Source organism: Salvia splendens, chromosome 6 (assembly GCF_004379255.2).
Source record: "Salvia splendens isolate huo1 chromosome 6, SspV2, whole genome shotgun sequence".
NCBI classification, from domain to species: domain Eukaryota; kingdom Viridiplantae; phylum Streptophyta; class Magnoliopsida; order Lamiales; family Lamiaceae; genus Salvia; species Salvia splendens.
In genome coordinates, this window is record NC_056037.1 from 34,540,268 (window position 1) to 34,660,716 (window position 120,449).

A 120,449-nucleotide genomic window follows, 5' to 3' on the forward strand; every position below is an offset into this window, starting at 1 on the left:
TTTTGAGTATTTGGTTGCCCGATACCCGATCAGTTATTACCCGGTTTTCTGAATTTTTTTCAAGGCGGTCGATATCCGGGGCGATTGGAATTACGGCCATGGCTACTAAGGTTTTTGATGAATATATAGTGACATTAATGACATTCAATGATAGTATTAAATGACATTTATTACATGTAGTATATATCCTCAAATAAATTTAGTACTCCTTAAATATAAATATATCCAGCAACATAATCATAATATAACATAATATAATTATTAAACAGACAAAAAACATTATCCAAATCGTCATTGCCTTTGGAGAGCAGATCAGCAGGGACTGGTAAGCTTAACTGTCTTTACTTTTTTGTTTGAGAATTACTATTGTTTTCTCTTATCATCTCAGATGGGAGCTTGAGCACTGTGGAAACTCTTGCATCGACTGCTATCTGTGAAAGTGTGTCCGTGCAAACTACTGATTTGATCGAGTGTTGGAGCCGAGCTGCAGCTCAAAGAAGAGATCAAGAAATGAAGCTCGGTTTTGAGCTAGCTCGGCTAGAAAGGAGTTCGGCTAGAAAGGAGTTCGGCTAGAAAGGAGTTCGGTGAAAGGAGTTCGGTAAGCTCGGCTTACCGAGCTGGAACTAGCCTGGAACTAGCCGAGAAGAAGAAGGCAGAAGAAGGAAGCTCGGCTTTGAGCTGGAACTAGCCGAGAAGGAAGAGTTCGGTTTTGAGCCGAGTAGCGGTTATAACTAACTTTGGGAAATAGAGTTAGTTGGATTTTATTTCTTGATTGCATCTTGTATAAATAGCTCGATAGAGCTCAGTAGTGAAGTAGCAGAATTACACCATATACACACACACCTAGAGAGATTAATTCTCAAGATAGCGAGCGGTTGTGAACGGTAGAGTGTGAGTGTGAGTTCGTTGTAATTGTAAAGAGTTCATCAATAAGATTCCGGTCATCTTCTCCGTGGACGTAGGTGGTTTATCACCGAACCACGTTATATCGTTTGCGTGCTTTATTTTCTCGATTACGTGTGTGAGATCAGCGGCAACGCAACCCAACAGGTGGCGCCGTCTGTGGGAATTTCCCAAAGGAGTTCTTGATTGCTTTCTGGGATAGTTAGGGTCCAAGAATTCCGGTACTTGAGCTGATCTTGGCGATTGCCCACCGTCTGTTTGAGAAATGTCTACAGCTAAGTTTGAGGTGGAGAAGTTCACCGGGAAAAATGACTTTGGGCTGTGGAGGTTGAAGATAAAGGCCATCTTGATGCAGCAGGGCCTATGGAATATCTTGAAGAATGAAGTCGATGCCGAGAAAGAAGCGGAGGTCGATGAAAAAGAGAAAGGAAAGCTTCAGGATATGCAGTATAGAGCTTACAGCACGCTAATCTTGAATTTGTCAGATAGGGTTCTGAGGGAAGTCTCCAAAGAGGAGACAGCTGCGGGAGTATGGACAAAACTTGAGTCATTGTACATGACCAAGTCCATTACAAATCGTTTACACCTGAAGCAGAAGCTCCTTGCATTCAGATTCTCAGATGCGAGAGGAATTACAGAGCAACTTGAAGAATTTGGTAAGTGTGTAGATGATTTGGAAAATATCGATGAAATGATCAAGGATGAAGATAAAGCCTTGATGCTGCTGAATTCGCTTCCTAAGAGTTTTGAACACTTCAAGGATGCGGTGTTACTTGGAAGAGAGTCCAAGGTTACATATGAAGAAATTCATTCTGCTCTGAAAATGAAGGAATCGCATAAGAATGATTATTCCACTTCTACTAGACAAAATGATCCAGTGGCTGAGAGTCTTTTCTTGAAGAAGGGTCAGAACAAGAAAGTTTTCAACAAGAAGAAACAAAACAAAGATAAGGCTGAGGGAGAGAGGGAGACTAGAAGCTGCTACTATTGCAGAAAGCCGGGTCACTTGAAGAAGGCATGTTTTGCTTGGAAAAGGAAGCAAGAACAAGCGATCAATGCAGGTTCAAATACTGCAGATCTTGCTCAGGAAGTGGAGGCCAATGAGGCCTTGAATATACTCTCAGGGGCAAGAATTGAAGAATGTTGGATCATGGACTCGGGTTGCTCCTTTCATATATGCTCCCACAGATCCTGGTTTCAAAAGTTGACAGCACACACAGGATCAGTAATGTTGGGGAATGATCAGACATGTGATGTTAGAGGGATTGGAGAAATCAAGCTGAAGGTGAGTGATGGTAGTGTAAAAACTCTCACAGAAGTGAGGTTCATACCTCAGATCAAGAGAAACTTGATTTCTTTAGGGCTGCTGGAGTCCAAGGGCTACAGGTTTGAGTCCAGTAACGGAGTACTCAGGGTGACAAAGGGTCCCAGAATAGTCATGGAGGCCAAAAGAAAGAATAGCCTGTATTACTTGGTGGGTGAAACCGTGATCAATGCAGCAAATGTTACTCAGTCAGAGAGCCTGGATCTGTGGCATGCTAGACTTGGGCATGTGGGGGAAAAAGGCATCAAGGAGCTTGCTAGGCTGGGTGTAATGAGGCTGGGGACATCAGAGAGGCTCAACAAATGTGAGTCTTGTATTCTTGGAAAGGCAAAAAGGCTACCATTCTCTGGTGGAAAGCACACTACAACAGCTCCCTTTGTATATGCTCACAGTGACTTATGGGGGCCTTCTCCAGCAGAATCCATAGGTGGAGGTAAGTATTTCATATCTATTATAGATGACTATTCAAGAAAGGTATGGGTTTACATCCTCAAAGAGAAGTCTCAAGCATTTGAGAGGTTTAGAGAATGGCATACTAGATATGAAAATGAGAAAGGGTCAGTGCTGAAGTACTTAAGAACTGATAATGGGATGGAGTTCTTATCTACTGAGTTTGATAGCTTCTGTAAAATGAAAGGGATAAGAAGGCATAGGACCGTGCCAAGGAACCCTCAACAGAACGGGCTGGCAGAGAGGATGAACAGGACGTTGCTAGAAAGAGTGAGATGCATGTTGTTCTACTCTGGAATGCCAAAGAAATTTTGGGCAGAGGCTGTTTCTACTGCAGCTGATCTGATTAACAAATGCCCCTCTTCATCAATTTCTAATGAGACTCCTGATCAGAGATGGTATGGAACTTTGGGAGACTACTCAGGCTTGAAGATTTTTGGGTGTGCGGCTTATGCACATATCAAGCAGAATAAGTTGGAACCAAGAGCAAGAAAATATGTGATGTTGGGATACCAAGATGGAGTGAAGGGATATAGGTTATGGAATATGGATGAAGGGGGTCAGAATATCATTGTGAGTAGAGATGTAGTGTTCGATGAAGGAGAAATGCCATTCAAGAAAAGTAAAGCACCCCCTGGTGGTGACAGTAGCTCTAGCATTCAAGAGTTTGAGTTTGATGAGAAATGTGCTTGGTCTGATGCTGATGAGGATGTTGAAATCTCTGAACACCAAGAAGAAGGTGGAGCTTCCAGTTCTCAGTCAGATGAAAACACAAGAGGTGGAGATCCATCAAATCAAGGAAACAGAAGAAATCCAAGAAGGAATGCAGGCTTGCCCAGCAGGTTTTCAGATTATGATATGAGCTTCTTTGCTCTTTGTATAGCAGAGGTGCTCATGTTCTCAGAGCCTTCAACCTATGAAGAAGCCATAAAATGCAAAGAAAGTCAGAAGTGGATCAGAGCCATGGAAGAAGAAATAGAGTCCTTGTTGAGAAATGGGACTTGGATTCTGGTGAATGACCCAGGGACTCAGAAACTCATAAGTTGCAAGTGGCTATTTAAGAAGAAGGTTGAAGTTGGGGAAGTTGAAAGCATACGTTTTAAGGCAAGGTTGGTAGCTAGAGGATTCACACAAGTAGAAGGTATTGACTACACTGAGGTGTTCTCTCCAGTGGTAAAACACACCTCCATTCGGATCTTATTGGCCTTGACAGCTCATTTTGATTGGGAGCTGCATCAACTCGATGTAAAAACAGCTTTTTTACATGGGGATCTAGAGGAGACGATCTATATGATGCAGCCTAAGGGTTTTGAAAGGCCTGGAGAAGAAAAGAAGGTTTGCTTACTTAAGAAAAGCCTATACGGGCTCAAGCAGAGCAGTAGGCAGTGGAACAAGAAGTTCCATGAGCAAATGGAGCTGATGGAGTTTGAGAGATCCAGCTTTGATAGCTGTGTATATGTCAAGAGAAGTGGAGATTTGATAATAGTCTACCTGTTACTGTATGTAGATGATATTCTACTAGCTGGATCAAGCTTGAGTGAATTGCAGATTGTAAAAGATGAGCTTAAACAAAAGTTTGAGATGAAGGATCTTGGGGAGGCAAAACGAATCCTAGGCATGGACATTGTCAGAAATAGGAAGAAGAAGGAACTGAGGCTTGTGCAAGCTGAGTACATCAAGAAAGTGATAAGGAAATATCAGGTGACAAATGCAAAGGCAGTCTCTACTCCATTAGCAGGCCATTTTAAGTTGAGCAAAGAACAGGCGCCTAAAACCGATGAAATCAGAAGGGAAATGAGTGCGATACCATATGCGAATATAGTGGGAAGCATAATGTACTTGATGATATGTACAAGGCCGGATGTGGCTCATGCTATAAGCGTGGCTAGCAGGTACATGGCTGATCCGGGTAGAGAACACTGGATGGCTCTGAAATGGATCTTGAAATATTTGGGAGGATCTGTTATGATTGGTTTGAGATTTGGTGGAAAAGCATGGTCTGAGAAAGATGAGATTCTTGTAGGCTACTGTGATTCTGATTATGCGGCCAACTTGGATAATAGGAAGTCCCAAAGCGGCTACATATTCACTTTGTTTGGTACAGCCATTAGTTGGAAGTCGAATCTACAACCGGTGGTCGCATTGTCCACAACTGAGGCAGAATATATTGCACTGACAGAGGCCGCAAAGGAGGGAAAATGGCTACAAGGAATCTTACAAGATCTGGGGATAGAGCTGGGAGCAGTAATGATTAATTGTGACAGCAATTCAGCCATATGCTTAGCCAAGCACCAAATGTTCCATGAGAGATCTAAACATATCGATGTAAGGAGGCACTTCATCAGAGACGAAATTCAGAGTGGGAAGATCAATGTGGTGAAGGTTCCCACTGAAGAAAATGCCTCAGACATGTTAACCAAGTCACTACCAACTTTGAAGTTCAAGCATTGCTTGAAGTTGGTGGAAATTGTGGAATGTTGAAGTATGGAACAGGATTGAGAAGGGAATCTAGATATTGATGGAGTTTTGCAAGGACAAGGTGGAGATTTGTGAAAGTGTGTCCGTGCAAACTACTGATTTGATCGAGTGTTGGAGCCGAGCTGCAGCTCAAAGAAGAGATCAAGAAATGAAGCTCGGTTTTGAGCTAGCTCGGCTAGAAAGGAGTTCGGCTAGAAAGGAGTTCGGCTAGAAAGGAGTTCGGCTAGAAAGGAGTTCGGTGAAAGGAGTTCGGTAAGCTCGGCTTACCGAGCTGGAACTAGCCTGGAACTAGCCGAGAAGAAGAAAGCAGAAGAAGGAAGCTCGGCTTTGAGCTGGAACTAGCCGAGAAGGAAGAGTTCGGTTTTGAGCCGAGTAGCGGTTATAACTAACTTTGGGAAATAGAGTTAGTTGGATTTTATTTCTTGATTGCATCTTGTATAAATAGCTCGATAGAGCTCAGTAGTGAAGTAGCAGAATTACACCATATACACACACACCTAGAGAGATTAATTCTCAAGATAGCGAGCGGTTGTGAACGGTAGAGTGTGAGTGTGAGTTCGTTGTAATTGTAAAGAGTTCATCAATAAGATTCCGGTCATCTTCTCCGTGGACGTAGGTGGTTTATCACCGAACCACGTTATATCGTTTGCGTGCTTTATTTTCTCGATTACGTGTGTGAGATCAGCGGCAACGCAACCCAACACTATCTGTGGCGTCATACACTCGATCATAGGCGAATAGCCATTGCTGATACTAGGAGTTGCTGAGCCAACTATGATTATGTATTCTTATCTCTACAAATTTGCCAAATGGAGACAAGATTTGGGGCAGAAGCTCTTCTTGCCTTGGGCTGGATGGTACCTACTACCATAATAGCATCACTTTTTAGTATCTTTTTCGAACACATTCTTGTTGATGTTGTGTTCTTGGACAGGGTTTGTGTTTGAACATCTATCTTCTTATGTCTTCTTACAATCTTCAATGTTGCTTCAATCATACACAAATTCACCCGAATCGCAGGGGAAACATTCGGCATGCTGATCACTGTCCTTTTCATCCAAGAAGCTATCAAGGTATTTATTACTATTCAAAATGACCAACTTTTACATTTTAAGTTATAAGTATAGTCTTATTTTCCTGATTCTAATAATAGGGAATGGTGAGTGAGTTCAAGATTCCAAAAGATGAGGATCCTAATCTGGAAAAGTATAAGTTTGAATAGCTCTACACAAATGGATTACTCGGTGTCATCTTCTCATTCAGCCTCCTATACTCTGCTTTAAAGAGCAGACGAGCACGATCATGGTGGTTTGGGACTGGCAGATTCAGAAGCTTTGTTACAGACTATGGCGTGCCGTTGATGGTCTTACTCTGGATTGCAGCGTCATTCGCCATACCTAATCGCGTCTCGTATGGAGTTCCTCGGAGATTATGTAGCCCTCTTTTAATGGACTCACCCTCTCTTTACCACTGGACAATGATGAAGGTATCTACATTTTTGTTGTTGTAATGCCCCAAAATCCACCTTAGACGGAAAAGTGAATTTTTGGTGATGTAAATCGCCGAAATTAGGATTTTGGGGATTAATTCAAAATAAATAACAAAATAAATTTTGATATTCAATCAATCATGGAATAATGAAATATAAGTCTTAAATAAGTGTTAGAAAAGATATGTGAGCAAAGAATTGAGTTTTAGGGAGTTTTGGTACGTTCTTGAGAAAAGTCGTCGATTAAGGCTGTTCGATGACTAAATTGGGAAATTCTTAGGATTTGTGTAGTATCCTGGATTGTAGGGCTTATCAAAATGTCTAGATATGTGAAGTGAATTAGTAGTTAAGTCGGACCCTTTGTTAGAAAATTTAGACGAGAAGTCGTTCAACCGATTATCGACGATTTTCGTTGCCCACGTAAAATCGTAAATCAAAATTTCAGGCTAATAATTTTATAAATTATGGAAAATGACCTAAAATGTATGTAAATAATATGAGGAGTTGATTTGGGAAGTTTGAAGGTAATTAAAATTTTTATCGCCGATTATTTCAGTTTTTAGCGAAAACGATCGGCGAAACATTTGAAGATATAGACGGGAATAATTTTACCTTAAACTAGAATTTAAATGCTAAATGATGATATAAAGAGTTCCTAAATGTGATATCATATGATAGGGCAACAAAATGTTACAAGATAATTAATTTATTTAAAAACTAACTAAATAATTTAATAATAAATAGAATCCTCTAGAAGGAAATTATGTTTATCATCAACTCCAAAACCCCATTCCAGCCATATACACGTCCTTCCCCTCTCCATTGAAGACCAGAAGCTTAAGCTTTTTCATTTCCAATTATTTGTCATTTAATCGGTAAATCGATCGGGTAATCTTGTATCCGCCAACAAATCAAGGTAGCCCTTTCTTCCTATCCTATTTTTATACCTTGAACTTGAGTATATGTTGATGTTGAAGGGCTGAAATTTCATTCACTCGGGGGTAGGAAAAACTAACCGATTAAATTTCGATATATTGACGTTTACGCGATCATAGGCCTTCATTTGTCGTTGTTTGATATTCGAATTAGAAGTTTGATTACATGGATGTGAATTTGGATGAATATTGAACAGGGGAAGAGCTTAATTGATGATATTTGATGTGGGATGGTTGGGTTTGAGATAAAAGCTAGAGAAGAATCAAACTCTCTAATCTGCCGCCTCCTAGTTTGAACTATTAAGCATGTTAAGAAATGTGAAAACTTTGGTTTAACAATTTTAAAAATAACTATATTTAGTCTTGAGTCCCCCTGAATTTTATGGAGAATTTAGAAGTTCATTTACTGTATGTATAAATTGTTAAGACAATACCGCTGGAAACTGTCAAAATTGTGGTAAATTGCCATATTTTAGTATGTTTTATCCGAATTATTCAGGGCATTTAAAGTCGATGAAAACTTGATTTCATGATTTCTAAATTAACTATAGGGTGTCTTGTTGTTCTCTGGATTTTGTGACTAATTAAAGAGTATAAATACTATTTATAAAAATTGTGTAGAAAAGATTGCCAGAAACTGTTCGATTTTGTTAGTCCCTGGTAAAAGGAGAATATCTCTCAAACCATTAAGAATTTTTGAATGAATCTTGTTGGATTATAAACTATACTTCTTTGGGTATTTAAAAATATTAGGTCAAGCCTCTAAATCCTTCCGAATGAATATAGAATTATTATGACAAATCAGTCCAGTGCAGTTGTATATTAGAAAGTTAAAGAATAAGAGGATATTAAGTTAATATAGCAAATGAATTTATTTTGATGATTTAATGATGAAAACATGATCATGGGTAAATATGAGTTATTAATTGGTACGCTATTCATACTATGCATAAAGCGAATGAGCATATAGTGCGTTTTGATCACAAAGAAGTGGATTTAGAGGGTAGAGAAGTGTCAAGGTGAAATAGGCTTATGTTCATAAGCCTGCGAGGTAGCGTATCCCCTCTATGGTTTTCGATTCTTTTGGTTGAGATGATGTGTGCTATAATGTGATTATATGTGAGATGTTATTAAATAATGTGCTTAAATATGTTTATAATTTAATATGTGGATTGTTGATTGATTTGATAATGAAATATGTGAAAAGAGTATACGTTGAGGTGACGGAAATAAATGTGATTAAATGTGATGAGGTCTGATTTGTCTGTCTGTGTTGATGTTTTATTATCTTAGTAGATTATGAGTAATTATGTGATAAAAGACTTATGAAGTAAAACATGAAAATATGATTGTGACTGTAGATAATGTGGAAATGAAGAATATGGTTGTGACGGTAGATAATGTGGAAATGAGCATTAAGGAGATATGATAAATGATATATGTTGATGAGATGTATACAAATATGGTTTAATATGGTGATGCTTGATCTATCTATCTATCTATATGTGATGAGGTATGATCTGTCTGTGTTGTTGGGAATCTGGGATAGTTTTGAGAATGTCGAAATTTAATCTATAAATTCGATATGATATGGTGTGAAAATAAGTTGTTGATGTGTTATATTAGAAATAGTTGAGAATATGTATTGAGATGAAAATGAGTAGATTTAATTGTGTTTACGCCCCGTGCTTGAGTGTGTTCTGTGGGTACAATTGGCATGCCATAGGACAGCAGCGCTGCATTATATGTGATCACTCGTCTTCTGGATAACCGAAGCGAGGATCGTCTGCTATCTGATCTGTCTGATATACACCCTACGGGTGGTTTGTTCCCGGGATTATCTGTCTGCACCCCAAATGGGTGGTCTGATCATCTGTCTGCACCCTAAATGGGTGGTCTGTGCGGAGTCCTCTCAAGGACAAAATCCGCTTCTGTGTTTGATTCTGATTATGATTCTGATTCTGATCTGATCCGCGTACCCTAGTCTGTCACTAAGCACATTAAGGGGCCATGTGTGAAATTATGTGTTAGTGTTGATCAAAATATTCGTGATGATATATGTGACAATACATGTATGATAATATACGAGTTATAATGTGAGATTATGTGAAACATCTGTTGTAGTTTGATATGATAATATCTTATACGTGAAGACGAATTCTGTTACATGGTTCTGTTGAGAGTTTTGATATAAATATTAAAAATCTGAGACTTGTAGACATAATTTATGACATATGTGAAGTTTTGTATTATTATACCTTTCTGATGACATAGTTTGGAAATTTGAAGTCGTGGACGAAGATTTGACTACTGGTACGGGTATGTTAATACGTGTGATGACGTCTGTGATATGTCTGTGTTGATGTGTGGATATCATGTGGAACACTTGACATTTCATATGAATATCTGATGACTTCTTAATGAGAATCTGTAATCTGTGATCTGTGATATATAATAAGATAAGATGAAATAATATCTGACGACTTTTGAATAAGAATCTGTAATCTTTGATCTGTGATATATGATAAGATAAGATAAGATAATATCTGACGACTTCTGAATAAAGGATCTGTGATATGTGATATGTGATTTGTGAAATATGATATATGATATGATTGTTGATCGAATCTCACGCGGAAGAAATAATATATGATGATATGTGAAATATCTGAAGAGACATAAGTAAGAATATATGAAAAAGTTGTATGACGAAAATACAGATAAGTTTGATATAGTGAGATTGTAAGTAATTTTTGGAAATTTGTGAAATTAAAATGAAAACCAGCAAAAGATTAAAAAGGAAATAATGTAGTTACTATTGTCTTAGCTGAGAGGGTTGGATTCTGTAGTTTGGATATTGCTACTGGGCTTTCGAGCTCACTCCCCCTTTTTTTCCCCCTGCAGGTTAGAGTTGATATTGTGTCATTGGTGTTGAGCAGTTTTGCATCTTTGGCGGGTCACTGGTGGTCAACTTAGTTTAGTAGTCGTGGCATGTTGTGTAATAGTTTAATCTTTAACTTTCCGCTGGATAAATGTTATGTATTTAAATGTAATAGATTTTTATTATGCTTTTAAGCTAAAAAGAAAAAGGAAAATTTCAGCACGGGTTTTCGATACTGAAACGTGACATCACGTATTCGGTTGGTTTACCTACCGGGTAAGGGGTGTTACAAGTTTTGGTATCAGAGCCTAGGTTTAGGCGGTTCTGGATAAAAGTGAGTCAATAAAATGTGTAGAAACATGCCACATAGGAGTAAATGTTTGTTAGTACCAGTGACTCGATGCAGCTGCCTAGGTCTAAAGTGGAAAGAAGTTAACAAAGTACGGGACATAGTTTCCCGTGTGACCGAGAAAGATGTTATATGGGACTGGCCACCCTATATAGCTCGAATATCGGTAGCGTCAGTGTGTGTAAAAGACTTCAAAAAAAAAGTGCAGGGAGGATGTGTCTGTTGAAAAGTGTGTTCTAATGTAAGAATTGAGATTAGCTTCAATTATAGTATTCGATAATATGTCGAAATAAGATGTTGGTTATAGGGAAAATGATATGATCTGAATCTGTGTGCCCTTGAATGGGTTGTATGAGCGCTCAAGATCGGGCTATATGATGTGAATGGAAGTATGAATTTTGTATGTATTATATGTGTACTCAAAATTGGGCAATAGGAAATATGATGTGATGTGATATAAGATATGTGATACAAAAGGTGATCTGATTAGAATGTGAACTCCGTAAGAACTATGTGTGCGCTCGAAGACGAGCTAAGTGAATATGGAAATTTAAATGAAGATTTAGATATGAAATGGAATTTGAAAATGAGTGTGGTATTTGACATTTATGCAAATTGTGTTAATAATTGATGTGTGCTGAGAAATGACAATAAATATGGTATTTGGTGATAATGTGAACTGTTGTTGATTATTTGGGAGATATTTGAACTTTGTTGTGGATGATTAATTTGTCTGGATGTTTTGTGTTTGAATTTGAATCCTGTTGGTTTTTGGGCATGCTCCATTTTAGGGGGGATGCTGCCCATTTTGTTAGAAACTAATTGAATAAATCAACTACGGAATTATAATAACAAGAGATGATGACTATAATAGAAACAATATGCAATATGTGGTGAATCAAGGTGGAAGTATGTAGTATGATAAAGGGTATGTAAATTGATATGATATAAGAGGACAACATGAGTAAGTTAAAAATGAACTAGAATGGTGTACGAGATAAATGAGTAATAAAAATGGTAGCATTGTCATGTGAATGCGAATGGGGAATCTGAATGTGAAAATGTTGATTATGTGATTTTATATGCTATTTGATGAATGATTGTTGGAATATGAGCTATGAATTTCACATTGGAACTTATGCTGAAATCTGTCAGATAATAAAATGTAAAGAAGTATGCGATATAATTTGATAATTATGCTTATGTATATTATAGAATCTGTGACATGATGGAACTAATAATCTTAATATGATATATTAGGGTGAAATATGAACTTATGTGTCATTATATGTGAAAGGTGGATTATGTGATTTTAAGTATGATTTTGTGGCTTGATGCGGAAAATGAGGATACGCTACGAATAGGAAATGACGTAATGCCATGAAATGACATAAGAGAAACCATGACGCTTCAGGAGTAAGAAAATTCGATGGAATTTCGAGGACGAAATTCTTTTTAGGGGGGATGAGTTGTAATGCCCCAAAATCCACCTTAGACGGAAAAGTGAATTTTTGGTGATGTAAATCGCCGAAATTAGGATTTTGGGGATTAATTCAAAATAAATAACAAAATAAATTTTGATATTCAATCAATCATGGAATAATGAAATATAAGTCTTAAATAAGTGTTAGAAAAGATATGTGAGCAAAGAATTGAGTTTTAGGGAGTTTTGGTACGTTCTTGAGAAAAGTCGTCGATTAAGGCTGTTCGATGACTAAATTGGGAAATTCTTAGGATTTGTGTAGTATCCTGGATTGTAGGGCTTATCAAAATGTCTAGATATGTGAAGTGAATTAGTTGTTAAGTCGGACCCTTTGTTAGAAAATTTAGACGAGAAGTCGTTCAACCGATTATCGACGATTTTCGTTGCCCACGTAAAATCGTAAATCAAAATTTCAGGCTAATAATTTTATAAATTATGGAAAATGACCTAAAATGTATGTAAATAATATGAGGAGTTGATTTGGGAAGTTTGAAGGTAATTAAAATTTTTATCGCCGATTATTTCAGTTTTTAGCGAAAACGATCGGCGAAACATTTGAAGATATAGACGGGAATAATTTTACCTTAAACTAGAATTTAAATGCTAAATGATGATATAAAGAGTTCCTAAATGTGATATCATATGATAGGGCAACAAAATGTTACAAGATAATTAATTTATTTAAAAACTAACTAAATAATTTAATAATAAATAGAATCCTCTAGAAGGAAATTATGTTTATCATCAACTCCAAAACCCCATTCCAGCCATATACACGTCCTTCCCCTCTCCATTGAAGACCAGAAGCTTAAGCTTTTTCATTTCCAATTATTTGTCATTTAATCGGTAAATCGATCGGGTAATCTTGTATCCGCCAACAAATCAAGGTAGCCCTTTCTTCCTATCCTATTTTTATACCTTGAACTTGAGTATATGTTGATGTTGAAGGGCTGAAATTTCATTCACTCGGGGGTAGGAAAAACTAACCGATTAAATTTCGATATATTGACGTTTACGCGATCATAGGCCTTCATTTGTCGTTGTTTGATATTCGAATTAGAAGTTTGATTACATGGATGTGAATTTGGATGAATATTGAACAGGGGAAGAGCTGAATTGATGATATTTGATGTGGGATGGTTGGGTTTGAGATAAAAGCTAGAGAAGAATCAAACTCTCTAATCTGCCGCCTCCTAGTTTGAACTATTAAGCATGTTAAGAAATGTGAAAACTTTGGTTTAACAATTTTAAAAATAACTATATTTAGTCTTGAGTCCCCCTGAATTTTATGGAGAATTTAGAAGTTCATTTACTGTATGTATAAATTGTTAAGACAATACCGCCGGAAACTGTCAAAATTGTGGTAAATTGCCATATTTTAGTATGTTTTATCCGAATTATTCAGGGCATTTAAAGTCGATGAAAACTTGATTTCATGATTTCTAAATTAACTATAGGGTGTCTTGTTGTTCTCTGGATTTTGTGACTAATTAAAGAGTATAAATACTATTTATAAAAATTGTGTAGAAAAGATTGCCAGAAACTGTTCGATTTTGTTAGTCCCTGGTAAAAGGAGAATATCTCTCAAACCATTAAGAATTTTTGAATGAATCTTGTTGGATTATAAACTATACTTCTTTGGGTATTTAAAAATATTAGGTCAAGCCTCTAAATCCTTCCGAATGAATATAGAATTATTATGACAAATCAGTCCAGTGCAGTTGTATATTAGAAAGTTAAAGAATAAGAGGATATTAAGTTAATATAGCAAATGAATTTATTTTGATGATTTAATGATGAAAACATGATCATGGGTAAATATGAGTTATTAATTGGTACGCTATTCATACTATGCATAAAGCGAATGAGCATATAGTGCGTTTTGATCACAAAGAAGTGGATTTAGAGGGTAGAGAAGTGTCAAGGTGAAATAGGCTTATGTTCATAAGCCTGCGAGGTAGCGTATCCCCTCTATGGTTTTCGATTCTTTTGGTTGAGATGATGTGTGCTATAATGTGATTATATGTGAGATGTTATTAAATAATGTGCTTAAATATGTTTATAATTTAATATGTGGATTGTTGATTGATTTGATAATGAAATATGTGAAAAGAGTATACGTTGAGGTGACGGAAATAAATGTGATTAAATGTGATGAGGTCTGATTTGTCTGTCTGTGTTGATGTTTTATTATCTTAGTAGATTATGAGTAATTATGTGATAAAAGACTTATGAAGTAAAACATGAAAATATGATTGTGACTGTAGATAATGTGGAAATGAAGAATATGGTTGTGACGGTAGATAATGTGGAAATGAGCATTAAGGAGATATGATAAATGATATATGTTGATGAGATGTATACAAATATGGTTTAATATGGTGATGCTTGATCTATCTATCTATCTATATGTGATGAGGTATGATCTGTCTGTGTTGTTGGGAATCTGGGATAGTTTTGAGAATGTCGAAATTTAATCTATAAATTCGATATGATATGGTGTGAAAATAAGTTGTTGATGTGTTATATTAGAAATAGTTGAGAATATGTATTGAGATGAAAATGAGTAGATTTAATTGTGTTTACGCCCCGTGCTTGAGTGTGTTCTGTGGGTACAATTGGCATGCCATAGGACAGCAGCGCTGCATTATATGTGATCACTCGTCTTCTGGATAACCGAAGCGAGGATCGTCTGCTATCTGATCTGTCTGATATACACCCTACGGGTGGTTTGTTCCCGGGATTATCTGTCTGCACCCCAAATGGGTGGTCTGATCATCTGTCTGCACCCTAAATGGGTGGTCTGTGCGGAGTCCTCTCAAGGACAAAATCCGCTTCTGTGTTTGATTCTGATTATGATTCTGATTCTGATCTGATCCGCGTACCCTAGTCTGTCACTAAGCACATTAAGGGGCCATGTGTGAAATTATGTGTTAGTGTTGATCAAAATATTCGTGATGATATATGTGACAATACATGTATGATAATATACGAGTTATAATGTGAGATTATGTGAAACATCTGTTGTAGTTTGATATGATAATATCTTATACGTGAAGACGAATTCTGTTACATGGTTCTGTTGAGAGTTTTGATATAAATATTAAAAATCTGAGACTTGTAGACATAATTTATGACATATGTGAAGTTTTGTATTATTATACCTTTCTGATGACATAGTTTGGAAATTTGAAGTCGTGGACGAAGATTTGACTACTGGTACGGGTATGTTAATACGTGTGATGACGTCTGTGATATGTCTGTGTTGATGTGTGGATATCATGTGGAACACTTGACATTTCATATGAATATCTGATGACTTCTTAATGAGAATCTGTAATCTGTGATCTGTGATATATAATAAGATAAGATGAAATAATATCTGACGACTTTTGAATAAGAATCTGTAATCTTTGATCTGTGATATATGATAAGATAAGATAAGATAATATCTGACGACTTCTGAATAAAGGATCTGTGATATGTGATATGTGATTTGTGAAATATGATATATGATATGATTGTTGATCGAATCTCACGCGGAAGAAATAATATATGATGATATGTGAAATATCTGAAGAGACATAAGTAAGAATATATGAAAAAGTTGTATGACGAAAATACAGATAAGTTTGATATAGTGAGATTGTAAGTAATTTTTGGAAATTTGTGAAATTAAAATGAAAACCAGCAAAAGATTAAAAAGGAAATAATGTAGTTACTATTGTCTTAGCTGAGAGGGTTGGATTCTGTAGTTTGGATATTGCTACTGGGCTTTCGAGCTCACTCCCCCTTTTTTTCCCCCTGCAGGTTAGAGTTGATATTGTGTCATTGGTGTTGAGCAGTTTTGCATCTTTGGCGGGTCACTGGTGGTCAACTTAGTTTAGTAGTCGTGGCATGTTGTGTAATAGTTTAATCTTTAACTTTCCGCTGGATAAATGTTATGTATTTAAATGTAATAGATTTTTATTATGCTTTTAAGCTAAAAAGAAAAAGGAAAATTTCAGCACGGGTTTTCGATACTGAAACGTGACATCACGTATTCGGTTGGTTTACCTACCGGGTAAGGGGTGTTACAAGTTTTGGTATCAGAGCCTAGGTTTAGGCGGTTCTGGATAAAAGTGAGTCAATAAAATGTGTAGAAACATGCCACATAGGAGTAAATGTTTGTTAGTACCAGTGACTCGATGCAGCTGCCTAGGTCTAAAGTGGAAAGAAGTTAACAAAGTACGGGACATAGTTTCCCGTGTGACCGAGAAAGATGTTATATGGGACTGGCCACCCTATATAGCTCGAATATCGGTAGCGTCAGTGTGTGTAAAAGACTTCAAAAAAAAAGTGCAGGGAGGATGTGTCTGTTGAAAAGTGTGTTCTAATGTAAGAATTGAGATTAGCTTCAATTATAGTATTCGATAATATGTCGAAATAAGATGTTGGTTATAGGGAAAATGATATGATCTGAATCTGTGTGCCCTTGAATGGGTTGTATGAGCGCTCAAGATCGGGCTATATGATGTGAATGGAAGTATGAATTTTGTATGTATTATATGTGTACTCAAAATTGGGCAATAGGAAATATGATGTGATGTGATATAAGATATGTGATACAAAAGGTGATCTGATTAGAATGTGAACTCCGTAAGAACTATGTGTGCGCTCGAAGACGAGCTAAGTGAATATGGAAATTTAAATGAAGATTTAGATATGAAATGGAATTTGAAAATGAGTGTGGTATTTGACATTTATGCAAATTGTGTTAATAATTGATGTGTGCTGAGAAATGACAATAAATATGGTATTTGGTGATAATGTGAACTGTTGTTGATTATTTGGGAGATATTTGAACTTTGTTGTGGATGATTAATTTGTCTGGATGTTTTGTGTTTGAATTTGAATCCTGTTGGTTTTTGGGCATGCTCCATTTTAGGGGGGATGCTGCCCATTTTGTTAGAAACTAATTGAATAAATCAACTACGGAATTATAATAACAAGAGATGATGACTATAATAGAAACAATATGCAATATGTGGTGAATCAAGGTGGAAGTATGTAGTATGATAAAGGGTATGTAAATTGATATGATATAAGAGGACAACATGAGTAAGTTAAAAATGAACTAGAATGGTGTACGAGATAAATGAGTAATAAAAATGGTAGCATTGTCATGTGAATGCGAATGGGGAATCTGAATGTGAAAATGTTGATTATGTGATTTTATATGCTATTTGATGAATGATTGTTGGAATATGAGCTATGAATTTCACATTGGAACTTATGCTGAAATCTGTCAGATAATAAAATGTAAAGAAGTATGCGATATAATTTGATAATTATGCTTATGTATATTATAGAATCTGTGACATGATGGAACTAATAATCTTAATATGATATATTAGGGTGAAATATGAACTTATGTGTCATTATATGTGAAAGGTGGATTATGTGATTTTAAGTATGATTTTGTGGCTTGATGCGGAAAATGAGGATACGCTACGAATAGGAAATGACGTAATGCCATGAAATGACATAAGAGAAACCATGACGCTTCAGGAGTAAGAAAATTCGATGGAATTTCGAGGACGAAATTCTTTTTAGGGGGGATGAGTTGTAATGCCCCAAAATCCACCTTAGACGGAAAAGTGAATTTTTGGTGATGTAAATCGCCGAAATTAGGATTTTGGGGATTAATTCAAAATAAATAACAAAATAAATTTTGATATTCAATCAATCATGGAATAATGAAATATAAGTCTTAAATAAGTGTTAGAAAAGATATGTGAGCAAAGAATTGAGTTTTAGGGAGTTTTGGTACGTTCTTGAGAAAAGTCGTCGATTAAGGCTGTTCGATGACTAAATTGGGAAATTCTTAGGATTTGTGTAGTATCCTGGATTGTAGGGCTTATCAAAATGTCTAGATATGTGAAGTGAATTAGTAGTTAAGTCGGACCCTTTGTTAGAAAATTTAGACGAGAAGTCGTTCAACCGATTATCGACGATTTTCGTTGCCCACGTAAAATCGTAAATCAAAATTTCAGGCTAATAATTTTATAAATTATGGAAAATGACCTAAAATGTATGTAAATAATATGAGGAGTTGATTTGGGAAGTTTGAAGGTAATTAAAATTTTTATCGCCGATTATTTCAGTTTTTAGCGAAAACGATCGGCGAAACATTTGAAGATATAGACGGGAATAATTTTACCTTAAACTAGAATTTAAATGCTAAATGATGATATAAAGAGTTCCTAAATGTGATATCATATGATAGGGCAACAAAATGTTACAAGATAATTAATTTATTTAAAAACTAACTAAATAATTTAATAATAAATAGAATCCTCTAGAAGGAAATTATGTTTATCATCAACTCCAAAACCCCATTCCAGCCATATACACGTCCTTCCCCTCTCCATTGAAGACCAGAAGCTTAAGCTTTTTCATTTCCAATTATTTGTCATTTAATCGGTAAATCGATCGGGTAATCTTGTATCCGCCAACAAATCAAGGTAGCCCTTTCTTCCTATCCTATTTTTATACCTTGAACTTGAGTATATGTTGATGTTGAAGGGCTGAAATTTCATTCACTCGGGGGTAGGAAAAACTAACCGATTAAATTTCGATATATTGACGTTTACGCGATCATAGGCCTTCATTTGTCGTTGTTTGATATTCGAATTAGAAGTTTGATTACATGGATGTGAATTTGGATGAATATTGAACAGGGGAAGAGCTGAATTGATGATATTTGATGTGGGATGGTTGGGTTTGAGATAAAAGCTAGAGAAGAATCAAACTCTCTAATCTGCCGCCTCCTAGTTTGAACTATTAAGCATGTTAAGAAATGTGAAAACTTTGGTTTAACAATTTTAAAAATAACTATATTTAGTCTTGAGTCCCCCTGAATTTTATGGAGAATTTAGAAGTTCATTTACTGTATGTATAAATTGTTAAGACAATACCGCCGGAAACTGTCAAAATTGTGGTAAATTGCCATATTTTAGTATGTTTTATCCGAATTATTCAGGGCATTTAAAGTCGATGAAAACTTGATTTCATGATTTCTAAATTAACTATAGGGTGTCTTGTTGTTCTCTGGATTTTGTGACTAATTAAAGAGTATAAATACTATTTATAAAAATTGTGTAGAAAAGATTGCCAGAAACTGTTCGATTTTGTTAGTCCCTGGTAAAAGGAGAATATCTCTCAAACCATTAAGAATTTTTGAATGAATCTTGTTGGATTATAAACTATACTTCTTTGGGTATTTAAAAATATTAGGTCAAGCCTCTAAATCCTTCCGAATGAATATAGAATTATTATGACAAATCAGTCCAGTGCAGTTGTATATTAGAAAGTTAAAGAATAAGAGGATATTAAGTTAATATAGCAAATGAATTTATTTTGATGATTTAATGATGAAAACATGATCATGGGTAAATATGAGTTATTAATTGGTACGCTATTCATACTATGCATAAAGCGAATGAGCATATAGTGCGTTTTGATCACAAAGAAGTGGATTTAGAGGGTAGAGAAGTGTCAAGGTGAAATAGGCTTATGTTCATAAGCCTGCGAGGTAGCGTATCCCCTCTATGGTTTTCGATTCTTTTGGTTGAGATGATGTGTGCTATAATGTGATTATATGTGAGATGTTATTAAATAATGTGCTTAAATATGTTTATAATTTAATATGTGGATTGTTGATTGATTTGATAATGAAATATGTGAAAAGAGTATACGTTGAGGTGACGGAAATAAATGTGATTAAATGTGATGAGGTCTGATTTGTCTGTCTGTGTTGATGTTTTATTATCTTAGTAGATTATGAGTAATTATGTGATAAAAGACTTATGAAGTAAAACATGAAAATATGATTGTGACTGTAGATAATGTGGAAATGAAGAATATGGTTGTGACGGTAGATAATGTGGAAATGAGCATTAAGGAGATATGATAAATGATATATGTTGATGAGATGTATACAAATATGGTTTAATATGGTGATGCTTGATCTATCTATCTATCTATATGTGATGAGGTATGATCTGTCTGTGTTGTTGGGAATCTGGGATAGTTTTGAGAATGTCGAAATTTAATCTATAAATTCGATATGATATGGTGTGAAAATAAGTTGTTGATGTGTTATATTAGAAATAGTTGAGAATATGTATTGAGATGAAAATGAGTAGATTTAATTGTGTTTACGCCCCGTGCTTGAGTGTGTTCTGTGGGTACAATTGGCATGCCATAGGACAGCAGCGCTGCATTATATGTGATCACTCGTCTTCTGGATAACCGAAGCGAGGATCGTCTGCTATCTGATCTGTCTGATATACACCCTACGGGTGGTTTGTTCCCGGGATTATCTGTCTGCACCCCAAATGGGTGGTCTGATCATCTGTCTGCACCCTAAATGGGTGGTCTGTGCGGAGTCCTCTCAAGGACAAAATCCGCTTCTGTGTTTGATTCTGATTCTGATTCTGATTCTGATCTGATCCGCGTACCCTAGTCTGTCACTAAGCACATTAAGGGGCCATGTGTGAAATTATGTGTTAGTGTTGATCAAAATATTCGTGATGATATATGTGACAATACATGTATGATAATATACGAGTTATAATGTGAGATTATGTGAAACATCTGTTGTAGTTTGATATGATAATATCTTATACGTGAAGACGAATTCTGTTACATGGTTCTGTTGAGAGTTTTGATATAAATATTAAAAATCTGAGACTTGTAGACATAATTTATGACATATGTGAAGTTTTGTATTATTATACCTTTCTGATGACATAGTTTGGAAATTTGAAGTCGTGGACGAAGATTTGACTACTGGTACGGGTATGTTAATACGCGTGATGACGTCTGTGATATGTCTGTGTTGATGTGTGGATATCATGTGGAACACTTGACATTTCATATGAATATCTGATGACTTCTTAATGAGAATCTGTAATCTGTGATCTGTGATATATAATAAGATAAGATGAAATAATATCTGACGACTTTTGAATAAGAATCTGTAATCTGTGATCTGTGATATATGATAAGATAAGATAAGATAATATCTGACGACTTCTGAATAAAGGATCTGTGATATGTGATATGTGATTTGTGAAATATGATATATGATATGATTGTTGATCGAATCTCACGCGGAAGAAATAATATATGATGATATGTGAAATATCTGAAGAGACATAAGTAAGAATATATGAAAAAGTTGTATGACGAAAATACAGATAAGTTTGATATAGTGAGATTGTAAGTAATTTTTGGAAATTTGTGAAATTAAAATGAAAACCAGCAAAAGATTAAAAAGGAAATAATGTAGTTACTATTGTCTTAGCTGAGAGGGTTGGATTCTGTAGTTTGGATATTGCTACTGGGCTTTCGAGCTCACTCCCCCTTTTTTTTCCCCCTGCAGGTTAGAGTTGATATTGTGTCATTGGTGTTGAGCAGTTTTGCATCTTTGGCGGGTCACTGGTGGTCAACTTAGTTTAGTAGTCGTGGCATGTTGTGTAATAGTTTAATCTTTAACTTTCCGCTGGATAAATGTTATGTATTTAAATGTAATAGATTTTTATTATGCTTTTAAGCTAAAAAGAAAAAGGAAAATTTCAGCACGGGTTTTCGATACTGAAACGTGACATCACGTATTCGGTTGGTTTACCTACCGGGTAAGGGGTGTTACAGTTGTCATGTTGGAAATTTTTGAGGCTTCTGTGATGGTTCAGAAATGGAGTTTTGTGAACAGGACATGGCTAAGGTTCCTATGTTGTACATATTTGGTGCGTTGCTTCCGGCTGTAATGATAGACGGGCTCTATTTTTTCGACCACAGTGTCGCCTCACAACTTGCTCAGCAGAAAGAGTTCAATCTCAAGAATCCATCTGTTTATCATTATGATATCTTGTTGCTTGGTTTGATGGTATGTATTTAAGGCCTATGTGTTTGTAGATTGTTTCAATGCCGTTTGGTTTGACTAATGCGCGTGCAGACTTTACTGTGCGGATTGATGGGACTGCCTCCTTCGAATGGAGTGTTGCTACAGTCTTCTATGCATACGAAGATCTTAGCTGTTCTTCGGAAACAGATCATTAGGAGGAAGATGGTTGAGTGCGCTAAAAAAGGCATTAAGCGCAAGGCAAACACCTCGGAGATCTATGGAGAGATGCAGGCTATTTTCGTTGAAATCGACAACTCTCATGTTGTATGTTTCTTCCTCGAATACGGAACAAAGTTTTGGTGATTTTGTTCTGACAACCGTGAATGTTGTTGCAGACCAACAACGTCGTCAAGGAGTTGGAGAAGTTGAAGACTGCAGTGATGAAGATCGAAGAAGAGCACGAATCAAAATGCATATCAATGAGTAAAAAGCTTATTGACGAGCACTTGTCTATTCATGTGAACGAGCAACGCCTGAGCAACTTGCTCTAATCTCTCATAGTCGGAGCATTGGTATGATGTGTTAATTATGGAGCCTAAAATATCTCCTACCATGTTTAGGATTTGTTTCCTTGAAGTATATTTCCTTGTGATAGATTTATTCCTTAGAAGATATTTCCTTTTGGAATACGTTTCCTAGTTTGACTAGAATTATGGCTCTCTAGTTGTTTATAAATAGAGGTGCTCCCTTATTGTCAAATTATCCTGAAATTATATAGTGAAATCCCTGGCTTGGCATCGTCCCCAGACGTAGATACACATTGTATCGAACTGGGTAAACAATTCGTTGTTTCATTCTCTTTCATATTCGTGATTGTCTGTTTTTATTTCCCAACAACTGGTATCAAGAGCCTAAGGTTTAAGAGGCAGAAATCACGATGGGGTTCGACAGGAAGATTGCTGTAGAGAAGTTCGACGGATCTGATTTCGGATTTTGGAAGATGCAGATTGAGGATTACCTGCATGGTAAAGATCTGTGGAAACCTTTAGAAACCAAATCCGAAAAGATGAAACATGAGGAGTGGGAGCTGCTGGACAGAAAAGTGATGAGCGCGATTAGGCTATCGTTGTCCAAGGATATAGCTTATTACACAACTGTAGCAAAGTCGACGAAGGAGATGATGAAGATCTTGGAGGACATGTATCAGAAACCATCAACGGCAAACAAGGTACATCTGATTAGACGATTGTTTAATTTTAGAATGCAAGAGGGAAAGATGGTGCAACATCATCTCAACGAGTTCAACATGATTACCTCGCAACTGAACTCGGTTCATATAAAATTCGCTGATGAAATTTGTGCCCTAATTTTCCTATTGTCCCTGCCTGAGAGTTGGGTTGGCACAGTGACAGTTGTTACTGCTACAGAGAAAAACCTGACAGTTGACAGAGTACGAGATCTGATGATTGGTGAGGAAGTTCACCGGAGAGAATCAGGATCTTCTACTTCTGGATTAGTATTGAGTACATAACAGAGAGACAGATCGAAGGGAAAACAAAATCGTGGAAGATCAAAATCTAGAGGAAGGAGCCAATCCAAGAAGGACTTGGATCAAGTTAAATGCTGGAATTGCGATGAGTTTGGGAATTTTAGAAATCAGTGTGAGGCACCCAAGAATTATAAGAATAAGAATCAGAAAGACAAGAAGACAACAAACGCTACCATGTCTGATGACGATGGTGAGGCGTTGGTCCTGAGTGTGAGTAGTCCGATGGAATCGTGGGTATTGGATTCTGGAGCGTCGTTTCATTCCTGTAGCAATGTGGAGATAATGGAAGACTACGTTTCTGGCGATTTTGGGAAGGTACATCTGGCTGATGATGAGCCCTTAGATATCATAGGAAAAGGAAACGTGAAGGTAGTGACATCCAATGGATCTGTGATAAAACTGAATAGAGTCAGACACATTCTTAGATTACAGAGAAATTTGATTTCGATTGGGCAGCTTGATGCAGAAGGGTACACGGTGACGATTGGCTGCAACAATTGGAAGATTACCAAGGGAGCTATGATAGTAACTCGAGGTAAGAAGGGGGTACGTTGTATACCACAACTAATTCCAAATATTGCATTGATCTTGCAAGTGAAGCAAATAATGCAAATTTGTGGCACTGTCGTCTTGGCCACATGAGCGAGAAAGAGATGAAGATAATGTGCTCAAATGGTTTACTGCCCGGCCTGAAAACTGTTGAAGTTGGCCTATGCGAGGATTGCGTGTTTGGGAAATAGAAAAAAAGGGTGAATTTCTCAACAGGAGGCAGAAAATTGAAGATACAGAAGTTGGAGTTGGTCCATACTGATCTATGGGGACCAACACCTGTAAAGTCCCTAGGAGGCTCTGAATATTATATGACTTTCATCGACGACTCTACTCGAAAGCTATAGGTTTATTTTCTGAAGAGTAAATCCGATGCATTTGACGCTTTCAGGAAGTGGAAAGCCCTTGTTGAAACTGAAACCGGACTAAAGGTGAAGTGTCTAAGATCCGATAATGGAGGAGAATATGAACTTGCAAAGTTCTAGGAGTTTTGCACCGAGAACGGAATCCGCATGGAGAAGACTGTGAAAGGAACTCCACAGTAGAATGGAATCACAGAGCGCATGAACAGAACGTTGAATGAGTGAGCAAGATGCATGAGGTTGAAAAGTGGATTGCCAAAGAATTTTTGGGCAGATGCAGTCAACACAGCTGCATTCCTAATCAATAGAGGTCCATCAGTTCTGTTGGAGTTTCGGATACCCCGATGAGGTTTGGACAAGAAAAGAGGTAAATCTATTTTTCCTACGGATCTTTGGTTGTGTTGCTTATGCTCATGTTAGTTCTGTTGAGAGAAGTAAGTTGGATGCAAAATCTATTAAGCGTACGTTCATTAGTTATGGAGGCGATGAGTTCGGTTATAGACTCTGGGATGAGCAGAACCGTAAGGTTATTCACAGTAGAGATGTCTTTTTCAATGAACATGTATTGTACAAGGATAGATTGGAGGCGTCGATTCCCAGCAGTTCTGAGCCCCAAGTGGTCGAGCTAGACATCTCAAACTCGAGTGGGAGCAAGGAGAATCAGAATATTGAAGAGGTGCTTGAAGAAGAACCAAGCACTCTACCACCGACTATTCCGCTACCTAAACAGACTAGAGAGCGACGTGCACCTGATAGGTACTCGCCCTCTAATTTCTATTTGTTACTTACTGATGGTGGTGAGCCTGAGTGTTATGCAGAGGCAGGAGAAGGCCCTGATAAACGAAGGTGGAAAATTGTCATGGATGACGAGTTTGCCTCTCTTCTCCTGAATGGCACATGGGAGCTTGTGGAACTTCCAAAAGGGAAAAAGGCATTGCATTGCAAGTGGGTCTATCGAATCAAAGGTGAAGCTGATGGTAGCAAGCGGTACAAGGCTAAGCTGGTTGTCAAGGGATTTGAGCAACGATATGGTATTGATTATACGATGTGTTCACTCCTGTTGTGAAACTAACTACTATTCGTTTAGTGTTGAATATGGTAGTTGCAGAAAAACTACTATTACATCAGATGGATGTAAAAACGACATTTCTTCATGGTGATTTGGAGGATGAGTTGTACATGACACAACCTGAAGGATTCATAGTAAAAGAAAAGGAAAATCTTGTGTGCAAGTTGAAGAAGAGCTTGTATGGTTTAAAACAATCTCCAAAGCAATGGTACAAGATGTTTGATGGATTCATGATGGAGATTGGCTATAAAAGATGCTACGCTGACCATTGTTGTTACTACAAGAGGTTTGACAAGAGCTATCTTATCCTGTTATTATATGCTGATGATATGTTGATTGCAGGAGGTGATCAAAAGGAGATGGATAAGTTGAAACGGCAATTGTCTGAACGATTCTCCATGAAAGATCTTGGAGATGCTAATCAAATTTTGGGCATGAGAATCGAGCGTGACAAGGCGGCAAGAAAATTGTATCTTTTGTAAGCTGCTTACATTGGTAAGGTTTTGGAAAGATTCAACATGGATAATTCGAAGCCAGTAAATGTGCCTTTGGGCAGTCACTTCAAGCTATCGAAGAAGGAGTCGCCAAGTACAAAAGAAGAACGTGCTGAAATGAAGAAAGCTCCTTATGCTTCAGCAATTGGCAGTATTATGTATGCAATGGTGTGTACGATGGCTGATATTGCACAAGCAGTGGGAGTAGTGAGCCGGTTCATGGGTGATCCGGGCAAGCAACATTGGGAAGCAGTCAAATGGATCCTTAGATACTACAGAAAGAGTCTTATGTTTCAATGGCAAGAATGTCAAGCTGGCAAGTTATGTGGATGCAGACTTGGCGTCCAATGATCTTGATGGGAGAAAAAGCACAACCGGGTATGTATTTACTTATGGTGGTACTGCTATTTCATGGAATTCTAAGTTGCAGAAGACCGTTGCTTTGTCTACTACGGAGGCTGAATATGTAGTTGCGACGGAAGCAAGCAAGGAGATGGTGTGGTTGCAGAGTTTCTTAGATGAACTTGGAAAGGAGAACAAGAGTAGCATACTCTACAGTGATAGTCAGAGTGCTATTTTCTTGGCGAAAAATCCTGGGTTTCATTCTAGGACAAAACATGTGGAGTTGAAGTATCATTACATCCGACACCTATTAGAGATGAAAATCCTACAACTTGAGAAGATACTTGGAAGTGAGAATCCTGCAGACATGTTTACTAAGGTGGTGACCTTAGAGAAATTGAAGCTATACATAACTTCAATTGGCCTTGGAACTTGAAGAGAAGGTTAGGAAATGCTAAGCGGATGCAGGGATGAGATCACGAGGAAATGGTTGTTTAGGAGTTGTTAGTCTCCAAGTGGGAGATTGTTAATTATGGAGCCTAAAATATCTCCTACCATGTTTAGGATTTGTTTCCTTGAAGTATATTTCCTTGTGATAGATTTATTCCTTAGAAGATATTTCCTTATGGAATATGTTTCCTAGTTTGACTAGAATTAGGGCTCTCTAGTTGCTTATAAATAGAGGTGCTCCCTCATTGTCAAATTATCCTGAAATTATATAGTGAAATCACTGGCTTGGCAACACCCCCAGACGTAGATACACATTGTATCGAACTAGGTAAACAATTCGTTGTTTCATTCTCTTTCATATTCGTGATTTCCTGTGTTTATTTCCCAACAACATGCCCTTGATCAAGCGAATCCCAACATCGGTTTTATGGGGCTACTTTGCCTACATGGCCATCGATAGCCTTCTCGGTATCCAATTTTGGGAGAGGATGGTCTTTCTCTTCGTTGCACCCAGTCGTAGATACATGTAAGTTTTCTCTTGTATATAAGGGGGAGCTTCAGCACCCCCAACTAAAATTTTTCCATAACATTTATTGATTTTGTATCAATATTTGATTTTAGCTAGAAAAACTATATTTCTGATCATATGTATATTGTGGATAGGGTTCTTGAACAATTTCATGCATCCTATGTTGAGACAGTGCCATTTAGACACATTGCGGCCTTCACTCTTTTCGAGTTCCTCTTCTTGATTGTGTGTTTTGGAGTTACTTGGATTCCGGTGGTCGGGGTTCTATTCCCATTACCCTTCTTCCTTCTCATTGCCATTCAGCAACACTTGTTCCCGAAGATCATCCAGTCTCAGTACCTTCGGGAGCTGGATGTTGCTGAATATGAAGAAAACGAGGGAACTTCACAATGCTCCCTCGGCTTGTCCTTGAGAGTGCGTTTTTTCACCTAAAATTGGTTTGTGTGCGTGTGTTTTAAGTGTGTTATGCTAAAATTGGATCTTGTGATGAACTATTTGATCAGGAAGTGGAGGTGCATTTTCATGTAAGTGAGCAAGTTGATATGGAAATGTGTGATGCTGAGATATTGGATGAACTACCAACAAATAGAGGAGAGCTCAAGGTTAGGAGTTGGATCATGTTAAATGATTGATCTATATTTTTATGTTTATCTGGATATTAGATGAAATAAATAATTTGTTGGAAACTGAATTTGAATTGTCTAATTTTTTGTGATGTTTTCGGTTGTTCAAAATCTAATTTTGCCATTGTCATAACTATATAAATTAATCCGTCCTTTTTATTTTATTGACTTAACAAAGTATTCCGTCCGTATTTTATTGACTTGAGAAAATATTCCATCCGTCCCTTAAGAATATGCATTTTTTCATTTTTAGTCTGTCCCATAAGAATATGCATTTTCTAATTTTAAAAAGTCATATTTTATTTACTTTTTCTATCTACCTCTCTTTTACTTCATCAATTTTATATTAAAACTCGTGCCGACCCCAAAGTCCATATTCTTTGGGGACGAGGGAGTACTTATTATTTATTCTCTAGCATGTACTGATACGCATCTCTTGAATTTTGCATCAACACGTAAATCATTCAATCAACACACAATTAACCAGAATTAATGAACACATGAATAATTAAAACGAAATAGGTTCTAAACATTAAATCAATAATTAAATAACCATCAAAGTCAATTAATCTCTTAACCTAAAATTCTAGAAAACTAATTACGTATAGAACATAACAAAAGAATGTACAAAATAATTAAAGGGTAAATTCATGTCTAACAAAAATCAAAACTAGATAAAATGAATGAAGTAATAATAAAGCTCTAATGTAAAGAATGTGTATTTTAAAGCACAAGAGATCATTATAGTGTAGGGGAAACACGGCTCGAAATAGGAGACCCGAATTTGATCTTTGAACAAATACACATGCCGTGTGCTCAGTAGAGACGAGCACATGGTCGATGTACATCCCGCTAGTTCGAATACCATCAGGTCCATGTGCTAAGTAGATGATACGATACACAATCTGTGTACCGAGCACTGCGATTCTAGTTAGTTTCAAATAACCCTGAGTCCATTCTTCATTGTATTACTCTTCTCCACTCATTCAAGTGTTTTACAAAACTCAAATTAATCAAACTTCCAAAAAAAAAAGAAAGAAATAAAATGAGGGAAAACATAAATAAATTTCAAAAGGAGAGCACAACTTGGGCTTCTTCCTCCTGGAGAAAATATACAACAGATTTGGGGATGAAAGTACAAAACTACCTACCAACTACTCACATAAGTATGCCCAATCAGCCTATAGCTTTTGCAATCATGGTGTTAGTAAAAGCTTACTAATGAATGGAGATATGGCTGCGAGCAACGCCTTCGGACATTCCTCATGTGGAAGATGGCCACAACCAGATATGGCCACCATTCTCTGCAGATAGATGACATCAGGTGAGGAGAGAGAGGATTGAAAGAGATTAAAGATGTGAAAAGAGAGAGAACTCACAGAATATAATAGTTTGGAAGCCAAAGTCTGAACAGACTTTAAAGGGACAAGGGCATCTTCTGCGCCTGCAATAACTAAAACTGGCAACTCCTCAACTGCGTTGAGCATCAATGCCGCAGTTTGCGGTTGCAAGACTGTTTCATATGATAGTCTACCGATTTCATGAAGGGCCTCCTCCCAACCTTCCACATGCAATGGGGCCTGGCATCATCCACAGTAGGTCAATATTCTATTTGGTTAAAAGCATAATTGTTAAAGACACACAAGCATGTTTCAGTGAAATTGTTTTGAAGGGTAACGTAGAATGAAGCAGTTGCCGAACAATGTGACAGGCACATATAAGATATTTCAAGTGAAAACAGCATTTTCACCAAAAGTAATGTATAAGATGCACAGAATAGTACCTTATATAGGCTCAAGACTTCAGTGGTTAGTTTGGTGGCATCATACCAAGCTCGCCGATTCACTACTTGAGTGATTTCTGTTCGTAGAAGAGGACGCACCATGTGCTTTTTCCCTAGAGAAGTGCGTAAAAGTATTCTGGCAAAGGCTGGAACTAGTTCTCTCGATAAACTTACATTCAGCAATATGACACCCTTTATCTCCAGCTGAGAATATAGCACATGAAACTGATTCTTAATCTCAAGTTCTGTATTATTTTGTACCAAACATCACATTTACATCAGACTAAAGTATCATAATCAGCTTACATTCACAGGATTTGCTGATGACCGAAGTTTCTGCACAGCTTTCAGGGCAAGTAATCCTCCATCATCGTGGCCAACTAGCACTACTGAGGAAAACATCCCCGCGCAAAAAGAAAGTAGCAGATCCACCTGATAAATTTTAAATCCTATCATATTTCTGACACATGAGCTTTACAAAACATAGCAATAATAATGCTAATAGAGCCATATCTGAAAATGTAACGCTCAAATGTAGGATCAACCTCCTAAGAAAGTAGTAGGGACCCTTATGACGCCCTACAGTAGCAATGACTAGAATCATACACATCATACATTTTATTCTTATATATGCTAAGATAAAGCATACCACAGATACATATGACTCATTACCTGACTATCAAGCTTGTAAGGATTAGATGATTGATTTTCCTCCCAATCATTCTTCACTGGCCTTGATGTCAAACCCCATCCAGGTCTATCAAAAGCAACAACAGGACAACCTGCTCGTCCTGCAAGAGTGCTGATTATCTTTCTCCAAGAGAAGACACCTCCTCCGAATCCGTGGATTAGAACAATCCCACAATTTTCTACCACATCCCCATTTCTTTCTATCATTGGAGACCCTAACTTGCTGAGTTCAACCTCCTCAAAAGACTCATGCAAGCTCAAAGAAGGCATGTCCTCGGATATTGGGGATGTTGGAGTGCTCGCCAGGAGGGGAGTTTCAAGTGGGGAACGACTACTATAGAACTGGTTACTGATACTCCTACGAAGACTATAGGGGGTCTTCAGTGGAATGCTTAATGATGGTGCATCAAAAAGTGTAGTGGAGGATAAAGAACGTGAAGGTGATCCTGGCATGTGTATCTTGTAATGAACTGTTAGCCCAAGACAAGAGAGGAATAAACTGTCCTTGTCAGCAAGTAAACTGACTGGAAGTTCCCCGTCATCCAGCACCAATCCCGGTGATCTTCTCCTTGTGACACTCTCACTTCGGAAAGATTTCCCTACAGGAGTGGGTGATCGTGGAACCTTCTGGTAACCAGTGAAAATCATTTTACAAGAAAGCACCTGATAATCAAAAAAAGTATATTAGCTAAAACCTTAACTAGAGCAAAATAGAGATAGAGAATTAGGAAAAATGTATTTCATCATCTTCATATAATAACATGATATGAGCATGTTTTGTACAATATGCTCATTATTTAGTCTTAAGGACATTTTATTGACATTGAGCACCCATTTACAACGATTCAGCTTTGCCTAAATAATGAAAGAAAGCACAATGGTACGAGTGATCATGAACTTACTGCCTCAGGATCACGGTGAAAACTGAATTTCCTTCTAGCCTTGCAACTTGTACGATACGCCACAACAATGTGGCCAAGAGCAAACACAACAGATGACATAAATAAGACAGGCATCCCCCAAGATTTCTTCAGGTGGATCTTTTTCCTCGAAAGAGAAGCTGATGCTTCACCATCAAGTTGTGAATGAACAGTGAATACACACGCCTTGATGGAAAGAACAAGTATTGATAGGAATGAGCAGATTGTTACAGTTCCTAGATAGGGACCGTGTGATAATGCTGGGCCATCACACATTGTATATACACCTGCTCACATTCAAAACTGATCAGATTGACTTCCTACAATAGAAAAGGGCTTCACAACTCTTAATTTGATCAGTGATTAACAAATTACTCGTTCGTGCCAAAGCTGGATACTTGGATATTTCAGAACGTGAAAACAAACAAAAATGTCAGTTCAATTATAGTAAATTATAATCCCTGATTACTAAAACAAAATCATAACTCAATCGCACTTTGTATGTTATTCAAGATTGCAGATTTATCATCAGGAGCAACAACACAAGTACATTCTAATTTTAGAATTGCAATTTAATACATTGGCCATATGAGTTAATTATACTAGAGACAGAAAAGAAAGAGAGTAAATGAAGAAATAAAAGGACACAAGTAGAGATTGGCAAAGCAGCATAAAATTGGTGTTTTGCATTGGTTGCAGCAAAAAGTAAAGAGAGAAGGAATCGTACAGATGATAAGGAGAGATCTGATAATGGAAACAAGAGGAATATCCACAAGCGAGCTCTTGAAGGCGTATCTCTCCAAATGTTCCCTAAAACTAAAGCAATTCACGCAGGTAAAGCTAGATAGCAACAAACAAGGAAAAATAGCGTCGGCAATCGCCACCACAACCGGCAACGCTACCACCAGCAGCGACGAAACCATCGCCACCACGAAATAAACAGTCCTCACTCCTCTCCGCACCTTCTCCCCCCACAAACCGCCCTTCACCATCATCAATCAACTCCGACACCGGGAAAACTAATCTCAAATGCTTTCAAGTAGAAAACAATCGGAATGTGGATCGATGAGAAACTAGAACTCCACAGAAATCGCATTCCCGACGTCACAACACACAAACCTCGGCGTCGCGCTAGGGTTTAATTTAATCACAATTAGTGTAATCCTCAGGTTTTCCAGAAATTGAACAAATTATAAAAAGTAGTAGTAAAAAAGGAATTGGATAGAGAAAGAATGAATTTTCTCTGGTCGGAGTCTTTTTATTCTACAACCCTATGAATATGAATGATGAATGATGAATGTGTGAGAGATGAAGGGGGAACAGTGTGTGCTGTCTGTGACATCAATCCGAGGTGTAATCATCGAATCAAAAGAAAAGTCTCAACTGTCAAACATTTGAATAAAATTAAATGAACTATTTTTATGTATGGAGTTGACAGTTGGATTCAGCAATATATTTTGGTTGAAATCTTTATCTGATAGGTGTATTAATTAATGAGTGATGCTAAATGGCTATAATGTGGTCGGCCATAAAGAGTTAATTTAGTCCATTTACGTGTATAAAAAAATTAGAATTACCGATATAAACTTATATGTGTGTGAATTGACTTGTGAGTTGATACTTATCTTTGAATTCCATTACGTAAAACACATTAATATCACGAATTACTGTATACGTTGAGCAACAATCAAGAAATGACAGTAGTAATAAGTTGAGCAAAAACTACGAAAGAACAACACTAACATGTTGAGCAACATATAATGAAGATGATATAAAAGTAAAATCAAGTAGTATTAAACCAAAAATTTGAAAAAAAAAACAAATTTTTTTATTATTTAATTAATTTATGTCTCAACATGCACATCACGATAATGAGAATCAAAATATAATCAGAATTATACGATACTTATTAATAAAATAGAGTTGGAAAAATGCTAAATGCAAACTCAGCTAAACCTGCATGAATTTGCTTTAGATAAAAATAGTGAAATTTATTCTTTTTCTTCCAGCGAATATGGAGTATTTAATTTCGACCAGTTTAATTGGGGTTAGTTGTAATTAGGGATGTCAATCGGGCCAACCCGTTCGGGTTGTCGGGCCATTCGGGTACGGGCTATTCGGGTTATGATTTTTTCGGGTTATAAAAGTTCGACCCTAACCCTAACCCTTCGGGTTTCGGGCTAACCCACCGGGTTATTCGGGTCAATGCGTATTTTTAATTCTTTTATTATTTTCAAAAAAATAATACGTATTTTAAATTTTCTTTAATTATATACATATTTTTAATTAATCATTCAACAATGAAATATGTATTTTTTATTTTCTTTAATATTTTTAAAAAATATTAAGTTATTTAAATTTAAATAAGTTATTCATTACATAATTATTTACAAAATATCTATCAATAGTATGTTTATGTTTATGTTTATGTTCATGTATTTAAAATATAAATCAACACTTTGTTTCAAAATTCAAACATAAATCAATTCGTAGAAAATTAAATAAAATTTTCATAACGTGAGAGGTGCATCGTAGATGTAACAAAAATATTTTGAATTGTTAAAAAGTGAATTATCAGGATGCTAGCTAATTGGAGTAACTCTAAATTTTCTTAAATTATGATTGGTCAAATTTAATTTATTCCAGCTGTAAATAAGTCAAATAATTTATCTTTGTTTTAATAATCATCAAAGTACGCATAATTAAATGACGAAGCGGCGTCAAAATACTTTGCACTATTATATTGGAAATATACTAAAAGAAAGCTTTTATATACGAGTATTTATGAATCCATGAACCACATAGTGATTTTTTTCGTGATCTTTTATAGTCGGTTGACGTATTTGGATTTTGCATGGTTTTAAAGGGTTGTCTTGGATGATTTTGATTATATTTTTATATTTTGGTATGTTTACATGTTTGTTGAGAAATGATAGAAAATGGATTAGAAAATGTACACAAAATATGTGGATGTGCAGCAGCCTTGTTTGAGTCAATGTTTCTCGCAATTTTGAAGTCTGATAAACCTCTAATACATATCATTCTCTTCGTCTTCGAAAGAGCTTCGCGTGGATATATTGCACACCTCAATCGGAGCTTTGTAGAGAAAGTTATGACCGTTACAAAAACTGCTCACGGTGCAGAAGCCTTCAACCCGACGGGCCGACCCGTAACCCGATCGGGTCAGCCCGCATAACCCGACAACCCGATCGGGTCAGCCCGCATAACCCGACAACCCGAACGGGTCAGCCCGAATGGCCCGATTTTAAATTCGGACTGCGAAATTACAACCCTAACCCTGTATTTTTATCGGGTTATTTGGGCCGGTCCGCGGGTTCGGGTTACATTGATATCCCTAGTTGTAATCTGGGGTTCAAATAAAATCAGCATTTTAGGAAAAGCTTTAAGAATGACGTAATTTAGTAATTTGGCATTACAAATAAGTTAACCCGGTAAAGAAATTATGATTTCCTCGTAAATGTATGCTGTACATTCATTTTACCTACCTGTCAGCCCCTGCCCATCCTTTTGTAATTTACAATTACCTTTTTATTGAGTGGAGAGCATTTCTTTTTGTTTTTTTCTCTATGTATGGAAATATTATGAGTGTTTTAAAAATTAGTAATCCGTATTCATTTTTCAATATCCTCAATGTGGACTTGCATTCTTTTGAATATACCATTTCCTACCCAGGTAATTGAATTAAACAATTGATCATTGTTATACAATAATTAAATAACTTCTTAGTTTGACCAATTGGTCTTTTCTTCTTTTTTTTAATCCACGTTTTGCATTCTCATTTTTCTTATCTAACTTAATATACTACGTTGAACAGTAATATTAACAAAATGTGTGCATATTAATCGATATCATACACAATTCTTGTAAAATATTAACAAAAAAACAAATAATTTTCCTGAATAGTAAATACTAATTTTATCCAAATAATTATCTTTCATGGTAAATTTAGCCAATAAAATAAGTGACCTGCTGAAAGACATCTTGATGATATGTAATGAGATGAAAATAGTTACTACTTTTATTTGAGTCGTTTTCAAGATACTAATACTTGTAGGATTTACTATTGCTAATATGTTTTTTTTAATCTACAATTACACGGTGTTTTAATTCATGTGACTGCTTACACGACATCTCTTCACCTTGAGGCTTAACCTAAACCAGCTAGTAGAAATTACTCCATCTGTTCCATATTAATAGAATCATTTTTCTATTTTTAGAAGTTCCAAATTAATTGAATCATTTCTATTTCTGGTAAAAAATAATTTTTTTTACTTTATTCTCTCTACATCTTTCTTACTTTTTTCACTAACCATTTAACACACTATTTTTAAATTATGTGTCAAAAAGAATGGCATGTAGTGGGTATCTAATTTCCATTTGTTTGCATAATTGTAGGTGGCGCCGCCGCCCGAGAATTATGACCGTTTGATATTAAACGTGATTACATGCATCATTGACGTTAACGGAAGACATGCTGTCGGCTCCATAAATCTAACTAATTTCCCCGCGCGGGGCACCACCCTACCATTATTCATATTTTTTATTTTTTTAAATTTACTGGTAACAGGGCAATTTCACAAGATGCTACGCATAATAAGCTTACACCATATGTAGCCTGTAGACATAGTAGTTGAATTTAAAAATGAACCTTTTACCTTTAATACTACCTTATTACTACCTCCCTTCCATCACATTCAAAACGAAGCATGAATTTTTATACTGCAGTGCATTATTAGTATATAATTCTAAATGCGAATTATAAGATGACAGGGGTATTAATAGGAATACTAGGTGTAGGTCGGTACGGTATAACCATACCGAGAACCCCATACCGCGTACTGAGAACTGCAGTATTACAAAATATCATACTGAAGCATTTTTCGTATATCAAAATCTGGTATACAAAAAATTCGGTATGATAAATTTTCAATATCGTTACTGTACTGTTATTCAGTATACCATACCAATTTTGCTATGCCATACTTTAATAGTATACCGAAATATGGTACAATATAACGTAATACCGTTATATATATTATCAGAATAATTTATGAAAATTTTTGTGGTACAACATTTACATTTTCCGTATATCTTGAATTATAATTTGTGTCATTTCTTTAGTTGTGTCCCCAGATGATTACCTGTATAGTATGAAAAAATGTACTCCGTATTTCAATCTGTTTGTTGAATTTTGAAAGATTATTTCCTTTGAGTCTTAATAATTACGTTAAAAAAGAATGAGACCTTATCATATTTTTTACGTTAAAAAAGAATGGGCCCCTTATCAAAAATTTTAAAATGAATACTGTTGAAAACCTTATCATTACATTTACATCCATGCATACAGAAAAATTCAAATAAAACCGTATATATATCGAGAATGTAAGAAAGGCTATATAAATGATGGACCCGCAACAGATCACATGTCAAAACTTTATTGCTGGCGCATTCAAATCACGTTTAGCTTTTATGAGCATCCGCTGCTCGCTGTGACGGACGCCGTCCGTGCCGCTGGCACGGCAATGCGCTGTCCGCTGCTACGCTCTCACCGCTGGCACGGCGCTGCTCGATGCATCGAGCTCGTCCGTGCCGCTGAGCAGGCGACGTAACGCGTTTCTATTCGCCAACGGATTATCCGTTGGAATTTTTTTTTAAATCGAAAATAATACCAAAAATTAAAAAAAAATCAGATTCCCAAAAATATAGTCGTTTTATTACCGTTTTTTGATTTTTTTATTTTTTTATAATTTTTTTAAATCACAAAATCATCTATAAATACACACATTCATCATCCATTTTTCACATCAAATTATATCTCATTCATATTTTTTCATACAACTCATCTACTCTCTCACTCAAACCCTCTCTAAAAATTCAAAAATGGATTTCACCGATATCATTGCAGAAGCGGAGCATAAAGAACAAGAATACTATGAACAATATCGTGCCGCCTATGAAGCCTATGTCGCTGCCACTACCCCCGCCCCTCCTCCTCGACCAACTAGATCAATTCGCTGCTACATCCCTCGTGACCGGGAGGGAGCCAACGAAAGGCTCGTTGCCGACAATTTTTTCGACCAGCCGCGGTTTCCGGAAGATTACTTTCAGCGCCGTTTTCGCATGTCAAAGAGGTTGTTTATGCGTATTGTCAATACATTGTCCGCCCGTGTTGAATACTTTCAATCACGTAGAGACGCAACTGGTCGGTAAAATCTCTCGGCGTTGCAGAAGTGTACTTGTGCCATCTGACAACTTGCTACTGGGCAAACAGATGACCTCTTCGACTAATATTTGCATGTGGGTGAGTCAACTGGAATCCTATGCCTCAAAAATTTTTGCGACGGCGTTCGTTCTGCTTTCGGTGAGGAATTCCTTCGGGCACCCACCACCGAAGATTGTCAACGATTGCTTCATCTGCACGAAACAGTCCACGGTTTTCCCGGTATGCTTGGCAGCACTGACTGCATGTATTGGAAGTGGAAGAATTGTCTGACTGCTTGGATGGGGCAATACTTAAGCGGCCACAAAGGCGGCGGCCCAACGCTTATCCTTGAAGCGGTCGCCGACTACCGCCTATGGATTTGGCATACATATTTCGGTGTTACCGGATCCAACAACGACTTGAACGTGCTCTATTCTTCACCACTCTTCAATGATGTTTTGAATGGTGTAGCACCGGCGATCGACTTCACCGTCAACGAAAATGCATACCACATGGGTTACTATCTCGCCGATGGTATCTACCCAAGGTGGTCGACTTTCGCGAAGACGTTCAACAATCCGCAAGATGCGAGACGGGTTCTCTTTGCGCAACGTCAAGAGTCTGCTCAGAAAGACGTCGAAAGACCTTTTGGGGTCCTTTAAGCCCGATTCAACATTGTGAAGACCCCGTCTCGGCTGTGATACGTTAAGAATATCGCTGACATCATGTACATGTGTATTATCTTGCACAACATGATTATAGCTGACGAAGGACCGAGGGCGGTTAACTTTTACGACGAGGATGAAGCCGGAAGCTCATCCGCGAGGTCCCCCACGCCGAGGTGTGCATACGACGATGTGCGAGATGATCGAAACAAGACACACAATGCGCGATACAAGAACTCACATTGAGTTACATGAAGACCTAATCAAACATATTTGGCCGAAATTCGGCCACGAGTCGTGGGTTTTTTTAATTTTATGAATTTAATTATGTAATTTTAAATTTTTAGGATTTTAATTATGTAATTTTAATTTTTTTTTAATTTGTAATAGTATTTCGGGTATTTTTAATGTATTTTAATATTGTGGAAATGTTTTAATTCAAATTGAATAATAGAATGATGTGACCCTTGAGCATGTTCTTGCAGAAGAGTATGGATGTGGTTTTGTGCTCTTGGGGAAAAAGCAGAGAGTAAAAAATTAATAAAATTGGGTTCGGGCCTACATTCATGCTCTTGCCAAAGAGCATGGACGTGGATGTTTTGAATGATTATCGGCGCGCTTATTATTTTACAGCACCCCAAGATTTCGTTTTTTGCTGCACTTGATTTTGATTCGACATCTATTAAAATAAACTCAACTTGTATAAACAAATCCATTACATTCAAAAACTTTCAAAATAAAATGTTCACTAATAAAGTTAAACTCAACCACCAATCATTAGAGTTATTGTCAACGATAAAGAATATTATACTGAATTTGAATGCATATCCTCTCTTCAATCAATGGTATTACTATTAGAGTGTCCACAATGGGGGAGCCGCGGCCCGCGGCTCGGTGCGCGGCCCCCCATTGCAGAGGCCGAGAGCCGCGGCCGCGGCCTTCACGCGGCTGAGCCGTGTGAGCCGCGGCCCTCCATTGCATCGAGCCGCGTTTCGCGGCTGAGCCGCGAAATTTAATTTTTTTTTTTTTTTTGAAAATTTTTTATAAATATACACTCTTATTTCCATTTTTTCACTTCATTCTACACTTCCAATCCCTTCATTTTACACTCTCAAACACTACAAAAAATGCAAGGTGGAGATGGTAATTCCCCTGGGTATGGAGACCCGGGATACGGCAACTTCCCCAATCAGACGTGGAGTCCGCACTCGCCCCAATTCCGGGTCCAGCCATCCCAGCAGAGGAACTTGGTTCGCCAACCATCGGGGTTCGGGGACTACCGACCGAATATGGACGCGATCAACAACCCGTCCCAGCAATTCCAATCCTCCCAATTCCAATACTCCCCGTCTCCTCTGTCTGAATCTGATAGATTCACATGGGAACAGTTGATGGGTACACCGGAGACCCCGACATCCGGTAGTGTGGAGATGGAGGCCCCCACCGGGGGTCACCGAACCGGCGGTGGTGGGGGGCGAGGTGGCGGAGGTGGGAGTGGGAGGCGAGGCGGCGGCGGTGGCGGTGGCGGTGGGGGGCGAGGCGGCGACGAGCATGGGCCCACCGGCGGCGGGCGAGGTGGAGACAGAGAGCCGGCCACCGGCGGTGGCCGAGGCGGTGGTGATCGGCGAGGCGAGAAGTACAACGACGACGAATCCCTCGCTGTTGCGCGGGCATGGGAGGCGGTCACGACGAATCCGGTCATCGGCACGGATCAGACCGACATTTGCTTCTGGAGGCGCGTACTGACGGTGTACAACGGCTTCAAACCAGAAGGCAGTGCCGGACGTGATGAAGGCCAGATCCGGAAGAAGTTCGGCCGGATCAGTAGAGCTGTGAAGAGGTTCAGGAACATTTACGAGAGACAGCTCCAGAATGCCGAAAGCGGCCGCAGCGAAGGCGACGTACGGGCGTTATCGTATCAGTTGTTTAATACTGAACGCTGGCCCAAGTTCACCTACTGGAATGAATACATGCTTCTCCGAGACTCCCCTCAATTCAAGGCGATCTGCGACGATGAGACCGGTCCTACTGGGAAGCGGACAAAAATCGGGGCCGACGGCACGTACAGCAGTGGTACCGACTCACGTGCATTCGACATGAATGACGATGTGAGGGATGAGCCCCCCTCGACAATGTCGAGGCGCCAGCGCCCGCAGGGCCAACAATCCGCCATCCGGGAAGCTAGATCCGCTTCCCAAGTCTCTCGGGCGAGCGCGGCGACACCGCACCATTCAACACCGACCGCGGCGTTGACTCAAACACTGGAGGTGCAGATGATGAAGCAACTCCAGGATAACTTGTCCTTGTACGAGAAGTCGACGGACCCTATCACCAAGATGATGTACTACGACCTCATTCTTAGGTTGAGGTCGAAGTTGGGCTTCTCCGATGGGTCGGCGACGGGCGAAGCAAGCGGCAGTGGGGCCGGTGTCGGCGGCGGTGGAGGAGGTGAAGAAGATGTGCCGGATTCCGATGACGCCACCGAGTAGGAAGCAGTGGCGTTTTTTATCTTTTTATTATTATGTTGTGTTTTTAAAATATTTTCGTTGTAGAATTTTCCCCTATTAATAGTACGACGAAAATTTGTCTCTACTTCTCTCTTTATTAAATTATTTTTATTATCCAAATTATTAATCTACTAAAATTTAATAACATTAAATTAAATTAAAAAATAACATTAAAAAAAAGCAAAAAAAAAATTAATATTTTAGAGGGCCACATTTGGTGGCCCTTTGAATTTGCATTGACTTTTTTACATTTGCCATTACAAAGGCCACATGGGAGCCACAATTGGTGGCCGGGCCACAAATGGTGGCCTTTGAAGGCCACCATTGTGGACACTCTTAGTATAACATAGTGTGGTATTCTTCTACAAAACAAAATCGGAATCATAATAATAGTATGCATCATTATTTTTTTGTTGTCATGGGAATCATGATACTATTAAATTTCTTGAATATTATACCGAATTTTAAATGCACATCCCGAGTTCCCAACACAGGGACGTAGCCAAGATTTCATTCCAAAATATGGAAGCATACACTTATTTTATGAATATAAAGAAGATTACATTAGATAAGGGAAAGGTAGGAGTTTTAGTTGATTCAGAGGAATTGGTAGTTTTAATATGAAAAAATCTTATTGAATTATATACGAACTACTAACAAAAGGAACTGGTACAATTTTTTGGCAAGTCACTTTTAGTATCTACTTGTCGGAAAGAAGTTCGATCAAAATACCAATCTGCAACTGCTTGCCTCATCGTCTGAAAATTGCATATACCAAATAAGTTGAGCTTATGGTACTATGAAAAAAATAATTTGTATTCCTAGAAAACCACATATAGATGAGAAATTCAATAGAAAGAAAATCTTACTATAATTCAAAATTATTTGTTAATTGGTTCACAAATTGGAAAATATTTACCTCTCATGATTCCTAATTCAGTGGAGGTGCAGCTCTTTAAGTTATTGGTGCAATTTGTGACTCCTTCTAGTACGAGTGATGTAAGCTGCGGAAAAATAATGATAATAATATATAAATCAAACGAAAATATAAACTAACTACAACTAATTTATTTATAGTTCTTCATTCTTGTTAATCTAAACTAAAATACTCCATGTTACCTGAAATCGATCAAAAGCTGATTCTAGTACAAAAAGTGGCGTTTGGATATCCTCAACCAAATATTCAGGGAAGAAACACTGACATGTAAATTATGATTAAATATTAGCATCTCGAAATAGACTTAGCAAAATTAACAGAATGAGAAATTTATGAAAATAGATTAACTACTACTCACCAAACTCGACTTCCTCTTTGATGTGCACTTTGGGGGCAAGGACTTGCCCAACTTCTGCAAGTCACATTTGAAAATAAAATGTTTGCATTTAATTAAAAGCTATGCTCAGTTTTAAAAATAAGTTATACTCCTACATAAAATCACATAATTCTTAATTTTCTACATTTGTTCAAAATTATTGGCAAAAGGGCTTGAAAATGTAAGACATAAAAGTTTGGAAGATTATTACGTGTGTTTTAATCACATCACCAAAAAACTTTTCCCTGTTCTTGTATCCATGGTGACCCTTTCTGTCAACAAAAATATAAAATGAATTAATTGAATAATACTAATAAAAGTACTTCTATGTAAAAAGCTTTGTTTAAGAATATTTACTTGATCTTACCCACGAATGAAAAATCCAGAATCAGAAATACACTTGACTCGAATCTCATCGGAAAACAGCTTGCGAAACTTATCGCAATGTAAGATTGTCGCTAGTCCACCCGCTGAGGTCCCTGTCAGTATAGCCTGTAAACAACAAAATACGCTATCAAATTTAATGAATCACAAAAATTGTTAATACATATATATCAAATTAAAGTACAAAATATTCATGAAAATATCTTACATTCTGAGCATTTCTCATTCCTTTGGCGAGCATTTCGTCCATCATAACGTTAAATATTCTTGCACCCCTAAACGTGAGGTTCATCTTCAGAAACAGTAGAGTAATTAATCAAATTGTATATAATCTGTGCTTATATTATTCACTGGTTTAATTCTAAAGGTAAAATGAAAATGAACATTTTAGTTGAGATGAGATTACACTTTAAAGAAAGGAAAAAAAAAGAAGACTTACAGCATGGCTGTGTTCAATATCCGACATAAATGAGAAACCATCACAGTAATAAATGAAAACCTTATGCCAGTTGCAGAAATCTAAAATTAAAAAACAAATCAAATTAGCATCCAAACCATAAAATGAAGAAGAGTCATTTGATAGAATATTTCATTCTTATTCACTCACACCGTTTAACTAATTAAACATCAATTTTATTAATTCTGGTGTTAAAAAGCATCACATAACTTACCCGGATTAGATGTGCAATCAGAATCCAATATCCCCGAGAAGGTGGTTTGAGAAGCCATCAAGTGACTACTCCCTAACCTCGAACTTGATCTGGCGCGACAATCGGATATATGGTTACACCATCCACCACCCTAAAAAAAATGTTGGAAAGAAATCATGCAATTAAGATGATTGATTTCAATTGATTGATTCCAATTGATTGTATACCATAACTAGAATAGGATCCTCAATTATCTCTTTACCATATGTAGATTTACCTTACCTATAAAAGTTTGTATAGGAGATACATTGTAATCAAGCAATTATGCAATAATATTACCCATTCCCGATCCATTCTTGATCCCTTACAGTTTCTTCATGGCATCAGAGCAGGAAGATCTCTGGCTCAGAGAAATCTCATCATAGCCGTGTAATACCATTCTCGGCCTTCACCTAAAACCAAAACAGAACCCAACCTCATCGAAAATGTCAGACACAGGAGAAGAAAAACCAACAACCGAATCCTCAACATTGAAGATGAGCAAGAACGTTACCGTGGCGTTCAAATTAAACGGGAAGAACTATCCGTTGTGGTCGCGCTTGATGAAAGTCGCGATAGGAAGCAGGAGAGGATATACACATATCCAAGACAAACCGCCGGAACCCGGCAGTAAGAGGTATCGGGAGTGGGAAGAGACCGATCTGATGGTTTTTTCGTGGATCATCGACAATGTCGAGCATGATATTATTGCCGACTTCGCTCACCACCAAACTTCCAAGGCGTTGTGGGATAACCTCGCAATTACGTTCGAAGGAAAAGCGGATCCATATCAAATATACAACCTGGAGGATAAAATAATGTATATGAGACAAGGAAATCTCGATGTCGAAACATATTACCGTCGTCTCCACGGACTGTGGATAAACATTGATCGAACTCAGAAGCAACCAGTCACGTGCTGTGACAAGGGGATCGGGCAATATCGACAACACGCAAATGATAAACGGCTCATCAAATTCCTCACAGGCCTGAACCAAGAGTATGACCACATCCGACGGGAGATCCTCAAGGAGCAGCCGTACCCCTCAGTCGAAGAAGCCTACGGATGGGTGAAGAAGGAGGCGGCTCGACAAAGGATCATGCCACCGGCGTCCGCTCCACCCATCGGAGACTCCTCTGGCATTGGGAGTGCCGACGCATCATCGGGGGAAGTAGGCTACGGATTCGGGGCACAGAGAGACCGACCGAGCAATCGGGGAAGCCAGCAACGACCGCCGCCAGCCGGAAACAACCACCAAACTGCCGGAACCGGAGGGAGACCGGACAAAAGCAAACTGTGGTGCTCCCACTGTGGTAAAAATAAACATACGAGGGAGACATGCTTCCTCTGGGTGGGATACCCGGAATGGTGGGATGAGAAACAGAAGGCGCGAGCCCAAGGGAAGTTCGCCGCCGTCGGAATCGCGGAGAACAACCCACGCCAACATCCGAACCAGAACAGAGACGGAACAATTGGGGGAGGAAATCAAACCAACAATCCTCCCCAACCGGAAATCGGCGGTGGTAGTGGCTGCGGCGGAGGAAGTGGCATCCGAATCGGAAACTTTGTGGAACGGACTGGAGCGGCGACGGAGGAACCGAATTGGGGGAGCGGCGCGTTAACTGGAGGTAAAGGGCTTGATCGAGAATCAAGCCCTAACTTACTCTCTTATTTGCTTTTTAGTCCTCCCCCTTATATGAAATACCAAAACATACCCCACCATATTAAAAGGAGACCCCCAGACTACTCCTATTATGATAATCCGCCCATGATTAGTAGAAATCTCAAATTAACCCCAAATGTTGACCAAATTGATACCCAAAATAGGTTTGCACCTCTGATGAATATTTTCGCTGCATTAAACGTGCAAAACAGTGATAGAATTCATAAAAGGGGTTGGATTTTTTATTGTGGAGCCACAGATACCATGACCCCCGAGAGGACAGACTTTAGTGAGTTTGGTGAAGTCACTAAAACCTATGTTAGAACTGCAAATGGAGAATTAATTAAAGTAGCATGAGCGGGAACCATAGAAATTTCTCCAAGTCTTCGATTATCAAACTGTTTATTTGTGCCGAGCTTGTCTCAAAGATTGATGTCAGTTATCCATGTCACACGAGAACTGAATTGCACTCTCCTGATGCACCCAAATCATTGTATTTTACAGGATATTCGGACGAGGAAGATCGTTGGGCGTGGCACTGAGAACAAGGGACTCTACTACGTGGATGGGGTAGCTCAACATGGCAGTGCAATGCTAGCTCACGGATCTGCAAGAGAAGAGGCTTGGCTGTGGCACAGAAGACTAGGACATCCCTCCTATGGTTACTTTCAGCTTTTGTCTCCTAATTTTAGAATTCCTAAAGATTTTTCCTGTGAGACATGCGTTTTGGCCAAGAGCCATAGACAATCTTTCAAACTTTCAAATACCCGTATGAAATTTATGTTTGAACTTGTGCATGCTGATGTATGGGGCCCTGCGCCAGTTATTGGGGGAAAGGGATTTAGATACTTTGTGACTTTCATTGATGACTGCACTAGGATGACATGGGTTTATTTCTTGAAACACAAATCTGAAGTTGTCGACAAATTTGTTCTTTTCTTTCATATGATTCAAACCCAATTTCACACCACCATAAAAGTCCTTCGATCTGATAATGGGAGGGAGTTTGTCAATAGTTATATGTCCGAATTTTTTAGGAAAAAGGGTCTTGTTCACCAAACGTCGTGTGCCTACACACCCGAACAAAATGGGGTCGCGGAGAGAAAGAATAGAACAATTCTAGAAGTAACTCGGGCTATCATGATTGACTCCAAGGTTCCAACCTTTCTTTGGCCAGAAGCCGTGGCAACCTCCATCTACCTCATAAACCGATTACCCACAAAAATCCTCAACAAGAAAACACCCCTTGATGTCCTCTCCCAACAAGCCAAAATACCCGAATCCCATAGCATGTCGCCTAAAGTGTTCGGTTGCATAGCCTATGTCCATATTCCTAAACATGAAAGAACAAAATTTTCTCCGTGTGCTACTAAATGTGTTTTTGTGGGATACGGGATAAACCAGAAGGGATATCGGTGCTTTGACCCGAATACTAAGAAGATTATCACCTCTATAAACTGCACCTTCGTGGAAACCCAGTTCTTCTACCCTCACCACCTTAGCAGTCAGGGGGAGCAGAATCCTGAAACTAATCATGGGGACTGTCTAAGTTGGTTTGTGTCACCTCCAAGTCCTTCAATTGCGGAACCACCCGAGACTGTAGCGATCACTGCTGCCGAGCACGCCTCCCCACCAGAGTCTCCTCAACCACCTCAAGATCAACCTCAACCGATATCCCAGGTATCTCCTATACTAATCTCTGAAGAAAATACCGCGGATAATACTAACCCTGCAGAAAAGGAAGAAGAAGATAACACCATTGATAGTGACACTGGGAAGTATGTCCTTCCCAACCGGAGTACTCGGGGCATTCCTCCGAAATGATACTCTCCCGAGAAGGTTGGTACAAAGAGCAGATATGGGGTCGCAAATTTTGTGCAAGGAAATTTGAGTAAGATGGCACGCGCGTTTGAAGCGGCACTATATGAGGAAGAAGAAATTCCGCAAACCGCCGAGGAAGCAATGAAGCACAAACACTGGAGAGAGGCCATGTTTACAGAAATGAAAGCATTGATGAAGAATAATACATGGGTGAAAGGAAAATTGCCAGAAGGAGTTAAAGCTGTGGGATGTAGATGGGTGTTTACTATCAAACGAAGACCAGATGGCTCAGTCGAAAGATATAAGGCACGACTTGTAGCAAAAGGATACACTCAGACATACGGAGTTGATTATGCTGAAACTTTTTCGCCAGTAGCAAAGATCAACACAGTCAGGGTATTATTCTCGATCGCAGCCAACAGAGATTGGCCACTTCACCAGTTCGACGTGACAAACGCCTTTCTGCATGGGGAACTACCTAAACCAATCTTCATGATTCCTCCTCCTGGATTCGGAAATGAATTTCAGCCTGGAGAAGTATGCAAACTTCAGAAGACTTTGTACGGACTCAAGCAATCCCCAAGGGCATGGTTCAGTCGATTCACTGAAGTAATGAAGAAGTATGATTACAGGCAGAGCAACTCAGATCACACATTGTTCATAAAAAAGAACAATGGGAAAATCACGTGTCTTATCGTCTATGTTGACGACATGATCATCACAGGAGACGATGAAGAAGAGATCGGCGAGTTGAGGAAGAATTTGTTCAAAGAATTTGAGATGAAGGATCTGGGTCTTCTCAAGTATTTTTTAGGAATTGAAGTTCTGAGATCAGAAAGGAGAATCTTCATCAATCAGAGAAAGTACATCCTCGATCTGTTAGCAGAAGTGGGAATGGTAGACTGCAGGCCAGCAGACACTCCAATGATACAGAATCACGGATTGCAGATAGTGGAAGGAGCGACGCTCACAGACAGGGGTAGATATCAAAGGTTGGTAGGTAGGCTCATTTATCTCTCTCATACTAGGCCGGACATAGCATATGCTGTGGGAGTAGTGAGTCAGTTCATGCACTCACCACAGGAAGATCATTGGGAAGCAGCTCTCCGGATTGTACGATATTTGAAGGGTACTGCGGAGCATGGGGTGTTGTTTGAGAAACATGGACACTTGGAGATTAGTGGCTTTACTAATGCAGATTGGGCGGGAAACCCGAATGACCGAAAATCCACGGCAGGGTACTTTACACTAGTAGGAGGAAATCTTGTCACTTGGAGAAGTAAAAAGCAAAAGGTGGTTGCACTCTCAAGCGCGGAAGCTGAATTTCGGGGAATCAAAAGTGGCCTCACGGAAATATTGTGGCTGAGGAAGCTCATGACAGAGCTTGATCTGTATGTACCAAAACCATGTAGACTGTTCTGCGACAACAAAGCTGCGATTAGCATCTCTGAGAATCCAGTTCAGCATGATAGAACTAAGCATGTGGAAGTTGACAGACACTTCATCAAGGAGAAAATTGAAGCTCGGATTGTCGAATTTCCATATGTGAAGTCAGAAGATCAGTTGGCCGACATTCTAACCAAGGCGGTGAATTCCAAATCATTCAAGGAAGTATTAAGCAAGTTAAGTATCGGAAATCCCGTTACTTGACTTGAGGGGGAGTGTTGGAAAGAAATCATGCAATTAAGATGATTGATTTCAATTGATTGATTCCAATTGATTGTATACCATAACTAGAATAGGATCCTCAATTATCTCTTTAACATATGTAGATTTACCTTGCCTATAAAAGTTTGTATAGGAGATACATTGTAATCAAGCAATTATGCAATAATATTACCCATCCCGATCCATTCCTGATCCCTTACAGTTTCTTCAAAAAAGTAACCATTTTCAATAGGATACAAAAAGATGGAAACATAGGTGAAAAATAGCAAATGATATACCACCAAATAAACTATCCAGCTATGAGATCCGGTTCCGAAGCCCTCAACGTACGAGTAAGCGGGTGCGCTTCCATCTAGACAAACTATACCAAAACAACAAAATATGTATTAGTATCACATTAGTCAATCAGATGTAACATTAGATATTTATTCAATGAAATTAAGCAAAACCTGCTCCTTTAGATATAGCGGTGTTGAGAAAAGTAACAGTGACATTGGCATCTCCGAGGACGTGATGAATATTCATCACGACAAGAGTGAAAATCAGTAGACAATCCATAGTGATGATGCATTTTATTTTCCCCATTCTCTTAAATAAACACATCATACAATATAAAATTAGTATACAACAAAGTAGTATTAATTAGAAGTTAGTTTGAGTTTGAGGAAACAAGTAGAAATGGTCGGGGCAGAGAATTAATGCCGAAATTAAAATGACCAAATATCATAATTCTCTTTCAGAAGTTACCTCCTGATTCAGTTGCAGAAGATTGAATGAAATAAGAGTGAGTTAGATTGTTGAAATTGTGCATGTAGTAAGGTTGAAAGCTAAGGAATCAACAAAGGGGGAGAGAGTAGAATTAACAAATGATTTATAAAGATGTATGGTGTGAACACTAAACTTGCTAGATATGGGAGAATAAAGAGGAGAATTCCATTTGCGCGCTCATATATCTTTGTTAGTTATCTCTTCAAAAAAAGATGAAGAATATCTCTGGAGATTTGATTCAGTCACGCCACCTCACCATTAACTGTTTACGCCTAGTTTGGCTGTTTCGGGATTAAATTTGGGCTTCAAAAACCATAAAATCCTTGTGTGTAAAGGAAGTCGGGCGAAGGAGCTATCTTTTGATTGATCGGATTCCGGCAATGCCGGCTTGTAGCTCTGCTGTTGGAACACATCAATGAATTCCGCCTCGTTAGCCACCATTGTTTAGAGGTGGTGGTTGTTGTCAAATGAGGTGAACCTCGTTCTTCACCAACAATCGTGAAAAGATGGTCCAAGACCCCTGAAACACTCATCATTAGCAACCTCGTAGTTAGGAATTTACCATTCCTTGCTGCAAGGAAAGCCCGATGAGGGTTCAACCTTGTGCTGGAGCTTTGGATTGATGATATAGTTGAGGCCTTGAGGGGCAGGCCCAAAATGTAACGGCAAATGATTCATTTCACCAATGTTATGACAGTTATAGAAAATATGTTATATACACAAAAAATAAATTCCCCCAATTATAATTCAAAACAATAACATAGAAATATCAAATCTGCAGTTTTTATTGAATGGGAGTAATTACAGACAGAATCCAAAAGTTGGCGATTGTGGCGCTCCAAATTATCGCCAAGGTTGCGTGCTAGAAAAAAAGAATTTCAAAAATTATATTTATCTCAATTTACTACACACCGCAGGAAACTGGAAAAGGTTACAAACAAAGGGGATAAATAAAGGATGGTATTGATGAGAATTCACTTAGTTGGCCATGTAGCTTGAGCTGACATTATAATGCCTACAATGACTCCAAACAATCCAAGTGCACTGCCAAAAATCTCGATGACAAGGATCTTAACAAAAAGAGTCGAGTTTTGGGCATCGGATAGGGCACAGCTGCTTCCTATGATACCAACGCATAGCCTTCATGAAAGCAAAAGAGCCACAAAGGGGAGAATGTGAGATGAAAGTGCTCTAAAATATAAGTTTATCTGATTTGACTGTTTAGAAATTACCCGCAGACAAGGTTAGCAAAGCCCACGATAATTCCAGATGCAAATATGGCATAGCCAGCTCTCATGGATTCAGGATCATACATCTTTGACTTAGGCACACTATCAAGCTTTGTTTGTAGAATGATAGCTACAATGACTCCATATATAGCAACAGCCTCACAGAAAATGACACTGAGAGGAAAACATCGGAAAGAGGTCAAGATATATCATCGTTAATACTAACAAACAGACACGAATAATTAAGCTTTCATCTCCTCAAGTGCAATGTCAACGCACAGAAAGAGTAGATAACCTCCACAGATGACGATAAATATATGGAGCAACAACAATGAGGTTAATTAAACAGCTATGCACATAAACCCTTGATTATGCAGTATGAAAGAAATGTTTATGAACCAGCAAGAAAAGCAGGTAAATCTCATTCTTGTAGACTTGTCTTAATCTTATACTCCGTATAGTGTTTTTTCATCATTGTTTTATTGTCCTTCACTGAAGAAAACCAAAGAGTATCTGGTGAACAGAAAGAAAAAGAGCAAAGAATATCCTCATAATGACGAGGAGACAACACATCCAATGTTCACAACTCTCCCGCCTCACATTCTTAACAACCAGATTAAAAAACATGAGAATAAAGTGGCAAAAATAATCGTAATTCTAGTTGTTTCCAGGAATTGGCAATCAAGATAATCCATGATTTCTAAAATTGGATCTTCTTTAAGAATTAAGAAATATATTAACGTTAAGGAACTAGAGAAGATTGGATCTGACTAGCAACTCGCCCTCACTAGGAATTTATCAACAGCTAGAGAAGCTCACTTCAGTTACACATTGAGCCGCGCCGTCAAGCTAATCGTGTGAAACTCAACTAACACACCCAATCATCATCACTTCGGTTCAATTTCTAGTTCACTTTTCAATAGGTTATCAAACACTTACACTGAACAACCTTCAGAATCCTCAAGCAATCGCATAATAAAGCAAGCACTTGTGACCCCCCTTACAAGGTCGCAGCTACAGCCCACAACTTAATTACAGCAAACACCGTAAGTGGAGAAAGATAACACCTAACTTATAAATTATGCTCAATTCAGTTAAGTTCTTCATATCGCTTCTATAAGATGCAGATACCATACAAGTGTGAAATAGTTTTAACGGATCGGCTAGGGGAAAAATTCCATCAAAAGTAAGACATCGGTAGATCAAAATCCAACTCAACCGATACAAGCATACCTGATTAGGTTTTTGGAGGTAATGCGAGGTGCTTTGATGGCAGCACCAATTAAACTACTCCCCGTTATGTAAATTCCCCTAAAATGAACAAAAAATATCACCAATTTAAGCCGGATATTGCACGAAGTAAATAAACAGTAGTCATACATCGCAGAGATAGATAAGACATAAAAAAAACAGTAATTGAACAGATACCAGGCGGCGCCGAGGACAGAGACGCCGATGGAGATGGCGATTCCGATGGCGGAGAAGGTGTACGGAGAGATCCGAAGCAGCGCCTGCCCCCAAGAGCTCGATGAGGTCACCATCGTGCTGTCCATGCTCAAGATCGGAAGATTTTCTCAGATCGAAGAAGAAAAAATAGATTTAGGAGGAATTATAGTTTGGTGAATTGGGCTGTTTCATTGGGCCCAGATTTGTAATCCCGATTATATAACCAAACATATATGATTAAATGGATATTTCACAATCTGAATTTACTCCAACCCAATTTGAGACAGATGTTCAATTCTAATTCTAATCGAAAATATTTTAACAATAACAATAATAATAATAATAATTTAATGATATGTGCACAATTTTGTGTGACATTGTGAGGTTCCGTTAATGACTTATGCACTCAGTGTAATCTGTGTATGATTCCGTTAATGACATGTGAACAATTTTTCAATGTTAATTTCATATATCAAACTTCTTCCTTTATCCATTTTGTACCGAGTCCCATCTTATACGAGCCAATTCAGAGTGAGTTGTTTAATTAGATGTAAATCAAACTATATGCACGTTTGTTATACTTTAAAATATCTACCAACAAAAGTACTTTACTTAATTTTTAAAGAATAAAGAAAATGATAACTTGTGATTTTCTAAATAGTAATGATATAATTTTCCCTTATAGTAGTAGGGGCAAATTAGTCATACAAACATTTAATTAATAAAGTAATCGGGTCAAATATAATTAATTTGGGGATGGTCCGAGGCAGAGGGCATAATTCAAATATAAGTAAGGTAAGTAAAAATTGATAAAAATCTTTGTTTAGTTGGAAGTTGGAAACTCTTTCCAAAAATAGAAAATACAATCCTTGTTTACGTTGGAATGCCACACGCTTTCAAAAATAAAATCTCGACTTTCCTTTCTCTATATTTCATCCAAAACTCAGACTTGAAACTCAAGCAACTTTTATGGTATCTGATCTCTCTCTCTCGCGCGCGCGCATTTGTTCAGACTTGAAAATCAAGATTTCTGATTTCACCTTCTCGCGTTTGTTTATCGCTTCTTGAAAAATCAATGGCTGCTCATGTCCGAAACAACACCAACACCAACACCGATGATTGGTTCCCCCTTTTCCGCGGAAGAAAGACGGCTTGCAAATCCCAGGCCCCCAAAGGCATTGTCATCAAGAAAACAATTAGCGTTTGGCCTGAAACCATGTGCTCCAACAATGGGAAGAAGCGGAGGCTGCAATGTTCTAGTTCAGAGGAAGAAATCAGCAACAAAAAGAGACGGCTTCCTGATTATCCAATTGTCGACGGCTACCATTGTTTGGGGAAGATCAGTTCGGGCTCCTATGGTGTTGTCTACAAAGTTCAACACAAGCATACTGGCGAAATATGGGCTATGAAGAAGCAGTTTAGTTGTAGTGGTAGTGGTCCGTCTGAGATCGACATCCTTCAATCTCTCGGCGGCAAACATCCCTCCATCGTTGGGTTCAAGGAAGTGGCAGAGGATGCTTCCGGAGGCCTTTACTTGGTGATGGAGCATATGGACTTTGATTTGAGAGGATACATGGCGGAAGAGGTCCTCCCAACTCCTCAAGTCAAGATGTTGATGAAGCAGTTGATCCAAGGCGTCTACTTTCTCCACCAACACCGAGTTGTGCATAGGGATCTCAAGCCCTCCAACATCCTTGTCAACAGAGGGGGTGAGTTGAAGATATGTGACTTCGGGTTGTCGATGAGGATTGGGGAGGAATGGGGGCCCACTGTGGGGACATTGTGGTACATGGCGCCGGAGCTGCTTCTTGGAGAGAAGAGCTATTCGTGTGCGGTGGATATGTGGGCGGTGGGATGTGTAATGGTGGAGATGTTGCTGAGGAAAGTGCTCTTTAGAGGGAAATCCAAGGAAGATCAGTTGCACGAGATATATTGCATTCTTGGTCATCCAGATAACAAGAATGATGATGCTACAATATCATCTGCAAAGTACATGCTTTCTGAAGCTGGATTTGATCTGTTAAAGGGGCTGCTGACTTGTGATCCAACCAAGAGAATCACATCACAATCTGCTTTGAATCATGCTTGGTTGACTGATGGACTGAGTCCTACTCAATACATGGACAAACCCAGATTCTATCTCTCTTAGTTGGGGTTGGGGAGTACTATATAAGTGTAGTTGCTTAGCTAGTTAGTTTGGTAAATATAGCCTTAATTTGTGAATTTGTTTAAATATAAATTCAAGAATCCTATTTCTTTCTGTTTGTTGATCTCCCTTCAATCCTCACTGAGCAAAATCATAATCCACCTTATCTTTGTTATCTCTCTGTCAACTTTCTTCCTCTGCTTAGTTCATAAAAATTGAATCTTACCAATTTGTCTTTGCCTTAAAGCTGTGAGAAAATCAGAGGGGTAAAGGGATTGCAGAAATGCAAGCTGTTTTAAAATCAAAAGCTGTAGTTGAGAAAATTTTGAGTAGTTGATAAAGCTGTTAGTTTTGTTAAAAAAAAAGGTTATGGAGTTGCTGTTTGTTCTATGTTATGGCTGAGCTTTGGGGAAGTATGTTGTCTCAGTTCTGTTTTGGGGGTTTGTTAATCAAGTAATTGTGATGGTTTAACACTACATACTATTACTGTTAGAAAATCTGTGTTTGTATACTCAGGTTTCCATGAGTAAGTTTAGGGTGGTGCTGCTTATTATTAGTAAAACTTTTTCACCTAAAGACATGTGTTGCTGTCAAAGATTCTGCTTTTGGTATCTTCCATGAGTAATTGAAAATTGTTCTTTTGATAGGAAACAGTTAAACAGATTAGCAAATGTTTCATTGATAATTCCATAACATGTCTCGTCTTCGTGTTTCATGGTGTCTGAGCTAGTGCTGTGTATAAAGTGATAAGTTTGTTTCCTAAAAATTCAAGATATAGCTTACTTGTTGGTACATTAATCTCCGGCTGTCTTGCTGTTGTTTGCACGGTCTAGATTCGGATGGATAAGCTGATCTCAAGTGATGTTTCCTCGTTTTTTTACTAAATCAACTGTGTTGTTGACGTTGGCGGGGATGAGTCAAACGTTGACACTGAAGTTGAAAAGAATCAGACCAGAACAGAACAGAACAATTCACCTGATTTGCTCATCACTGAGGATTCTCCAACTTGTTCTCATAGTATAACTCCAATTAATACTTATATTGAGAATAAAAATAAGCACTCTTACATTACATGACAATGCAACAATAATGACAATCTTCAATAAAAACATACAAACAATTCTCAAAAATCTCATGGTCTCTCTAATGAATTGAAGACACATTTAAAATTAAACTTACTAATTCAAAACATATAGAGATTAATCAAGGTGGTGAATTAGACATTTTTATCCTTCTTAATTATGGGTAATACAAAGCTACTCCTCTTTGGAAAGTCCCTTGAGAAGGTCCTTTGCATGAAGCCCAACACCATTTGCTTCTGCCCTTTTCATCACCCTCAGCCTTTTGCATGAGTTTGCAAACATCCTACAAATAAATGCACACAAATTAGTTTTACAACCCTTCACCCCTCAACTTTTTAAAAAACACACACACATATATATATATATATTCCATTATGCTTTAATAATTTTAATACTATATGCTCTAGGAGTATATCACAATGTCTTCAAATAAACAAAATGCACATAATTGATTAGTCCTCAAATGACTCTGCACCAAAGACAAGCGATAATTACTTTTTACAAGAAAAGGTAAGAAAAATGAAATTTTGGTGAGATTCTCTTGTTAGAGAAGTGGTGGTCACAATAATCATAAGTAATGATGTTTTTGACTTAGAATTGTCACTGCACAACTTTGCACTCTCAATTTCACAAACACAACTTCTTTATCATATTTTATTTTATTATTAGTTTTTATAAGTAAAGTTTAGAAGACAAAATTATAACCTAAGATTAATTGCCGGTCACGCTTAGAGAATGCAATCTACATTAAGTTATATGTTGTGGGGAATAGCCTAAAAATATTATAGTACACGACAGGTAATAAAGGTAGTATAAATAATATTAGAAAACACACATCAATTAGTGAATAAAGTAAAATAAATAAGTTAGAAGGACATACTCCCATGGAACATCTCCAAGAAGCATCCAGTCCCCATCTTTGTCCTCGTATATGGGAACAAATTCATTATTTTCTTCATCCTCCTTCAATGCTTCCCCTGTTCACATTTCAAATCAAATTCACAAATTTTGTTTCTGGAAAACTAATTTTGTTTTCCCAGATATAATTTGCAATCATTCGTTATTTATCATGTTCTAAACGTGTACAGGTTTCATGACACCAAACTCAAGGCTCAAACTTGTATAGTACTACTAGTTGGAGTATATGTTAGAAAGGAAACACATACAATTTTATATGAATCTTAATCCACAAAAACGATTCCTTTACTATAATATATTGGCGCAAAAAAAAAAAATTAACAAAAAACATGAATAAATAGCAATACCTATCACACGACTGTAGTTGTAATAAATTAGTGCGTGTACTTTCTCCGACAATAGCGTGACATAATTGAATGTATTTATTTATTTCTCGTGTTCCCTCTTTCGATTTTCATGTTTGTTTGCACCCTTCGTGTTACAGATGATGTCTTTCACAGTTGACACACAAATCATGAATATTTTTCATACTTATGTTTCTACTTTACTCTCTTTTACGTTTTACTGTCAGTTTTCCTCCCCTTTATTTTAACTTTTTAAAATTTGAAATGCATTCAATTTAATTCCATAAACCGAAAAATTGATCACATATGAATATATTGATCCACACTAGCATTGTAGAGTAAAGGATAAAAAGAATATCTCATATAGAAAATCTTAGATGCTCCAATCCATACAAATTTTCTTTATATGAAATAGGTATATTTAGTTTAGTGTATTAACGCATCTAATAGTACAATTATACAGTGGTACTTTATTTATTATAATCACAATATATATTTTATTTTGTGCCGAAGAATATTAGTGTAGTTATAACATTAAATTTAAGGTCAAGCAAAAATATATAGTTCTGTGAATTGTTTCTAATTGGCAAATTTTAATTTACATATAATTCGTTGTTTCAATTCCAGCCTAAAATGTCCTATTTCGATATTGGCTGCTTAAATATATGATCCTAAATCTAAATTAGTACAAACACAATCATAACCAATCATATTATGAGGCCCACGTATTACCTATTCATAGCCTGTGGTTATGATGAAAAGTTTACAACTTTGATATACGGTTTACTACCTAATCAAATTCGAAGCAGTACCTAGAACCAAACCCCTAAGAATTTATTTACAAAAACTATAGTACATGAAATAACATTTTTAGGTTATAAAAAAGAAAAGAAAAAAATACCTAGGATGTAATTAAACATTAATTTCACAAATCAAGGCTCAAAATCAAACTACTACAATTTTCTATATACTCCACAAAGATTGAAAATATAATCACTATAGCAATTTATGGCTGCATGAAATCGTGATCATACACTTCCAACACAATTAACATAAAAGGAAACAAGAAAAGAAAAATATAGAGAAATTGAACAAGAGAGAGTGAATATATATATGAAGTGAAACTCACCAATTCCGAAACAGCCAAACAAATCTTCAAGGGCTCTAACAAGCTCGGAATAGCCTTTGTGCATGCTCAAATCAACCTTCCTAAGAAAGGGGGCTCCATCCATACTAACCTTCACGTACATTTTCCCGCCGTTTAAGCTGTTCTTCCGCCGGAACGCTGCCACCGGCGGCCACCCCACCACCTGATTCTTGTGCACCGCCGCCTTATCCTCAAATTCCTCAAAAACCCTCTTCTTCTCATTTTTCTCCGCGCCGGGAAGCCCCAGCCGCAGCTCGGTCTCGAGTCCGGAGCCGTTTTTCTCCATTTTCCGGCAAATTAGAATAATTGGCGAATTTTTTTGTTATGTTATTTTCTTGCAATTTTTTTTGTTGGATTTTTGATGAAAAATATGTTAGGACTTATACATGCAAGAAGAGACGACAGTGGCAGGTCATAGGAAACTTAGTGGTCGGTCACATGAGAAACAATGGTGGGGAATTGTTTGCTGCTGAAAATACCGAAATGGCCCGGCAATATTAAAGAGTGAATATCGACAGATCCGACGGTTCGTGATTTGTTTTGGTTTGGGAGGGTTTGATCGTGGCCGTTGATTGCCGGCCATGGGAAACATTGCACGTGATGGGCTTAATTGTGGTGGTTTACAAAATAAATGGAAAATAGTGAATTGTAGTTTACTTATTACTCCTTCGATTTCATTCAAGATCTCGTTCAAGATGACCACTTTTTTTTGTCCCAAGCAAAAGGTTTGCTTCCTACTTAACTTGGAATTATCTACCCTACTCCACTCAATAATTCCATCTAAAATCACATATCACTCAAGAATGTGATATCTTAAGTGGGACAGATAATACTATATGTTGTGGAGTCTATTCCCTACTCTACTGCCAAATTGGTATCTGATAAATATAAAATATATATTTATGGTATTTTATAAAAAGAAATTGCATATGAGGTAATTGCCAATTTATTTTTAGTAGCTTGGAACAGCTTAAATTAAATATAGAGCAAATAGCTGAATGGGGGGAGTATTTCTTTCCCATATCAACTTTTTTGCCTTAAGAATAAATTTGGCCATTAATATATACTTTTATTTCTCTATTAGCTTCAAGAAATAAATTTATTATTTTATGCATTGTTTTAAGCATCAATTAAACATAAGATATATTCTAATGCATAATTATAAGTTGAATTTTAGTATTAACTTTGTCCTTTGAGTATTACAATTTTTAAAATAACAAATTTTTTAATGCTCAATTGATAAAATAAGAGAAAGAAAGAAAAAAAAAACAAATGATTAGAATATTGCTGGTGGATATTGAGCCTCACCTTATTAGAAAAAACAGTTTCCTAATGTAGAAAGTCTAGAATTTTAAGGGATGAACCAAAAAAAATAGTTATTATTTTTAAATAATAGGAGTATTATAAAATAAAGTTATTAATTAAGACAGAAAGATGAGAGGATAAAAGAAGGAATAAGAGAAGAGAGATAAAATTAATTTGAAATGATCAAATTTTCCCTAGAGGTTGAAAGGGTAAAATGAGAAAGAAATAGTTATAAAAGTTGAGAAAATACTTTAACCGCTTAAAACCTTAGTCCATATGAGTACATTTTATGCAATTTATTTTCACATCATACTGCAATATGCATTATGTATTCTATATACCAAATTTCTAGTTCCCTCATTAATTATGTATATTGAACAAAAGTATTTATGTACAAACGGAGGGACGAACATAGATAATTTGTTTTCGGACGGTCCCAGAGCGACCCGTCCCTAAATCCGCCATTGTTCCACAATGTAACACAAAATTATAACATTAATCTACAATGTAATACTACAATATTGTAACAGTAATCCATAATGTGCATTCGAAGAAATACTATGAATTTTTTTTCTTAAAAAATTGTACGGAAAATGCGGATATAATTGTGATTAGAAATGAGAAAGTTAAATGTACGGAAAACGAAGATATAGTATTTCTTTCAAAGTAAAATATGAGAAAATATTTTTAGTGTCATAGTAGTAGTACATCATAGTAATACTTATGTTGCAATATACTAGAGCTTTTGAGGATTGAAAATATGAGATGTTGTATAATCCGACAACGCGTTTCACCTCATTAATAAAATGCTCACATTGAGTTGTGAAAGACGTGTGCCTGGACTACCATGCCTTTAATTGTCTGCTCATGTGCCACCTACTACAACTCCACTATTGCTATCTATTATCACTCTTATAAGTAATTGTAGTAATTAATTATATCAATTTTGTGTTACTAAGTTATACTCATAAATATCCATTTGTTTATATCGGTGTTCACAACTTTTAGATCTTGAGACCTATTCAAATACATACACTACAGTGTTTTTTTAACGTCAAACCGATCGACTAAACAGTGAATTCCGTCACTAAACAGTGATAGTGCCGGATTGCAGTCGGATAAAAGCCGTGATTAAAAACCTTGTAACTAAAAAAATTTCGTGATGGAATTTCCATCACTAAAATTAAGTAGTTAAAACAAGCCACAAAAGTATGAAAAGTAAGACGTTCAAAAGAAATACATTGTATCAAGTTTGTGATACATGGGTAAATCACCCTGCAGAACCGTAAGAAGTGTGGCTTGACTTGTGGGACGTCATCAAGAGCTGCTTCATCACCTCCTACCTCCACAAACGTCATTAATAAAGATCATTGATGATCTTGTTTGAATAAACTGAATCACAAAACATATATCACTATTAAACGTAAATACAAAACTAATGGAGAGGGTAAAGGACACCAACTGTAACATTGTTTTTAAGAGAAACATATCATCTAATACTATTAGAAGCAATTCTTGATACATTAACCTTCGACAGTGTATTCGAGCTCTATAGCTTAAAAGCCTTTACACATCAAAATGGATAAAACTATTAGTTTTACAAATTAATGCAGCCAAGCCAACTCTATAAACAACCACCATGTCCATCTTGAACAGGTTCACATAAACATAATCATATCACAAAATCAACATATCATTAAACTCCTTCTCAACAACAAGCCAGTGGAGCCAACAAAGCTCCACCCCAAGGCTAGCCACCAATTTCTAGCATCCTAAGTCATGCTCCTAAATAATTATTGCAATCATGGCTACCATTTGGGCTATGGTCAAGCACAAACAAAAATAAAAGGAAAAGAGATTGACCTTGGCAGCTAAAATCTTCACTTGAGCTCTAAGCTCCAAACCTCCTAGCTTTGTTCCTTTTGGTAAAAAGTAAATGCCCTATAATCAAATAAAACAACAGCATCTAAGTCAAATGAGAGATAAAAAGTATAATTAACATTCATTCTATTCTAAGAATACAAAATCAATTTATTGTCTTCTTGTGCCCCTGCTCAGTCTGCAAGTATAATTGAATAATTATAATTGCCCATGCTGAATAAAGCTGCCAACAACATTTATACATGAATGATCAACCTAGCATAAAGGGCAGTTTGCAGACTACTATTACATTTCTAGAAGAATCATAGTATTAGATTTGATGGATGACTCAAATGGTTGGATAATTAGATATTTCACCTTCTGCAGATTCTGTGCAAGTTTTTTAAATTCCAGTAGAAAACTAAACCACTATGTTGAAGCAACTAAAATAATATTAATAATGAAAGCGGGAGTATTAGCCTGCTGAATTGAGAATATAATTTGAGTTGGTTGGCATGGACTTACTACTGACAGTAGTACTAGGAAAAAGGTAATGGAAACATCGTTGCACTCTAACCTCATAGAATAAACTAACATTCACAACCTGAGGATCATTGTTGCTGTCTATTTTCCATATAAATGGTGTCGAGAAGATATCTTCAAAAGTCCAAACAATAAAGATACAAAAGTTAAGAAAATATTCTTGAAGTTAATCTACAAAAGTACATGGGCTTATAGGATCCTTAGCATGATCATAAAGTGCAAATTTCAACAAACACGTACCAGTGGATGGACTGCACTAGTTGAAGGCTTTTCCGGTGGATAGACTGCACTAATTGAAGGTTTAAAAGCTGTAGTAATATAGTTGGTAAAAAAATATAAATGAGGGCACACATGTGGATATTAACTAATCACCATTGAAAACTATTTCTAAATAGATTATGCAAGAATGAACTCGTTATAGATTAAACTAGTAGATGAAACTATTTCTAAATAGATTAGCAGGAATGAGATAGAATGCTTAAACTTAGTGAGACATTTAAAAACAGTAGAACCATATAAATTATTAGAGTATGGTATAATCAACTTGTACAAGTTTTCATCAACTTAAATTTCTTCTTGATGGACCATTTTAGAAGCTGTGTTCACAAACCACTCAACCTGTCAACCATATGATTTACTAATCAGGCATTCATATTTTTTAACTAATGGAAGAGTAGCAGCATAACTAATGGTAAGAGTGCATTCTGTTGCTTTAACTTTTCTATGAATCTCCTTTTCTGCTTTCCAAAACCAATGATTAAGTATGCATACTACATTTACTCTATGCCTAACAATTCAGAATGCAGGAACAAAATCTGATGCAGATCGGATTATTTTGGATATCATCAGAATTAAAACATCGAGGACTTTCAATTTTTCTTTCTTTGACATTAATAAACTTGAATTTGCCTGCAGCTTAGATTTCTCCTATAATCCTTCCATAAAAAAAGCTCCAATTCAATCAACTTTATTTCCAGAATTCTAAAAAGGTAAGGCTGAAAGGAGTTCTCAATCACACAAATGTAGCTGACAGCAAATTAAAAAAATGGTAAAAGAGGTCGGGCGGCACAGAGGAAGAAGATCAGTACCTAGGTTTCGATGAGATGTTTATGACTTTGGATGAATTGAAGTGGTGGAGCGGCAGAGAGGAAGAAGTGGCGGTAGCGGCGGCTGAGAGGAAGAGGCGGTAGCAACCGGATTGAAGCGGTCGAGCGGCAGAGAGGAAGAAGTGGCGGTAGCTGCGCACCGACGGCGGAGAGGGAGAGACAGTAGCAGCGCAGCGGAGAGGAAGAAGTGGCGGCAGACAAAGTGGCGCTAGCGGCGCAGCGGCGGTGGAGAGGAAAAGGCGGTAGCAGCGCAATGGAGCTGAGTTCGATTTTTTTCAATCTAGGGCAAAATGAAGGTGAAAGAGGCAATGATTGTTAACCCCTGGGTTTTTTCTATTTCTGTTCTAGAATAGAGTTATCATTCCTCGTTTGTACTGGACTTTTTTTTGTTCCGGATTTAGGAGAGACTCATGACCCTCTTGTGTCTCCTTTTAATGAGACGCATGACCCTCATGCGTCTTTCCTCATGCGTCTCCTTTTAATGAGACGCATGACAATTATGCGTCTTTCATAAAGACGCATGAGGGTCATGCGTCTCTCTTTTTTTTCCGTTTTATTTTAACGACGCATGAGGGTCATGCGTCGTAGGTAGAGACGCATCTCCCTCATGCGTCTTTTATATTTTTTAAATTTCACGGACGACGCATGAGCGTCATGCGTCTTAGAAAGAGACGCATGAGGCTCATGCGTCTCCAATTTCGAATTAAAGCAGCAGCGAAGGCAGTAGCCTCCTCATTCACGCAAACAGAAAGAGAGACGACGAACTTGGCGATTTTTCCTTTGTGATTCGGCGAAGAAGACGATTTCCACTCGTGTTCCGGTAATTTTCGTTCAATCCTTCAACCTTCCTTCCTTAATTGTTGTTAATTTGCATAGTTTGTTTAGATTTCCCCTAATGTTTGTAAATTATGGTTTATAACAAATAGCTCCATTTTGTTAATTTTTTTGTTGTTTAGTTAATTGTAATAGATTTTAGTGGGTAAATTCATTGTATTGTATATTATTGGTATGTTTGAGATGATTGGTGTTGTGATTTTGGTTGTAATTTGATTAAAATAAGTGAAGTTGGTTAAAATAAGTGAAGACTAACCGGAACAAAAAAATAAGATTAGGTGTGTACAAGTGAATTATCAGGCCTTCTAAAAACTGTTCTACAACCTAACACATTGCACTTGCAACCCTCTATCACTTGTTGTTCTCTTGTTATATTATGTTATTTGTACATGCCATTGTGAGTTTGTAATTGTTGTTTTGTGAATATGTACTTAGATTAGATGGAGACTTCAAGTTCTAGCGGACATTTATTGTATGGACCCGAAGACCCGTCGGTCTTAAATATGCAAAAAAATCACATTTCAAATAAACTCATGAAAGAGGGAACAACCCAAGTATTTAAAGTCCGAAGGACTGAAAGTAAGACTTGGGACGTCGAAATTCACGAGAATGTTAGATATTGGCTTGAAGGTGGACAATGAGCTGATCACGGCGTTGATTGAGCGTTGGAGGCCGGAGACGCACACTTTCCATCTACCGATCGGTGAGGCGACGATCACCTTGGAAGATGTGCAAGCCATTTGGGGCTTGAGGGCGGAGGGTCGCGTCTTCACAGGGCGTGACTATCATGACAACTTTCCTGATTGGACCAACAAGTGCCGCGATCTGTTGGGATGGATACCAGATACTTCCACAGAGACAAAGCAAGGCGGTTTGCTGATGACCGCGCTGATCAACCAGACAAGGATGCCTCTGGGTGATGACCTACCTACGTACGTATACATCCAAAGGGCACGTATCCACGCCCTAATTTTATTAGGAGGTCTCATTCTACCGGACACCACGGGGTGTAAGGTGCCATTTATGTGGTTGAATGGGCTTGGGGATCCGGAAAAGGTGAAGACTATTAGTTGGGGAAGTGCGACATTGGTCTACCTTTATCATTATTTGTGCGAGGCTTCCATGGATAAGAGAAAAGAGTTGGGCGGGCTTATGATCCTTTTGCAGCTATGGGCATGGGAAAGAATGCCCACATTGAGGCCTGCGTTCATAGGACCAGTTGTGCACGAGCCATATACACCATGTGGCGCCAGGTATATATCTAAATATTTATTTATTAATGCATATTGGGTTATTTTCTTACATAAATTTTATGTATAGGTGGAAAGGAACAACGCAGATAGGAAATGCTCCTAGACACTCGGTTGAGCATTACCGTGACCAAATATCTCTGATTAGACCTGGCCAGGTGAATATTATTTCGGTTTAGACTTCATTTATGAACTTATTATGAAATTAATTTGGCATTTGCATTGCTGTTTTGTAGTTTATCTGGACGCCATACGCACGAGCCCTACTGCCTGACTAAGTAGCAATTTTTCAGGTACTTTGTTTATTTAAGTTCAAATTGAAAATTCAAAACAATTTTTCGATTGAAAATTCACCGAAAACGCCCGATCGGGCGAAATTAGAAGATGGAATCGCCCGACCGGGCGAACTCTCTGGACTCTGCCTGCCTGCAAGTTAGAGACGCATGAGCATTATGCGTCACTACCTAAGACGCATGAGGGTCATGCGTCGTAGGTAGAGACACATAATGCTCATGCGTCTCTAACTTGCAGGCAGGCAGAGTCCAGAGAGTTCGCCCGGTCGGGCGATTCCATCTTCTAATTTCGCCCGATCAGGCGTTTTCGGTGAATTTTCATATTTACATACTACTATTATTCAGTGGAGTTGAGAGAAATACTTTCCATTTTCCAATAGTCCGAAACACAACCTTTCATTGAAACTAAACAAAAGAAATTAACTAAAGTGCTAGTGACAGATAGAACAAACTACATTTCATCATAACACATTTATTCTCCTGCTAATTCCTCTTCGTCTCCAGCTCCTAAACAAAATAAAAACATACAAAGTTATCTTCTTACTCCATTCATACAAAGGTAAATTAAATATATAAAATCAAAAATTGAGAAGGAAAAACACCTGCACTGCAGATGTCAACAATTTCGTCGGGGAGGATCCTACATAACACGACCGATTGTGCAATTTCTACGGTCATGCCCCTCTACGCCGCAATTCCTGCACTTGCGGGGAGCTCTCGGTACATGGTACTGCGTTCATTACCAACTTCAGGTGCCTCAGAAGGACCACTCGGCAGTTTGCGAAAATAGTTCAACCCAGTGTGCACGTATTCTGGAAGTGGTTGTTCACCTTGCACGGCGGGTTTATACACTACCTCCTCATCACTAGAGTCAGCACCGGAATCATCACTTAAAATATCATCAGACGATGATGACGACAATTCTGGATCATCAAGGTCTCCTCGTACAACATGAACATCAACATGCTCTTCTACAGTCTCTTGAGTATTAATCTAACATCAGCAGCATCTGCAACATCTGTTTGCTCATTCATACCGCAATCCATGCTCAAAGGTTCAAACCTCGTAGATGATCCAACACCATGATCAACAATTGGTGGGATGAAGGCATTTCCAACAGACGAATACTCAACAAATAATTCAATATGCCGAGTAGAATTTAGAGCCGCATTGAACATAAAAAACACACTTTGATCACTGTCAACCGCAGTACATACATAACTCGTACCGGTACCCAAGAAACAATGCCTCCAAGATATTTCGATGAAGTGTTGGTTTGAATCTATTCTTATCTTAGCACATATCATTGCAACTAATTCAGATAATGAAATACATGAATCTAATACGATGGAAGCTCTCGCACGAGGAGGATCATAACAAATGCCCACTTGAGGAAGTTGATATATTCTACCACCCCAATATAAACTCACGAATACTTGCATGATTTCTGCAAAAATATATATACAAACCAACAACAATTAAAGATAATTTTTTTCAATAAACCCTAATATAGTAAGTATACAATAAATTTATCACAAACCCTAATAATATGCAAATAAACAACAAATACGGGAGCAATGTTGAAAGATTGAAGGAAACTTACCTAAATATGAAGGGAATCGCCAAGAAATCGCAAGTTTTGTCTTCCTCTCTTTCTCTCGCGTATTCTGCCTATTCTGCCTTGGCTACTGATTTAAGCAAGTTAGAGACGCATGACGCTCATGCGTCTCTCCCTAAGACGCATGACGCTCATGCGTCGTTGGTGAAATTTTAAAAAAAAAGAAGACGCATGAGGGAGATGCGTCTTTCCCTAAGACGCATGACCCTCATGCGTCGTTAAAAAATAACGGAAAAAAATAGAGACGCATGACCCTCATGCGTCTTTATGAAAGACGCATAATCGTCATGCGTCTCATTAAAAGGAGACGCATGAGGGTCATGCGTCTCTCCCAAATCCGGAACAAAAAAAAAGTCCAGTACAAACGAGGAATGATAGTTGTGGTTTAGAACAAAAATAGAAAAAACCCTTAACGCCTAAATCATAAGTGTGATCTGTTGACGCGATAAATGTCAATTAAAAAATTTAGTGACGGAATATTTGGATATAAAATAAATATATTATATATATTGTGACAGCCTATTCCGTCCCTAAAGCTGACATAAATATTGACAAAAGAATATGGTCACTTTTCTGTCAGTAATTAGTAAGTGATTTCTCTTCCGTCACAATTCCCTCAGTAATAAGCGCTTTTTTTGTAATGAGAATTGCTAACTAGTGATTTTAAATAATAGTACTCACTTAACGATTCATGTATAAAAGAGAGAGACTATTTAAAATAATAATAATAATGATGATGATGTTAATAATAATGATGATGTTAATGTTAATGTTAATGTGTATGCAGTTACAACTCAAATGTTGACATTTTTCCTGAACCATTGAGTGCTTCATATAAGAATACAAAATCTAGATAAGAATGCATAATGTTAGTAAAATTGTTTTTAGATACCATTAATAAAGTTTTCCTTTTAGATTTAGTGGCATCATAAAGACAAATTTTAGCTTGTTATTAGTGTGGTGAAGATTCAAATGCGTCAATCACTTTTTATATGTATATTGCATATGTGAAACACATTAACATTTAAATTTGGGAGAAAATCTATAATCCGTTGATTTTTACACTCACGTTTTATTGTAAAACTAATATATAAAAATAGTTTCATATTCACTAACTTTTTCAATCCATTTTTCTTTATATTTTTTAAAATATGTGCAGAAACTAAAATGGGTAATTATTGGGGAACGAAAGGAATAAGTAATAATTTTCTTTTTTATGTAAGCAACTAAAAAATCTTCTTTAATCAAGTTTCTATCATTTAGTTTAAAATGAAGAAAGATGATTTGTTGATTCGATGAAGATTATATGCTTAAAATTAAACCAAAATAAAATAAATGCATAACTTCTTCTCATAAATTGGGAAATAAAGTTTCACATAAAACAAAGGTAACTCAAAGCATGAATTTCAAATTTTCAATATACAAACATAGCAAGGTCGATAATGCAATCTTTCACTATAAATTCTCCAAAGCTATTTAGGCCGTGACCTTACTTTTTCAATGATCTTCGTTGATCTTTAATTCACCACAGTCTATAATATAGAAGATGAATATGTTTGCACGTGATATTATTAACAGACTATAATTAAAAGGCAAATTCAATAATAAAATAACTTTATAATGATTAAAACTCCATTCATTTTCTAAAAAAACTGAAATTCTTTCATTTACACAAATTCCATTACTCTTTCTACTCATTTATCTAATTATTTTATCCATTTTTTCTACTCATCTCTCGTATTTTCCAATTTTGCATTAAAATCAATACTATTTCCAAAGTTCTTATCTTGTTAGAAAATGGATATTCACTAGAAAATATCCATTTTCTAACAATGTTATGTGTAATTTGTACAATTATTGATATAATTTCCCATCGTGTGAGAGGTCACATGATTTTGTACAGCAAAAAGAAATCAAAATTATTTGATATTTGTTCAGTTTGATAAGCCCTTAATTACAAAAAAATAAACGTATAAAATCTAAATAAAATTAAATTAGGTTAATTCTCTTAAGCTCAACTATATTCCTAGGGGAATTGTAGGCAATAGTAGTATAATTGTTCAAAATGAACCCAGAAAAAAAAACATGAAAAGCAGATGGATGAGAATTATTTGATTATTGATGATCACAAGATTCACAACCATATATAGGTTGGCATATTCAAAATTTGTAACAAAAATACTAGTCTATAGTTGGTTTGGTGCGAGTGGTTGGAGATGCCGACTTGCAAAGCTTGCTGCAAGTGTTGAAACAAGCGGGTTCAGTGCTGCCGCATGATATCAAGCATTCCCTATAGCACTCCTCGAACGGAGTCTCGTTGGTAGAAGCAGCCGCGGAAGATATCACTATCACCACCATCGCCATCAACACAAGGAATCCCATTTTTGAAACCTTCATTTTGATATCTAATGATGTTTTTGTGAGTCTGTGACCATCTATAGAGGCTTTTTTATAGCATGTTGAGAGCTCTTAATTATGTGAATTTTGGTTTTTAAAATTGTATTCACGTTATCTACAGATTAGGACAGAACACAGATTTTATTAAATTTATTAAAGTTTACCTGTTTTATTTAAGTGCAATTATCTCCATCATAAATAAAATTTAACAAAATTTTTATTTAGTAAAATTTGGACATAAAATGAAATGGTTCAAATCTAATTTCAAGTGATATCACATTATCAAGTGTTTCTCGAAATTATTCTCGTTAATATATAATAATGAAAAATTAAAAGATGATAAATTTCAAAATTTGGACATAAATGAAATGGTTCAAATCTAATTTCAAGTGATATCACAATACCAAGTGTTTCTCGAAATTATTCTCGTTTATATAAACTCCCTTCGTCCCACATAAAAATAAGGTCATTTTCCTTTTCCGTCCGTCCCATAAAAATATCTCATTTTCATTTATGAAAAGTTTTCTCAAACTCTTTATTCATTATATACATCAATTTATTTATAACTTATACCACTATGGCTCACCATTAAACATTAATAATAATATGGGTTCACTATCCACTAATATTATTTTAACTATCATTCTCTTCATCTCTCTTACTTTATTAATTATACATTAATTCTCGTATCATCACAAATGTCCTTATTTTTTAAGGGGTTGAGTAAGTAATGAAAAGATGATACGCTTAAAAACGTAAAATACACCTATTTACACATATATATTATTGATTTATTGCATTTTCACATATGGTTGAGTGTTAAATTGTCATAGTATTGGTTTTTTTTTTTTACTCACAGATGTTCCAAACCCATCTTTGACCGAATGAATTAACCCTGCTCGACTGGGTTTGCAGCTTAAGGCCGAAAGTCTTCCAGATAGTAGAGGGTTTAAACTCATGACCTCAAGATCATTACAACTCCGTGTTGCCAACTAAACTACAATTTCGTATCGTAGTAATTGACAATACAAGATATGTTTGAATACAATACAAGCTGTGTTAATTACCAACTTGTTTGCTATATATCTAATACATAAGTTTATTTTATTGCAGAATAAATTGCTGAATCTATAATCTAATTAATAGTATACTATCGATTTTACATAATTTCTACCGCGCGAGCATGAGCACAGCAATCGACAAACCGTATCACATGAATACACCTTTGCATCGCAACCAATCATGTAATTTTTGTAGTTGCAAATGGGAAAATCATCATCTGCAACTGTACAATTAACCCAAAGACTTAGCATAAACAGCACAACAAACACATATCTAGTTCTTGGGAATTCCATGCTTAATTATAATTATTTACTAATTCAATACGATGATTGTTACATACGATAATTATATTGGACATATATATGTTCGCCCTTCAATTTGGGTAAACTGTAGTTAAGATAATGGCACTTAATTTTATTTGTTGGACCTGGCTAACATGTCAAATTATTTAAAGAAAATATAAATATTAATTACCAGTACCACATAGGACTGTGAAGAATCCACAACTTTTAATATATAATGTATTATTAATACTCCTACTATATATCTCGAAGTTAGTTATATAGATAATATATTTGCATCCATATTCATATGATAATGTCATGTCTCATCTAATGATTAATCTTAGATTAATGTGATGTGTCATCTAATAATGTAGATTAATAGTCTAATAATGTAATTTAGCTAATAATATAGTACTACTATTTTAGTAAAATAATGTAGCATTTTAGTCTAACAATGTAGATTAGTCTAGTAATGTAGTTCGGATAATGTAGCATCTTAGTCTAATAATATAACTTATCACAATCATCCAGTCCGTAATTCATGTTGTATTTTATACTAAGGAGGTGTTAATACACATAAATATTTCCAAATCCTTCACACTAATAATAATTTAATTCATAATTATTATGTCGCATTGTGCAGTTACAACTCAAATGTTGACATTGGGAAGATGTTTGTCTTTTCCTTTGAATCAATGAGTACCTCATACTAGAGTACAAAATGTAGATAAGAATGCATAAAGTTAATATTATTTGAGATACAGCTAATGAAGTTAGAGTTAATAAAGTTTTCCTCTTTGATTTTGGTGGCATCATAGAGACAAAATTTAGGTTGTTGTCACATATTTTATTAGTTTGGTCGAGATTCAATAGGTCAATTGTAATACAATGGTGGTATATACTACCTTCTTGTACTTAATTTTAATCAATATTTATTTCATACTACTAGATTTAAATATTCATAATCACTTTTATAAGTTTGTGTTAAAATAACAACACCATTTAAGATGACATTATACCGTCAAGGACAACCGTAAGATTTAGGAGCAGATTCAACCTTAGTCTGCCACGTGACATACTTGCTTGCCTATGTATCGTAGATTGCTTGATTATCTTTGATTTCGTATCGCAGATTGCTTAAAACCATATGCCGAGTTGCTTGCCTATATATCGCAAAATGTTTGCTTATGCATCGTAGATTGCTTGCCCAGATTGTCATTTTAACTATGATGTCACCATAGTGCTTTGATTTCGTAGCTCATATTGCTTGGAACCATATACCGAATTGTTTGCCTATGTATTGCAGATTGTTTGTTACTTGTTGTCATATTGTCATTTTAAGAGTTGTGTCACCCTAATGCACCCCCACTTTTATATGTACATTACATATGTGAAACGACGTCCTATAATCAAATGCATACATTATTGATTACGCATTACTCAAACCAATTCAAACTAGGATCATGGATATAAAATATTCGATATAGTTCAAAGTAACTAAAACATGAAATTGTTCACACTAAAAAAACTTCAAATATTCATTTGAGTTCTCATATAAGAACAATTAATAGGTATAACGACTTTAGCAAACACAACCAATCTTCATTTATAAATTTGCACAAACGATATGTGGTGAATACAAACTTGATTATTGCAAAGAAACTTAATAAAATAATTAAATATATTAAGAATTATTTTCTTGCTTTGTATTTGGGTCTATGAACCGAACGCACTTGGATCGACACACTCTTTCACAATCCTTTTTGCAATTGGCTGCGCATTCATCGTAGCACGTGTGATAATCATCTACTGCATTAACCACTGCATCATTGTTAACCAAAATGTTTAGCCTAGCACAATCAAATTACTCAAATGTATATAGTAAATACTCAAATGTATATAGTAAATACTCAAATGTATATAACGATTTACTGTCTACCTTTCATTTTTAGTTTTAGTTTGTCACACTTAAATGTTCACTTTTCGAAACAAATTCATCTATCCTCTTTCCTCAATAAAATTTTCAATCACATTTATCACTCCACTTTATTATACTCAACTAATCAACTCAATATCATGTGTCATCCAATATCTTGGACAGTGAACATCTTAAATGAGACGGAGAGTATTATGTAATTTCCTCTATCAAAAAATAAATTTATTTATAATTTGGATCTATGTATGAAGATGGCAGTACCTGGCGGGCCACCTCGAGCGCACAAGGATCGGCAGCCTCTTTCACAACCCTCGCTTGGGCAATATTTGGCTATGCATTCTTCATAGCACTTTTGAAAATCATCACCAATCACTGCATTGTTGTTAACCAAAATAATTAGCATAACAAAAACAATCAAACGTGAGAATTTCATATTGAATAATATTTCTAGAAATCCTTTCAGATATTGTCAGAAATATATAAATAATAGTATATGTGATGATAAAGATGATGAATACATGGCTATATATAGAGGTTTAACATTTAATTTGGCAAATTGCATTTAAGTTTATGAGAGGAATAAACTATTGGGTATTGTAATTGTGAGCTGATCTGTTTTTTTATTAAAAAGAAAAATGTCATTGGTAATAACATAAATATAATTATATCATTTTTATAATTGATCAAATCTTCTCATAACTGTTAATTTTGGTAATATCAAGCATCCATAATAGCGGACTAGCCGACGCCCTAGTCACCGGCATACTGTTAGGGAGTTCGGCTAGTCCGCTATTGCGTTAGAACATCCACAATAGACCGGACTAGCACTAGGACTAGTCAAAAACACCTTATGTCACGTCATTAGTACTAGCCACTGCACTGCCACAACACTAGGACATCCCACTGCACAATAGTAGACTAGCACCAGGACATCCCAACAAACAAAATCACAAATTCACACAAATACGGAATTAAAATTTCGACACGAATACGGGAAAATGCAACCATTTTATATAAATTAAAGAAAACATACATAATTAAAAAAATATTGAAAAATCGCTAGTCCGTCGGGAGCCCACAATAGCGGGCTAGCGCACATACTAGCGCCATATGCGACGTACGAGAGGTTCGCGCTTGTACGTCAACCGCTAGTCGGTCGCAATAGCGGACTAGCGGCTAGTCCGCGCGCTAGTCCACTATTGTGGTTGCTCTTAGGCTAGAAGGTAGGACGAAAAACCAATGCCCTAGAGCTAGGGCGTGGACAAGTCACAAGAGCGGCTAGCCGATTTTTTATTATTTTTTCTAAAATATCATATTCCCATTTATTTTTTTTCTATGTTTTTTTTCTCCAATTCATTTCGTTGTGGTTGTTTTTTTGGTGTTTTTTTTCTCGGGAGGGCTAGGGCGTCGGCTAGTCCTAGTGCTAGCTTGTTACTGGGCTGTGGGAAGTCCTGATGATGTGGCAGGCTGTAGAAAGTCCTTGATGATGTGGCTGGAGGGAGTATGTTTTTATGTATTTTTTACTATATATTTTCTCTATATTTTCTCCATTATAAAATAGATATCACGTTTTTATTATTTCATATCACATTTTCTTTTTTGAAAAATATAAATCATTATTAATGCATCCAGTCACACTTTCTCACACTTTCTCTTTAATATTTATTTATTCAATTACCAATTTGTTCTCTCCATTGACACACTCAACTACTTTTTCCTTTTTATATAACACATTAAATAACACATATTGATCGACAAAAAATGAAAGTATATAAACCAAAAAGTAATGCGAAGTTGATAAAAAAGGTACTCTCTCCCTCCACAGGAAATAGACTCAATTTCCATATTTTTATCCGTCCACCAAAATTACTCTCAAAGTTGACAAAAGGTACTCCCTCCATCCATATAAAATAGCATCAGCTTTCCATTTTCGCTTATCCATCAAAATTAGTCTCATACTAAAAATGAAAATTTACTCTCAATTTATTATTCACCTTTTATTATTCTCTTTTAATTATCCACATTTCTTCTATTTTGTCTCTTTCTTTCTCATACTTATCAATAGTTTTAAAACATGCGTCATACAATAATGAGATTATTTTTTTATAGACAAAAGGAATATATCTTTAATTGTGTTTGGAAAAAATATTTCAAAAAAATAAAAAGAAGAACACGTTTACGCATATTGTGGTCTGAAATGTTAGAATTGATTGAAAAGTTGAATTTTTGCTATTAAGTAAAATAAAGGTGGCAGGATTTAAGCGTACAATATTGTGGTCAGGATATGAATTCATATATATCAGTGTAACAAAATTCTGCATACAATATACTAATTCACAACGCCGCAAGAGAGTCTGAGGGGAAAATGGGAAAACAAATTAAAAAGAAACAAATTTAGAAAAAAATAGGAACTTCCAAAGTCTACAGCAGTATAATAGGTATGCCCCAATAACTAAAATAATTGTGCTTGTAAAGACAACCGGCCCCTGATTGACTCTTCCGGGCAGCCAATATAGATGCTGCTGGGCATACGAGAACTAAATTTAGAGTCGAGCAAATAAGCTTTCAGCAACAGAGATCCGGACAAACTGTGCAGATCTTGTAAAATTTAAAAATATCTGAATTATTTAAGTAAAAGAGTCTTACCGCGAGAGCAACCGTATGCAGCTGGAACCGTCTGTCTTCTCTGGCCTCACTGACTTGGCGTAAGCACTGGAATATGAGCAAAAGAAGGAAGAAAATAAGGATCGGCCATGAAAAGAAGAACTATTTGATAACATGACAAGTAAATGTGATGGACAACCCACTAGAAATAGGACTTCATATGATATAAGTTTTGACAAGGCTAAGGATCATCATGTACAGATGGAAGTAGCAACTAAAGATGTTTTGAAATGAAACTTTAATATGCAAATTGATTTGAAATTACATCTTTTTCTTAAAAAAAGAGAGGATCTTCAAGAAAGCTTTATTTCTAGAAATATGGCAAAGGTTTTATCCAAGAAAACTTGGATAAAAAATTGCTTCAAAACATGAATCAACATCTGCTGAACTATAGAAATCTATGTATAGAATCTGAGAAGATGCACAAAAGGCACATGATGCATCATGTACAGCTAACAAAACATAATAGAGAGGCTACAGAAACTGGGCAATGCAGCAGCTAGAAGAAAATCAATTAATCACCAGCAACAAAACTAGGAATATCACACCGGCCCAACCAATTGCTTTTAGGCTGACGGTTTTCCTTCATTATTCGTACCCCACTCTTCCTCAGCCTCACTGCCGTTAACAAGTACAGCACTATCAGTTGAGTCAGCATCCACCACAACAGGCTCTTCCTGGCCATCCTCATGCCCTTCTACGGCTTGCTCGTCAAGTTGTGTTTCATGTGCATCATGTCCGTTCTGCTCAGTATCCTGGAAAAAAGTGATAAAAGGTAAGAAAGGGAAATGAACTTGGCATGCACGAGATTATACAAGCATAAGTTCTAGAATGTTAGTATCTGCGCTATCTGCACAATGTGACAAATACATGACATGACATAATTTTTACGAGTTCAATTCCACATATGAGAGTGTTTGGCTAAGCTAACCATCTCATAAACCTTTTTGGATGTTAGATCTTTTTTGGAAGGTTAAGATGTTAAATCTTAATTAATATACATTGTTGCAGTGTTTGGATGATGACCATATTAGATAATGGCAAAGGTCATTAGAGTGGCCAAAATATAAGTTTTCATCTCTTTCTCAAAGAAATTTTGGTTCCCTAAAACATCTTTATTTTGAAGCAAATAAGATGTTTATATTATTTTCAAAATCATTTTAAAACAAATTGAAGGTACTTATAAACTCTAAAATTACTTGTAAGTGTTTAAAGATCTTATAAGCTCATCACCCTCTTTGACAAATTGTGAAGTAAATAGTGAAGGAGAATAACTTCATATTAGCTGAAGCAGATAGGCTTAAATAGGAAAATAATTCACCGATACCTCATAATCCAAGTCACCATTTTCTGGTAGTTCTTCCAGTTGCATGCTTCTAAAAGTTTCTACAAGACTTGCTGTTGATCTATCAGCATGCTGCACATATTCAGAAGCTGGAGGATATTTTCCCCTACAAAGATATGGAAACAAATATCTTACTTTTCAATATGTCCATGAATCAAGGCAACAGAAGGAAACTATATGCTTTAGTTCCATAGCTAACTAATTTGAACTGTATATTAATACGCCTCTGCAACATTCATCACGGAAAGCAGGGCTGGACAAAAGATAAACCTAAAACTGAGAGGTGATATACATACAAAAAAATGCTTGGTTACACAATAGTGATGAAGAAATTATCAAAATAGAAGACCTTGTCTCTGCAGCATTGGCTTCAACAGAACAGGCAATTTGCCAATCATCAAACATATTAGGATATTCTTCTGGATCAGCAAGAGACTCAGCAGCTTTCTGATTGATCTGCCAATAGTAGTTGGCCAAAATTTAACAACAAAAAGAATATCATAAAGTCGTACACGACATTCACAAGGCATCCAACCATAGATTTTTTTGTGGTTTCTATGGAATGCATCTGCAAACTATCCTAAAGCAGGACTCTGGCTATTAAGAAAGTGGACACGAATAGTAGCAAGATGCGGACCTTGCTGAGGTCCTTTCTCCAAAGAGAAACAATCTGTGACACTCTGCTTGGGAGGTATGACCGTGCCATCAATGCAGCCTCAGGTATCCGATTGCTGTAAAGGACTCGCGATACATTAGAGTTATTATAACCAAACAGTATCTTAAGTATCCAAAGTAAGGAAAAATACCTGTCAATCAACAGCTGAAGGCACTCCTCCAATTTACCCAACATAAATAAACAAAGGAATGCAACATTATTTTTCCCATGTTCTTTGGCAAGAGAAGCAAGTTCAGAAATCCCCTCAGTATTGCCTAAAGAAGAGTAGAGTAGCAACAGACCACTCATGTCATTTGCTTGCTTCAAGCACTCTTCTGCCATCTCCAGCTGGACCACAATAAAGAAGCATAAACTATTAGAAAGGAAGCCGCATCTGGACCAATTTAAGCATGCATGTAATCAAATCAGTTAGTTGAAGCCTGGATGAGGATAAAAGCGACTAGCACCCAGATTAGAATAAACTAAAAGGAATTCAGGGCAAAAGGAATTTAGCCTTTAAACATTAAAGTCTTTTAACAATAACCACCATGTTTTAGCTTATATAATAGTCAAGAGAATACCATTCCAGTAGACAAGGCTAATTCACCCAATTGCTTCCACTTAGACTCGCTCTGTGCTACTGTTGCAATTTCCTGCAGTAAAAACCACAAATGTTGCACAATAAGAACTACATACTCAATCCAGATTACATGAATTGAGCATATAACATGAAAGATATTCTTCCAAAGTCTGCAGCATCAAAACAAATTTGACCAAAGAATTTTGAACATATATAGAACTCCAAATAAATAAGAAAGGTCAACACCATTTACCTTAGCAATTGCTAGTTTGCCTAGCTGTATGGCTAACTCAAATCTGTAATCAGGATCTGTAGCAACTTCGAGTGCATCTTCTATCATACCTCGTGATCCCAAGAAACGAGCGACACTGCATGCAGTATGATTTTCTATGTTTATCAAATTTAAAAATTGGGTGCAGGAAAATGTGTCAGAATCAGGTTGAATGTGTAGTGATAGTAAGAGCAATCAATTGAGCCAACAAGAGAGGGAGAGGAGAGGGGGGTTAGAACAGGGTGTTAAGAACTATTTAGTAAATACTCACGCTGTCCATTAATAACGTCTCAAAAAAAACAGGGCATTGAGATTAAGAAGGGAGTGTTTAGACTATAAAATGGTGGTAGCTGACTTTGCTTAAACTCAATTGGGTCAATGAAAAGTGGGGGAGAGAAAATAAAAAACGCTTTAACCAAAAATTAAGAGGGACTCACATGATTCATCTAGTACAATTAGGGCCCTACTTTATATCATGTTATCAACTGAGACATTATAAATGGAACAGCTCAAAGTGGAGATTGAGACATTATTCATGGGAAGGACTCGAGGAAGGAGAAGTAATGAACTAGAATCGGTCATTTGGCAGCCAAGGAAAGACAATATGAGAATGTTAAATCTAACATATACTCACTCCATCCCCTAAAAAATACAAGGTGTTCTTTTTATGTCTATAAAGAATAAACGTACATGTGTAATTGTATCATAAATGCAGGACCACAGAGCAAGCAAGAACAAAGAAAACCAGATTGATGTGCCTAATTAGTTTAGTGAATAAGTTGATATTCAACTGCTCAAATTTGAAAGAAAACTAAATAATTTTCGACGATTCTGCACATGAAAACAACAAGTTGACTTAGTTTATCATGATTCAGGAATATATTATGTAGAGAAATTGAAGTAAATAACTGAGATGTTTAGATGTTAACAAACCTGTTGAGATGTTCCTTTGGAATTGATGGTAAGACCTCATTCGCCCTTTCGAAGTCACTACGCATTACAAGAGTCTTGTATTCAATCAAGCTGAGTAGCAATGTGTATCCGACAACACTGCATGATACATATAAAGGTCATTTTTAAAATTGAACAAGAACAGTCTATTCCCCCCTCACATCAAGAAGAAAGAGATCACTAATAATTTCATTACTGGATAATGATTGTACAAACTAATCAAAGCTGATAGTCAAAATAAAACAACACAGGCTATGTTTCCAATAGGTATCATGATTCACTCACTTAAATTCTTTGTCAAGGAGATAAACACGACTTTGATTAGCAAGATATCCAAGCAGGTACATGGGTCGGTCTAAATGAAACATTGTTGTCACCTAAAACATCACATAACACAACATTTTTATCATAGATTCTGGAAATAACATTTTAAAAGAAGATTTAAGATATAAGTGCATATGGTGACATTAGTCCTACCTCACCACCCACACAGTAATTGAGTCTCCAGGAAGAGTTATTGTAAATGAAACAATCCCCAACCCAAAGTCCAGTCCGTACTCGTTCGTTAATTTCATAGAGAAGCTCAAAAGCATCTTCCACACCTTGTTCATCTACTGATCTCCCACTATCCAGATGAGCAGAAACAACATCACGCTGCAACATACACATGCCTATTCAGTTACACTTCCCAAAATGGAACCCTGGTGAATATTCATGAGATACACTATGAATACAGGCCTTACGTTGTATTTAAGTATGTAGAATGATGTATCACTGGAAATGGTCACCAAATCACCGCTGTCAGCCCAGTAGAGGTTCTGGAATATATCACCAAGAAACACATAAAAAACATAACCTATATGGCCGAGACAGTAAGATTCATACCAAATATCTTAATCTGCAATTTTCTTACTTTAACAGTGACATCAATTCGGCGTATCAGCCTACAATCAGCCCAATCATAGAAACAAATAAAATCATTTGAACACATTGCCAACAAATTGCCACCATATATATGCTCAGTAGAAAAGGTGGGCCTGATACTTTTCTTCTCCTGAAACAAAACACTGAATCGTCAAGACTAATAGTCAATAGATGTGCTAAAAACTCAATATAGACTACTGAGAAGGTTTGTTTGTGGACACTACATGAACATTAATAATTTTTTTTATTAAGAAAAACCACGCATGCACATTAAATAAGTAACTATACAGTACAACTGTATGACTGTTAAAATGCACTTTAGCAGCGCTGGAACCAGAACTGGAATAAACTAAATGCAGTACTTGATAAAGAGCACTGAGAGGCTCAAGCAAAGCAAGAAAGTAGGAAAGCTGTCTACTTTTAAGTCTATATGCTACCATAACAGAAATGGTAACACAAAAAAGGATAACAAGAAAGCAACCTGGAAATTTTTGGAGAAAATCTTAATCTTTGATGTGCTTTCTCTAACAGCGTATTCTCCTTCGGTTGACCAAACAAATTCCAGTGCCGAGCCAAATGATCTGTTTCTCCATGCCAAAGCTGTGTATATTATGTATTCACCATCTCCGCATACAACAACAAACCTACCATTGGGATTGTGCTTTAAGCTCTGCCAGATAAGAAACAAGGAGAAATAGGACAAGTTAACAATATGACAACCTAGAAAATAAACAGCTGAGCGAGCTTACTTCAGCTTTGCCTTTATGAAACAAGAACCCAGTAGCAAAGAATTTAAAATGTCTCATTTTTGTACACTAATTATCCTTAAGAAGTATGCAAAATCTTTTGAATTACTGAAAATTATTTTCAATATTCTAATTGCACGCGAGGCATTAATTTTTTAAAAGCAAGGCAAAAACAATAGAAAACGAGGGAGGCTGAAAAGATAACCATCCATGGTCTTATACACAATAACACTTCAGAATACTAAAACAACATGTTCAGTGTTCATATAAATTAAAAAATACCTGTGGATAAAGATCGCAATTTCCCAGTTCCTTAACTGCCAAGGGTAGTCTCTCTCCATCAGCAACCTGAGATGACTTACTCAGAACTGCATTTGGCTTTTAATTGTGTTGTTATTTAAAAAAAAAAATCATACCTCATAATCTGCCCCAACAGTCTTGATGTTGACAGTCTGAATTTCATTATGCTTGGCCCAAATTATTTTCCCTCCATTGTCCATACTAGCAACAGGTACTTCACGACCAAGCTTTACCATGATCGTGCCTTCATCATAACCGATTACTACCCTGAACATCGAGTGATTCAGATGTACAATACAGATAGAGAAGGCACACACATATAAACAATTTTGTTCTACACTCTACAGACAATTCTCTATAGTTCAAAAACTGGTAAGATTCCTTGGGTGGGTGAAAAGAATTAACTTAATGTCATAAGTTTATTCATCATTGAGATTAAAAAATGAAGTATACAGTTACTCACATTACTTTTTGCAGAAAAGACTAAAATTCAAATTCAAGATTGTGAAACAATATAGAAAGTTGGGACTTACAGAAATATTCATTAAAAAATTGATAGATTATAGAAACCCAAACCACTAAATTCAGTCAATAGGCAATGGGACTTACCTTCTCGAACCTTTACTGTAGCCAACTGCCCAAACTCTTTCAAGGCCATAATTCAGTGTGTTTTCAAGTCTGTGAAGTGACACAAAGGTGAGACATTCATGCAGAAAGCATGGAAAGAGAAAAATGGGAAAATACCCACAATGGTTAGTTATATATACAAAGAAAGAGGATGTGTAACATATTCTAAAGGAGAAATGGTGATTTTATAAAAACACTATTTTTAACTACAAGTTTTTTTCATGTACTCTAATCTCAATATAATACACATATATCTAAGCCTGATATAGTGACTGAAGGATACCAAAGAGATTGGGACTTAATGCATGAGTTGAATAGTGACTGAAAGATCCCCCCCCCCCCCCCCCCGAAAAAAAAAATATAAAATGTGACATATTATTCTCTGAAAATTAAAACCACTGTACTCCAATAAAAATGAAACCAATCAGAAAAAATTAGTAATGTTATGCAAACAGTAAGGCATGATAGTTCCGAACCATGAAATCAATAGGAAACAAACAAATGGTGCTGACTGGGTGCAAGTATAAAACCCTCTGTAGAATACAGGTCACCTGTAAGTTGTTGCATGCCAAATGCGGACAGTACCATCCTCAGAACCGGTTATGATAATGGGAAGTTCGGGATGGAAGCAAACTGCAGATACATTGTGTGTGTGGCCTTCTAATGTCTGCACGCAGCTCTTTGTCTGGTAATCCCACACCTATTTTCAAGTTTTACGAGATATTTTAGATTATTGTATCGGAGCTTCACACTCCATAAGGCTAGAGGCAGAACAAGAGACTAACCTTAGCAGTGTGATCATCAGAACCAGTAATTAGATATGGCTTATCACCACCAGTAAAATAATCTACACAATTGACTCCTTTCAGATGGGCATCCAAGGTAAAGTTTGGATCAGGAGAGCCAAGATTCCAGATCTATGAAAGCAATGTTGCAAGCTTATAATGCAATGTCAATTGTACAGAAAAAAAATCTGGAAACGTTTTATCAGTGGGCAATTCCATCCATACCTTAATAGTGCGGTCAAGGGAAGCACTGGCAAAAGTATTGGTATCTTTCGGATTAAAAGTCACTTGCATAACATAGTGAGAATGACCCTCAAAAATTTGAGTGCACAACCACCCCTTCTCCCAGTCCCAAAGCTTTATTAGCATATCATCGGACGATGACAGCACATAGGGAAGAGTGGGATGAACAGCCACACACCTGATATAATCTGTATGGGCCTCAAACACTTTTACCTTATCCATTGTATTATAATTGTACACGCGAATGAACATATCGTCAGCACCAGCAACAACCCACTGCTTTCGTGCAATAAATTTTGTTGATCTAACTGCAAGATGATGTGGTAGTAGGAATTAATATAACATATTTTTCATCACATTAAAGATTTTCTAGTATACAAGGAATTCAATTTTGAATTTAATCATGTACCTGGTAATTCTGTAACCTCAAAAGATTTAACCATTGTCTGTAGCAGCAGAAATTCAGTTTCAGAACATTAGTTTAGAGTGCGAATCAGCGAGTATATTTGAAAGCTAGTTACAGACTATGACACATAACCAATGTGGCAAACTTATTCTATAACAATATCAACTGTTCTTAGAGAAGCCTCTTGAAGTTGAATTCTATAGCTTTGCTAAGGAAAGTACAGGCCTGGGAGTTACGTCTCATATGACACAACACTGAGTAGCTTTTTTTTCTTCTGGATACACTGGATGAAGATGATTAACAAATAGAAAGTTTTAAACAACAGAAATAGAGGTTACCTCATTTCTAGCAGATATCTGTAAAACTAATCATTCTAATGGATGAGATATCACATAATCTAATAGGTTGTTTAAACTCTAAAACCTTTTTATTCTGAAGTTACAAAGAAGACCAACGATTGAATCATATATCATGATATCGGTTGTGCATTCCCCTACCTGAGTCTGGTAATTCCAAATACAAACAATCCCTGAATACAAACTTGCCAATATCCTGTAAATGCACAGGAAACATGAATAAATAAAATTTAGAGACGGCCAACGTGAAGAACTGAAGAAATAGATCAATGTACTTCATCCGGAACACAAACAACGTAAACACGATTGCCTTGATGCAGTAAACTGACAAGTATAACAATACCTAGAAGCTGACTAACAAATTAACCGCAAGGAATATGATGTTTACGTGTTGATCTCTTAAATTTATAACTAGAACAGATCTGGTGAAGTGTACAACTGATTCAGTTGCTGTGTCCCAGTCAATAATAACAAGTCCTCTTTAATAAAAAATCGAATCTTTCAGCAGGAATTATTTCCACATTGCAAATTCAAATGCAAACGCAACAACTAGAACGCATTAGTTGATTGCGCAGGGACATACCATGGCTCTGTTGGATGTAGATCCACTGACTTTACTCTTTCTGATCGTTGAGCAAGTTTCCTCTGATGAATTACAAGGAAATATATAGAAAGTCAGCTAAACACTCTTATCCGATGCAGAAAAGGAAAATCGCACGCTTAATATCAATTGAACGATTTTGGTACCTTGATTTCTAATCTGAGCGGCTGCACCAAAATCCAGAAGAAAACAAACAAGAAGATATGAGTCAGTAAACAATAACATTACCTCAGATCTTTACAAAACAGAAATTAAATCCCAACAAATTGCCAATCTACCGCTCGAATTCAAAGCAATCGACACGTCGAGTCTCATTCCGAGAATTACAAGCAAGATCAATCGGAACACAAGTTAACTAACATCAATTCGAAAAGGATGGTAGATCTAGCAGATAAGCGCATATCGCGAATGACAATTGAATTCAGACAGAAGCAGAGAGAATCACCATTTTCACAGATTCTGATTACAATTGGGAAGTCCTGGAGATCGGAATGTAAGATCTGCGAAGTGTGCGTGAGTCGATAAACACGCACTTGAATACTGAGATCAAGAGAGAGAAAGTGCGCGTATGTAATTAGATAGAGAGAGTGAGAGAGATGAGATTGGGACTATGTTTTTTTTGAAATTCTTCTTTTTCTTCTCCGGACACAAAATGAAATTCTTTATTTTACGATATGTATATAAATATTGATAAAGTGTTTGGTGCTATAATGCTGATTATTAATTGGATGAAACCTCAGCTAAATGATTCCATTTCATTCAGTACTACATATGAAAATGATTTATTGCGAAAATTTGATTCCATGGTCCATGTCAAATCTTTTGTTTTAAATGTCTTTTAAGTAAAATTTTTATAGAGTATAAAATTCGAAATTCAACTTCAAGAATTAAATGGATCATAAAAGTTGATGTATACGTTAAGCAACTGAATAGGGTTTAAAATAACAACTAAAGGATTTGCGTAAGCTGTGTGAGATTTGTGGTTTCAAGATACAATTTTCATTTCGTATCTTTTTTCTTTTCTTTCGGAATGCGACGAAAGTCAATTATTTCATTGTACTATATGATAATAGTAGTAATTGTTATTGTATTTAGTGGTATATTTTTATTTTTATTTTAACAAAGTCAATAAATAAGATCTAGCTCTTAAATTGTAGTACTACTATAGGAACCTAGTTACAAGAATACAGTTATCCAACCTAACATAATTAAATCAAAGAAAACAGCCGATTTGTCATCTTGATAATGCATAGACAGGCATTTTGATCAATTATCACAAACACCATATCGAATTTTTTTAGTGAAGTTTACTTTGTATAGAAAATATAAACTCAACTTTAGAAAAATTGTACACCAAAATGAAATATTTAAAATATATTGTGACGCCCGACTTTTTCTATTTACTTAAGTTATTTTTGGATTACTGTCGAATTTTTTTTAGCCAACTATCGTTCCGTTTTATTTTGAGAGCCTATGAATTTTTTTTAAGAAGCCGAAATATTAATTTATTATTCTAATCCTGCAGTCAAATCCTCAGTCAATATGAATTCCTTCTCCTAATTTCATTCTACATGTTTCTTCATCAATATCTTCACCCCCAAAAATCTCTCCAACAAACAAATCTAATCTCTGCATTATATCTCTCTCCAAACAACAAACAAATCTAATCTCTGATTGATTATATGATATTTTCTTGGCGATGAATTAAATTGGGGAAATACGAGGACTTTATATTATTATGACGAAGCGATAGAGGATGTTTGAGCACACACCTAGGATGCATACATTGTTACATTTATTTATTTTGCAAAGTCTAATTTTGCATATCACGCTATTTCGAAAATGGTGAACTTGTGCACGTTATTGCGGTTGGAACAAGAAAGTGATTGAGGAGTTAAGCTTGTGAGGTGAGCTTTCTTTTTAAATAAGGGCTATGCCCTAAGTATATTTTTATGTGAAAATGATATGAATATTTGTCATGCCGTGTTTTGTTTTATTCTATGGAACCTATCTGATGCGGCTTTTGCCATCAATGGATAATCGAATTCGGGTATGTCTAGGGAGTGAGTCCCTATTCAGGCTAGTGTACACCTATGGAGATCGTGAGCCGTCTTTTGGGTCGGCCGGTCTAGTGACTTGGAATGTGGCCACGTTCCTTGTCATCAATGGATCAGATATGGTAGACAGCTATGGGAAAATGGTTGATCAACCGAATTTTAAGATGGAAATGATTTTAGTGTCTTGGGCAATTTCTAAAGTTAAAACCCCAAGGTCACTCAATGGTGGCATGATAAATACTTTTTATAAAATGTTTTCGGCATGAGTCCACTGAGTGCATCAAGTACTCAGCCCTGCATTTCTTTTTTTTTAAAAATGTACAGGTTGAGCAGTGACGAGCGCGGTGGTGTTGAGCATAAAAGTGAAGAACGTTTATCAAATGTCTAGAATATGTTGTGTCTTCATACATAGCATTATTCTACTCTCGAAATGCTTCCGCTAAATATTGTTTCTTTTGAGTTCTTGTATCGCTGAGATATTATTCATTTTGAGTTGTTGTTTGTTGAGATACTCTGATTTTATTCGAGTTATTCCCATTTGTTTCGAGCTATGGTCGATTTGTGTTGTTTCTCCTTTCTTCCTTGCTTCTTTAATCCTCTCCTAGTCGCGAGCAACCGTGTTTTCTATCCTTAGAAATTGCGGGCATGACATATATATATAGGGAGATGATCAAAATAAGTATGTGTTTAAATCCAGAAATGCAGACCAAATCTCAGCCCTAGGATTAGATGATCTAATGGTCAATAATTAACCAAAAACACGGAAGGTCATAATTAAGCAATTTTATGTCATATTATAATATTTGGGTTTAATGTCATGCTAAGATCGTTTTAGGTCATGCTTTGTTAGCATGACCTACAAATTACCTAATTATGACCTAAAAGTGCCCTAATTATGATATTGTTATGCGATTCTGTATTTAAATCCAGTTTTGCATAGATCAAAACCCTATATATATATATATATATAGACCGTTTCAAAAAAACATCTAACTGAATTACGTTAAGCCCATATTTGATATTTGGATTTGATAACCATCTTTTTCCAAAAGAAAGCATATTACGCCGCCACATTAAGAAAATCTATGTTTCTTTTCAAATTTCATCGTAATAAGTAAAATACATTTTTAATATCATAATAAAGAAATTTGGTAAAGAATTATTTCATGAACTTTATTTAGGCTTTATGAAAGCGCTCAGTTTATCACTTTGTGAGCTAAGATCACATGCAACGCGATGTTCAGCATGCTTTATCAGAATGCGGGCATACGTGACCAACGTTGTGCGTAATGACGGACCTAGGTGGGGTCGCGCAGGTCGGCCGACCCCACCGCAGGTCCGTGAGTGCAGCCGTGAAGCTCCATAATCGACAGCCAACTGAGGGAAACTCCGCCCTCCGACCCCACGAAAGGTATACCTTCATCTCTATTGAAGAGAAATGAGGAAGAGAGTAACTGGAAAATTAGAGGAAAATGGAAAGGAGAGGAGAGAAATATAGAGAAAGTGTTATTTGTGGAAGTGAAGAAAAAGAATGAACTTGAGGAGAAAGTTGAATCGAAGAAGTTGCAGAAGGAAGAGAATTGGGGAAGAAGCAGAGAGGCGCCGTTGTATTATTACTAATTTATTATTCATTTTTTTAAAATTTAATTTATGTTATAACTAATTAATATATTTAAGTACTATATGGTAGTTTAATCTATGTGTAATTCATTTAGCTATAGTAGTTTATGAGTAAATTATAGTTGTATACTTGTATTATGTATTCCTTACATTTTGAAATTAACTACCGTGCATAACAAAATAAAAATTAATTTTAAATTTTAAAATTTTTTATAATAAGTATTTTAAAAATATATTTTATATAATAAAAATTAAATTAGTAAGTATATATTACTAATTCTTTTATCCGACCCCACGATTTCTATTTCCTGGGTCCGTCATTGGTTGTGCATCAGTGTTTTGGTAAGTTAGTCCTCAACCAAACCATTGCGTCCCTTGTATGTGCGCGCAAAGCACCCGTTGTACTCGATCAATTGTGACAGCCGTTTTCCTAATATTTAGCTGAATTTTTAAATAAAATAGACTATTTTAATTTTTAAAATTCCTTACTCTTTTTTCTTCTCTTTTTACCCGTGCCAAACAGTCACTTGCCACATTACAGACCTCATTTCTAACCTAGATCGTCAGATAATTACGAGTCGAGACTAATGCTACATTTCATTCAATCATAAGCCCAATATTGAAAATCATCTCACATGCAACCAAACAAGTACACATTTTGACTTTTGAGTATTCATTACAATTTATATGGGCCAAAAATGACTATATTTTTGAAATAAAAATGTCTACTATCTCTAAAATTTTATAAAGAGTCCGCCGATATGATTATGGTTATATATTACTAGTACATACTTGCATGGCTTATAAATTTAAAAGGTGCTTATTGGTAGAAAACATAATCAAATTATGACCATGAAGAATATGTTCGCGCGGTTACGTTTCTTTTCTGATCAACAGGAATAAGGTTGAAATCACATTAGATGTGTGTATCAATAGTAGGTAAAAGAAAATAAGAAAGCAAATTATAGACAAATGTTAATTAAATTAAACTCGTTACAATTAATTAGGTGAATGGTGTTTACCTAAGCTTAAAATGATTAATCTATGATCATTTTCGTTTCTTTTTTCTTCAAATCCAACTATTTATATAACAGAATATTAACATCTTATCAAGATTGCTAAAAGAAGTTTAAGTTTCCAGTCATACAAAATCTAAGAAAATTAAGAAAGTTACAATTAATTTATTAATCCACCCAAATAGATTGCTATTAATGATAGTAGTATGTTTTTTGCCTAGTATTTCACTATATAAGGTGTCACGAATAAATTAAAATATCTTCACTTTAGATATTTAAATTGACCGTAATTTGTTTACTCTAGAGTGACTTGGGTTTCTTGAACGTGAAGTTGTTTTGATTAATAAGTAATACTCTCTCCTTCTGTCCAATAAATATATGCACTCTTTCCTTTTTAGTCTATCCCATAAGAATATGCACTTTCTAATTTTGGAAATTCTTTTCCCTTAATGGGGTTAGACCCATTCTCCACCAACAATACTTCTATCACTTTTTCTCTCTACTTTTCTTTTACTTTATCCATTTTGCATTAAAATTTGTGCCGAACCCAAAATATATGTTCTTTGGGGATGGAGGTAGTAGTATTATTCTACCTAACTCACCGTTTCAAAACATATAGCACATGATTTCCCTTTCGAAGTATCATGCTCCAATATCACGTTTCATTTGAATCTAATTACATGCATGTGTAGCATAACACACAATATATTACATATGTACGCACTAATCATGTAGTCGTATCGGATAAAATTCTAATGCTATATATTTCTATTTATGAATAAAGACAAACGTACATAATACTAATACAAATTAATAAGGATATAATTTAAAACATTTATGATAAATTCACACATAATCTTCAACTGATTTTGAGATAACTGTCGTATTATTGAACTAAAAAACATACAGTATAAAATTGCGAATCTAGAAAAACCTACATAAATATATAAACATGAGATAATATAGCAATGTAAAAAAAGGCCCATATCATACTCCCTCCGTCCCATAAAAATATGAGCATTGGATGTGGCACGATAATTAAGATAAAATTGGTAAAGTAAGAGAGAAATATAAAAATGGTATGGTAAAGTAAGAGGGAAAGATAAAAATGATAGTAAAGTAGAGTTAGTGGATATAAAGTAGAGTTAGTGGATATTGAGACCTAAATTATTTAAATGATATAACTTTCAAAAAATGAATGCACATATTTTTGTGGGACGGACGAAAATGAAAAGTGCACATATTTACGGACGAAAATGAAAAGTGCACATATTTTTATGGAACGGAGGGAGTATGATATACATTTACATGATTAATCTATAAAATCATCATAATCTTATTTTCGCGACTTTCGTAATATTAAATTGAATTTAAAAATACTGTTTATCTCCTTAATTCATGGGGGAAAACAAGATTCCACGTAAAATCTACTAAAAAAAGCTGAGGTTTTCATCCCAAAACGGCCTCAAACCTGCAAAAAGAAAAAGAAAAAATCATTCTCTCAATCCCTGAAATCATCTACCTCGAATTTCATGGCTGCATTCATACATGCTTTTTTTGTAGAAAAATAGAAAAAAATGGCAATAAATGTAAGCGTTGCTGAAAATGCGTCGACATCGCACGCGATGCCAATGTCGGGGACGGGAGTGCTCGACGTGCGCCTGCCGCCGCCGATTACCACCGCGAAGAAACTCCAGCTCCGCCTCTCGGAGATTTTCTTCCCCGACGATCCACTCCATAAGTTTAAGGATCAAACATTGTCTAGAAAGTTCGTTTTAGGCCTTCAGCATTTCCTGCCCATTCTTCAGTGGGCGCCACATTATACTCTCACGCTGCTCAAATCCGACGTCGTCTCCGGCCTCACGATTGCCAGCCTCGCAATTCCGCAGGTACCATTAAAGTTCGGCAAATTGTTTTCGTTCTGTTTCGATTTTGGAGCTCGAGTTATAATTAAGTAAATAAATGTACTAAAAATTGAGTTAGCACATGAGAATTTCACTTTTAACAGATTAGATTATACTATGATAATTCTTAATTGGAATTAATAAATGGCTTGCTGTGTATTGATACAGGGGATTAGTTATGCAAAGTTGGCGAATCTGCCACCAATAATCGGACTCTGTGAGTATCAAAAGTAATTTAATGTAGTGAGTTTTGACTGTAAACAGCTGATCCATACTATGTTGAAGCATGCAGATTCAAGTTTTGTACCGCCATTGATATACTCTGTTCTTGGGAGTTCTAGGCATCTTGCGGTGGGCCCTGTCTCCATTGCGTCTCTTGTGATGGGAACAATGCTCCGCGAAGCTGTCTCCGAGGAAGAGCAGACGACTCTTTACCTTCAACTAGCTTTTACAGCAACATTCTTTGCAGGGTTGTTCCAAGCTTCTTTAGGCTTTCTAAGGTTTAATAATCTGCTTCAGCTGCAATAATTCATTCGAGTCTTTTTTGTGCTTGAATGTTGATCAACTGTGATTTCTACGGCTGAATTAGCTGGCAGCTGCAAAAGTCTTGATATAGTTTCAATAATTTCAACAGCTTAGGAGGTTTCCTAGCAAGAATGATGATAATGTGCATTGATCAAAATTCAAGAGTGTGTTTTTATACTATCAAATTTTTTAAAATTGTGTGTTGAGAGTTTGATCAACTGTGTGATATGCAGATTAGGATTCGTCATTGACTTTCTGTCCAAGGCAACTCTAGTCGGATTCATGGCTGGTGCTGCAGTCATTGTTGCGTTGCAACAGCTAAAAGGCCTACTTGGGATAAATCATTTCACTAACAAGATGCAAATAATCCCGGTGTTATCTTCTGTGTTTCATGAGGAAAATGAGGTAGAGCCCTTTAACTTGTTTCAAGAACGAGACAAATTAAACTATGTTATTTTTTCAATGTTTTGAGGCTTTAAATGTTGGATGCCTTATAACCATGTTTAAAAGTAATCAATTAGCTATATTGTTAGACACCATACCAAAAAGAAATTAGTATAGCGAATGATCTTGGCTAAAACTTAAAACCATATAATTAATTAATTATACTCAATTCAGCAAATGCCTAAACTCTAGAGATACTTCACCTCTGCAGTGGTCATGGGAGACAATGGTCATGGGAGTTTGTTTTCTGATTGTATTACTTGTCACAAGGCAAATTGTAAGTTTTCCAATATCTTCTTATGAGTGTTATTTCTGAGTTGTGTCACTTGTTTCGTTGATGATGTTAACGTCGATTGCAGAGCATTGTATATCCAAAATTGTTTTGGATTTCAGCAGCTGCGCCATTAACATCAGTTATTCTGTCTACTGCTCTAGTAGCCTTCCTCAAATCAAAGCTTCACGGCATCCAAACTGTAAGAAAATGAGTCAGCTTCCCCCATAAATGATGAGTGAGTGAACTTTTAGGCCATTTTCTGTACTAAAAGAATATGTATATCTACAGATAGGGAAGTTGCCTGAGGGCATAAATCCACCATCGGCCAACATGCTGTTCTTCAGTGGGCATTATATAGGCTTAGCAATCAAAACTGGTCTCATCACCGGGATACTATCTCTAACAGTAAGGTCTCTACTTTCCAGCCAATGTTGCTCCTTCAAACATGTAGCTTGGTGAAAGTAATGATTTGGTTTTCTCGTGTAGGAAGGAATTGCAGTTGGAAGGACATTTGCAGCGCTAAAAAACTACCAAGTTGACGGTAACAAAGAAATGATGGCCATTGGCCTTATGAACATGTCTGGTTCTTGCACTTCGTGTTATGTCACTACAGGTAGAATTTTTCTTCACAGTTTTTTAGACACAAACACAACACAAACAAGATAATGTTGGGGGTTTTCTGTTTTTCAGGATCATTTTCGCGTTCAGCAGTAAACTACAACGCAGGAGCACAGACAGTGGTGTCGAACATTGTGATGGCCATAGCTGTTCTGATAACCCTGCTGTTTCTGATGCCACTGTTTCGTTACACCCCAAACCTGATCCTTTCAGCAATCATCATAACTGCTGTGATTGGCCTAATCGACTACAAAGGCGCCTACGAGATTTTGAAAGTGGACAAACTCGATTTCTTGGCTGCATTGTGCTCATTTTTTGGAGTTCTGTTCATCTCAGTGCCTATTGGCCTTGCTATAGCAGTAAGTTCTCGATCAAACTACACACTCTTGTGGAAAGAATGCTATGTATCTCATTCACGATTGACATGAATTATAGGTTGGGATATCGGTGTTGAAGGTTCTGTTGCATGTCACTAGGCCTAACACAGTGCCTTTAGGCAACATTCCAGGAACTCATGTGTATCAGAGCCTCACCAGATACCAAGAGGCCGTGAGGATCCCGTCTTTTTTCATCATTGCAGTCGAGGCGCCTATATTCTTTGCGAACTCAACTTACTTGCAAGAACGGTCAGTATATAACCTGTTGCATGCCTATGTGTGTTTAACTTGGTAGAACTGAAACATGTTCCAAAAACCTGCAGGATTTTGAGATGGATTCGTGAAGAGGAAGAATGGTTGGAATTACACCACAGCAGCAACGTGAAATGTGTGATTCTGGATATGACCGGTAACACCATGTGTTTATATTGCTGTATTTATGGTGTTTGGTTTAAAAAAATCACGAACCTTTTCTCAACCGGCCCTTGTGTTTGTTTCATGAGCAGCCGTGACAGGAATAGACACAAGTGGGATTGATCTGATCTCCGAGCTCCAGAGGATGCTCAATCTACGAGCAATCAAAGTAAGCATTCGGTTCATACGTTGCACTTGTAGTTTCCCAACGTTGTTAATGATCATGTTACGGCCGTGCAGCTGGTGCTGGTGAACCCGGTCGGTGGTGTGATGGAGAAACTACACCATTCCAATATATTGGAGTTGTTCGAGTCGGAAGGCCTGTATTTAACGGTTGGGGAAGCAGTTGCGGAGATTTCTTCTTCATGGAAAGCTGAACCTTGAAATAGATTACAGTGTAAATTAAACTCGTGTTTGCATCTTATCATTTCAAATTTTACATGTAGTGCAATTTTGAAATGAAATGCGAGTTTAGTGTAAACTACTACGAAACATGGCTAACAAACTACACATCTATACCTATTTGAAAAGAGCGTTGGATTAATTCATAAATTGCAGAAATTAAAATTTAAAAACTGGTACTAGTATGAAAATGGAATGAGATTTATAAGTGAAACATTGGATGCCATGAAGAATTAAAAGGGCTATGTAACCATAGGATTCGATGTTTTTTCTTATACATTCATGTTTTCTCATTTGCTTTGTTACATGGAGTGTTTTACAAATATTATTATACTAGCATAATATAAGCATGACTCGTGTACATTTCTAACAACCTATACAATGAAGGCCAGTCGTGATAAAGCTTCGCCTAGGGCTGATCTTGGCTTGATAAATTAGGCATTTTGTAGGTCTTTCATTAAAGAAAAACAATTATTGGTACTAAATTTTAGTACTGTATTACACAATCTATTTTGATATGAACAAAAAAAGCTTTGGTTTATACAATTTGTCTATTATATTTGTATAAATATTTAAATTAAGAGAATAGTGTTATAATATGAAAGAATGTAATAAAAATATATCTATTGTATAGTATTATACTTATATAATTATGTACTCATGATATTTGATATAAAACATTATTCACTTATAAAATTACGGATTTTATGTAAGAGTAATGTTATGTGGCCATAATGTGGCTAGCCACACAATGGCATTTTTGTAAATAATTATAAAAGTCAATGCAATAAATTAATAGTAATAGTTAGTGCTAAGATAATTTTACTTAATTACCCTTTTCTCAATTTTTTACTTCAAACTATATTATGATACCATTTAAAATTTTGTTACAAGAATATACTATAGGTTATATTGACAATACCAATAATAATATCAAATATTAAAAATTATAAATACAGCTTCATATTAATATATTGTTGCTAATATATTATTAGCACATGGAGTCATGTAATATTATGAGTTAATATGTAGATATTTTTACCAACATTTGGATTATATTACTAAAAATTAAGTTTATTTTCAATTATTACAACACACCCAACAACAAAACAAAAGAAAAGTACCAATGTGCCTCAACTTTGCTACTTAAACTAAATATGAGATAATTAACTTAGTGTCAATCGATATAATTCATCTGTACTATATGACTATTCTTAAAGCTATTATCGACTAATACATTATAAAATACACAACTATAATATAGAAATAAATAAATGACAGACGAATGTCGACTCTTTAGCTCGTTTCACGAGTTTCCTTTATTATTAGATCAAAATTTATAATTGAAGTACAGACAAAAGACAAGTTTGATACATAACGTGACAACCAATAATCTTATGTACGGGAGTAATTATATATAGTGTTTATGTACATTAAAATAAAATTCTTGTTACTCTACTCCCTATTTATGCACAATGATAAATTAGTCTTAAAAAATTGATACTTTTAAGATGAACAAGTTTCAAGTAAAACTAGCATTAAATGTACAGATTTTTATTAATATTTTATTTTTATGGCTGGCCACATTATGGTCATTTAACATCACTCTTTATGTAAAGACCATAACACTTATTTTGAGTGGGACGTCAATAATCCCAATTAATATACGATATCAAGTAAATTAATAATAGTATTACTAATAATCAATGCTGTGATAGGTAGTCCGTAGTCCTGGAGCACCAGACGTGTATGAAATGAAATGGTAACGGCGTTGTCAGAAATTTGACGTTGTAACTGAATCAGAAAAAACAAGGAGCAGAAGGTCCCACTTCGTATTACGTAACCACTCATAGTTTCCCTATTCCGCCCAATTCGATTTCTCTCACTCCAGGGTGGGATCTCCGGCTATTCTCGTTTTGCGTCGGAATTCTCCATCTTAGGCGTCACCCGATCCACCGGAGCACTCTCACAAGGTCAGATTCTTTCTGTGTGATGCTTGTGCGTAGTTTGTTATTTTTTCTGAGCTGATTCGGTGCAGTGACCGGTGAAGACTGCATATTTTAGTTCAGAAATAATCTCACAAAACTTCCTAGATCCCATGGAAATATGACATTTATGAATTTTCCGTCGAAATATACTGTAAATGTGTATGTATAGAGTAATGTTGCTCTTGTATGTTCTCGTCCTGAGGTTTTGCTGGAACCACATTAGTATCTGGTTTACCTAGTTCTAATCTCATGCTAGAGCCTAGAGGTCTCAATTTTCGTAGGCCTTTACTTCATGCTTGGTTTTGTACCATCAATTCTTACCTTATTCAATTTCCCTATCCTTCTAAGGTTTTACACTTGAGAAGCCATGATCTACTAGTAAAACGCTTTGTTTTAGAAATTTTTGTATCGCAGTAATGAAGAATCACAAACAGTTTATTTCAGTGCTGATTTTGTGCATCGTGTTTTTGTTCTACATAAGTGACAAGTTATGCTCTCTCGAACACTCGACTCAGCAATATTAGGCTTGTCTCTTGCTCCACTTCTTTTTATTAAATGACCAGCTCATTAATAAATTTCCATTAACCTCTACATCACAAAACTGCAAACTTGCATTCTTTTCCCAAATACAATGATAATTAATGTTGTTATTGCCCACTTCTTATTATTTGGTCATCTTTTGTGGTCTGGTTTACTTCTTCGTCATTTTTTTCAATTTTTTTTTGTTTTGTTGTCTTTTTAGTATTTATTATATGTTGAATGATTGTCATTCAGATGGGAAGCAGCACCTCAGATGAAGAGTCAGATTTCAGTGACTCGGAAATAAATGAGTATAAAGAGAAACCTTATGAGCTACTTAAGGCGGGCACATACAAAGTAAAAGGCCCAAAAGGTTTTCTTAGATGTCCTTTCTGTGCTGGTAGGAAGAAACAAGATTATCAGTATAATCATCTTCTTCAACATGCTATTGGAGTAGCTAAAGGCGCTGCCAGCCGAAGTGCAAAACAGAAGGCTAACCATCTAGCGCTGGCAACTTTCCTCGAAAAAGACATGGCTAGTGAGGCCGAGCCAATGCCTCAACCTTCCATTTCTATACCCGCTCCTAAACCTGAGAAGAACGAGTTGTATTGTTGGCCATGGGTGGGGATTGTTGCCAACATACAAGATGAGCCAAAGAGTAGTGGTTCTGCTGATCTTAGTGCTTACTGGTTAAAGAAATTCTCCAGATACAAGCCTCTCCAAATTGAGATGTTCTGGGATGACCATCAACGCAATGCACAAGCCGTTCTTAGATTTGATCATGATTGGTTCGGATTCAAGAACGCAATGGAATTTGAGAAGTCCTTTGAAGCTAATGGTCGAAGCAAGAAAGGATGGGATGATCGAAGAACTTCTCCAGGTAATAATCTGTATGGCTGGTTTGCGCGTGAAGAAGATTATAATTCAGGAGGTCCTGTTGGAGACTATCTTCGAAAGAAAGGGGAACTGAAAACGATCGCTGACCTAGTGCAAGAAGCTACTAAGGATAGGGACCAAATTGTTGGCAATCTGGTCAATGAAATTGATTTAAAGAATGAAAATTTGGATCAGTTGCAGACCAAGTACAATGAGAAGACATTGTCATTGAGTAGGATGCTTGAAGAAAAAGATGAGCTTCACCGATCCTTCTATGAAGGTACACTATCTTGGATTGTTTCCTTTTTCTACATGTATTGCTAAATTGGTGTCTATATGCATGTCTCTTATCAGTGAATCTTGTGAACTTGTTTTAATCTTGTGATTAAACCTATCACTGCTCCAAATCTTTGGTTTCCTGCCAAACCTTACTCATATGCTTGTTATGATATCCTACTCCATAACGTGATCTGCCTTGCCTTCACAACTTTAGTTGGATATCTCTGAGCTTAGATTACAATATATTGTGGCAGTTCGTAATCAAACATAATTATATTCTGTTGGTTCATTTAGAATTTTTTTTCTAGTAACATACGCTTGATTTTGCTGGTTCTTGTTTGTTTTCAGAAACTAGAAAACTTCAACGCATTGCTCGTGAACACATAAAGAGGGTTTTGGATGAACAAGAAATGCTGAACATAGAATTGGAGAGTAAAAAGAAGAGGCTTGATTCCTGGAGCAAAGAGCTGAAAAGCCGCGAGGCATTAACTGAGCGTGAGAGACAAAAACTTGAAGAAGAGAAGAAAAAGGCAAGTCTTTTTCCATACTATGTCTATATATATGCATATCCAAATATGAAGCTGCAGCTCTTTCTTGACTTCTTAGATCTAAGCATGAGCTTCATTGGTGTCTCTTCTGATACTAATAATTTCAACGTCTTTTGTGTCATTTCACATGCTGATGCAAATATATTATTTTTGGCATATTCTATATGACTTGCTATGCAGGCTTGTATATGAATTTGTTGTCATGATTTATGCATTATTGCCTTCGCGTTACAGTTGAATTTTCAGCTTCTAACATTTGCCACTTATCTGGAGTTTGTGTTTGTTTCTTTTCCTGTTGAATACTCTGTAACTCAAATTCATTATCTTCTTCTTCTTCTTCTTCTTAATCCTCTGCTTATAGTGCTCATCCTTGGTTATAATGTTGGAGAGTAATTAAATTGCTGGTATTTGTACTGCTTTTGTATAGTTTCGTTCAGAATGGTATGGAAAACTATATTGGTAGTAATGTATACTTCTCATCTTTAATTACAATGTTATAGTGAAACTAAATTGGTGGTGTACTGCTTTTGTATTTTATGGCAGAATGACATGAGAAACAGTGCGCTTCAATTGGCTTCTGAGGAGCAAAGGAAAGCTGACGAGAATGTGCTGAGGCTGGTTGAAGAACAAAAGGTATGACCTTTGATACCACTGTTCTTTCTCATGCACGTGAAAACTATTATTCAGTCAAATGTTTTGATTGCTTTTCATATCATAACATTTATTGCATTGTGCAGAGAGAGAAGGAAGAGGCGCTGAAAAAAGTTCTTGAGTTAGAAAGAAATTTGGATGAGAAACAAAAGCTTGAAATGGAAATTGAAGAACTTAAAGGGAAGTTAGAGGTAATGAAACACATGGGAGGTGATGATGATGCAGCTGTTCAGCAGAAGATAAATCAGATGAATGAGCAGCTGCAGGAGAAAAAAGAGAATTTGGATGGTCTAGAAGATCTAAACCAGCAATTACTTGCGAAAGAACGCCAAAGCAATGACGAGCTGCAAGAGGCTCGCAAGGAATTAATTGCGGTATGAAATTTATAATATCTGATTCGATATTTCCAGTGTCCTACATCTAGTAACTAATATGCTGCTCCAAGCTGATTAATTTATAATCATCCAGAAGAGTAGAACTTCCATGAATGCTATAGCAGTAAAAGAAGATTGTCGCAGATACAGCTTCATGCATTGCATTTTTGTTCTTATTATTTTTTCTTTTGAAGATCTTCTGATGCTTAGCAAAAATAATCCATTTTCCCTTCTGTTTGAGGGCATGCACTGCCTTTTTATTAATATTTATCACATCTTCTCTTATTGATTTTCAGGGTTTAACTGATATGCTGAGCAGCAACCGTGTTAATATAGGGATAAAAAGAATGGGTGAACTTGATGAGAAAGGCTTCAAAAATGCATGCAAGCAAAGATACCCACTGGAAGAAGCAGATATCAAGGCTGTCGAACTTTGCTCCTTGTGGCAAGAAAAGCTAAAAAATCCTGAATGGCACCCTTTCCGAGTTGTTGAAGATAGCAAGGGGAATGCTCAGGTAGCTTGAAATGACTTTACTCCATTCATAGTTGACATTTTCTTGATCTGTAGAGCCAACAATAAAAAAACACTTGAAATATCTCCAGTTTAGCATGCCTCATATCAATTGACCTTACCATCTTTTGAAATTCCCCAAATTCTTAAAAATTCATTCCATAATATACTCATATTCTCTATGCAGCATGTGCTGAAAGAAGACGACGAATTGCTAGTAGAACTTAAAAAAGAATGGGGCGAAGAAATCTATAATGCAGTTGCTACAGCCTTGAAGGAAATCCAAGAATACAACCCGAGTGGGTGCTATGTGGTTCCGGAGCTGTGGAACTTCAAAGAAAACAGGAAGGCGACCCTAAAGGAAGTCATTGCGTACATTCTGAATCAACTGAAGTCGCTCAAGCGGAAGAGATGATTTAAAAACCCCATCTGAAACTGGGAAATAAATTTAGATGTTCATTTGTCACTTGCGGGTGTGCAGTAAAAATGGTTATTAGGATCTTAAATCTAACTGCATTGTTTCCTATGCTGAAAGACCATGAAGCTGTTTCAGTGTTGGGCATTCATTGTCTAATCTCTTAACATCGCAACTAGAATTATTAATACAATTCGTTTGAGGTTATGTTGTTGCGCCAGCCTTATTTTGCTTGTTTTGTGTGTCATCTTGTGGAGCAACGCAGGTTATAGTAATTCATTTTTTAAAATTTTGATAAACTCGTCCTATAAAATATTGGTTGACTTTGAACTCGAGCATTATCGACACACAAATACATATTCCACAGTATCTATCTTTAGCTATTTAGCTTATTCATTATTCCATGCTTTAATGATCCGATCTCGATATAAATAAATATACATAATTCTTAATGTAAATTAATTTAATCTTAACATAAATAAAATGTTAATATGCATTTTAGAAGTAGGAGTAGTCTATTTTTTCAATTCAAAGTAAACCAATCAAATCAGAATACTAATTTAAATACAAATATCTATAATACGACAATACAAGCACTTTTTCTACACCTTTCGAGTTTAGAAGGTTAAAATGGTCAATTCGGGAACATTCCAAGCCCTATAAATAATGCGTCAGATACTTCTGCTTTACCAAAATCCAATCGCATCATATTTCCGTATCACAGCGAGCCCTAACCCTAGAATTCGATCATGTCTAGCAAGCAAGGTAATCCATCATGTCTTAGTGTTGTTAATTTTTCTTCAACATTATTGAATTTGATCGTAATTATCGGCTTTTCGCTTTATGAAAAGTGCTATCTATTTGTTCTCAAATCTGTGTAATTGGGTTGAACAGGAGGTAAAGCTAAGCCGCTGAAGCAACCAAAGGCTGATAAGAAGGAATACGACGAGGTACTGTATTCTGCCTTTTATTTTTCGATGTTTTGATTAAGGGTATAAGCCTCATTGATTGGGGTTTAAGCCCCGCTGTCAGTATTGGAAACGAATTGTAGCTTCGCTGAAAATTCAGTCGCGGTGGAAAAATGAGTTCCGATTTTCCAAAAACTGCACGTGGTAAATTTACCTTAAATATAAGTTGTAGGTTCTCGATTCAGCTGCCTGAACTGAAACTGTCAATTTGTATTTAGACTTGATTTACATAGACATCAAAGATTGTTATATTTGATTTCTGATTGGTGCGTGCATAATGTTGAATCTCGATACACTATATTCCTTAAGTTATACTCCAATTGAGTTAAATGATTTAGTGAATCCAAGTTAGGGGATTGAAGAAAAACCAATTCATCTTGGATTCCAGCAATGTGAATCTGAGGAACTGTGATGAAGAAAATTGAAACAACACGGAGATTGAGAAACGTAGCCTATCATTCGAAACACATTATCCTTTTTTTCCTTCCCTGGAATATAAGAAATAAAAAAACCAGGGAAACCAAAAAAACCTAAACATGGTTACCTGCTTGGTTGTTTTGAATATTCTTTGTGTTTCTTATGTTGGGTTGGCCCTTTTTCCTTCTCAAATTACAATATTTATTTATTTTCTTCAGACGGACATGGCTAACATTCAAAAGAAGAAGGAAGAAGAGAAGGTAAAACAATTTTTCTCAATAGTACTGTACTGCCTTTCTGTGGATTATAAAGGCATGATTCCTTTTCTAGTCTTTCAACTTATGACAATGACATTCTTCATTACAGGCTCTTAAGGAGCTAAGGGCAAAGGCTCAGCAGAAAGGATCATTTGGAGGTTCTGGCTTGAAGAAAAGTGGCAAGAAATGAGACCTGATTTTCGTGTTGATTTGGGTTGGTACCTTTCGAACGGGCCATCTATTTGCCGATTGATGTTTGGTAACCTGTAAACTTTGCAGGATTCTATTATAAAGAATTGATTGCATATGGGAGTATGGATTTCTAAAAAACTGTTTGCTTTTATGTCAAATTTTAGCAAAATATTTAGGGATCTTCCTATTCATAGTAAATAATTCAAATATTGACGGTTTATTTTCATTCAATTAAAATTAAAAACCTCAATATTGACGGTTTATTTTCATTCAATTGAAAATATCTCGACTTCTGCCTCCCGACTTATGTAGCCCAAGTAGAAGGATATTGTGAGAAACCACCAAAACGGCCCAATTCATGTAGCCCAAGTTAGTATTACTTGGACCTACTTCTTTGGAATGTCTACAGTGAGTTTTCCGCATATGGCACACCTCATTTGAAAATAGTAATAGTAGAAAATAAGAGTAAAACCTCAATATTGTTTTTGACTGATAAAAAATTAGAAACATCGAAATCCTTTGTTCTTTTTTTTCATTGATATATAAATTGCACCTTTCTACTCCCCCAATCTCAAAGTAGATGTTATACTTTATTTTTAGTTTGTCTAACAAAAGTAATTGCATTTCTATTTTTTAAAAAAATTTCCTTTCACATTAATATATTAAAATGTATTGTTTTTTCACTTAACACAAAATAATAGTATTTCTTAAAATCCCGTATAATCACTCAAGTATGCCATCTAACTTAGAAAGAATTAAGTATAATAAACACCATGAAATCAGTATATGAAGTAGTACAATCTTAACTTTTATAATAATAAATGAAATTAAAAGATGCGTATTTTAATTCACTCTTTCAACCCAGTGATACCTGATATAGCAATCATTACAATAACATTTGAACATACAATCATATTTAAAGCTTAGAGATACATCGTTGGGTCAATCACTATTATGTTTTGGTCTAACTATATTGTTGGGTCAGTTAAAGTTTTTAACATACAATCGGCGACCTGCTCTAATAGCATGGAAGATATCACGTGATTCTATACAATCAATCGATAAAAAGAAAGTTGTTTAATCATGATTTCAGTTCTTTCTTTATACTAATATACGATATTGTTAAATTTATTTTGTTCCAATTTATCCACATAGAAACGGCTTCGCATCAAGGTAAGAGTTGCATGATTTCCTTGTGCGATCTGGTGACTAATGTTATTATAATTTCAGCATTAATAAAAAAGAGGGGTTTATTATAAACTCTCGTGCAGTGGCCTTAGATACAAATATAATTTCAGCAAAAACAAATCAGCGCTCTCAATTTGTTAGCATCTTTTCATACTGACCAAATATTATCTTACATAAATTACCAAGGGCAAGTAGATTGAAAACGACTGCGGAATTGCACAAATTCTATCTTTGTTGCAAAATGAAAATGTTGGGAATCAATATACATGTCACATGAATTAAAGGTAGGGGTCATTTTCCTATTTTGAAAAAACTTCAAACTAAAGGTTTTTCATAATTTAATAAAATTTTCAAAGTCAAATTCATTTATTCTACGTTCTACATTACTTCAAGCGTACCGTATATGAGGAATATTTATGGTAAATCAATAAAAAAGAAGGAAAACAAAACATTGCGAATTAAAACGTTCTTAGTGAAAGATCAATTTATTTTAGATTGTTTTCTGTGGATGGACTGTCAATTACAGATTGCTGCAATATATTGATAAATTTGAAAATAAAATTAATCTTACTCGAACACATGGGTTGAAAACTAATATAAATATCATACTCAAAATCTAGAGGCCAATTTTTTCAATCCTATTATAGCGGTAGGCTCAAAAAAATTTATTGAATTAGTTAGACATCCTATAAAATGTAATTTATTTTAGTGTAATTGGATTAACTTGATTGATCAATATTGTCATAACGAGACATCATATAAGTTGGACGTGCGGAGTGCACGCTTGTTTGAATTCATTATGACAAGACGGGGGTTCGGGGGCAGCGCCCCCGAGTAGCGGGGTCCAAGGAGCAGAGCCCCTGGCTGGGGTCGAGCTGATGAGCCCCAGGTCAGCTTGGAAATTTTTTATTTCCATTAAACTTGTTGTACAGAAAATTCATCCGGAAATATAATTTCCGATAATTGAAGGACTAATTTGCAATTTTAGAAACCCACCAAAAATAAGTTAAAATCGGTTAACTGATGAAGAGATGCAATGTTTCGTGAAGAGACGCGATGCTTCGTTTCTGCATCTTCTTATTGATCATTTTCGGTTCTAAGATCTGATCTAGAAATCAACATACGAATCTTCTACAAACCTGAATTGTATCCGATCAAATATTAGTAGAACCACCAAATTGATTTGATCTGAAAGTGTTGTTCACGCCTTTCAGTATATCCGGTTGCTCATATTTCAGTAAATCTCCCTAACATAAAACACACAAACAATTCATTTTGCATTGCGCAAGAGCCTCAAATTAATAACTCAAATGCAAATTAAGTTTGAAATACCAGGAACCAAATTTCCTACCCTTAATTATTCAGTTATGTGGCAAATATAAGTCTCCATTACAAAATCGCATGCATTAGTTTAAACATATATGGTATAGGACTTCAAAAGATAATGGAAGCTGACCAAAAGCAATGCCAAGTTGTTTGGTATCATTCAATTCCGATCCACTCTTATAATGGGATTTTCGACTGCAAAGTTTATTTGGTTTTATTCCTTTTCTTTCTTGTGAAAATAAAGTGTGGATGTAAATTTGATTTGAAATTGAAACGAAGTATTTTTGTGTAGAGATATTGCAGTTTGATGATAGATATAGAGAATCAAAGTATGGAGGTAGCTTGAAAATTGAAATTAAATTGTATACGAGTTAACATACGGTTAATGATATTTATATCATCATTATGAAAATGATATATACTCCATAAAGCAAAATAAATGGACATTGGAATAATTTTCTCGACTTAGGGTTACAGCATCTTATTTTCACACAAAAGATGATGGTTTTTGGAAGTATATATAATGCTGTCCATTGTTACATGTGAAAAAAGGCAGGTCTAATGTTCTTACCTACATCTAAATATATGCCGATAAGTGGTAGACAAGATTGAGGTATTTCGAATGTTGAATTGATAGAAAAACTAAAAAGAACTTCATTTTTTTGCCAACCATGGATTCATCACTTGAATTATTCACAACCTATATACAAAAAAAAAAGAAAGAAAGAGTAGTTTGTTTGGAAATTCTTAATTTTTACCAAATTTTGATTTCATATATTAGCTTTAATAAATGCATGTAAAATTATGAATTATTGATTTGTTCTAGTTTACAACTATACGATTTTACAACCAATCAAGAATATAATACTAATATAGTTTGATAATTTACTTATATGGCAATATTAAATGTCAACCAAAACGACATCACATTGCCTACAATGAGCCTCTCTTAGGTGTTCTTATCTAGTTCTTTGCTTTTTATTAATTGTATTTGCTTTGTTCTGTAATTTGATTACGTTGTTTAATTTTTTAGTGAGCTTGAGAACCTAGTTATGCTGCAAGCCTTCTGTTGTGACGACTTGGAACATCAGTCACCACCAATTTCAAGCAGTGGCGGACACACACACACACACACGAGGAGAGGGGCTTAAGCCCCTCCCAAACCTTTTTTTAAAAAAATGTATATATTTCTACTTCAAAAATATTTAAATTTTCTTTGAAAGTAACTTCAGCCCTCACCAAGTTAATGTGTTAGATGTCTAAATTGTTGGAATTTAACTGGAAGGAGAGGCTAAAATTGAAAATTGCAGCGAAAAAATGTATATAACAATGGCCGCCGCGCTGTTGGGGTTGGGAAGAAGATGGAAATAACAAAAAAGTTGCTTAATGAATATAAAAATAATAATAGTAATAAAATCTGAAAAGATAATCCCTTATCCCTATTGAAACGTGTTCCACTTTTCATAACAGTATAAGTATAGCACTTAAATTTGAAATCGTTTCAAAAATTATACTTGACTAACGATTTTATGGCTCTTCTTTACCACTTTAATTGGTAAGTCCATTTTCCCCTTTTTCTTTTGTCATAGTTACTGTATTACATTCGTAAGATTAATTTACATAGTATTTTATGGTTTATTGAACTATTTAAAAGTTTTTTTGTATGGTTTTCATAATTTTAATTTCTTATAGAAAGTAAACTTACATTCTAATATTCTTATAGAAAATAAACTACATTTCTAGGAGTAAAGTTTACATCTTTAATTAATTTAGTAATTTTTTCTTATATAGAAATGGAATATTTTTTTTGAAAAAATGCGAAAGGGTAATTATTCATCTTCTATCTTCTCTAAGTGCTAGAATTGTTGAATTAGTGGAAATCAGTATGCAAGAAGTTGAATTGGATTTGAATTATAGTATTTATATTGGCACTTTATGTATTAAATATTTATACAATTTTATTATTGTTATTGGTATTTTTAATATATATATATATATATATTATTTATATTAATATAAATTAATTTATATATTAATATAGTATATATTAATATTGATAATGAAAAATTTTAGTAAAGCCCCTGCTAAAATTTATTTCTGCGTCCGCCACTGATTTCAAGTGACTCTGGACATTTTTAATTTATGTTAAAAAAATGACATTGTATGATTTCAAACTAAACATTTCCATTTGTTGAATTGAGGATTATATTCAGAAATAATATGATGGAATGAAGTAAACGATTTGATTATTTCTTAATATAATCTCCGATTTAGAGAATGAAATTATTTAATTTAGTATAATGTGACATCATTTCGCTGCATACAATGTGACATCGTTTTAGTTCATATTCGATAATACTATGTAAGTAATCATCAAGCCATGTTAACGTCAAAATGTTGATATGCAAAATTGAATTTAGTAAACATGTAGGAGTTTACTTGCAAATACCCGAACAAAGAAAACGGACGGAGTGATTATTATTTATTAATTAGAGTGAATTTGTTCCTACTTTAATTGAGATCATTTTCACTTAAACAGTCATATGATTCTGCAGAGAGTCTTCTCTTTGACAACCAAGACATGTTTACAATGACCTCCCCATAAATTCATCAACTAGTTCGTTGAATAGTAAAGAAAAAGATGCCATTTTTATATTTTGTACTCTACTACTAGTCTGACCTTTATATTATGCATACTCCAACTCATGAATAACAACAAATATATATATGCTATCTTTTCCAAATCTACTACTCCATATGACTGCCACTTTCGACGACATCCACATCACAAATCCAACAATGATACAACACCAAAACTGGAAAATGAGAGCACCCATTTCTAAATTTTAAATTTGTATTGTGGAGGTAGAGTTAACATTAACAATTGAGGTCGTAGACTAGATTTCAAAAAATATGATTGTATACGATTTTAATGGAACTATTCGTATGTTGAGGACATTTCTATTAAAAAGGACAAATATAAAACGGCACTACTATTTCAATTATAATATTGAAATATCTTAAATAAAACCACGTCTTACATCTTCTTCAAATGATGAATTTAAATTTGAAACCATGCATCCATACCTACTTAATAGGAAGAAAATGACTTAAAAGGATCAACAAAACAAAACAAAAATGGCTCATTTTAAAACTCCCATGCACATCATTACATTCTTGATACAATGGTCTCTAATTTGTTTGTATATAAAACACCAACACCAATGTTTAATTCGATGAGATTAAAAACAAAAGAAAAGAAAAAGTTTATTCTTACATCTATAACCTCTCTTTAGGACTAGCTGTCCGTATAAATATAATTGCCACCATTATCATATTCATTAGAATTTTCCCAAGGTCGTTTTTTAAATAAAAGGTAAGCTCCAGCTGCAGATCGGATGCTTGTTTAATGATGTTGAGAACCACACATTTACAGATAAGATAAGAGTAAAAATTGATACATGGTAAATTTTAGTCAGTTATTCTGCTTTGAAAGAAGAAGTGAAGAAGGTAAGAAGGTGCAGGCAATGGTTGACATTATAATAGAGACCAGATACAGACTGATAATACAAAATTGAGTGGAAAAGACAGCATAGCCCCAATAACTTATGTCCCAATGGTTCAAATGTAGTGACATACTTTCATGTAGAGGGATTGTCCCAACTTCATTTCTCTCTCCCTCACTTCAATATCATCCACCAAAATACTCTACCCACACACATATTTTTTCCCCACCTTTTTATTTAATGAGGATTCCCCAAGTCAACTTTCTTGAACCTACTATAAAATGGCCAACTGCCATGTAAAAACACAAGCACTATAACACACACTTGAGCTCAACTAGTACTACTATATTTGTTTCTTAAACACATTAAGTTTTCTTGATCTAAGATACTAGGTAGACATCTATACATGGAAGGAGAACACACGGCCTCCGCGCCTTCCACACCTGTGACGCCTGGCGTCCCTCTCTTCGGAGGGTTCAGAAATGGGAATGGGAGACGATCTTCTCTACTTAGCAATAGCTGCAAATGCTTCAATGTTGAATCTTTGTCCTTGGAGGAGGGGCCCTTGCCCCCTCTCTCTTGCTCATTGCCTTCACCTCCCATCACTCTTGCTAGAAAGGTGTGTGTGTGTGTGTGAAGTCAATTTTTTTTTCCCTAATTTCAAATATTTACAAGTTGATGCATGACATAATAAAATAGGTGGGAGCGGAGTTTATAGGCACACTGATAATAATATTTGCCGGAGCGGCGGCAGCAATAGTGAACCAAAGGACTAAAGGGGCGGAGACGCTCCTTGGGATGGCGGCATCGTCGGGGCTGGCAGTCATGATAGTCATACTCTCCACGGGACACATCTCCGGCGCCCATCTGAATCCCTCCATCACCGTTGCCTTCGCCGCTCTCCGCCACTTCCCATGGAAACATGTAATGCAAATTAACAATTGACAGTGCATGAATATTTACTAATGATTATTTTTCCAAATGATTACTGAATAATGAATTTTCAGGTGCCGGTATACATAGGTGCACAAGTGAGTGCATCAATATGTGCTTCATTTATGCTCAAGTCAATTTTTGAGCCAATAATGGGAGGTGGTGTTACTGTACCTAGTCCTGGAGTCGAATATGCTCAGGCATTTGCATTGGAGTTCATCATCACCTTCAATCTTATGTTTGTTGTCACTGCAGTCGCCACTGATACAAGAGCTGTAAGCAAACAACTTAAATCTCTTGCTTTTTTTTTTGTTTTTGCATTTATTTAGTTGTCATATAATACATAACAACAGTGAGTAGTGAAAATTGGCATTTATTATCTTGTGTTTGTGTGGCTTACATATGATACTCAAAATATGTGTTTGTAGCTTATTTATTTGTAAGTTGTGGCACAATAGGTGGGCGAGCTTGCGGGGATTGCAGTTGGAGCGACTGTCATGCTCAATATACTCATAGCCGGGTAATACTATCAACCATATCTCACCAATAATGTCACTCTTTTAAAATTTTAACCAATTACTACTATACATCATTTTTAAAAATTTATCATAATGTTGGGAGACTCAAATTCTGATACAACAATCCACATTGTTTGTGGATCGGATCTAATGTATGACAAATAGAAATATGATCTTCACATTAAATCAACACAAAAGTTACCACAGTTTGATTATTATGACTTATGAGGGGGTCCTACAGGCTTCAAACTGAAATCATGTTTAGACATGATTTAAAAGAGAGAAAAAAATAGTACTCCCTCCGTCCCGAGCTACTCGCTCATTTCCTTTTCGGCACGGAGATTAAGGAATGAGTATATAGGAAAGTCAAAAATGAATGCCATAGGTGAAATTTTTTACTAAAAATGGAAAGAGTGCAAGTAACTTGGGACGCCCAAAAAGGAAATACGTGCGAGTAGTGCGGGACGGAGGGAGTATTAGAGTAAGAAACGAAAATGGGCCCTGCATTAGGCCTGCATCACACATCCAACGATTTGGTTGGAAATCATAGAAGAACACTTAGTTTTGCTTGTCAAATTGAAGTAAAGATAGACAAGGACTGAGGCAGGTACAGAACCAACATTACCCCTTATAACCAACCCGATACTCTTCCATTTCAATGCTATTGCGGCACACCCTACTATATATAATGGGCCAAGGAGCCTGGTTGTGGTTGGTCAAAGGCTCCCTTTCTACTTTACGACCAATTTAAACTATGGTTAGGAATTTAGGATCCTATCGCCATATATGGTGAAGTGTAGCACGAACGAATCTAATCCCACGAAAAAGATTGGAGACAAAATGCGTGGAAGGTAAAAGTCAGCACCCAACTCACTAAAAGCTCCTATAAAAAAGAGATAGAAAGAGGGAATGCACCTTGCACCTCTAAAAGCTAGTGGTGCAAATGGTCAGGGAAAAGCTCCATGATCATCAATCATTCCAACTTTAACACACGGTTGGATCGAAAAGCCATGATGATAAATCATAGCATAAAACTTGATTTCTTTGTGATGCAGTGAAAGTACTGGAGGCTCAATGAACCCGGTGAGAACTTTAGGGCCAGCGATTGCTGCAAACAACTATAGAGCCATATGGGTGTACCTTACTGCACCAATTTTAGGCGCTCTTGCCGGCGCTGGTGTTTACTCTGCTGTTAAGCTTCCCGATGAAGGCGATAAAGCACATGACAAGCCTTTGGGAGAACATAGTTTCAGGAGATGAATTCGGATGACCTATTAATGAGGCAGACAAGACTACACACACATATATATATATATATATACATATAAGTTCCATGTAACAAGCTGGTGAATGTGGGCTCTCTCTACTTACCAATGTATAGATCGAGCAATATATTTGAATACTACTTGGCTTAGAAAAGATGTTAAGATGTCCATGAATGCTCCTGTAGCTTGAACCTGGACACACACGTAGAAAATTAACACTCGTATTAAACTCAAAGTCTCATTTGGGTCCTCAAACTGAACTTATTTGCATTCCTAACCATCAATTTCATATAACAAACTCTAGTGTGTCAAAACCAATTCTGTATGAGAGCTCGAGACTGTTTATTGGCAATAGGCTACATAAATTCCTTTTATGATAGTAGCAATTAAGTATTTGTACATCATCAGCATCGGACTCGATATTAAACTCTATATCGAAGAAAACATTTTTTCTCTCCAAACAGGAAGAATGATTCACAAGCAAGTACAATTAAGAATGATTCCATAGTGATCCTAAGATCCATTTACAAACATTCTTCTGTCAGAAAATTCAAATTTCTTATGCTAATTCATTTAGACCATTAACTCATTTTTGTGATTCATGACTTCCAGAGTCTCCCACATCGTAAAGTCATTTCTTCTTACCATGCAGAACCTTTTATGGATTGTTTAACAAAAACGGGGCAGAGAAAACTTCTGGCTGAGCCTGCCTTAATCGTAGAAACAATGGCCAACACTAACAACCTCCTTCACAATATTCTAACATGCATATGATCTTGTGCAGAAGTTCCTGTCAGAAGAGAAATAGGAGTTAAAATGTAGTAGAAGCAAACCAGGTCTGAAACAAACACCATATCGGTAATGGTGGCTGCACCTATTGTCAGTTAGGCAAACCCTTTGCTAATGGCTGATTTTTACTACACCATTCTTAATTGTATATGAAGTCCTTCAATGTCCTAACGTTGGGATAAATATGCTGAGCGTATGGTATACAATTTTATACCATTCTCTCAGAAAACAGCAACAAAAGATGAACCTTAAGAGAGAAAATATCATAAAATGAAAGGGAGAGCAGTAGGAAACCGCATCGACATAATCGAAGGCCTCACATAAAAACCAGCCTGAAGCATTTTAAGCATAGAGAGCTACAGTTACGCTTAATTTTGTACGGCGCCAAACATGCCAAGTGCTGCACTACAACTAAGAATTGATAGACCAAGAAAGTTCATAAATATTACTCCCAAAAAACATAGTCAGTGATTCACTTTTACATCTCTAGGACATGGGTTTAATCTATCTTATAATGCATTATCTTAGTTTCAGCAAATCTAGCACAACAACTCTTAATCACAAACCGAAGCAAATTAGGTTGATTATAATTAGTGATGGAGTAAAACTTAAACAACATAATCCCCTTAGGCTATAAAATTGCAAAATATTTAAAACATAATCTATTAATTTTCCTTGACAATTAACCAAATCTGCACTTCCGATAAAACTCTAATCTGCACATTCAAATATTCATTTGCAAATGCGATCAAGCAACCAATATTACATTCTACTGTTTTTGTAGATGATAACACACACTTTGTTCGCCGTATATACATGGAGTCGGTCATGCATTGAAACTACTGTACTAATCTATACCTTGTTGTCGCAGAAACTCTGCGATGAAAAAAAACAGCGGTTTCAACGCCATCTTATTCCTCTTATTCAACTCCATCTCCATTCTCCGGTAATGTAGATCCGAGTCGGCGGTGGCCACGATTCTCGATTGGTATTGCATCTGAATTCGATAGAGTCGACGCAAAAATAGTTGGAGAGATTGAAGCACAAGTGAAGGGAAAATGGTGTACTATGAAATTTGAATCGAACGAAACTGCTAAGAAGTTTTGTTATTTACAATTTGCCCCCTGAGAAGAGATTATTTAGAATTTATAACCTCTGTTTTGGAAAATGCAAATGCAAATGCAAGTGAACATTCTTTTTTGGTTTGGTTTTCTGCCCAAATTAAGTTGAACCGAAAAATCTCTAATTTTTGTGAAAATAAAAACTGACCTGAATTAAATTACCCAAAAAATTAAAACCTAAACTTAAAACACCGAAATAGAGTAATATAAATGAGGTTATTCAGCGTTTAAACCCTCTTTTTGGTTGTTAAACATGCTCACACGTCATTAATATCTTCTAGTATCAATTTTATAGCTAATTATTTTAAAAGAAGACATATAAACTGTAAGCAATAAAACAGTGAACTCCCAATTTATGTGTAAGAAATGAAAAAGGGATGGGCGAGGAGGTGTGTTTTGGCAACATATGCATGTGAAACTCTTCCCCATCAACTCCCCACCAATATAATGCATACGCCTATTTCAACTCTTCCCCATCAACCAACGCGTTCAAATCCTCTATATAAACGACCATCACCAACACCACTCCACCAACAAACTCACCTTCTATCTCACATCCTCCAATAATGGCAACCAAGGCGGCACTCGCAGCAGCTCTCCTCATGGCCCTAGTGGCTCTTGCCACCGCCACCGCCACCACCACCTTCGACGAAGAGGCCACCGAAAACTATCAACAATTCTGGCAGCAGGTGCAGGGCCGTCGGTTCCGCTCCTGCCAGCGCTTCCTGCAGCAGGGGAGCAGCAACGAGGACTAGGATGAGGAGGTCGTGGACTCGTAACAGCCGTCCCTTCAGGCGTGTTGCCAGGAGCTGAAGCAGATACATCAGGCAGGCCCAGCAGACCACCCGCCGCTTCCAAACCGGCCAATCCGAGCGGGTCTCCCACGCCGATGCGGCCTCCGCGAGCAACAATGCCACTTCCGCCTCCTCTTCGTTTGAGGAAATACACCATTGACAATCTTCTTTGTCAATTACCCTTCCTAATAAAGGTGATGAATGGATCAAATTTTCATATTTGTGTCTTGCAGTTTATATTCATTTGCCTATAAAAATACCGTAACAACTCACAAAGCCCAAAATATATTTCAAAGGTTGGGCTGAGTCCATTCCAATTATTCGTGGACCTAAACAGGTTGAACCGACGCAATGGACAAATCTGAAGATTTATAACATAAAATGTATTTTGAAATACTACTAGTATCAATATGGATCAACTAGAGTGTAAATATTGGGTCATTGAAGATAATTGATGACCCAGAAGATCACTTGTCTGCTCAGTTGGAACACATGATGCCATTTCATTATTTCGAGTTGTGCCCACTTACCTAATAAGATTTGACAGTTAAGAATGTATGACAACAATAACTAGGACCTAACCAAAAAAAAAGGGCGACCGCAAAATTATGAGTTATTGAGTGGATGAGAGAAAATAAATGGACAAGGATAGTCATAATTAGGGTGGAAACCACACACCTGTGTTCCATGAAAGCAACTCATTGCAACAGACAGTGATATCTCATATTTATTCGGTCCAACCTTTATTTCACCATAACCAATAAACCCATGATTCCACCTTCATTTCTATTTTGACTATAGTGTTAATCGGCAGCTGTAAATATATATCAGTCCCGTTTTGATAAATTGTTTGAATTTGTTATGAGTGGAATTAAGGTTTCGCTTTCTCATAGTTTCAAATTAGTAATTAATTTGGTTGGGAAATGAATAAGATATCACTTTTATTTGTAGTAATAATGTGACGAGTCCAATTTTGACAATATTGGTGAATAAATTAAAGATACTATTCTGGGGAGTGAGAGAATATATAATAGCGATTATGATATATTCCTTCTGTCCCTCAAGAATATGCACTCTTTCCTTTTTAATCCGTTTCACAAAAATATGCATTTTCTAATTTTAAAAAGTATTTTCTCTCTAATGAGGTGGATCACATCCTCCACTAACAATACTTTATTTACTTCATCAATTTTACATTAAAACCCGTACCGACCCCAAAGTGCATATTCTTTGGGGATGGAGGGAGTATATACTACCTATAGTAGTACATAGGTACTTTTAGTTTTTTAAATCATTCACATTTATTATTTTATCATTTAGTCACTTAATTTAATTATTCACAATTAAGAATACTATAAGCTGTGAAATGCAACCGAAACTATTGATACACAAAATTACTATGTTGCAACTAGGAGTGTTTAAGATTGTGAATTAGTATAACAGAAACTAGGTAGTTCGAAATTGAATAAATTCTTAATTGTGAAACATAGAACAAATCATTAGTTCACAATCAATGCATAATCTGATAGTGAATGACGATAAAATAATGGTGGTTGTGGATAACATGTAAATTTATAGTTGTTCAGAAACATTGGATATTTTTTTTAGATTAGCATATAAATTTGAATACGTAAAATGATATAATGAATACTTTTAGTTATTCACTTATACGTGGGGTTATAATTAAATGGCTTGTGCTAGGTATAGTTACTAAACCTAGAATGAGACAATAATTTCTTATATTTACGAAACATATTGTCTTCATAAAGTTTGATGATCCATAATTTCTACTAGCCAGCTGGAGAAAGAACTCATCCACATATATATAGTACGGTATAAAAAAACCGTATTCTATATAGGAGTTAGTACGGTATAAAAAAACCATATTCTATATAGGAGTGTAATCCGTTGTTAACTTTTCTTAAATTGTTAACTTGCTAACCCATCAACGTAGTGTATTAAAAATGTCAGCACGATGATAATGAAATGTCAACATAAACTTAAGTGGATATTTCAATACATTGTGTTGACATTAATATATAAATGTCAATACAGTTTATTAAAATGTCAACACAAATATGTGTTGACGTTTTAATGTGATCGTATTGACATTTTTAATACACTACGTTGATGAGTTAGAAAGTTAGCAATTTAAGAAAAGTTAGCTCACCCATTTTATTTGTATAAATATGATTGTCTATAAAAAGAATATTAAAAACAATATACAGAGATTCATTATGAAGATATGGCAATCACATATATATAATTAAAATGAAAATTAATCACGATAATTCACATAATCATGATCAATATAAGATTGCTTCGTAGATCCATCTTTTACTTAAATGGATCCATTATGTTATTTATATCCATAGAGAAAGAGGGAGAGAGATTCATCATACATATATTAAATTCTAATACCACCAAAAATAATAGAGAAATATGAAGAAAACACGACAAGATGTCGTGTGAATGATTTCAGATCATCTCCTAACACAAAAAAATGATGCTTCTGTTTAAGAATAGTTGAGAAACAATTATTCTTATCCAAAAACCCTAATCTAGAACATGGGACATGTGATCTATGATGAGGATATTTTTCATATAATTATATATTTACTAATATCAGTAACACATTACAAGATAGCACTAAGGTAGCAGAGCAGCACCATATTTACATGCAACAGCTTTCCATCCAACTGTCGGCCACTCCACAAATAGTCATTTTACATTGACATTAAGAGGATAACTATAGAGACATTACGATATCTCATAATATAATATGGACGTTTTATTAGTTTTTATCCAATGAAGAAATTTATTTTATTTTATTAAGTCCTACCATTGTCCTAAGTTAATTAAGGTGTTCTTTATTTGCACAAAATTAAAAAAAATGAAGAGAATAAAGTTTTGGCTAAAATAGAAAATGATTCAACTAGTTACAACTCAATCACATTAGGGCGGAGAGAGTATTAATATTAACCCTACACTGCGAATCTAAGATATTATATAGAATAAAATATCCTAAATTTAAAATTGACAATGCGTATGCCTATGATTTTTGTTCCAAAATTTTGAAATCATGAATCGGTGATTCAAAAACAACTGGTTTTGCCGGATAACTGCCTAAAATGTCATGAGTGGTGCATATGACAAGGATTACAATTTACTACCCCCACTATGTTTTACATTGTTTTCGATGATTTTCATTACCAAATGAGGTCCCATTAAACATGGATTATAAGCCTTTTGTACAAAGAATGATTTTGTATATAGGGAAAGAAATACAAATTTATTTATGGTGATCCCTTATTTAATTACCTAATTGATTTAACACTCCCCTCTCCAATGTTCAACTTGTAAAGTGCAATTGAGTTAGACTGTTTTTGTAAGAATATTTGTCGATTGGTTCTTAGATCGAAGAAATGATAATTGTACGATTCCACTCACAGTCTTCTCATAGATGAGGTGTTTGTCTACCTCAACATATTTTGTTCTATTATGTTACACTAGATTTTCTCAAATACTTATACCGGCTTTGTTATCACAGTATAATCGGCATTCTATCGGAGAAAAACCAATTTCAGCCATCAACTTCATTGACCACAGGATCTCAGTAAACCACTTTTTACTCCCTGAATTTCAGATTCCAACTATCAAGGAGAAATATCACGTTGTTGACTTCTGTCTATGGGAATATGGGATTACCAGCCCAATCTAAAGTACATTGCACTTACTCATGTCTTTTTTTACTGAACAGCACTCCACATCCTACTGCTTATTTTAGATATATATCCCAAAATCATTAGGTAACTTGCCCTTGATTTTTCGACTATTTCATTTTAGTTGGTAATCATAAATAATTTAAGGTTCTTGTTTTACTTCATCTGTTTGTCCGTTCACCTAGTTACCATACCCAACATTTATTTTCAACAAAACAACAATAAAAGTAACACAAAGAACCAATAAGAATCATTGAGCAATATTAACAATAGTTCGATCAAGTATACTATCAGTTCAAATAAATCAATTTTTGTTTGATATCAGTATAAACATTAGAAAGCTTCCAAAATGAGATATAAAGCTAAAACTACATGAGGTGTCGGAATTTGGTGGTGAGCGAGCTTGATGCTTGAGATTTCTTTACATTATTTGAAACTCACACTCGATATGTCGAGTGAAGTTGATTCGTTGCTAGAAAAATACACTTCAATCTTGATCTAAATTCAATGTGAACATAGCAACATTATACATACAAGGTAACGAATCTATATTTTCACCGTAGAGAGTATATGTACCCCCACCACATCACGATATATATATATATATATAGGGATGTATTCATTTCCTTTTCCTATATTTCCTCCTTTTTCCTTCTTAATATCAGCCATTAGATTAGAGAAATGGACGATCAAGATCAACATTGGGTAATTAATCCCGTGTTGCATTATTTGTCCTATGTTGTGCATTATGAGGGTACAATAGTAATCTAATAATGGTTGGAAACCGCTACGAATAATGCACCACATGGTCACGAGTAATGCATATAATTGCCTATATAATGCACAATATGTGAACTGCAATGCATACGAACAAGATGTGCTGTGTTATGATGTTTGACACACGTTTCTTGTTTCCCCTAAGGGTTTAATAAGCTTAGGGGCTAGGGTATAGTACGTAGACATGTATGTAATCTTCACATGGTAACGAGTAATGGATATAATTGACTATATAATGCACAATTTGTGAACTGCAATGCATACGAACAAGATGTGTTGTGTTATGATGTTTGACACACGTTTCTTGTTTCCCCTAAGGGTTTAATAAGCTTAGGGGCTAGGGTATAGTACGTAGACATTACTAAATGCACGTATGTAATCTTCAATCCGTTGATTAACCCATATACACAATACCTCTAATAATACATAATATACTGAGATAATGACAATTAACAGCTACATAATGCACTACAATAATGCACATACATATATTCCAATAACAACAATTTGTTAGTAATGTCTACGTACTATACCCTAGCCCCTAAGCTTATTAAACCCTTAGGGGAAACAAGAAACGTGTGTCAAACATCATAACATGGTACATCTTATTCGTATGCATTGCAGTTCACATATTGTGCATTATATAGTTAATAACATCCATTACTCGTGACAATTTGGTGAATTATTCGTATCGTTTTATAATTTGTTATTAATGCGTACGTACTATACCCTAGCCCCTAAGCTTATTAAACCCTTAGTGGAAACAAGAAACGTGTGTCAAACATCATAACACAGCACATCTTGTTCGTATGCATTGCAGTTCACAAATTGTGCATTATATAGTCAATTATATCCATTACTCGTTACCATGTGAAGATTACATACGTGTCTACGTACTATACCCTAGCCCCTAAGCTTATTAAACCCTTAGGGGTAACAAGAAACGTGTGTCCAAACATCATAACATGGTACATCTTATTCGTATGCATTGCAGTTCACATATTGTGCATTATATAGTCAATTATATGCATTACTCGTGACCATGTGGTGCATTATTCGCAGATACCAAAATGTGGCAGTTACTTTTCCGTCAAATGTCAATAATAACCCTGTAATGCATACAACCACCTTCTATAATGCAACACGGAACCAGTTTTATAGAATCAATCTGATCCGTTGATGCCTTAGATCTAACGCGTAATATTAAGAAGGAAAAAGGATCTAAGATGCGAAAAGGAGAATAACGCTCCCCTATATATATATATATATATATATATATTTATATATAGGGAGGTGATCAAAGTATAACTAATATTAAGGGTATAACTAGAGAACAAATCTCAGCCATTCATTATCTTAATCTAATGACTAAATTAAGAATTTATTTTCTATTAATAAAAATTGCATGGGGTATTTTGGGAAATACATGCTCCAAGCTCCGGTATCATTCTCCATGCTCCAAGCTCAGCGTGGCGCTTCATCTCCATGCGCCTCCGTTTCCCTCTCACCGTTCTTCTATTTTCCTACATGCTCCAAGCTCTGGTATCATGATTTGCAGCTGCACCAGCGGTAGACAAACGATATTATCTCACTCAGTGGATGGGATGCGTCGGCAAGATTAATTTTTGCTACTTTTTGCAAATTGAAATTTCGCGATTTCAGTTTAAGTTAGTCTTACAGATGCCTCTCATACCCATGGTTGAGTTTATGTCTTCGATGATTCTGTTTTTCGGTACCGAATCTTGGATTTTAGCTCAATTTTGTTTCGTTGTTTTATAATTGGATTATTGGTTTAAGATCTCAGATTTGACCCACACTATCGTAATTGATTTATGTCACTGGATCTAAATTTTTATCAGATCTAAAATTTAGTCTCTGATCTTTTTCTGGTGTTCTGAAATTGGATTTTCTATTCCAATTCTAAGCTGTACATCGAGAGTTTGAGAGGAAATTCAGTGGACGTTTAATCAATTATGTACAATTATAATTCTATCTACTTTTCGTTTATTTCTTAAACCTTAACAAATTAATTTCTATGAAACTGATTCTTAACTACATGCTCCAAGCTCCGATATCATTTTCTATTAATAACAATTGAATGGGGTATTTTACTTCACTCTTGTTTACAAAACACATCACTCTTAGCATGATTTTACTTCACTCTTGTTTACAAAACGCATCACTCTTAGCATGATTTTACTTCACTACTGTTTACAAAACACATCACTCTTATTATGATTTTACTTCACTCTTGTTTACAAAACACATCAGCCTTATTATGATTTTACTGCACTCTTGTTTACAAAACACATCACTCTTATTATGATTTTACTTTACTCTTGTTTACAAAACACATCACTCTTATTATGATTTTACTTCACTCTTGTTTACAAAACACATCACTCTTAGCATGATTTTACTTCACTCTTGTTTACAAAACACATCACTCTTAGCATGATTTTACTTCACTCTTGTTTACAAAACACATCACTCTTATTATGATTTTACTTCACTCTTGTTTACAAAACACATCACTCTTATTGTGATTTTACTTCACTCTTGTTTACAAAACTCATCACTCTTATTATGATTTTACTTCACTCTTGTTTACAAAACTCATCACTCTTATTATGATTTTACTTCACTCTTGTTTACAAAACACATCAGTCTTATTATGATTTTACTGCACTCTTGTTTACAAAACACATCACTCTTATTATGATTTTACTTCACTCTTGTTTACAAAACACATCACTCTTATTATGATTTTACTTCACTCTTGTTTACAAAACACATCACTCTTAGCATGATTTTACCGCACTCTTGTTTACAAAACACATCACTCTTATTATGATTTTACTTCACTCTTGTTTACAAAACACATCACTCTTATTATGATTTTACTTCACTCTTGTTTACAAAACACATCACTCTTATTATGATTTTACTTCACTCTTGTTTACAAAACACATGACTCTTATTATGATTTTACTTCACTCTTGTTTACAAAACACATCACTCTTATTGTGATTTTACTTCACTCTTGTTTACAAAACACATCACCCTTATTATGATTTTATTTCACTGTTGTTAATAAAATACATCACTATTAGAATGATTTTACTTCATTGTTGTGGCCCCCACATTCCGTAGATCCGATTCATCGGAAGCATCTGAGGCCGGAAATTAGTCGAATCAGCATGTTTATAAATTACTGGAAATTTAGCCAAGGGTTTATTGTGGATAAATTTGTTTACTTGCGGATTCAATTGACTTGCATGCAACATAGTTTGATTCATGTTCATCAGCTGCTGCTGCTGTTGGTTCATCATTGTTCCTTTCTCGTTCATTTGCTTTTTCTCAG

General features: G+C 36.0%; 9 protein-coding genes, 5 long non-coding RNA genes and 1 pseudogene across 21 annotated transcripts; 7 read left to right on the forward strand and 8 right to left on the reverse strand.

The window, feature by feature from the left end:
• The first annotated feature begins 5,914 nt into the window (after positions 1 to 5,914).
• Positions 5,915 to 28,284, forward strand: LOC121807204 (annotated as a pseudogene).
• Positions 28,285 to 28,724: 440 nt separating this feature from the next.
• Positions 28,725 to 32,889, reverse strand: LOC121807203. The gene is made up of 7 exons (XM_042207420.1): positions 32,272 to 32,889; positions 31,527 to 31,831; positions 30,607 to 31,287; positions 30,241 to 30,366; positions 29,935 to 30,138; positions 29,531 to 29,731; positions 28,725 to 29,455 (listed from the first exon to the last, which is right to left on the reverse strand). Exons 1-7 carry the CDS (start codon positions 32,537 to 32,539, stop codon positions 29,348 to 29,350), a joined length of 1,893 nt encoding a protein of 630 aa, XP_042063354.1. The 5' UTR covers positions 32,540 to 32,889; the 3' UTR covers positions 28,725 to 29,347.
• An 8,614-nt stretch (positions 32,890 to 41,503) lies between these two features.
• On the reverse strand, positions 41,504 to 43,990 carry LOC121807286 (pectin acetylesterase 8-like). The gene is made up of 11 exons (XM_042207504.1): positions 43,840 to 43,990; positions 43,626 to 43,738; positions 43,308 to 43,437; positions 43,076 to 43,155; positions 42,845 to 42,928; positions 42,620 to 42,744; positions 42,464 to 42,524; positions 42,235 to 42,288; positions 42,059 to 42,136; positions 41,859 to 41,943; positions 41,504 to 41,697 (listed from the first exon to the last, which is right to left on the reverse strand). Exons 2-11 carry the CDS (start codon positions 43,638 to 43,640, stop codon positions 41,663 to 41,665), a joined length of 747 nt encoding a protein of 248 aa, XP_042063438.1. The 5' UTR covers positions 43,641 to 43,738; positions 43,840 to 43,990; the 3' UTR covers positions 41,504 to 41,662.
• Positions 43,991 to 48,750: 4,760 nt separating this feature from the next.
• LOC121808258 lies at positions 48,751 to 49,308 on the reverse strand. The gene is made up of 3 exons (XR_006052163.1): positions 49,226 to 49,308; positions 48,928 to 49,066; positions 48,751 to 48,839 (listed from the first exon to the last, which is right to left on the reverse strand). It is a non-coding gene; the product is annotated as an uncharacterized LOC121808258 (long non-coding RNA).
• A 705-nt stretch (positions 49,309 to 50,013) lies between these two features.
• LOC121806172 (V-type proton ATPase subunit c''2) lies at positions 50,014 to 52,069 on the reverse strand. Its single transcript, XM_042206115.1, has 4 exons — positions 51,904 to 52,069; positions 51,709 to 51,786; positions 50,479 to 50,649; positions 50,014 to 50,386 (listed from the first exon to the last, which is right to left on the reverse strand). The coding sequence occupies exons 1-4, from the start codon at positions 52,026 to 52,028 to the stop codon at positions 50,221 to 50,223; spliced, it is 540 nt and encodes a 179-aa protein (XP_042062049.1). The 5' UTR covers positions 52,029 to 52,069; the 3' UTR covers positions 50,014 to 50,220.
• A 1,349-nt stretch (positions 52,070 to 53,418) lies between these two features.
• Positions 53,419 to 54,090, forward strand: LOC121807701 (cyclin-dependent kinase G1-like). The gene has a single exon (XM_042207969.1). The coding sequence runs from the start codon at positions 53,462 to 53,464 to the stop codon at positions 54,068 to 54,070; it is 609 nt and encodes a 202-aa protein (XP_042063903.1). The 5' UTR covers positions 53,419 to 53,461; the 3' UTR covers positions 54,071 to 54,090.
• Positions 54,091 to 55,120: 1,030 nt separating this feature from the next.
• LOC121806942 (auxin-induced protein AUX22-like) lies at positions 55,121 to 58,079 on the reverse strand. The gene is made up of 3 exons (XM_042207119.1): positions 57,541 to 58,079; positions 56,030 to 56,126; positions 55,121 to 55,432 (listed from the first exon to the last, which is right to left on the reverse strand). Exons 1-3 carry the CDS (start codon positions 57,842 to 57,844, stop codon positions 55,324 to 55,326), a joined length of 510 nt encoding a protein of 169 aa, XP_042063053.1. The 5' UTR covers positions 57,845 to 58,079; the 3' UTR covers positions 55,121 to 55,323.
• Positions 58,080 to 59,994: 1,915 nt separating this feature from the next.
• Positions 59,995 to 62,721, reverse strand: LOC121810015. The gene is made up of 2 exons (XR_006052346.1): positions 60,727 to 62,721; positions 59,995 to 60,255 (listed from the first exon to the last, which is right to left on the reverse strand). It is a non-coding gene; the product is annotated as an uncharacterized LOC121810015 (long non-coding RNA).
• Positions 62,722 to 64,375: 1,654 nt separating this feature from the next.
• LOC121807678 lies at positions 64,376 to 64,731 on the forward strand. Its single transcript, XR_006051998.1, has 3 exons — positions 64,376 to 64,459; positions 64,527 to 64,614; positions 64,693 to 64,731. It is a non-coding gene; the product is annotated as an uncharacterized LOC121807678 (long non-coding RNA).
• A 9,586-nt stretch (positions 64,732 to 74,317) lies between these two features.
• On the reverse strand, positions 74,318 to 84,150 carry LOC121808106 (coatomer subunit beta'-1-like). Of its 8 annotated transcripts, none has more exons than XR_006052113.1 (26): positions 83,946 to 84,150; positions 83,647 to 83,667; positions 83,483 to 83,544; positions 83,041 to 83,095; positions 82,547 to 82,583; positions 82,120 to 82,445; positions 81,895 to 82,026; positions 81,661 to 81,809; positions 81,092 to 81,160; positions 80,599 to 80,749; positions 80,465 to 80,530; positions 79,918 to 80,106; positions 79,426 to 79,566; positions 79,256 to 79,330; positions 78,990 to 79,166; positions 78,798 to 78,889; positions 78,495 to 78,611; positions 77,544 to 77,658; positions 77,292 to 77,363; positions 76,862 to 77,058; positions 76,693 to 76,786; positions 76,405 to 76,511; positions 76,038 to 76,161; positions 75,268 to 75,465; positions 74,693 to 74,758; positions 74,318 to 74,565 (listed from the first exon to the last, which is right to left on the reverse strand). XR_006052113.1 is itself a non-coding variant. In XM_042208465.1 (26 exons), the coding sequence occupies exons 1-25, from the start codon at positions 83,946 to 83,948 to the stop codon at positions 74,739 to 74,741; spliced, it is 2,748 nt and encodes a 915-aa protein (XP_042064399.1). In that variant the 5' UTR covers positions 83,949 to 84,150; the 3' UTR covers positions 74,318 to 74,565; positions 74,693 to 74,738. The 8 variants fall into 8 exon arrangements, 2 of the variants coding, with proteins under 2 accessions (XP_042064399.1, XP_042064400.1); XR_006052114.1 differs by having other exon boundaries at positions 74,318 to 74,568; XR_006052111.1 differs by having other exon boundaries at positions 75,259 to 75,465.
• Positions 84,151 to 89,710: 5,560 nt separating this feature from the next.
• LOC121806793 (probable sulfate transporter 3.4) lies at positions 89,711 to 93,163 on the forward strand. The gene is made up of 13 exons (XM_042206945.1): positions 89,711 to 90,082; positions 90,266 to 90,314; positions 90,390 to 90,597; positions 90,856 to 91,027; positions 91,278 to 91,343; positions 91,426 to 91,539; positions 91,629 to 91,745; positions 91,827 to 91,953; positions 92,031 to 92,317; positions 92,394 to 92,584; positions 92,659 to 92,744; positions 92,842 to 92,918; positions 92,990 to 93,163. The coding sequence occupies exons 1-13, from the start codon at positions 89,771 to 89,773 to the stop codon at positions 93,131 to 93,133; spliced, it is 1,950 nt and encodes a 649-aa protein (XP_042062879.1). The 5' UTR covers positions 89,711 to 89,770; the 3' UTR covers positions 93,134 to 93,163.
• Positions 93,164 to 94,938: 1,775 nt separating this feature from the next.
• Positions 94,939 to 99,519, forward strand: LOC121809551 (factor of DNA methylation 1-like). Its single transcript, XM_042210257.1, has 7 exons — positions 94,939 to 95,124; positions 95,914 to 96,814; positions 97,162 to 97,343; positions 97,905 to 97,994; positions 98,099 to 98,386; positions 98,683 to 98,901; positions 99,085 to 99,519. Exons 2-7 carry the CDS (start codon positions 95,914 to 95,916, stop codon positions 99,310 to 99,312), a joined length of 1,908 nt encoding a protein of 635 aa, XP_042066191.1. The 5' UTR covers positions 94,939 to 95,124; the 3' UTR covers positions 99,313 to 99,519.
• A 425-nt stretch (positions 99,520 to 99,944) lies between these two features.
• On the forward strand, positions 99,945 to 101,715 carry LOC121806495. Its single transcript, XR_006051675.1, has 4 exons — positions 99,945 to 100,077; positions 100,207 to 100,262; positions 100,916 to 100,957; positions 101,064 to 101,715. It is a non-coding gene; the product is annotated as an uncharacterized LOC121806495 (long non-coding RNA).
• A 5,492-nt stretch (positions 101,716 to 107,207) lies between these two features.
• LOC121807783 (aquaporin NIP6-1-like) lies at positions 107,208 to 110,036 on the forward strand. Its single transcript, XM_042208097.1, has 5 exons — positions 107,208 to 107,785; positions 107,866 to 108,090; positions 108,174 to 108,374; positions 108,558 to 108,619; positions 109,673 to 110,036. The coding sequence occupies exons 1-5, from the start codon at positions 107,573 to 107,575 to the stop codon at positions 109,875 to 109,877; spliced, it is 906 nt and encodes a 301-aa protein (XP_042064031.1). The 5' UTR covers positions 107,208 to 107,572; the 3' UTR covers positions 109,878 to 110,036.
• Positions 109,940 to 111,788, reverse strand: LOC121807784. The gene is made up of 3 exons (XR_006052036.1): positions 111,530 to 111,788; positions 110,528 to 110,672; positions 109,940 to 110,074 (listed from the first exon to the last, which is right to left on the reverse strand). It is a non-coding gene; the product is annotated as an uncharacterized LOC121807784 (long non-coding RNA).
• Between the last annotated feature and the right edge of the window lie 8,661 nt (positions 111,789 to 120,449).

Coding starts and splice junctions, on each gene's coding strand:
- LOC121807203 (XM_042207420.1), bottom strand. CDS start 32,539: ATGATGGTGAAGGGCGGTTTGTGGGGGGAGAAGGTGCGGAGAGGAGTG. Junction 31,288..31,526: donor TTCACCGTGATCCTGAGGCA/GTAAGTTCATGA, acceptor TTTGATTATCAG/GTGCTTTCTTGTAAAATGAT. Junction 29,732..29,934: donor AAGTCTTGAGCCTATATAAG/GTACTATTCTGT, acceptor GGATGATGCCAG/GCCCCATTGCATGTGGAAGG.
- LOC121807286 (XM_042207504.1), bottom strand. Junction 42,137..42,234: donor CAAAGAGGAAGTCGAGTTTG/GTGAGTAGTAGT, acceptor TTTACATGTCAG/TGTTTCTTCCCTGAATATTT. Junction 41,944..42,058: donor CAGCTTTTGATCGATTTCAG/GTAACATGGAGT, acceptor ATTTTTCCGCAG/CTTACATCACTCGTACTAGA.
- LOC121806172 (XM_042206115.1), bottom strand. CDS start 52,028: ATGGACAGCACGATGGTGACCTCATCGAGCTCTTGGGGGCAGGCGCTG. Junction 51,787..51,903: donor TCTGTCCTCGGCGCCGCCTG/GTATCTGTTCAA, acceptor TGTTCATTTTAG/GGGAATTTACATAACGGGGA. Junction 50,650..51,708: donor ACCTCCAAAAACCTAATCAG/GTATGCTTGTAT, acceptor TTTTCCTCTCAG/TGTCATTTTCTGTGAGGCTG.
- LOC121807701 (XM_042207969.1), top strand. CDS start 53,462: ATGGAGCATATGGACTTTGATTTGAGAGGATACATGGCGGAAGAGGTC.
- LOC121806942 (XM_042207119.1), bottom strand. CDS start 57,844: ATGGAGAAAAACGGCTCCGGACTCGAGACCGAGCTGCGGCTGGGGCTT. Junction 56,127..57,540: donor GTTTGGCTGTTTCGGAATTG/GTGAGTTTCACT, acceptor AAATGTGAACAG/GGGAAGCATTGAAGGAGGAT. Junction 55,433..56,029: donor CTTGGAGATGTTCCATGGGA/GTATGTCCTTCT, acceptor ATTTATTTGTAG/GATGTTTGCAAACTCATGCA.
- LOC121808106 (XM_042208465.1), bottom strand. Junction 77,364..77,543: donor GCAAACTAGCAATTGCTAAG/GTAAATGGTGTT, acceptor TTTTTACTGCAG/GAAATTGCAACAGTAGCACA. Junction 74,759..75,308: donor TGAGGCTGAGGAAGAGTGGG/GTACGAATAATG, acceptor CTCATATTCCAG/TGCTTACGCCAAGTCAGTGA.
- LOC121806793 (XM_042206945.1), top strand. CDS start 89,771: ATGGCAATAAATGTAAGCGTTGCTGAAAATGCGTCGACATCGCACGCG. Junction 90,315..90,389: donor GCCACCAATAATCGGACTCT/GTGAGTATCAAA, acceptor TGAAGCATGCAG/ATTCAAGTTTTGTACCGCCA. Junction 92,585..92,658: donor TCAACTTACTTGCAAGAACG/GTCAGTATATAA, acceptor AAAAACCTGCAG/GATTTTGAGATGGATTCGTG.
- LOC121809551 (XM_042210257.1), top strand. CDS start 95,914: ATGGGAAGCAGCACCTCAGATGAAGAGTCAGATTTCAGTGACTCGGAA. Junction 97,344..97,904: donor TTGAAGAAGAGAAGAAAAAG/GCAAGTCTTTTT, acceptor ATTTTATGGCAG/AATGACATGAGAAACAGTGC. Junction 98,387..98,682: donor CTCGCAAGGAATTAATTGCG/GTATGAAATTTA, acceptor ATTGATTTTCAG/GGTTTAACTGATATGCTGAG.
- LOC121807783 (XM_042208097.1), top strand. CDS start 107,573: ATGGAAGGAGAACACACGGCCTCCGCGCCTTCCACACCTGTGACGCCT. Junction 107,786..107,865: donor CCATCACTCTTGCTAGAAAG/GTGTGTGTGTGT, acceptor ATAATAAAATAG/GTGGGAGCGGAGTTTATAGG. Junction 108,620..109,672: donor CTCAATATACTCATAGCCGG/GTAATACTATCA, acceptor TTTGTGATGCAG/TGAAAGTACTGGAGGCTCAA.